This window comes from Oncorhynchus masou, chromosome 26 (assembly GCF_036934945.1).
Source record: "Oncorhynchus masou masou isolate Uvic2021 chromosome 26, UVic_Omas_1.1, whole genome shotgun sequence".
NCBI lineage: Eukaryota > Metazoa > Chordata > Actinopteri > Salmoniformes > Salmonidae > Oncorhynchus > Oncorhynchus masou.
This window is the reverse complement of record NC_088237.1, coordinates 12,749,655-12,871,550: the sequence shown is the minus strand read 5'-3', so window position 1 is coordinate 12,871,550 and position 121,896 is coordinate 12,749,655. Positions and strand designations below refer to the sequence as shown.

The 121,896-nt window shown below is 42.7% G+C and overlaps 3 protein-coding genes and 1 long non-coding RNA gene across 6 annotated transcripts; 2 read left to right on the top strand and 2 right to left on the bottom strand.

The window, feature by feature from the left end:
• Positions 1-15,112: 15,112 nt before the first annotated feature.
• Positions 15,113-85,594, top strand: LOC135514822 (solute carrier organic anion transporter family member 1C1-like). 2 transcript variants are annotated; one of them, XM_064938451.1, is made up of 15 exons: positions 15,113-15,421; positions 22,821-22,984; positions 47,373-47,514; positions 62,712-62,844; positions 66,745-66,878; positions 67,053-67,199; positions 67,868-67,966; positions 68,690-68,938; positions 69,161-69,325; positions 72,433-72,628; positions 73,859-74,024; positions 74,205-74,389; positions 79,722-79,786; positions 80,215-80,332; positions 80,566-85,594. In XM_064938451.1, the coding sequence occupies exons 2-15, from the start codon at positions 22,835-22,837 to the stop codon at positions 80,804-80,806; spliced, it is 2,190 nt and encodes a 729-aa protein (XP_064794523.1). In that variant the 5' UTR covers positions 15,113-15,421; positions 22,821-22,834; the 3' UTR covers positions 80,807-85,594. The 2 variants fall into 2 exon arrangements, with proteins under 2 accessions (XP_064794523.1, XP_064794522.1); XM_064938450.1 differs by having other exon boundaries at positions 67,050-67,199.
• A 1,834-nt stretch (positions 85,595-87,428) lies between these two features.
• Positions 87,429-98,835, bottom strand: LOC135514824 (B-cell receptor-associated protein 29-like). Of its 2 annotated transcripts, XM_064938456.1 has the most exons (9): positions 98,726-98,835; positions 98,046-98,152; positions 97,694-97,794; positions 90,796-90,896; positions 90,492-90,639; positions 90,070-90,205; positions 89,676-89,778; positions 89,322-89,413; positions 87,429-88,510 (listed from the first exon to the last, which is right to left on the bottom strand). In XM_064938456.1, the coding sequence occupies exons 3-9, from the start codon at positions 97,750-97,752 to the stop codon at positions 88,475-88,477; spliced, it is 675 nt and encodes a 224-aa protein (XP_064794528.1). In that variant the 5' UTR covers positions 97,753-97,794; positions 98,046-98,152; positions 98,726-98,835; the 3' UTR covers positions 87,429-88,474. The 2 variants fall into 2 exon arrangements, with proteins under 2 accessions (XP_064794528.1, XP_064794527.1); XM_064938455.1 differs by lacking the exon at positions 97,694-97,794.
• A 279-nt stretch (positions 98,836-99,114) lies between these two features.
• LOC135514823 (tRNA-dihydrouridine(20a/20b) synthase [NAD(P)+]-like) lies at positions 99,115-101,365 on the bottom strand. The gene is made up of 5 exons (XM_064938454.1): positions 101,028-101,365; positions 100,792-100,913; positions 100,404-100,644; positions 100,037-100,263; positions 99,115-99,460 (listed from the first exon to the last, which is right to left on the bottom strand). The coding sequence occupies exons 1-5, from the start codon at positions 101,111-101,113 to the stop codon at positions 99,186-99,188; spliced, it is 951 nt and encodes a 316-aa protein (XP_064794526.1). The 5' UTR covers positions 101,114-101,365; the 3' UTR covers positions 99,115-99,185.
• A 184-nt stretch (positions 101,366-101,549) lies between these two features.
• LOC135514821 (uncharacterized) lies at positions 101,550-106,922 on the top strand. The gene is made up of 4 exons (XR_010451735.1): positions 101,550-101,610; positions 101,702-101,780; positions 101,969-102,108; positions 102,298-106,922. It is a non-coding gene; the product is annotated as an uncharacterized LOC135514821 (long non-coding RNA).
• The last annotated feature ends 14,974 nt before the right edge of the window (positions 106,923-121,896 follow it).

Genomic DNA, 121,896 nt, shown 5'->3' with positions numbered 1-121,896 from the left:
TGTTTTGTTCCTCCTGCTGCTCTGTACTGTTCCATTTCTCCAAACATCTCATTTTTAGGCACTAATGTTTAGGCACTCATTCCAAATGGTTAAGGTTAAAATAAAAATCCAGTGTCCTCAACTGGGATCAAACACACGATCTTCTGATTAAGATTTATGAGATTATGCCCATCAACCATGCCTGTCCACAGTGCCCAAGCAAACCCAAACCTACTTGATGGTAATAGCACTCACTGTTGTGCCTAGTTGGGTGGTTTTGAAGGCATTGGGACATGACATCTTGAACGATCTCCCTGAGCATGCAAGCACGCACGCAAAAACATACCGACCTAAAACCATTTAACCAATTACTCCACTCCTGTAATCCATGAAACTCACTGCTCCTGCTCATCATTCTTATAATTTGGGCTCCCGAGTGGTGCAGTGGATTAAGACACTGCATTTCAGTGCAAGAAGTGTCACTGCAGTACCTGGTTCAAATCCAGCATCACATCAGGCTGGAAATGGGAGTCCCATGGTGCACAATCGTCCCAGCGTTATCCGGGTTTGGCCGGGGTAGGCCGTCATTGAAATAAGAATTTGTTCTTAACTGACTTACCTAGTTAAATAACAAATCAAAAATTCCTACCCCGGTTCAACTTGATTTCCCATATAAACTCAGCAAAATAATAAACGAACTGTCAACGGTGTTCATTTTCAGAAAACTTAACATGTAAATATTTGTATGAACATAAGATTCAACAACTGAGACATAAACTGAACAAGTTCCACAGACATGTGGCTAACAGAAATGGAATAATGTGTCCCTGAACAAAGGGGGGGGGGTACAAAATCTAAAGTAACAGTCAGCATCTGGTGTGGCCACCAGTTCTTGCTGTGAGATGTTACCCCACTCTTCCACCAAGGCACGTGCAAGTTCCCGGACATTTCTAGGGAGAATGGCCCTAACCCTCACCCTCCGATCCCAGATGTGCGAGATCCAGGCTCTTCGCTGGAAATGGCAGAACACTGACTTGCAGGAGATCACGCACAGAATGAGCAGTATAGCTGGTGGCATTGTCATGATGAGCTTGCAGGAAGGGTACCACATGAGGGAGGAGGATGTCTTCCCTGTAATGCACGGGTTGAGATTGCCTGCAATGACAACAAGCTCAGTCCGATGATGCTGTGACACACCACCCCAGACCATGATGGACTCTCCACCTCCAAATCGATCCCGCTCCAGAGTACAGGCCTTGGTGTAACGCTTATTCCTTCGACGATAAACACAAATCCGACCATCACTCCTGGTGAGACAAAACCGCGACTCGTCAGTAAAGACCACTTTTTGCCAGTCCTGTCTGGTCCAGCGACGGTGGGTTTGTGCCCATAGGCAACTTTGTTGCCGGTGATGTCTGGTGAGGACCTTCCTTACAACAGGCCTACAAGCCCTCAGTCCAGCCTCTCTCAGCCTATTGCGGACAGTCTGAGCACTGATGGAGTGATTGTGCGTTCCTGGTGTAACTCGGGCAGTTGTTGTTGCCAGCTGCATTAAGTACTGCAGTGCATCTCCTCCTCATGGACTGTGCCAGATTTGCCAGTTCTTGCTGTGAGATGTTACCCCACTCTTCCACCAAGGCACCTGCAAGTTCCCGGACATTTCTAGGGGGAATGGCCCTAGCCCTCACACTCCGATCCAACAGGTCCCAGATGTGCTCAGGTGTCCCGCAGGTGTGATGTTTGAATGTACCGATCCTGTGCAGGTGTTGTTACACGTGGTCTGCCACTGCCGGGACGATCAGCTCTCCGTCCTGTCTCCCTGTTGCGCTGTCTTAAGTGTCTCACAGTACGGACAATGCAAGTTATTGTCCTGGCCACGTCTGCAGTCTTCATGCCTCTTTGTAGCATGCCTAAGGCACATTCACGCAGATGAGCAAGGACCCTGGGCATCTTTCTTTTGGTGTTTTTCAGAGTCCATAGAAAGACATCTTTAATGCTCTTTAAGTATTCATGTTAGTGTCTAAATGACCGTTCCACAAGTGCATGCTCATTAACTGTTTGTGGTTTATTGAACAAACATGGGAAACAGTGTTTAAACATTTTACAATGAAGATCTGTGAAGTTATTTGGATTTTTACGAATTATCTATGAAAGACAGTGTCCTGAAAAAGTGACGTTTCTTTTTTTGCTGAGTTTATGCCATAGACACATTGGACATGTAAAAATGACTCACCAGAGCATAAAAACAGCATTAAACATATAAATAGACTCCCCTCTTAGTCACTCCTCCCCTTCACCCACAACAAATCTCCAACTACAAGAGGATAAAAATATGGCTGTTTGAAGACAGGGGTAAGAGGGTGCACTGTATTCTAACCATGTACAGTATGTTTATGTCAATATTAGTGTCATCCTTTCAAACATACAGAGCCAGTGGTCATGGTGACACACTACATGTGATAGGACGGGCATCACTGATCTGTTATTTGTTCATTCTGTTATCTATAACATCACTCAGAGGCTGTAATCCTAATTTGACTGACTGTAAGTGTTGGCTGACCCAGATACAGAGCAGACCTGGGTCAAATAGGTATTCGGTTAAAATCTAAAAAATAATGTAGGACAAACACACCTCACGACAAGAGAGACAACACTACATAAAGAGAGACCGAAGACAACAACATAGCAAGGCAGCAACACATGACAACAACATGGTAGCAACCCAAAATGGCAGCAGCACAACATGGTAGCAGCACAAAACATGGCACAAACATTATTGGGCACAGACAACAGAACAAAAGGCAAGAAGGTAGAGACAACAATACAACTAATGTTCAATCGCTGGAAAATAAATGGGATGAACTGAAAGCAAGTATATCCTACCAACGGGACATTAAAAACGGCAATATCTTATGTTTCACTGAGTCGTGGCTGAATGACGACATTAAGAACATACAGCGGGATATACACTATCGGCAAGACAGAACAGAAGCCTCTGGTAACGCACGGGGCGGGGGCCTATGCATTTATGTAAACAACAACTGGTGCACGAAATCTAAGCAAGTCTCAAAGTTTTGCTCACCTGAGGTAGAGTGTCTCATGATAAGCTGTAGACCACACTATCTACAGTACCTAGAGAGTTTTTATCTGTATTTTTCATAGCTGTATACATACCCCTGCAGAGTGAGGTTGGTACTAAAACCGCACTCAATGAGCTGTATTCCGCCATAAGCAAACAGAAAAACGCTCATCGAGAGGTGGCACTCCTAGTGGCCGGTGACATTAATGCAGGCAAACTGAAATCAGTTATACCGAATTTCTATCACCATGTTAAATGTGCAACCAGCGGGAAAAAAATTCTAGACCACCTTTACTCCACACACAGAGAAGCATACAAAGCTCTCCCTCGCCCTCCATTCGGCAAATCTGACCATTACTATATCCTCCTGATTTGTGCTTACAAGCAAACATTAAAGCAGGAAGCACCAGTGACTCTGTCTATAAAAAAGTGGTCAGATGAAGCAGATGCTAAACTACAGGACTGTTTGCTAGCACAGACTGGAACATGTTCCAGGATTCTTCGGATGGCATTGAGCAGTACACCACATCGGTCACTGGGTTTATCAATAAGAGCATCAAGGACATCGTCCTCACAGTGATTGTACGTCAATACACCAACCAAAAGCCATGGATTACAGGCAACATTTGCACTGAGCTAAAGGGTAGAGCTGCCGCTATCAAGGAGCGGGACTCTAACCCGGAAGCTTACAAGAAATCCTGCTATGCCCACCGACGAACCATCAAACAGGCAAAGCGTCAATATAGGACTAAGATCAAATTGTACAGCTCTGATGGTCGTCATAGAAAAGCACAGCCGAGCACTGCCCAGAGACACGAGCCTACCAGACCAGCTAAATAATTTCTATGCTCGCTTCGAGACACGTAACACTGAAACATGCATGAGAGCATCAGCTGTTCCGGATGACTGTGTGATCACACTCTCCACAGCCGATGTGAGTAAGACCTTTAAACTGGTCAACATTCACAAGGCCGCTGGGCCAGACGGATTACCAGGCCGTGTACTGCGAGCATGCACAGACCAACTGGCAAGTGTCTTCACTGACATTTTCAACCTCTCCCTGTCTGAGTCTGTTATACCAACATGTTTCAAGCAGTACCTGTGCCCAAGAACACTAAGGTAACCTGCCTAAATTACTACAGACCTGTAGCACTCACGTCTGGAGCCATGAAATGCTTTGAAATGCTGGTCATGACTCACATCAACAGCATCATCCCAGAAACCCTAGACCCACTCCAATTTGCATACCACACCAATAGATCCACAGATGATGCAATCTCTATTGCACTCCACACTGCCCTTTCCCAACTGGACAAAAGGAACACCTATGTGAGAATGCTGTTCATAGACAACAGCTCAGCATTCAACACCATAGTGCCCTCAAAGCTCAAAACTAAGATGAGGACACTGGGACTAAACACTTCCTGCAACTGGATCCTAAACTTCCTGATGGGCCGCCCCCAGGTGATAAGGGTAGTTAACAACACATACGCTATGCTGATCCTCAACACATCCTCAGGGTGCGTGCTCAGTCCCTTCCTGTTCACTCATGACTGCATGGTCAGGCCCAACTCTGACAATGATGAGACAGCCTATAGGGAGGAGGTCAGAGACCTGACCGTGTGGTGCAAGGACAACAACCTCTCCCTCATTCTGAACAAGACAAAGGAGATGATTGTAGACTACAGGAAAAGGAGCACTGAGCACACCCCCAATCTCATCAACATGGCTGTAGTGGAGCAGTCAAGCTACTTGCCATCCACATCACCAACAAACTAACATGGTCCAAGCACACCAAGACAGTTGTGAAGAGGGCACGACAAAACCTATTCCCCCTCAGGAGACGATGATTTGGCATGGGTCCTCAAATCCTCAAAAGGTTTTACAGCTGCACCATCGAGAGCATCCTGAAGGGTTGCATCACTGCCTGGTATGGCAACTGCTCGTAATCCGACCGCAAGGCACCACAGAGGGTAGTGCATACGGCCAAGTACATAACCGGACCAAGCTTCCTGCCATCCAGGACCTCTATACTAGGGGGTGTCAGAGGAAGGCCCTAAAAATTGTTAAAGACTCCAGCCACCCTAGTCATAGACTGTTCTCTCTGCTACCGCACGGCAAGCGGTACCGGAGCGCCAAGTCTAGGTCCAAGAGGCTTCTAAACAGCTTCTACCCCCAAGCCATAAGACTCCTGAACAGCTAATCAAATGGCTACCAAGACAAGCACCCCCACCCCCCCACCCCTACGCTGCTGCTACTCCCTGTTATCATCGATGCATAGCCACTTTAATAACCCTACCTGCATGTACATAATTACCTCAACTACTTCGATACCGGTGCCCCCGCACATTGACTCTGTACCAGTACCCCTGTATACAGCCCCGCTATTGTTATTTACTGCTGCTCTTTAATCATTTATTTTTCTTATCTCTTACTTTTTTTGTTGGTATTTTATTAAACTGCATTGTTGGTTAAGGGCTTGTAAGTAAGCATTTCACTGTAAGGTCTACACCTGTGGTATTTGGCGCATGTGACAAATAGCATTTGATTTGATTGGGTCTTTGAATGAAGAGATTGAGATAAAACTGTCCAGTTTGAGTGTTTGTTGCAGCTCGTTCCAGTCGCTAGCGGCTGCAAACTGAAATGACGAGCAACCCAGGGATGTGTGTGCTTTGGGGACCTTTAACAAAATGTGATTGGCAGAACGGGGTGTTGTATGTGGAGGATTAAAGGCTGCAGTAGATAGGGAGGAGTGAGGCCTAAGAGTATTTTATGAATAAGCATCAACCAGTGGGTCTTGTATATGAAAAATAGAACATGGTCAAATACAATTAATTTCAAATACTTGAGGTGCACTTGATTTATCTATTGGACCCAAGTCTGGTGAATGGGGAGTATTTGGCCACAAAATGACAATGCGCAGCTTGATCGGGGTGGTTCACATAACATAGAGTTTGTATTCAGTCAGTATGTGCTGAAACCTGTACCTGTCTAACATTTTGGTTTTGTCTGCAAGGTATGAAGAATAAACTATATCTCTGGGAGACAAATTACAGAATAAATAAAAAATCCCTGTTGGATTTCAGCAATCAGTTACAGTAAATACCCCACAAATAGTAGGGTTGTCAGTAGGAGACAATGACTCAAGGTTGAGTGAAAGCACAGAGAGGAGCAGAGGAGGGTGGGGAATTAGCTTTCTTCTGTATGTCTGCTGGCTGAGAGAAAGTCATTCCTCCAGTGTATTGTAGAAGAAGGAGGCCTGGCTGGTTTAATCTCTGCTCAAATCCCTCTCTAGGGATCCCTACTTAAAACACAGCAGGGCACTTTGATAACCGCACCAGTGCAAGCTATGAATACTGTTCTGCATATCATGCTTTACCCCTCTGAATCTGGCATCGTAAAGATAGGCCAACATGTAGAAGAGTCAGGGAATACTTTAAGGGTGATGATCACGGCTGGGCAGAAACATCCTATGGAATCAGATTGACCCACTTATTCCAACCCACCAAATTCTCACTCATTACTTACGACAGATCCATATGGTCGCCATGGCAACAGAGAAACACAGGACCGAATTCCAACCCCACAGACAGTTGGGGACAGAAGGATGCTGGGTTGGCGCACATTCAACAAATCTGATCTAACAAAGAATATTGGTCAAATCTGTCATGATTGATGTATTGTAACAGGCCCAATGTGGTTACTACAGTCCCATTTGGATATATTTGGTTGTTTTCGATGCATTACGTTTAGACATAGTCCCTTTTCATGTTTAGAAGTGGCGCCTAAATGCTTACTCCCATTCGATTAAATACGTAGCTTAGCTAGCTTAGAGAAATCGCTGGTGTTAGCCAAAGTCATTTTTAACTGTAATGCAGTTGATCCTATTTTTTTACCTCAACATAGTATGAAATACACAAATAAACAATAGCCTAAATGTAGTCTAGTTTTGCTGTGGGGTAATGAGAATATTCGGCATCTTTCCCCCACGAGTTTCCATGGCCCTTTCCATTGTTTGGGTCGAGTTCCTTTGACCTCTTTACCACATCTATGTGATCCTTGAGAGTTCTGTAAACAGCTCTGGTTCAAAATAATAAATCACAAGTATTTGAGTGTAATGCCTATAGGCCTGCCTACTGTAGCATGGGCTAGTGGTCCCAGTTCTGTTTGTGCTGTCGTACCAACTCCTATGGTTAAACTCCTATGGTGAAATGAATCTCAATAAGTAGTCATTGGCTGATAAATTATTAGGAGGTGGTGAGCACTATGTGATTCAATATAAATAACTTTTATTTCCTAAGAGCTAAGTTCATATGTGGTGACTGTTTGGTACATATAAGACACATAACATACACTCTCAGAAAAAAAGGTATGGTTAGCATACAGTATTGCTCCCGGGGGTACAAAAAGATTGAAATACACATACATAATGCACTTTCAGAGGTACACATATCTCAGATTGTATTATTCGTTACCTTTTAGGGTAGATGTGCGGATAAGCTAGGGCTCTATTCAAAACATATCGCAGAAGGTCAGCATTACAGCGTGATTGGAATTTAAAGGCTGTGTTCCTTCACAGCTTCAGCGATACAGATTGAATAGGGTCCCTTGTATAATGGTAATTTCCTTATCCAATATTTTGAATATTAAAGTACAATTATCCAAGATTATTATAGTTGTTATTTTATATCAAGTTTTTAGTTGTATTTGTTTTTAGATTTTTAATGGAATTTCATTTTAGTTTCAGTTCATTTTCCGACTTGATTTACTCTTTTTTTATTCAGTTTTAGTTTGATAAAAACATTCCAATTTTGTTTTTGTATTATTTAGGTTCAGTTTTAATGTTACTCTGTTAGCCATTTTTGTAATTTTATCAGTAACTTACTGTATTAATCAACCGTATGATACTGTTAAAACTGAAAACAGTATATTACCGTAGAATGCAAAGTAAAATACCATATATTTGTTTTACAGCACACTGTAAGACCTGTCATTTTAACAGTAAAACACTGTAGAATGCACAGTAAAATACTGTAAATGTGTTTCAGTATTAATCAACAGTACTCATTCAAATATTTTAAGTTGTGCCTTTTGAAAAGTAGTGGGTGCATGGTATTGTTGTTTCTCACTCATTAACATATTTTGAGACATGTCTTGTAAGAGGCTATATTTGTTGTACACATCAGTGCTGTACCAATTAAAGTGAATTGTGGCAGTGGTTCCCTAGCAATTACATTTATGTAGAAGACAGATCGGAGAGGCAGCAAGTCTCAAACCTTTTTTCTGTAGTCACTGTCAGTTTAGAAGCATTTGTTAAGGCAAGTCATATACAGTTAAATATTCACTATTAGCAATTGCAGATTTTATTTAGAATACAAATCAAAAATAAAGCACTGTAGTTGTTTTGTTATATATTTACTTCAGCATACTGTAAATTATGGTACATTGTGGGAGGAGAACGAATCACTGACTCATTAACATATTTTAAGGCGTTCCTTGTAAGTGGCTATATTTGTTTCCCCCGTTAGTGAGAGTCCTGTACCAATTTAATTGATATGTGTTAGTAGTTCCCTAACAATTAAGTGTATACTGAACAAAAACTATATATGCAACAAATTCTAAATCTTTACTGAGTTACAATTCATTGACACATTCAGTTCTATGGATTTCACATGACTGGGCAGGGATTCAGCCATGGGTGGGCAGTGGCCCACTAACTGGGGAGCCAGGTCCAGCCAATAAGAATGAGTTTCACCCCACAAAATAGCTTATTCCATATATAAATACTCCTCAGAACACCCCCTTCCTCAGACGATCCCGCAGGTGAAGAAACTGGGTGTAGAGGTCCCGGGATGGCATGGTTACACGTGGTCTGCAGTTGTGAGGCCGGTTGGACGTACTACCAAATTCTCTAAAATGACGTTGGAGGCGGCATATGGTAGGCAGACACATTAAATTCCCTGGCAACAGCTCTGTAGGACAGTATTGTATTGGCAATATTCCTGCAGTCAGCATGCCAATTGCACACTCCTTCAAAACTTGAGACATCTGTGCCATTTTGTTGTGTGATAAATCTGCACATTTTAGAGTGCCCTTTTATTGTCTCCAGGTGAACCTGTGTAATGATCATGCTGTTTAATAAGCTTCTTGATATGCCACACCTGTCAGGTTGATGAATTATCTTGGCAAAGGAGAAATGCGCACTAACAGGGAAGTAAAGAAAATTCTGCACATAAATCAAGAGAAATAACTTTTTTGTGCATATGGAACATTTCTGTAATATTTTATTTCAGCTCAGGAAACATGGGACCAACAGTTTAGATGTTGTGTTTATATTTTTGTTCAGTACAGTGTATATATAGGGCACCGATCAGATTGGTAGAGGGTCTTACACCTTTTAAATGGTTGGATATTTACCCATATCCATTCAATATGTTTTGCCCTGTAATCATGGCCAGTTTGGAAGCCTTTGTTTAGGCCTCGAGAAGTGCAAGTGATATAAAACACCTAGTAATTATTAATATGATGTAAAATGCAAATGCCAACCTGTTTGCTTTAATCACTTGTAATTGCAGTAAAATCCTGTATATATATTTTTTTTTTTTTTTACGTTTACACTTTTGTACTGTATTGTACTGTGTTTCATTGCTCTGGTATCAAGTTACCATGAATATCTCAGTATTGTATTGGCACTAGTAGAAAGAGGAGGAAGGGAAGCACTACTAAGGTGCTCTTCGGTAAAATGGGTAAATTAGTGATCAAAAAGAAAGGAGGAGCAAGGCAATCTTCATATAATTAATTAAAATGCCTTTATTAGCATGGCATGTTCAATAGAAACAATGTTTTTTTACAAACCAACGTCTTTCTGCTGCATGGCCTTCGTCAGGGTTGTACTCCCTGATGAAGGCCATGCAGCCGAAAGACGTTGATTTAAAAAAAAACTTTGTTGATTGTATTGGCACTATCCAGAGATATTAAGAGATATATAATAAGATATCTTGTTGTAAATACAATTATTTTGTTGACCAATGTATCCTTAACTACAACAACAGTTATAGAAATATTTTTCTTGCTATGACTGGGATATATTCTTGAATCAACCTTGGTTGAATGCCCTGCCTTTAAATTGCTAAGGACAAGAGTGCTCACTAAATGACCAAAAATGAAAACTAGCAAAGAACACTGGGTAATATGTCGCTACATTCAGTAATTCCAATAATATACTGTACAATTGATTACAGTAAAAATATGTGTGCAATAAAATGGATTACCATAAAATGGATTACAGTAGCTGTACTGTAAAATACATTACTGTTATTTACCGGCTAATTGCTACCAGTAAGTTATTGTACATTCTACAGTGTAGGGGCAGAAAGTTGCCTCTGCATGGGAGGCTAGGAGACATTTATGTGTTGTAGGTTGTACTTCTTCCCTGTTAGCTAGTGATAGTTAGTAGTCTAGGAAATATCAGACCTAGAGCAACAGCACTAGGTCTGGGGAGGATGTCAAATTCTCTTGGACATTTAAAAAATAAATAAACAATTGTTCCGGGAGACAGCACTTCTTTACAGTAATCTACTGTTAAACCAAAGTTTCTTTGAAATGTATCGAAACATACTGTCCTTTTTTATTTATAAAGGGCTGCCAGTAACTTATGTTTTTTACTGTTTGGCGAACCAGAATAAGAGCCCCTGTATGGTTCTTCAAACGGTTATTTGAAGAACATTTTATGTTGAGAATGGTTCTATTAAGAACCTTTCTCCATTAAGGATCTATAAAGATGAATTAAAAAGGGTTCTCTGTGGCACCAAAAAAGGTTGCAACAATAGCAGAACCCTGTTTGATGCGCTAACCTTTTTTTAATGGTTCTTTAAAGAAACTTTGGAAAGGGTTCTTTATAGCACCATGAAAAGATACGCTAAAGGACGAACTCTATTTTGCACTATATAGAACCATTTGTTATTAGTGTGTATGATAGATTAGAAGCAATTTATGCAATCACAGTCATATATAAATATATATATAACTCAGCAAACAAAGAAATGTCCCTTTTTCAGGACCCTGTCTTTCAAAGATAATGCGTAAAAATACAAATAACTTCACAGATCTTCATTGTAAAGGGTTTAAACACGGTTTCCCATGATTGTTCAAAGAACCATGAACAATTAATGAACATGCACCTGTGGAACGGACGTTACGACACTAACAGCTTACAGACGATAGGCAATTAAGGTCACAGTTATGAAAACTTAGGACACTAAAGAGGCCTTTCTACAGACTCTGAAAAACACCAAAAGAAAGATGCCCAGGGTCCCTGCTCATCTGCATGAACATGCCTTAGGCAAGGAGGCATGAGGACTGCAGATGTGGCCAGGGCAATAAATTGCAATGTCCGTACTGCGAGATGCCTAAGACAGCGCTACAGGGAGACAGGACGGACAGCTGAGCGTCCTCACAGTGGCAGACCACATGTAACAACACCTGCACAGGATTGGTACATCCGAACATCACACCTGTGGGACAGGTACAGGATGGCAACAACAATTGCCCAAGTTACACCAGGAACACACAATCCCTCCATCAGTGCTCAGACTTTCCGCAATAGGCTGAGAGAGGCTGGACTGCGGGCTTGTAGGCCTGTTGTAAGGCAGGTCCTCACCAGACATCACCGGCAACAACGTCGCCTATGGGCACAAACCCACCGCCTCTGGATCAGACAGGACTGGCAAAAAGAGCTTTCTCTGACGAGTCACGGTTTTGTCTCACTGGGGGTGATGGTCGGATTTGTGTTTATCGCCGATGGAATGAGCGTTACACCAAGTCCTGTACTCTGGAGCGGGATCGGTTTGGATTTGGAGGATCCTTCATGGTCTGAGGCGGTGTGTCACAGCATCATCGGACTGAGCTTGTTGTCATTGCAGGCAATCTCAAAGCTGTGCATTACAGGGAAGACAACCTCCTCCCTCATGTGGTACCCTTCCTGCAGGCTCATCCTGACATGACCCTCCAGCATGACAATGCCACCAGCCATACTGCTCGTTCTGTGCGTGATTTCCTGCAAGACAGGAATGTCAGTGTCCTGCCATGACCAGTGAAGAGCCCGGATCTCAATCCAATTGAGCAGGTCTGGGACCTGTTGGATCTTATCTTTCATATCAGCAAGAAATAATTGTCTAAAAACAAAAGGTTCAATTGATTCACACCTTTAAAGGGTTAGTGTTCCCACACAGCCATATCTCCATGTTACAGCGCTTGTTTACGGAAAACAGACAGATAAGGGCAATCCATTTATGTTTAGAAAGCCGTATTGCAAGCAATGGTTATTGACATTTCTAAATGTTAAAACACAGAGTCGTGATTGTAGTTCACATGAGGCAGTCGTGGGCGAAGCGAACTGCTGAAAACTGTAGGGAGAAGGCAGAATACCACCTATAGTTTTTGAAAGATAATTTGTCCTGGGAGATTATTGTACCTGAAATGCATATGGTCCTTTTTATGCTGGATCTTTGTAGAATTTTTAACCATTTTGAGTCATACAAAATCATGTGTTCTCTACTCCGACAATTAAGACACATAAAAGGGGAAACCTAGTTAGTTTTAAATTAGTTTTCTTTGATTTCTCTCTGTCCATCTTGCTTCTCCTTCTCCTTCTGTGGATTATATATGACGGTTGGAAACCAACTTTAGTTGCATTACCGCCACCAACTGGACTGGAGTGTGGATCTTGTTCATCTTTCAATAACCCACATGGGTTAGTAGGCTGATAAAAACCAATGAGTCGATAGGAGAGGTGGGATTTGCAGCGTGTCAAGAATCTAAAATAGAACCACGTTCGATCTTAACACCTCGCTACACAGATGCCGTTGACGCGCGCATGCAATTTGGATGAAATGATTGAATAACATGTATGTATACATTTATTTTGCAACGGTCATGCACAAAGGCGGCCAGTTTAGTCAGCATGTTAGGGGTTAGGTTTAGGGAAAGGGTTACAATTAGGGTGGGTTAGGGAATATAAGATTTTAATGGGAATACATTTTTTGGTCCCCACAAGGATAGTAAAACAAAGATGTGTGTGTGTCCAGGGTTGGGGAGTAACAGATTACATGGAATCTGATTACAAAAAATGTAATCAGTTAAAGTCACTGTAACGGATAACTGTAATTATATGGTAATTTGTGGTATTATCAACAGTAAAACACTCTGAAACGTTTTTCTGCAGCATTCTGTAAATTATGGTGCGTTGGGGGAAAAGGTTGTGGGAGGGGAAAGAATTGCTGTATTTGGAATGGTACTGTAATACCACCCCACAGAATACAGTACCGTATCTTTGGAGCCCCAAAAACATTTTGACCACTAGGTGCATGGTATTGTTGTTTCGGGCTCATTAACATGTTTGGAGGAGTGCCTTGTAAGAGGCTACATACACTATATTTGTTGCTCACACACACACACACACACACACACACACACACACACACACACACACACACACACACACACGAGTGAGAATGCTGTAACAATTGAACTCCTATGTGATTATAGTGCCCCCTCAATTTGTATAGGGGACAGATTGGAGTGGCAGCAAGTGTTAACTCTTTAATGGATGAGCATTTTGCCATGTCCTTTTGGTCTGTTTTTGCCCTGTGTAGCTGCCAGTTTGGAAGCCTTTGTTATTACCTCAAGAAGTGCAAGTAATATAAAACACAACATGTGTTAATATACTGTAATGTGTAAACACTTTACCTAGCAGCCAACCTGCTTACACCAATACCTTGTAATTACAGTAAAATACTGTACAAAATAAACCCCTCCCCTCAATAAATGTCCATTAATTAATTCAAATTTTTGCAGTATAATACAGTCTATTTTACTGTGTCCATTACACAGTACTTGCTTTGATACTGTATTTATATCACAGTACAGTAGGTGTATGGTAATATTAAATACAGAATTATACTTGCCACTGAGCTGCCTGTAAGCTACTGGGTCGTTCCATGTCATTACAGCAAGCCATAAATCCACCATCTCAGATTGGTGCTGTTCCTGCTATTAAGTGATGTTTCTTTTTTAAGAAATCCCCCCTTTTTTAAGAAATCTCAATTTTAAAGGGATTGTTCACCCAAATTACATATTGGTTTCCTTAACATGTAAGCAGTCTAGGGACAAGGTATGACAGCAACCCATGCTTCGGTTTTGTATGGCCACTTTTTTTCAAACGCTAACTTGTTAGTATTTGTGGCACAAGTCCAATGCAAATCAATGACAAATTTGGACAGGAAACTAGTAATTGTAACGAATTACATTTACAAAGTATCCTACCCAACTCTCTGTGTCTGTGTGTGTGTGTGATTAGTGGAAGTGTTATATTTAAGCAATAAGGCCAGAGGGGGTGCTTCGATCTTTATGCACGACGCAAAGCAGAGTGCCTGGATACAGCCCTTAGCCGTGGTATATTGGCCAAATACTACACAGCTCAGATTGCCTTATTGTTACTACAAACTGGTTACCTACATAATTAGAGTAGTAAAAATACCCGTGGTATAAGGTCTGATATACCATGGCTGTCAGCAATTCAGGGCTCGAACCACCCGTTTATAATATGGACTAGGCTACCTTATATAAGTAGAATTGTTATGTTGTATTATGCCTTGTTATGTGACAATTCTATACACTATAACATCTGTTTGCCTTATTGTTTCTCTCACTGACATCAAATGTGCATTGCAGACGTCACATGCTAAATTGTATCTGGCATGAGATAGGATTATTTTAGAACATGTTTTGGTGAAGCATCATGCCCAACACCACAACGCCCCTTTGAAGATGAATGACTTTCCAATCACTTTAACTATTTTCAATCACAACATAATAACGGTTAACAAATTAAAAACGGTTGTTTTACTTTTTGTCCATCGAGAAGCTTTGTGTTCGAGCGAATCAACTCTGGAAGTAGGATACATATCATCATACCGTGCGCATAGCCGCTCTCCCTCTCAAGTGTTATCACGTGCGTGAGCTAATTTCTACAAGCAGCGTTAGGGTTGCACACAGATTTAACTTCTTAGCGAGAATGTTGTGGAAACTCGGTCTGATTGAGGTCAAATATTTAGATAATTGGAATTGTGATGAAGACAAGATGCGGGAAGAAGAACTTTTGAGAAATACCTTCTTCTATGACCTTTAATAGCCGGTGGCTTTACAGCTCTTCATCCATATGAGAAGTTTCCCCTGAGCTTGAGACATCTGCCGCGTACTCTGCGCTGTCAAACTCTCTTCCACCGGGAATATTACGCGCTTTTGTCATAGGTTGTTTTATTACCTCATTGGAAAATATAGGGCGATTGTTTCGTGGTAGACTTGGTAAGTGACTCAACGTTTTTTCTTCTTCTCCTACACAAGTGTTTGATAGCTTTTGTTGTGACGCTTTAATTATGCTGAGCATCACAGCTGGAATAGACCGAAACTGTCAGATAGGTCGACCAGGAAGACAACTATATGTTAGTTAGCGTTTATTTATTTAGGCTACTTGCAGTTCGAGTGTTTTTGGAAACCCATGACTCGTACTCCATCACAAATCATGTAATTTATGCTTTGTATGCATCAAAGATTCACAGTGAATTTAAGTGAGGAATATGCCTACGTACACTAACAAAAACTACATTTTATACGGTAATTTGAGGTATATTCAACACACACAACTCGGAAATGTTTAACTGTGCGGCACTCTGTCGGAAATGGCGCATTGTCGGAAAATGTCTATATTTCGAAAGATACTGTAATTCCACCACACAGAATACAGTGCCCTACCATATATAGGGCAGCAGGTAACCTGGTGGTTAGAGCGTTTGGCTCATTAACACACATTGAGGTGTGCTTTGTAAGAGGCTATATTTGTTGCACCCCTGAATGAGAATGCTGTAACAATTGAACTCTGTGTTTAAAGTGAGTCATCAATTCAAAAAGTACAGTGCCTTCATAAAGTATTAACACCCTTTGATTTTTTTTTCCACATTTTGTTGTGGGATTAAAATGGATTTAATTGTTTTTTGTGTGTCAACGATCTACACCAAATACACTAATTTCAAAGTGGAAAAAAGTCTAACATTTGTAATAAATGTGTGAAAAATAAAACACATATCTTGCTTTCATATGTGTTCAATACATGTTAGAATCACCTTTGGCAGCAATTACAGCTGTGAGTTTTACTTGGTAAATCTCTTAAGAGTTTTGTACACCTGGATTGTACAATATTTGCACCTTTTTCTTTTTATTCTTCAAGCTCTGTCAAGTTGGTTGTTGATCATTGCTAGACAGCCATTTTCAAGTCTTGCCATAGATTGTCAAACCACTTTCAGTCAAAACTGGTATCAGTTAACATGGGTGCCGGAGAGGATGGCTGCCGTTTTATGGGCTCCTGACAAATTGTGCTATTTTGTGTGTTTTTTTCCCCACTGTTTTTAACTTTTTAGTACATAATATTTCCACCATCATTTCCTATGACCCAAAATAAATAGGTTTTGGACATCAGAACAGCGATTACTCACCTCGAACTGGACAAGGATGTTTCTTTAATGAGTCTGAAGCGAATTATATACAGCTCTTCCCGGAACAGGCCCACATCCCTGTCAATCGTATGAAGAGGAGACACCGTTACAGAGGTCGAAGAGCTGACTGCGTCGGGGAGTGGATAATCTGCCTTTACCTCCGTTCAACTGGCGAATGTGCAATCACTGGAGAATAAACTGGATGAGCTCCATTCGAGACTATCCTATCAACAGGACATCAAAAACTGTAATATCCTATGTTTCACCGAGTCGTGGCTGAACAAGGACATTGATAATATACAGCATAAGGCCATAAGCAAACAAGAAAATGCTTATCCAGAGGTGGCGCTTCTTAATGTAGAGGTGGTGTTTCTTAATGCAGGAAAACAGATATCCGGTTTTACCTCATTTCTACCAGTATGTCACATGTGCAACTAGAGCAGGAGTGGGCAATTCCAGTCCTCGAGGGCCTGAATGGTGTCAGTTTTTCCCCAGCCCCAGCTAACACGCTTGACTCCAATAATCACCTAATCATGATCTTTAGTTTAGAACACAATATGATTAATCAGCTGTGTTTGCTAGGGATGGAGAAAAAGTCTGACACTAATCAGGCCCTTGACTGGAGTTGCCCACCCCAGAACTAGAGGAAACCAAACTCTAGATCACCTTTACTCCACACATAGAGATGTGTACAAAGTTCTCCCTCGCCCTCCATTTGGCAATTTTGACCATAACTTTATCCTCCTGCTTACGAGCAAAAACTCAAACAGGAAGTACTAGTGACTCGCTCAATACGGAAGTGGTCCGATGAAGCGGATGCTAGGCTACAGGACGGATTCATTACCACGGACTGCAATATGTTCTGAGATTCATCCGATGGCATTGAGTAAACCACATCAGTCCCCGGCTTTATTAATAAAGTCGGCTGGCCCTCGCTACATTTTCGTCGCAAGACCCACTGGCTCCAGGTCGTCTACAAGGCCATGCTAGGTAAAGCTCCGCCTTATCTCAGTTCACTGGTCACGATGGCAACACCCATCCGTAGCACGCGCTCCAGCAGGTGTATCTCACTGATCATCCCTAAAGCCAACACCTCATTCGGCTGCCTTTCGTTCCAGTACTCTGCTGCCTGTGACTGGAACGAATTGCAAAAATCGCTGAAGTTGGAGACCTTTATCTCCCTCACCAACTTCAAACATCAGCTATCTGAGCAGCTAACCGATCGCTGCAGCTGTACATAATCTATTGGTAAATAGCCCACCCATTTTCACCTACCTCATCCCCACAGTTTTTATTTACTTTTCTGCTCTTTTGCACACCAATATCTCTACCTGTACATGATCATTTATCAATCCAGTGTTAATCTGCAATATTGTAATTATTCGCCTACCTCCTCATGCCTTTTGCACACATTGTATATAGACTCCCCTTTTTTTTCTACTGTGTTATCGACTTGTTAATTGTTTACTCCTTGTGTAACTCTGTGTTGTCTGTTCACACTGCTATGCTTTATCTTGGCCAGGTCGCAGTTGTAAATGAGAACTTGTTCTCAACTAGCCTACCCGGTTAAATAAAGGTGAAAAAAAAAAAAAGTGTATCAGTGACATCATCCCCACAGTGACCGTACGTACATATCCCAACCAGAAGCCATGGATTACAGGCAACATCCGCAGTGGGCTAAAGGCTAGAGCTGCTGATTTCAAGGAGTAGAACTCTAACCAAGACACTTATAAGAAATCTCTTTACGGGCTCTGACGTACCATCAAGCAGGCAAAGCATCAATGCAGGACTAAGATCAAATATTACTACACTGGCTCTGATGCTCGAAGTGGCAAAGCTTGCAAACTATCACAGATTAGAAAGGGAAACCCAGCCACGAGCTGCCCAGTGACGCTAGCCTACCAGACGAGCTAAGTGCCTTCTATGCTCGCCTTTGAGGCAAGCAACACAGAACAATGCATGACCACACCAGCTGTTCCAGATGACTGTGTAATCACGCTCTCCATAGCCGATGTTTGACAGGATTTCCCAAACTCAGTCCTCAGGACCCCAAGGGCTGTATGTTTTGGTTTTTGCCCTAGGACTACACAGCTGATTCAACTAATCAAACTCTGATCATTTGAATCAGCTGTGTAGTGTTAGGGCAAAAACCAAAACGTGGACAGAGTTTGGGAACCACTGGAGTAAGACGTTTAAACACTCCCTGAGCCACCCCTCCCCCTTCCCCCGGCCAATAACAACAGCCGATAAGAAAACTAGACTTCAGTGCAGCTTTTGATATAATCAATCTTAGTCTGCTGCTGGAAAAACTTGTGTTATGGCTTTACACCCCCTGCTATAATGTGGATAACCTGTCTAGCAGAACACAGTGGGTGTTCTTTAATGGAAGCCTCTCAAACATAATCCAGGTAGAAGCAAGAATTCCCCAGGGTAGCTGTTTATGCCCCTTGCTTTTTTCAAACTTTACTAACGAGATGCCACTGGCTTTGAGTAAGGCCAGTTTGTCTGTATGTGGATGACTCAACACTATACACGTCAGCTACTATAGCGACTGAAATTACTGCAACATTTAACGAAGAGCCACACTTAGTTTTGGAATGGGTAACAAGGAATAAGTTAGTCCTAAATATTTACAAAACTAAAAGCATTGTATTTGGGACAAATCCTTGACTAAACCTCAACTACATCTCGTAATGAATAATGTGGAAATTGAGCAAGTTGAGGTGACTAAAATTCTTGGAGTAACCCTGGATTGTAAACTGTCATGGTCAAAACATATTGATGCAAAAATAGCTAAGATGGGAAGAACTCTGTCCATAATTAAGTGCTGCTCTGCCTTAACAACACTATCAACAAGGCAGGTCCTACAGGCCCTATTTTTGCCGCACCTGAACTACTGTTCAGTCGTCTGGTCAGGTGCCACAAAGAGTGACTTGGGAAAATTGCAGTTGGCTCAGAACAGGGCAGCACGGCTGGCCCTTAAAAGTACACGGAGAACTAACATTAATGACATGCATGTCAATCTCTCATGGCTCAGTGAAAGAGAGATTGACTTCCTCATTACATGTTATTATTGTAAGAGCTGTTAACAAGCTGAAGTTACCGAGCTGTCTGTTTAAAATACTAGCACACAGCTCGGACACCCATGCATACAAGACTTTCCACCCGAGTTCTCTCCACAATCCCGAAGTCCAGAACAGACTATGGGAGGTGCACAGTACTACATATAGCCATGACTACATGGAACTCTATTCCACATCAGGTAACTGATGCAAGCAGTATAATCCGATTTAAAAAGCAGGTAAAAATACACCTTATGGAACAGCAGGGACTGTGAAGTAACACAAACATAGGCACAGACAGGTGCTTACACACACATGATAACATACGCACTATTCTCACATGGATTTTGTGTTGTAGATATCTGGTAGTGGAGTATGGGCCTGAGGGCACACACTTAGTGTGTTATGAATTCTGTATTGTAATGTTAACATTGTATAAGTGCCTTCATTTTGCCGGACCCCAGGAAGAGTAGCTGCAGCCTTGACACATGGCATCTATTGGCCAAGGTCTCACAACGCATGTTTTTCCAGGCTAGCATCTTAAACAACATGGCAGGTACTGACCAATAAACATTCAAGTGCCCTTTGACCTGACACATAAATGGATATAAATCAGACATGGTTATTCGTATTGAAACAAAACAAAATGTACCCAACACTGTCAAGACTCAACATATGCAAGAACAATCTGATCCGCCATATGTTAATATCTCTTGATCTGTTTGACAAAGTCATGGAATTTGGCACACATTTTTTGGCACACATGCTCAGCGACGTGAACCTAGCAAACCTGTAGAGTTTGGTTCTGTTTGGCCTCGTGGTGGTGCTGTTGGCTTATAATGGCCATGTTGATTGAACAAGAGTCTTGGAAAACATTGGTGCTGATCGGTCAAGCGGTTCTCGAGTAGAAGACATTTCAAATAGTCAACATCATTAAAATGGTCCAAAATCCATCAAAAGCATATTGGATGATCTTGGTTTTGAGTTCTGATATTTGGGAAACGTGGTAAGAAGTACTTTTTGTCATGTAGTGTACTTCTGTATGTGGACACCAACTTGTCGAATATATAAAAAAGATAATGGAGTTGGTCCCCCCTTTGCTGCTATAACAGCCTCCACTCTTCTGGCAAGGCTTTCCACTAGGACAGTGCTGCAGAGAGTGGCTTCCATTCAGCCACGAGGTCATTAGTGAGGTTAGGCACTGATGTTGGGCGACTAGCCTGGCTCCCAATCGGTGACCCAATTCATCCCAAATGTGTTCGATGGGGTTGAGGTCAGGCTTTGTGCATGCCAGTCAAGTTGTTCAACACTGATCTCAACAAACCATTTCTGTATGGACATCACTTTGTGCACGGGGGCAATGTCATGCTGAAACAGGAAAGGGCCTTGTCCAAAATGTTGCCACAAAGTTGGAAGCACAGAATCATCTAGAATGATTCTAAGGGGCCTAGGCCAAACCATAAAAACAGCCCCAAACCATTGTTCCTCTTCTACCAAGCTTTACAGTTGGCACTATGTATTTGGGCAGGTAGTGTTCTCCTGGCATCCGCCAAAACCAGATTCATCCGTTGGACTGCCAGATGGTTAAGCATGATTCATCACTCCAGAGAACACGTTTCCACTGCTCCAGAGTCCAATGGCGGCGAGCTTAACATCACTCCAGCCGATGCTTGGCATTGCACATGGTTGATCTTGTGTGCGGCTGCTCGGCCATGGAAACCCTTTTCATGAAGCTCCCGACGAACAGTTATTGTGTTGACATTGCTTCCAGGGGAAGTTTGGAACTCGGTAGTGAGTGTAGCAACTGAGGACAGATGATTTTTACATGCTGTGAGCTCTTGTGCTGCAGGATATTAATCCATGACGGCGTAGTGTGTTACTAATGGTTTTCTTTGAGACGGTGGTCCCAGCTCTCTTCAGGTCATTGACCAGGTCCTGCCGTGTAGTAATGGGCTGATCCCTCACCTTCCTCATGATCATTGATGCCCCACGAGGTGAGATCTTGCATGGAGCCCCAGACCGAGGGTGATTGACCGTCATCTTGAACTTCTTCCATTTTCTAATAATTGAGCCAACAGTTGTTGCCTTCTCACCAAGCTGCTTGCCTGTTGTCCTGTAGCCCATCCCAGCCTTGTGCAGGTCTACAATTTTATCCCTGATGTCCTTACACAGCTCTCTGGTCTTGGCCATTGTGGAGAGGTTGGAGACTGTGTGTGAACAGGTGTCTTTTATACAGGTAACGAGTTCAAACGGGTGCAGTTAATACAAGTAATGAGTGGAGAACAGGAGGGCTTCTTAAAGAAAATCTAACAGGTCTGTGAGAGCGGAATTCCTACTGGTTGGTAGGTGACTACTGGTTGGTAGGTGAGTACTTAGGTCATGCAATAAAATGCAAATTAATTACTTAAAAATCATACATATGTGATTTTCTGGATTTTTGTTTTAGATTCCGTCTCTCACAGTTGAAGTGTACCTATGATAAAAAAATTACAGACCTCTACATGCTTTGTATCAAATACTTGTTCTCCCCACTGTATATTAGTGTAGCTCATCCAAGAGTGTATTGTCCTGATTACACTGCAGGGCCAAAACTTGAACCCGAGCATGGCTGCTTGCAGCTACAGCTACAATTCATAAGGTTGTAGGCTGCCTGAGAAACAGGGAAGGGGGAGAAGGAGGGAAGAGTGCAAGAGAGAGACTGGGAGAGAGATGAGAGAAAGAGAACATGTGTGAGAGAGAGAGTTGGGTGGTTGCTCTGGACAGGTTGCATCTAGATCACTTGGTTCTCTCATGTCTAAGGCTCTTTGGTTGAATTAATGATTCATCAATACATTCCTGGAAGTAGGAGCAAGATTCTAGGATTTAGGCAGTATTTGAGTGTCATCTCCCCTTTGATTTTCTTTTTTTGTTGTTGCCCAAAGTGTGTCAAATCTCAGTCTATAGTTTTAATCTATGATATGCTACTAAAACCATTTGTTTTTCTAATAAAATATTGTTATTTATTTCCCGTGGACTGCATTCCTAAAAACTCTTAAATTCTAATTGAATCCGTTGGCCTTCCTAGCCTTCGGACTGGAGCAATGCTGCTGCAAACACACTTATTTTCTGGATAGGAAGAGATCTGGGTCACATGCTTGTATCATCTATTTGCAGGGTTGCATGCATCAATGCCAAGAAATTCCATAAGGGTGACTTTGCCCAAGGAAAACGTGAGCCATCTGTGCAGGATGGAGCCGGCGGCCAAGGAGAGAGGGACGACAGAGAACGGCGGCAGCTCCTCGACGAGGGCGCAGCGCTCCTCCTGCACCAGCCTCAAGGTACGATCAGAACCTCTAGGCCTCCCTCTGCCGCTCTCTGATTCTCTTTGCCTCTGACTCTCTGAGACTATTCAATCCGTATTACGGAAGTTCAGTGTTACAGAACAATTTAAATTTAAAGGCAATTTTCCCGCATTGGCTGAGACAGCATTCATGTCGGCGCAATCGGAAATTACCTTTACATTTTTAATCACGCAATTGGTCCTGCTTCAGCAATACAGATTGAATAGAGCCCTAACTCTCCTCTGCATGCCTCCTCTCCTGTTAAGGTTAGCATTTAGTGGGAGGGGGGGGGCAACTTCTACCTGGAACTTCCTCTAGGAATACTATACCTCTGTTGTGGCAGGAAGAGCAGCCATACTGAACTCTGTCACTTGGCAAGGGGTTGTTCCAGCTCATTTGACCACGTGAGTTAGTGAGACCATGTTACATGTTTTTCTCCTATCATGTTAGCTTGCCATGTTGTTTAATGTCATTGGGCCTTGATAGCCTTTCTTTCCGATTTGGGATGGAGTCTTTTCCATGACATGCAGAACCAGGCGAAAAAGAGAGGGGCTGCATGAGTTTAAGGACCAGACATTGAAATGGGTTTAATATCTTTTAGGGAATTTAATGGATGTGAGAAGGATTCAGTAAGAGAATGAGAACACGCCGAATGAAGCCGAAGACTGCAGGTGAAGGATCCTGTGGGGGGGGTTCAACAGAGTTCAAGTGAAGGTCAAGCAAATCATAGAGAAAGCAGACTTTATTGCAATCATCTCTGATGGGTGGTCGAATGTTTGTGGGCAAGTAATAATGGACTACATCATCTCCACCCCTACATCATCTACAAGAGCACAGACACAAGGGACAACAGACACATCACTCTACATTGCAGATGAGCTGAAGGCAGTCAACAATGACCTTGGAACACAGAAGGTATTTGCACTGGTGACCTACAATGCTGCGAACATGAAGGCTGCTTGGTCTAAAGTGGAGGAGTCCTACCCTCACATCACACCCATTGGCTGTGCTGCTTATGCATTGAATCTGCTCCTCAAAGACATCATGGCACTGAAAACAATGGATACACTCTACAAGAGAGCCAAGGTAATGGTTATATTTGTGAAGGGTCATCATGTTATAGCAGCAATCTACCTCACCAAGCAAAGTGAGAAGAATAAGAGTACCTGAAGCTGCCCAGCAACACCCGTTGGGGTGGTGTTGTCATCATGTTTGACAGTCTCCTGGAGGGGAAGGAGTCTCTCCAAGAAATGGCCATATCACAGTCTGCTGATATGGACAGCCCCATCGAGAGGATCCTCCTGGATGGTGTATTTAGGGAGGGGGGGTAAGCAGCCTGACGTCCTGAAACCTATAGCAGTAGCCATTGCACGGATTGAGCGATACAATGCCATCCTGTCTGATGTTCAGACTCTTGAGCGATACAATGCCATCCTGTCTGATGTTCAGATGCTTGCAGATGTAAGAGAAGAAATCTGTACTGCCCTGCCCACTTCACTATTGCTCCAAGCAGAGGAAACTGCAAATCTGAAATACATCAAAAAGTGTGAAGACTTCTGCATGAAGCCCATACACACCACAGCGTACATGTTGGACCCCAAGTATGCTGGCAAGAGCATCCTGTCTGGTGCAGAGATCAACAAGGCCTATGGTGTCATCACTACCGTGTCTTGTCACCTTGGCCTGGATGATGGCAAGGTTCTTGGCAGTCTGGCGAAGTACACTTCCAAGCAAGGGCTTTGGAATGGAGATGAAATATGGCAGTCGTGTCAACATATCTCATCAACCACCTGGTGGAAGGGACTTTGGATTTGAGGCACTTTCCCCTGTTGCTTCCATCATCCTATAAATTCCACCAACATCAGCCTCCTCAGAGCGCAACTGGTCCTTGTTTGTGAACACACACACACCAAAGCACGCAACAGGCTGAACAAGGGTTGAGAAATTGGTCGCCATCCGGGAAAATTTGAGGCTTTTTGAGCCTGACAACGAGCCATCCTCAATAAGGTTGGAAAGTGACAGTAAAGATGAGGCCTCAGAGTCTGATGTTCAAGAGCTGGACATTGAGGAGGTCCAGGGAGAAGACATGGAAGCCTGAGAGGAAGACAACCAAAGCTTTAGTTTCTAGACTGTCATTTTGCATAATTATGTTGAAAATGTTTTTGGGAGATGCAATGGATCATTGGGCATCATTCAATATTCCCTTTTGTTGTTCAGTGAAATCATCAAATGTGAAGAGTCAACTCCTTAAATTAAAGTTCAATGTGTAACTAAAGTGTTTTTTTTCTATTGGAAGGATTTAATCATTTGCAATTATGTCTATTTATGAGGTAAAAGGTTTATGTTTCTGTCTCAATGCAAAAAATATTTAAATGGTATTAATATTAATTTGCATATATTTCCGTTAATTCCCGTGAATTCCCATGGATATTTTCCACCTCTGATTATTCTCCAAAATGCTGTGAAAGCAGGCAGCTTGCTGGTCCATGATTAAATCAAATTTTACCTTCACATGCACCGAATACAACAGGTTTAGACCTTACCGTGAAATGCTTACTTAAGAAAATACCAACAGAAAAAAGTAAGAGATAAGAGCAGCAGTAAATAACAATAGTGGGGCTGTATACAGGGGTACTGGTATAGAGGCAAAGTGCAGGGGCACCGGTGTCAAGGTAATTGAGGTCATATGTACATGTAGGCAGAGTTATAAAAGTGACTATGCATAGATCTTAACAGAAAGTAGCAGCAGTGTAGAAGGGGGGGGGGGGGGCAATGCAAATAGTCTTGGTAGCCATTTGATTAGATGTTCAGGAGTCTTGTGGCTTGGGGGTAGAAGCTGTTTAGAAGCCTCTTGGACCTAGACTTGGAGCTAGACTTTGAGCTCCGGTACCGCTTACTGTGCGGTAGCAGAGATAACAGTCTATGACTAGAGTGGCTGGAGTCTTTGACTAGGGCCTTCCTCTGATACCACCTGGTATAGAGGTCCTGGATGGCAGAAAGCTTGGTCCCAGGAATGTACTGGCTGTACACACTATCATCTGTAGCGCCTTACGGTCAGATGTAGTTGCCCTACCAGGTGGGGATGCAACTGGTCAGGATGCTCTCGATGGTGCAGCTGTAGAACATTTTGAGGATCTGAGGACCCATGACAAATCTTTTCAGTCACCCGAGGGGGAAAGGCATTGTCGTGCCCTCTTCCCGACATTCTTGTTTTGTTTGGACCATGATAGTTTGTTGGTGATGTGAACACCAAGAAACTTGAAACTCTCGACTTGCTCAGCTTCAGCCCCGTTCATGTGAATGGGGGCATTTTTCAGCCCTCCTTTTCCTGTATTCCACGATAATCTCCTTTGTTTTGCTCATGTTGAGGGAGAGGTTGTTGTGCTGGCACCATACTGCCAGGTCTCTGACCTCCTCCCGATAGACTGTTTTATCGTTGTCGGTGATCAGCTTAACACCATTGTGTCATCAGAAAACTTAATAATGGTGTTGGAGTTCTGCTTGGCCACACAGTCGTGGTGAACCGGGAGTACAGGAGGGGACTAATCACGCATCCCTGAGGAACTCCCGTGTTAAGGATCAGTGTGGTAGATGTGTTGTTGCCTACCCTTACCACCTTGGGATGGCCCGTCAGGAAGTCCAGGATCCAGTTGCAGAGGGAAGTGTTTAGTCCCAGTGTCCTTAGCTTAGTGATAAGTTTTGAGGGCAATGTGGTGTTGAACGCTGATCTGTAGTCAATGAACAGCATTCTCAAATAGGTGTTCCTTTTGTCCAGGTGAGAAAGGGCAATGTGGAGTGAGATTGAGATTGCGTCATCTGTGGATCTGTTGTGGCAGTATGTGAAATGGAGTGGGTCTAGGGTTTCCGGGATAATGGTGTTGATGTGAGCAATGACCAGCCTTTCAAAGCACTTCATGGCTACCGAAGTGAGTGCTGTGGGGTGGTAGTCATTTTGGCAGGTTACCTTTACTTTATTGGGCACAAGGACTATGGTCTGCTTGAAAGATGCAAGAATTACAGACTCGGTCAGGGAGAGTGTCAGTGAAGACATTTGCCAGTTGGTCCGCGCATGCTCTGAGTGCACGTCCTGGTAATCCGTCTGCCCCTGCGGCCTTGTGAATGTTGACTTGTTTAAAGTTCTTGCTCACGTCGGCTATGGAGAGCGTGATTTCGCAGTCATCCGGATCAGCTGGTGCTCTCATGCATGCTTAAGTGTTGAAGCGAGCGAGCATAAAAGGCATTTAGCCCGTCTGGTTGGCTCGCGTCACTTGGCAGCTCACGGCTGGGTTTCCCTTAGTAGTCTGTAATAGTTTGCATGTCCTGCCACATGTAGTAGGATTTAATCTTAGTCCTGTATTGACGTGTTGCCTGTTTGATGGTTTGTCTGAGGGCTTAGCAGGATTTCTTATAAGTGTTCGGATTAGTGTCCCGCTCCTTGAAAGCGGTAAGTCTAGCCTTTAGCTTGGTGCGGATGTTGCCTGTAATCCATGGCTTCTGGTTGGGATGTGTACGTACAGTCATTGTGGGGACGACATCGTCTGATTGTGGTATGTATACTCCTCAATACATTGGATGAATCCTGGAACATATTCCAGTCTGTACTAGCAAAACAGTCCTGCAGCATAGCATCTGCATCATCTGACCATTTCCGTATTGAGTGAGTCACTGGTACTTCCTGCTTTAGTTGTTGCTTGTAAGCAGAAATCGGGAGGATAGGATTATGGTCAGATTTGCCAAATGGAGGGCGAGGGAGAACTTTGTGCACAGCTACAAAAAATATAGACGAAAACTCTCTTGGTAGATAGTGTCATCTACAGCTTATCATGAGGTTCTCTACCTCAGGCGAGCAATACCTCGAGACTGCCTTAATATTAGACATTACACACCAGCTGTTATTGACAAATAGACAGACACCCCCACCCTTCGTCTTACCGGTCATAAACTCAGCAAAATAAGAAACGTCCTCTCACTGTCAACTGTGTTTATTTTCAGCAAACTTAACATGTGTAAATATTTGTATGAACATAACAAGATTCAACAACTGAGACATAAACTGAACAAGTTCCACGACATGTGACTAACAGAATTGGAATAATGTGTCCCTGAACAAAGAGGGGGTCAAAATCCAAAGTAACAGTCAGTATCTGGTGTGGCCACCAGCTGCATTAAGTACTGCATTGCATCTCCTCCTCGTGGACTGCACCATATTTGCCGGTTCTTGCTGTGAGATGTTATCCCACTCTTCCACCAAGGCACCTGCAAGTTCCTGGACATTTTGGGGGGAATGGCCCTAGCCCGCAACCCCCGATCCAACAGGTCCCAGATGTGCTCAATGGGATTGAGATCCGGGCTCTTTGCTGGCCATGGCAGAACAATGACATTCCTGTCTGGCAGGAGATCACACACAGAACGAGCAGTATGGCTGGTGGCATTGTCATGCTGGAGGGTCATGTAGGAAGGGTACCAAATGAGGGAGGAGGATGTCTTCCCTGTAACGCACAGCGTTGAGATTTCCTGCAATGACAACAAGCTTAGTTTGATGATGCTGTGACACACCGCTCCAGACCATGACAGACCCTTCACCTCCGAATCGATCCCGCTCCAGAGTGCAGGCCTCGATGTAATGCTCATTCCTTCGACGATAAACTCAAATCCGACCATCACCCCTGGTGAGACATAAACTGCGACTCGTCAGTGAAGATACATTTTTGCATGTCCTTCCAGTGACTGTGGGTTTGTGCCCATAGGCGACGTTGTTGCTGGTGATGTCTGGTGGGGACCGGCCTTACAACAGGCCTACAAGCCCTCAGTCCAGCCCTCAGTCCAGCCTCTCTTGCTGTCAGTCTGAGCACTGATGGAGGGATTGTGTGTTCCTGGTGTAACTCGGGCAGTTGTTGTTGCCATCCTGTACCGCAGGTGTGATGTTCGGATGTAACAATCCTGTGCAGGTGTTGTTACACGTGGTCTGCCACTGCGACGATGACAAGCTGTCCGTCCTGTCTCCCTGTAGCTCTGTCTTAGACATCTCACAGTACGGACATTGCAATTTATTGCCCTGGCCACATCTGCACTCTTCATGCCTCCTTGCAGCATGCCTAAGGCATGTTCACGCAAATAAGCAGGGACCCTGGGCATCTTTCTGTTGGTGGTTTTCAGAGTCAGTAGAAAGGCCTCTTTAGTGTCCGAAGTTTTCATAACTGTGACCTTAATTTTCTACCGTCTGTAAGCTTAACGACCATTCCACAGGTGCATGTTCATTAATTGTTTAGGATTCATTGAAAAAGTATGGGAAACAGTGTTTAAACCCTTTACAATGAAGATCTGTGAAGTTTTTGGGATTTTTACAGTCTATTACTTTAAGACATGAAGGTCAGTCAATCCGGAAAATTTCAATAACTTTGAAAGTTTCTTCAAGTGCAGTCACAGTAACCATCACTATGTTGAAATTGGCTCTCATGAGAACCTCCACAGAAATGGAAGACCCAGAGTTACCTCTGCTGCAGAGTATATGTTCATTAGTCACCAGCCTCAGAATTTGCAGCCCAAATAACCCAATTGATATGTTTTGGGATGAGATGGCCCGCAGAGTGAAGTAAAAGCAGCCAACAAGTGCTCAGCATTATGTGGGAAATCCTTCAAGACTGTTGGAAAAGCATTCCAGGTGAAGCTGGTTGAGATAATGTCAAGAGTGTGCAAAGCTGTCATCAAGGCAAAGGGTGGCTACTTTGAAGAATCTCAATTATAAAATATATTTTGATTTGTTTAACACTTTTTTGGTTACTACATGATTCCATATGTGTTGGAAAGGCACACACCTGTCTTTATAAGGTCCCACACTTGACAGTGCATGTCAGAGCAAAAACCAACCATGTGTTGAGTCACAGATCTGGAGATGGGTACCAAAACATGTCTGCAGTATTGAAGGTCCCCAAGAACACAGTGACCTCCATCATTCTTAAATGGAAGAAGTTTGGAACTACCAAGGCTCTTCCTAGCCCTGGCTTCCCGGGAGGTGACCTCAGGGAGGTGACCAAGATCCCGATGGTCACTTTGACAGAGCTCTAGAATTCCTCTGTGAAGATGGGAGAAGGACCACCATCTCTGCAGCACTCAACCAATCAGGCCTTTATGGTAGAGCGGCCAGACATAATCCACTCCTCTGCAAAGAAACCACTGTAAAAGTCACATGATAGCCCACTTGGAGTTTGCCAAAAGACACCTAAAGACTATCAGACCAAGAGAAACAAGATTCTCTGGTTTGATGAAACCAAGATTGAACTCTTTGGCTTGAATGCCAGGCGTCACATCTGGAGGAAACCAGGCACCATCCCTATGGTGAAGCATGGTGGTATCAGCATCATTCTGTGGGGATGTTTTTCAGCGGCAGGGACTGGGAGACTAGTCAGGATTGAGGGAAAGATGAACAGAGTAACGTAAAGAGATCCTTGATGAAAACCTGCTCCAGAGCATTCAGGACCTGACTGGGGTGAAGGTTCACCTTCCAACAGGACAATGACCCTAAGCACACAGCCAAGACAACGCAGGAGTGGCTTCTGGACATGTCTCCGAATGTCCTTGAGTGGCCCAGCCAGAGCCCGGATTTGAACCCAATTGAACATCTCTGGAGAGACCTGAAAATGGCTGTGCATCAACGCTCTCCATCCAATCTGACAGAACTTGAGAGGATCTGCATAGAAGAATGTGAGAAACTCCCAAAAGATAGGTGTGCCAAGCTTGTAGCGTCATACCCAAGAAGACTCGAGGCTGTAATCACTGCCAAAGGGTCTGAATAGTTATGTAAATGTAATATTTCTGTTTTTAATTTTAATACATTTGCAAAATAAAATAAACTGTTTTTGCATTCCATTTTGGGGTATTGTGTGTAGATTGAGGGGAAAAAACAAACATTTTAATCAATTTTATGAGGCTGTAACAAAATGTGGAAAAAGTCAAGAGGTCTGAATACTTTCCGAATGTACTGTATATGCGTTAAAACATATTACAAATGGCATTTAGTCTTACATTTGATAAAGACATACAGTGATATAATATTAATAAAACTAACTTTGAAAGAATAAGGATAAGAGGATACATCGTTTATTCAAACATTAAACTCAGGGATATTGTCATCAAAATTGAACTCTAATTACAAAAATATAACAAAGTATATACTATAATAACAATAATTGTATTTTACAACTTCAGTTTCTTATGTAAGAAGTTTATTACATACATTTATTTTGGCCTATAGCCTAATACTCAGAATTAAAAGCATACAAGAACAGGGAAATGACCAGTGACAATCTGAGCTACTGAGTGAAGACTAGGAGATCCTTTACTAGTACCTAGTTGTGTACGGTATGTGTATCTATGTATGTGTCCTGTAAGCATGTGATTGGTCCCTCAGCCCGGTTTACAGCCTCAGTAGCATGTTGTCCAATCTCTACAGCCCCTGCCTATCCTTGTCACGGTGGAGCACAGATGACATGTCTGTAGTGTCGACCTCCTCACAAAGGTCTGACAGCTGACAGTCCACCACAGTGTCCTAGAGAGAGAGAGATGAGAGAGAGTATTTACAAAACGATATACCTCATTTATATATAAGGCAGGGGTGAAAGTTAGCTGGAATGGTCTGGTACGGAGTATCTTCAAAATGAATAGTGGGGGTACGCTGTACTGATAGAACATTAGCCTATCACAATAATTAAAACAGAGATTACAAAACTGTAGGCTATTACACTATTTATCATTATTGCATGGCAGTTGCATGAAACATTTGCAGATAGACTCCAAAATGCGGTGTAGCTTGATGACAAAGAACAATTTTTGCCAAGGCAGAGATGAGTGGCCCAGACAGAGACGTGCGCTGACTTGCAGTGTACGCATCAATTCAGGTTACAAGACTTGTTTAGGCCTAAAGAATGACAATCACCGAATGTCATAACACTTTTTGGTGTTTTGTAAGTGATGTCTCTTTGCGCTTATCCAATGGCACTGTATACATGCCAGAATGATTTGCCAAATAGTTGGAATAGCAACTGAAGTCTGGACACTGAGTAGGCCTCATGTAGCCTATTATAATATCCACTCCTGCAGAATTTAGTGTTCCTTGCATTAAAATGAAAGAATGTTAATTTTGTCTCAGGAACAGGAGTGGAGATACTGTATATGATTTCTTTCTTTCAGCATCTTGAGAAAATGAGCACTTAGGGACCTGTTGTGTATCCTAAACGTGGAATTTCTTTCAACGTCATAAAAGCTAACAGTAAGCATCCAAGACTAACTGAAATAATATCAAAAACATGTTGGATCGTTTTCACAGCTTTTCATTTTCTTAAAACTGTTAAGTCCACTGGTCCCTAAATGTCCTTGCTCTGTGAGAGAAGCAGAAATGAAGATGTTTACCAATGTCAACTAGATTGATCAATGCATCATTAACATTCTATCGATTTATGACATCATTCTGGTGAACAAGGCTTTACGTAGTATTCTAGACAAGCATCAAGTAATGACAGAAGAGAAGCAACGTATCTAATTATAGACAAGTTGACTAACAAATAGCTTACCAAATGTCGGAAATTATAAGCAGAAAAATATCTAAATGAGGCTTAAGAACCATTTTCGCTGAGTACTGTGCACAGGTTGCCTCCATGAGCTTTTTAAATAATTGTTTGAAAATTTGATGAAAACATTTGATGAAAATGTTATGAAATCATGACTGGTTGTGTTTATGCCACATTAAAGGGTAGCCTAATACATTGTAAAAGTTAAATAACAAATCTTGACTATTAGGCCCATAGAAATTCAATCAAATTAATGGGGATTCTATATGTCATTCTTTGATTAGGTCATGCACAAATAGGAGGTCCCATACTGGGAATAAATTACATTTTACGTTCACCCCTGCTGTAAGGGTTTTCCTGTGGTGAAGTAGAGGACCAAAACGCGGCGTGGTTATATTGATTCATGTTTAATTAAAACAGATAAACATGAACACTACAAAACAACAAATGTGGAAAACCAAAAACAGCCCTATCTGGTGCAAAACACAGAGACAGGAACAATCACCCACAAACACACAGTGAAACCCAAGCTACCTAAGTATGATTCTCAATCAGAGACAACTAATGACACCTGCCTCTGATTGAGAACCATACTAGGCCGAAACATAGAAATACCCCAAAACATAGAAAAACAAACAGACTACCCACCCAACTCACGCCCTGACCATACTAAATAAATACAAAACAAAGGAAATAAAGGTCAGAACGTGACACCTGCCATAATAATAATAATAATAATAATAATAATAATAATAATAATAATAATAAATCATTGACAGTTAAATTCCAGTCAAAAAGCTTGGCTGAGAGGCATCAGCATCATGTGGTGGCTTCTCAACTTCCTCCAGTTCCTCCATTTCAATCTCATCCTCTTTGTCCTCATCTTCCCCAAGTGACGATTTACTCTTCAGCACATAAAAAGGAATCATAAATGGAAGGCAATTGTACAAGTTAGATTGCAGCCAGAAGGCATACTCTTTTTAGGAATCACAGATAAAATGTAAAAAAAAAAATGAAAATATGTAGCTAGTTAGCTAGCTAGCTAATAATTATTGTAGCTATATGGGAATCATACATTTTACTGGTGAAATAGTAATCATGCTGTAACGACATTCTTCGTTTGTCGAAAGAGAATCGGACCGAAATGCAGCGTGTTGGTTACTCATGTTTTTAATTAAACAAATGACGATACAGAAAATAACTTATAAATACAAAAACGACAAACGGAACGTGAAAAAACCTATACAGCCTGTCTGGTGAACACTAACACAGAGACAGGAACAATCACCCACGAAATACACAGTGAAACCCAGGCTACCTAAATACGGTTCCCTATCAGAGACAACAAGAATCACCTGACTCTGATTGAGAACCGCCTCAGGCAGCCAAACCTAAACTAAACTAAACACACCCCTAATCAACCACAATCCCAATGCCTACAAAAACCCCAATACGACAACACAATAAACCCATGTCACACCCTGGCCTGAACAAATATATATATATATATATAACGAAAACACAAAATACAATGACCAAGGTGTGACAGAACCCCCCCCCTAAGGTGCGGACTCCCGGACGCACCTCAAAACCATAGGGAGGGTCCGGGTGGGTGTCTGTCCATGGTGGCAGTTCCGGCTCGGGACGTGGACCCCACTCCATTAATGTCATAGTTCCTCCCCTACGCGTCCTGGGATAATCCACCCTCGCCGCCGACCATGGCCTAGTAGTCCTCACCCAGAACCCCACTGGACAGAGGGGCAGCTCGGGACAGAGGGGCAGCTCGGGACAGAGGGGCAGCTCGGGACAGAGGGGCAGCCCGGGACAGAGGGGCAGCCCAGAGGGGCACTGGGACAGAGGGGCAGCCCGGCACTGAGAGGAAGCCCGGCACTGAGAGGAAGCCCGGCACTGAGAGGAAGCCCGGCACTGAGAGGAAGCCCAGCCAGGCAGTTGAATCCGGCAGATCCTGGCTGGCTGGCTGGCAGATCCTGGCAGATCCTGGCTGGCTGGCGGATCTGGAAGAGTCTGGCAGATCCTGGCTGACTGGCGGATCTGGAAGAGTCTGGCTGACTGGCGGATCTGGAAGAGTCTGGCTGACTGGCGGATCTGGAAGAGTCTGGCTGACTGGCGGATCTGGAAGAGTCTGGCTGACTGGCGGATCTGGAAGAGCCTGGCTGGCTGGCGGATCTGGAAGAGCCTGGCTGGCTGGCGGATCTGGAAGAGCCTGGCTGGCTGGCGGATCTGGAAGAGCCTGGCTGGCTGGCGGATCTGGAAGAGCCTGGCTGGCTGGCGGATCTGGAAGAGCCTGGCTGGCTGGCGGATCTGGAAGAGCCTGGCTGGCTGGCGGATCTGGAAGAGCCTGGCTGGCTGGCGGATCTGGAAGAGCCTGGCTGGCTGGCGGATCTGGCGGCTTCTTGCAGACTGACAGCTCTGACTGTTCCATGCAGACTGACAGCTCCATGCAGACTGGCAGCTCCATGCAGACTGGCAGCTCCTGCTGCTCCATGCAGACTGGCAGCTCTGGCTGCTCCGAACAGGCAGGAGGCTCCGGCAGCGACGCGCTGAACAGGCGGGAGTCTCCGGTAGCGCAGGAGAGGAGAAAGGCTCTGATAGCGCTGAACAGACAGGAGACTCCATCAGCGCTATAGAGGAGAAAGGCTCTAGAAGCGCTGAACAGGCGGGAGACTCCGACAGCGCAGGAGAGAAGAAAGGCTCCGACAGCGCAGGAGAGGCGAGGTGCACTGTAGGCCTGATGCGTGGTGCTGGCACTGGTGGTATTGGGCCGAAGACACGCACAGGAAGCCTGGTGCGGGGAGCTGCTACCGGATGGCTGGGGTGTGGAGGTGGTAATGGATAGACCGGACCGTGCAGGCGCTCTTGAGCACCGAGCCTGCCCAACCTTACCCGGTTGAATACTCTTGGTCGCCCTGCCAGTGCGGCGAGGTGGAATAGCCCGCACTGGGCTATGTAGGCGAACCGGAGACACCGAGCGCAAGGCTGGTGCCATGTAAGCCGGCCCAAGGAGACGCACTGGGGACCAGATGCGTAGAGCCGGCTTCATGGCATTTGACTCGACGCTCAATCTAGCCCGGCCGATACGCGGAGCTGAAATATACCGCACCGGGCTATGCACCCGCACTGGGGACACCGTGCGCACCACTGCATAACACGGTGCCTGCCCGGTCTCTCTAGCCCCCCGGTAAGCACAGGGAGTTTGCGCAGGTCTCCTACCTGGCGTAGCCATACTCCCTGTAAGCCCCCCCAAGACATTTTTGGGGCTGATTCTCGGGCTTCCATCCACGTCGCCGTGCTGCCTCCTCATACCAGCGCCTCTCCGCTTTAGCCGCCTCTAGTTCCTCCTTGGGGCGGCGATATTCACCAGGCTGAGCCCAGGGTCCTTTTCCGTCCAGTTCTTCCTCCCATGTCCAATTCTCCAAGTGGTGCAGCCTCTCCCACTGAAGCTGCTTCTGTTGCCTCTCCTGTGGCTCCTGCCTGTTAACACGCTGCTCGGTCCGTGTGTGGTGGGTGATTCTGTAACGACGTTCTTCGTTTGTCGAAAGAGAGTCGGACCGAAATGCAGCGTGTTGGTTACTCATGTTTTTAATTAAACAAATGACGATACATAAAATAACTTATAAATACAAAAACAACAAACGGAACGTGAAAAAACCTATACAGCCTGTCTGGTGAACACTAACACAGAGACAGGAACAATCACCCACGAAATACACAGTGAAACCCAGGCTACCTAAATACGGTTCCCTATCAGAGACAACAAGAATCACCTGACTCTGATTGAGAACCGCCTCAGGCAGCCAAACCTAGAGTCTGCTAAATGACTTAAATGTAAATGTAAACACACCCCTAATCAACCACAATCCCAATTCCTCCAAAAACCCCAATACGACAACACAATAAACCCATGTCACACCCTGGCCTGAACAAATATATATAACGAAAACACAAAATACAATGACCAAGGCGTGACACATGCAGCAGCCCTCTCTTTTGCCTGGCTAGCTAGCTATTTTTATATCTAATCACTAACGTTAGCCAGTTCATTTTAGCTAGGTCTAGCTCATACCTAATGACAAATGCTCTTCAAATTGTCAATATTAATATTTTATTTTGTACATATATCAATAAGAAAACATTTACATCCAAAAGACAAGACGAGCTAAATCAAATAGCCACCTTGTCTCGTTTTGGCTGATTTGTCTACTCGACTTGTTATCAAAATTTTATTTCACAGACTCATCTTATCAATCTGAAAAAATACTCTAAAATGTACATATTATAATTACCAACATAAAAACGAATTGCATACATTTTCTTACCTTTAATATTGTTGTCCTGACAGAGCTGTCAAAGTTGTGAGAAATCGTTCAGGTCCAGTAGAGGTGAAGCACCACCCAGTGGCAGCATTCACTTTCAGTCTCCACGCCAAAACTCCCAATTTTCTCACTCCTACCAATGACTCATGGGTGTCAGTCGTTACTATGGCAATTCAGGATGGCGCTACCCATACCTCTAATAAACGTTGTTCAAGATCAAAATGATAAAAACAGAGATTTTTCTATGATATAAGCACATGTTTAGTATTAGTGGATTGAATACATGTCTTTGCTCAGCTTCACTTCCTGAAGTGTTTCCATTCCCTTTGCAGAAGGCAGGGTTGGGGAGGGCCTTGTAGCCATCCCGGAAGGGAGAGTATGCAGCATGTGCTGTCTCAGGATATTCAGTTTCCAGTTTGCACGAAGTTCAGTGTAGTTCCTTGAGAGCCATCGCTGTGTAGGCTTGAGGGGGAATATACAAGGCAGTGAATATAACCCCCCCAAAATTATTTGGGAGCTAATGTGGTCAGAATTAGATGTGTTATTCCAGATTGGGAATTCCTGTATGTTACCACAATCACACCATGTTGTTAATCATGAGACATACTCCTCCACCTCTGTTTCCGGGAAAGTTCCTTCTTCCTGTCCACACGATGAACGGAGAACCCCGCTGACTGTATGGACGGGGACAATATATCCGGAGAGATCCAATGTAGTGTTCCATATCCCAAGGATATTAGCTCAGTTCTACCCTCTCGGGTTATGGACTTCTGTTGTTTTCTCCTGAAGCACTCTGGAACGTATGTCAGTCAATCCAATACCTGCCAACGGACGTTGTTGCCATAGTGAAACATGAAAAGTGACTGACGTTGCTCTCCCAACAGAGCACATTAGGAACTGTCATGTGTGCTCCCTCTCTGGCCTCTAGGTCACCAGGCTGCTCGTTATGGCGCACACCTGTCAACAGCGTTACGCGCATAATGACACTCACCTGGACTCCATCACCTCCTTCATTACCTGCTCTTTATATGTCATTCCCTTTGATTTCTTCCCCAGTCGTCACTGTTCCTGTTTCATGTCGGTGCGCTGTTTGTGTTTCTTGTTTTGTTCATTTATATATTAAATGTACTCACTCCCTGAACTTGCTTCCCGACTCTCAGCATACAGCGTTACAGAATGACGCCATAAACAAGAGGAAGAATCAGGGAGTGTTTTTTATGTTGTATGTTTTGGTGTTGGAGGTGATGTCGGGTCCGGGTGTCCGTACTGGAGCTACCTGGGAGGCCTCAGCCGGTTTGTCGGGTTCCCCTGCCTCAGCTGGCCTGACAGGTTTCCATACCTCAGCGGGATCGATAGGCTCCCATGTGTCAGCTGGCTCGACAGGCTGCCTTGCCTCCACTGAGGCAACCGGGGAGATCTCAGCCAGCTCATCAGGCTCTTACGCCTCTGCCGGTTCGTGAGGTTTCTGCGCTTCAGCGGAGGCGACCGGTCCACTCCGGATCCCCGGGATCTTCTCTTTGGTTGGCGTCCTGCGGCTGGAGCCGAAAACGCCAGGGAGGGGGTACTGTCACGTATGCTCTCTCTCCGGCACTCTAGGTCATCATGTTTCCGCGCCGCAGCCGGAACAACAGGTTCCCACGCGTTAGCAGAGGTGACCGGTTCACTCCTGATCCTGGAGTGGACTGTGTACTCCCTCTCCGGCCTGTGTACTCCCTCTCCGGCCTGTGTACTCCCTCTCCGGCCTGTGTACTCCCTCTCCGGCCTGTGTACTCCCTCTCCAGACTCTAGATCACCCGGCTGTGACTCCTGTCACCAGCGTTATGCGCATAATGACACTCACCTGGACTCCATCACCTCCTTGATTACCTGCCCTTTATGTCATTCCCTTTCGTTTCTTCCCCAGTTGTCATTGTTCCTGTTTCATGTCAGTGTGCTGTTTGTGTTTCTTGTTTTGTTCATTTATTTATTACATTTATTCACTCCCTGAACTAACTTCACAACTCTCAGCATACATCCTCTTTCTCCCTTTTAAATTCCTTTGATATATCCAACGCGCCACTCGGGCAAAGAGATATATTCAATCCACTAATACTAAACATGTGCTCCGGTGCGAATCCAGGTTGAATCACATCCGGCCGTGATTGGGAGTCCCATAGAATGGTACACAATTGGCCCAGCGTCGTCTGGGTTTGGCCGGGGTAGGCCGTCATTGTAAATAAGAATTTGTTCTTAACTGACTTCCCTAGTTAAATAAAAAATACAAAAGAAATTATAAACTGAATGGGCCAAGGGAAATTTTGTAGCCACCCTCAAATTCATAGACACAGTGGATGCTAAGGCTGTGTATGTCCATAGACGTGTGCGAAATCTGTTTTGCCTATTACTTACTAAAACTGTGTACTTATCATACTACATACAATTTAGAACATACTGTTTAGTAAGACTGTATGCAGTAGGCAACAAATACTAACATATTAGACTCATATTAGTGCTGGGGACAATAAAAGGCCACTCTAAAATGTGCAGTTTTGTCACACAATAGAATGCGACAGGTGTCTTAAGTTTTGAGCGTGCAATTGTCATGGTGACTGCAGGAATGTCCACCAGAGCTTTTGCCAGAGGATTGAATGTTCATTTCTTTACCATTAGCCGCCTCCAATGTAATTTTTGAGAATTTAGCAGTATGTCCAACCGGCCTCACAACCACAGACCACTTATATGGCGTTGTGTGGGCGAGCGGTTTTCTGATGTCAACGTGCCCCATGGTAGCGGTATGGGTAGGCATAAGCTACGGATCGAGTCTGAGTCACAAGTCCCTATGGCTCAAGTCCCAGTGCTCAATACCTGGTCCAAGTGTTCAAGTCTGAGCCACTGGGTCCACATTAACTCAAAATAAAGTTATTTACCCAGTCAGATATAGTGTAGTGGCCCAACAAACGTAGCGGCGGTATTATGGGTCATGTCCTTTGAAGGGTAGCCTAAGGTCTAGAATTAATCAGTTTTCTCTCAGGGATAGAGGTAGACTTGGCTACGTTGTCTACAGAACCTGTATATGAAATGCAGTGTGAAAGACTACTTTTCTATAACCTACTCAAGGGAGAGAAAAACATAGCTAGACTTTTGTTTTACTATTAAACTCAGTGCTGCTATTGTTTTTTATTTCTTAAAGCAGTGTGTGTTTTCTTAAGGCAAAGGGTAGCTCAATAGAAGGCTGGTGGTGATTGGTTAGCTCAAGTGAAGCAAGAGAGTCACCTGCGTATTATGTATAAATGGAGCCGGAGCGGAGCCTGTCTGCTTTTCTGCCCACACGCATCACTTTCTCCCCTGCAGCTCACCGGCTGTGGTTGCCGGGTGTGACACATCCTTCCCACTGCTTAACAGAACTGCACATCTGTGTTGCTAATATTATTCATGGTTATCTCTTCAAAAACTATTGTCCAGTCCACACTTAGTAGTCAGATGTTAGTCACGTAGATAATTTTGTCTCATTTTAGTAAACTGAACTGAAAAATCATTTTAGTTTACTTCTAGTTTTTCTGGCTCTATTTAGTCAGATATAGTCTCGTCAACTGCCACTGTAAAATAGGTGTTTAATGAATATTTTAGTCACTACACTGAGTTTTCAACCTATTTTGAAGCCCCATCCTTCAGCTTTATAGCTGTTTTTTTTTAACCAAGGAGTAGGCCTTTAATTGCCTAAAAACATCCTTCCCCCTGACACAAAGGATTTGCGTCCACCTCAGAGCTCAGAGAGTAGCAGCTTGTTATTCTTCAGGATTAAAGCTACACGAGACAATGGTGTCTCAGCCTCTTAAAATAAGACTGTTTGTTGAAGTATGTTCAAAGTTGAATAAGGGTCAGTTTCTCAGGATTGTTAGTTAGCCCGCCGGTGTGGCTCGGGGTTCTATGGTGCTTGTTTGAACTGTAATGCCATGATAAATACGTATCACAATATTCTACTCGTTAGCATATCGTCGGACTGTTTCCACTGGTATTGGTAGACTATTTAACAGGAAAGTACGTGGTAACTCGAATGGGTACTTTCTGGTACACAAATGGTGTAACCAAATGGTGCCTAGTTGTAACGGGTGTCGTCATCAGATGAGAAGGAATCAGACCAAAGTCCAGCGTGGTAAGTGTTCATGACTTTTATTGAACTGAACACTGAAACAAAAATAACAAGGTGAAACCGAAACAGTCCTGTCACGTGAAGAACACTAAACAGAGAACAACTACCCACAAAACATACAGTAGGTGGGAAAAAGCTACCTAAGTATGGTTCTCAGAGACAACAATAGTCAGCTGTCCCTGATTGAGAACCATAACCGGCCAAAACAAAGAAATACAAAACATAGAAAGAGGAACATAGAATGCCCACCCAAATCACACCCTGACCAAACCAAAATAGAGACATAAAAAGCTCTCTAAGGTGACTCTAGTGGTGCTTGATTCAAATGAATCCCAAAGAAACAAATAGCCTGAGTAATTAATTAGTTTATTACCATTTTGCCATGTTATTTCTTATTAAATGGGCTTCCTGGTCATCTCTGTTCTCTAAGGTTAAGTGCTACCTTTTTCTCTTTCATATTCACAATGAGATGAGGCAATGGGGCTAATATGGCTAAGATCAACTTATGTTTTGAATATTCACATGTAGCCCTATCTATGGCTAGAAGACATTTTAGAAATCAAAGATCTAAAAAAAGAGCTACAATAGAGCTCAGATTGTAAAAGTATTCTCTTTTTAGTCATAGATATGGCTAATTCACGTGTAACCTAGATAGGCATAATATGACCATGCAAAAAAGCCATTTTGGGTTGATCATGGGTTAATTTTGACTGCGAACACTCTATAGACCCTTTGTTGGGGTGTAAAGAAAGGATCTATTGTATGGCCATGCATTGAAACCGTATGACTAACTAAAGCTGATAAACTGTTACTATGCTAGTTATGACAGGGCTGCCAGTGAGATTTGACTTAAACATGTTGACACACATGTGGACCATAGATGTGATGACATAAATTGAGAGCTGGGTCCAGACGGTGTTTTCCTTTCAATTAAATGCAGATCACTGAGTTATTGGTTTTCTATTAGTGTAAGAGATATTCTAGGCCTACATGCCATTCTAATTTGCTCTGTTGATACAGGATATTTATTCTAGGAGACAATGTAATTATGTAGTCCCACTAGACAAGCTTATGAAAAGTGTTCTACCTACTAGACTGCTCTGTCTGTCGCTGAATAACTGAACATTAGAAATGTCATGTCATTATAGAAGAGCCGAATGGATTTGTTAGCTGTTAGCTAGGATTTGTTAGCTCTTCTCTAAACCCTTAGGCACCTGAGATTACTCTTGCTGCTCTCTGTATCATAATAGCCTCCGATAGAGTTACCAGCAGAGGAAATCCTGAAGCCGTAGTGGTAAATTCTGGGAAATTAGGCTCCAGAGGGCTCTGGTCACGTGCAAGGTTTGGCTGCTGGTCAGGTTGCTACTTCCATGCATGTGTAATGTGATCTAACTGTGATCTGGCTCAGAGTAAGGCAATATGGCCAAAATATCATATTTTTGACTGTATTTTATGTTTTTGAATAATCAAAGTTCAAAAAATGTGTCATGAGTAGTGCATGCATTTCCTTCACTCATGTTATTATTTCCACACTGTATCACATTTATTTTGTCTTTGTATGCCTCTATTTTGTAAAACAAAACAAAAAATGTACAAAACAATTATTCCCCTCTATGAGCATGTATACTGAACAAAAATATAAACGCAGCATGCAACCATTTCAAAGATTTTACAGAGTTACAGTTCATAATAAGGAAGTCATACATCTGAAATAAATTAGGCCTAAATCTATGGCTTTCACATAACTGGGAAAACAGATATGCATCGGTTGGTCATAAACCTTTGAAACAAAGGTAGGGGCGGGGATCAGAAAACCAGTCAGCATCTGGTGTGACCACCATTTGCTTCATGAAGTGCAACACATCTTCTTCACATTTGAGTTGATCAGGCTGTTGATTGTGGCCTGTGGAATGTTGTCCTACTCCTCTTCATTGGCTGTGCGAAGTTGCTCGATATGGACAGGAACTGGAACACGCTGTCATACACATTGATCCAGAGCATCCCAAACATGCTCAATGGGTGACATGTCTGGTGAGTATTCAGGCCATCGAAGCACTAGGACATTTTCAGCTTCCAGGAATTGTGTACAGATCCTTGCGACATGGGTCTGTGTATTATCATGCTGAAACATGAGGTGATGTTGGCAGATGAATGGCACGACAATGGGCCTCGGGATCTTGCACGGTATCTCTATGCATTGAAATTGCAATCGCTAAAATGTAATTGTGTTCGTTGTCTGTAGCTTATGCCTGCCCATACCATAACCCTACCGCCATCATGGGGCACGCTGTTCACAATGTTGACATCAGCAAACCGCTCACCCACACTAAATTATTTGCAGGAAAGAATAGTTTACATGCGTGAAGTGGATCTCAAGTAATCTATGAACTTTTGAACATCTTGGCCATCTACTGTTATAATCTCCACCCAGCACAACCTGAAGAGGACTGGCCAACCCTCAGAGCCTGGTTACTCTCTAGGTTTCATCCTAGGTTCCTGCCTTTCTAGGGAGTTTTTCCTAGCCACCATGCTTCTACATCTGCATTGCTTGCTGTTTGGGGTATTAGGCTGGGTTTCTGTATTAGCACGTTGTTACATTGGCTGATGTAAAAAGGGCTCTATACATTTTGATTGATATTGGTTCCCTCAATCAGGACTACAAGGCACAGGGAGAACTATGACCAAGGTTTTCTGACCCATTTTCAAACCCCCGAGAGAGTGAGAGAGATTACAGAATTGAAGCCGTGATTAGCTTAGAACAACAAAAAGGTTGTATTCTTCATGTGTCTTTTGTCTACCCTGAGGGAATTAGAGAACTAATTGACTGTTGGGCCCAGGCAGGAGAGAGGAAAGGCAGGAATAAGGGAAGATATCTCTCCTTTCTCCTGTCTTCCCTTATTCCTGCCTTTCCTCTCCTACCTCTCCTGCCCAACAGTCTATGCTGCTCTGGATTTGACTGTCTGAAAATGACGAGAGAGAGGAGGGTGGGAGATAGAAAGGGGGGGGGGGAGAGAGACACAGGGAGACCCAGACAGAGGGAGATATTGGCCATGTCCAGATACCCGTACTTGCTTCCTAAATAGTAGGCCGTTTGAGTATGCAAAATAATATATTTTTTTGCGTTTGTGACATTTAGCAAATCGAGTATACTTTAAATGCCAGGATGGTATATTTATTTCATTGAGTAGAATTCGTTGCACACTATTGAGGAAGATAATCATCTTTTCACACCCACATGTGTTCAACAACAGCTGATAATCAGAATAGGGGATGTGCTCCACAAAAATGTACAAATGGCGAGGAAAAAGCGTGATTTCGCATTTGATGACGCCTTCTCAGTATGGATGAGAAGTATGTTGATATTTGTTGCTTACTGCATACGTTTATACTAAACAGTATGTTTTAAATATAATGTAGTATGGTTAGAAAGAGGGGGAGGTTGTTAATGAGGCATACGCTATTGCAAGCAAACAGCCTTGAAGGTTCACTAGGAACCCCCTGACCATTTTGAATTACAATGCACTTGGGAGAGATAATGTCCCATCCGACCATGAATTAGACCCTGAATTATCACTTGTCTTCCAGTTGTGGTTGCAAGCCTGAATTGATGTTTATCTCTGTAATTGGGCTTGTGCTTTCTAGTGATTTTTGGCTGGCTGCCAATGTAGATCATACATACTAACATAAACTCTCTGGGGTGTTATCATTCATGAGTTAATTTCTTAATGCCTCAAATGAACAATAATAGTACCATAACGGATTGCTATGTTTTGTTTGTTTTATAGTTTTGACTGGCTGGATGGATTGATGGTGTGTGCTGTAGCCTGCATGCAGAGGACATCACTGCTGAGGGACTCTATTAAAACACTTGTTTAACCAGCCATTTAATCCACAAATGGTCTCCTCTTCAACCCTCTCTCTCTCTCTCTCTCTCTCTCTCTCTCTCACTCTCTCACTCTCTCACTCTCTCACTCTCTCACTCTCTCACTCACTCACTCACTCACTCACTCTGGTTGTGTTCAAAATCTGTCTTTCTTACCACTTACTAAAACTACATACTGTGTACTAATCATACTATTTAGAACGTACTGTTTAGTAAAACTGTATACAGTAAACAACAAATATCAACGTACTAGACACACCCACACTAAGAATATGTCATTTAATGCAGTGGTTCCCAAAGTTTTTCACTCAGACCCACCTTCCAGCATTGGGGAACATCCCGCATGTGCGTGCCACTCCTATTTCAATTGGCAGAAGCACTGATCATGACACAAACCGTTCACACCCCTCTTGTTGGCAGAGAACATTTTGCAGGTTTAAAACTTTTATTTCCAATTCTACAATTTCATTCATGGGATGCAGTCATTTTGCAGTTTTGAAGCTAATTTTCTTGCAATTCTATAAAAAAAGTGTACATATCACATGTCTAATGTGTACTCAAAATGTACTTTATTTTGAGTATGATTATTCGGATACCGCCTTTCTTTCTTTCTTTCACAGTGCCACAGGAACGTCTGTATAATGTTTGGGTTTTCAGTTATTACAATGCCAAAGACATGCTCATTTCAATGTGTACTAGAAGAGTGTTCTGGTGCTTTTCAAAAAATATACTGAACCAAAAATATAAACGTGCAACAATTTCATTTTACTGAGTTACAGTTCATATGAGGAAATCAGTCAATTTAAATCAATTCATTAGATCCTAATCTATGGATTTCACACAAATGTGAATACAGAATACAGGCCTAATAATGGGCTTCAGGATCTCGTACCTGTATTTTTGTGCACTCAAATTGCCACCGATTTAAATACATTTTTTTTCATTGTCCGTAACCGATTCCTGCCCATACCATACCTACACCGCCACTAAAACCTCTCCCCCACATAACGCCATACAAATAGTCTGCGGTTGTGATGCCAGTTGGATGTACTGCCAAATGCTCTAAAACAACTTTGGAGGCAGCTTATGATAGAGAAATTAACATTAAATTCTCTGGCAACAGAGCTCTGCTCTGGTGGACATTCCTGCAGTCAGCATGCCGATTGCAAAACTTGAGATATCTCTGGCATTGTGTTGTGTGACAAAACTGCACATTTTAGAGTGGCCTTTTATTGGCCTCAGCGCAAGGTGCACCTGTGTAATGATCATGATGTTTAATCAGCTTCTTCATATGCCATACCTGTCAGGTGGATACATTATCTTGGAAAATGAGAAATGCTCACTGACAAGGATATGAACAAATTTGTGTACAAATTTTGAGAGAATTTTTTGATATGGAAAATTTCAGGGATCTTTTATTTCAGCTCATAAAACAGTGGATCAACACTTTACATTTTGCGTTTATATTTTTGTTCAGTGTAGTTTCCCGGGCTAGTCATTGATGTGGAAAAGCCCATGGGAATGTGGACGTGCCGCTGTGAGAAGACAAACATTACTCATTGTGAGAGATGGGAGGTGTTGCTAGTCCTGAGTGGCCCAGAGCGGGAAGACTGATGCAATGGATGCTGGAGCTCATCTTTCCTAGCCTAGTCCCCGATCTGTTTGTGCTATCTTGCCAACACCTTGTCACAAATTTCCAAACACGTTTGGCACGACAGTTCCATAAGGACATCAGAAACAGACTGGGACACACACTGGGTTCTTCAGCTGTCCCCATAGGATAACTATTTTTGGTTCTAGGTAAAAGCCTTTTTGGGTTCCAGGTAGAATCATTTTGGGTTCTACTTGGAACCAAAAGGGTTCTACCTGGAGCCAACAAGGGTTCTTTTAAAGGATATCCTATGGGGACATCCGAAGGTCCCTTTTAGGATCTAGATGGCACCTTTTTCTCTAAGACTAAAGGCCAAACCATAATGTATAAGTTCCCTCTCCTAGTCAAAACCAATCCTTTCTTCATCAGTTGCTAGGGTTGAGTCATCGGTCTCTCACATAAGGAGCCATCTTAAGTCTGATGTAGACTCTTAATCCTCTCTTTGTCTGGGTCTTCCTCAATGCCCTGTAGTTACAGATACACTCTGCCTTCCCTCTCATCCTCCATCCCCCCTTTTCCTTTCCCTCTTCTATCCTCCTCTCCCCTGTGCTTCTATGATGTAGGCCTAGTTGAATATTAAACAGGACATGTGATAGCAGGAGCTAAAATAGGCTAATGAGCATATGAAAAGTAAAGCTGTGGTGTATATTAGAGCAACACAGGGGTAACTCTCCCTCTCTCTGACGATGAAAATCTGGATACAAGTACAACCCGATATGTATTAATTATTAACAACCAATATCTCTTTCTCCCCATCCCCTTTCTTCTATGTCTCACTTTCTGCCGCCTTCCTTTCTCCTTTCTTTTTCCACTCATGCTCTTCAGATGTTCCTTGTGGCTCTGTCGTTTGCATACTTTGCCAAGGCCTTGTCTGGCAGCTACATGAAGAGCACAATAACCCAGCTGGAGAGGCGCTTTGACATCCCCAGTTACCTAACAGGCGTCATCGACGGGAGCTTTGAGATAGGTAAGTAAGTGTCTGCGTCACAGGTCCCCATCCCCCAGTCCTCACCTCGTCCTCATCCCCAGGGCTATTTTGGGCTTCCGTTCTATCCATGTTGTTGTGGAAGAGAAGAGATGTGAATGAATGGGTCACCAAGGCCTTCTAGGAAGTCTCATTTATCAGGTGTGTGCACAAAAAAACTATCAACCTTGTGTGCACCAGATTTCCCACAAAGGTTAGTATTTATTAATTTTGAACTTGTGGGAAAGTGTACAGCTCAGACCATTCGTACGCACAACTTCTAGTGGTCGATCAATTGTATTGCAAGCAAATGTTGTTCTTATGGGGGAGATGGTGTTTGATGCATGAGAATAATTCATAAAAAAATTCAAACGTCTGCCTAATGATAAAACAGATGCATTAGATGTTGTTAACCAGATAGCATAGCAGCATGTAGCCTAATATATTTATTTTATTATTTGGCCTAAATCATAATCATATTGCAGGACATGTCTCTCCTTTTCTGACATGACTGGTTTATTCCCACTACAGAACAAATATTAGGCTACCATTTATCCAACGCTCATTCAATAGCCAAGCGTGCTCAAAAGTAAATAGACCGGTAGCCTACTTAAAATATTTGACATTATGGGTAGGCTACAGTATTGCTGTGTGTTAAGAGGGCAACATCATAGCCTATTTAATCTCAGAGCCTATACCAAGGAAGGAGATATAAACACAATGATGTACTGATAAACAAAATATTGAACAACAATTTGTGTTTTGATTAGAGGTGTTGGCTGAAACATTTACGGCATGCAAGGCGGCATGCAAGTCACTGAAACATATTCTTCCTACACCTTTACAGAAATCTGATCAAACTTACCATTGCACCTTCTTTGAGAAACTGTCATGGCCCAGTACAAACATCAAATCAAATTCAAATCAAAGTGTATTAGTCACGTACACAGATTTGCAGATGTTATCGCATGTGCAGTGAAATGCTCATGTTTCTAGCAGCAAATGGCACTGTTTCCCCCTACTGTGGATTCCGTCTCTATGGGTTTGGTTAAGGTTAAGGTAAGGGGTCAGTTTTAGTTTATAATGAGTAATTTTCCAGTGTCCTCATAGTCTCCCTTCAGCCCAAGCTTTATGAGTATATAAAAACACCTCTCTACCTCAAGCCTTTCTTTTGGGGCTTAATTTCCAAATTATCACACATAATTTCCAATCCCCCATATATTTCTTATATGTATATAAAATATATACACTACCAGTCAAAAGTTTTAGAACACCTTCTCATTCAAGGGTTTTTCTTTATTTGTACTATTTTCTACATTGTAGAATAATAGTGAAGACATCAAAACTATGAAATAACACATATGGAATCATGTAGTAACCAAAAAAGTGTTAAACAAATCAAAATATATTTTATTTTTGAGATTCTTCAAATAGCCACCCTTTACCTTGATGACAGCTTTGCACACTCTTGGCATTCTCTCAACCAGCTGCATAATGCTGTGGTATCCATGCTGGTTAAGTATGCCTTCAATTCCAAATAAATCACAGACAGTGTCACCAGCAAACACCATAACACCTCCTACTCCATGCTTTTACTTTGGGAAATACACCATCTCACAAAGACACAAAAATCTCAAATTTGTACTCATCAGACCAAACGACAAATTTCCACCAGTCGAATGTCCATTGCTCGTATTTCTTGGCCCAAGCAAGAAATCTTCTTCTTATTGGTGTCCTTTGGTAGTGGTTTCTTTGCAGCAATTCGACCATGAAGGCCTGATTCACACAGTCTCCTCTGAACAGTTGATGTTGACATGTGTCTCTTATTTGAACTCTGTGAAACATATATTTGGGCTTCAATTTCTGAGGCTGGTGACTCTAATGAATGTATCCTCTGCATCAGAGGTAACTCTGGGTCTTCCATTCCTGTGGAGGTCCTCATGAGAGCCAGCTTCATCATAGTGCTTGATGGTTTTTGCGACTGCACTTGAAGAAACTTTAAAAGTTCTTGAAATGTTCCGTATTGACTGACCTTCATGTCTTCAACTAGGGGGCAGTATGTTTGGATGAAGAACGTACCCAAATGAAACTGCCTATTTCTCAGGCCCAGAAGCTAGAATATGTATAGAAAATTAGTATAGAAAACACTCAAGTTTCCAAAACTGTCAAAATATTGTCTGTGAGTATAACAGAACTGATATTGCAGGTGAAAACCTGAGGAAAATCCAACCAGGAAGTCTCTCTGTCTCTCTGTTCCATTGCATGCCTTCCCTCCATTTAAAGGGATATCAACCAGATTCCTTTGGATTCCTATGGCTTCCACATGGTGTGAACAGACTTTAGACATAGTTTCAAGCTTTTATTATGAAAAATGAGCGTGAATGATCACATCGCGTCAGTGGATAGCTGGGTGTCCTTAGATTTTTGCGATGCAATCTCGACCACACTGCACACTGCCCTAACCCATCTGGACAAGAGGAATACCTATGTGAGAATGCTGTTCATCGACTACAGCTCGGCATTTAACACCATAGTACCCTCCAAGCTTGTCATCAAGCTCGAGACCCTGGGTCTCGACCCCGCCCTGTGCAACTGGGTACTGGACTTCCTGACGGGCCGCCCCCAGGTGGTGAGGGTAGGCAACAACATCTCCACCCCGCTGATCCTCAACACTGGGGCCCCACAAGGGTGCGTTCTGAGCCCTCTCCTGTACTCCCTGTTCACCCACGACTGCGTAACCACGCACGCCTCCAACTCAATCATCAAGTTTGCGGACGACACAACAGTGGTAGGCTTGATCATCAACAACGACGAGACGGCCTACAGGGAGGAGGTGAGGGCCCTCGGAGTGTGGTGTCAGGAAAATAATCTCACACTCAACGTCAACAAAACTAAGGAGATGATTGTGGACTTCAGGAAACAGCAGAGGGAACACCCCCCTATCCACATCGATGGAACAGTAGTGGAGAGGGTAGTAAGTTAAGTTCCTCGGCATACACATCACAGACGAACTGAATTGGTCCACCCACACAGACAGCATCGTGAAGAAGGCGCAGCAGCGCCTCTTCAACCTCAGGAGGCTGAATAAATTCGGCTTGTCACCAAAAGCACTCAAACTTCTACAGATGCACAATCGAGAGCATCCTGGCGGGCTGTATCACCGCCTGGTACGGCAACTGCTCCGCCCACAACCGTAAGGCACTCCAGAGGGTAGTGAGGTCTGCACAACGCATCACCGGGGGCAAACTACCTGCCCTCCAGGACACCTACACCACCCGATGTTACAGGGAGCCACTGCCTGTTCACCCCGCTATCATCCAGAAGGCGAGGTCAGTACAGGTGCATCAAAGCTGGGACCGAGAGACTGAAAAACAGCTTCTATCTCAAGGCCGTCAGACTGTTAATCAGCAACCACTAACATTGAGTGGCTGCTGCCAACACACTGACTCAACTCCAGACACTTTAATAATGGGAATTGATGGGAAATTATGTAAAATATATCACTAGCCACTTTAAACAATTCTACCTAATATAATGTTTACATACCCTACATTATTAATCTCATATGTATACGTATATACTGTACTCTATATCATCCACTGCATCTTTATGTAATACATGTATCACTAGCCACTTTAACTATGCCACTTTGTTTACATACTCATCTCATATGTATATACTGTACTCGATACCATCTACTGTATCTTGCCTATGCTGCTCTGTACCATCACTCATTCATATATCTTTATGTACATATTCTTTATCCCCTTACACTTGTGTATAAGACAGTTTTGGAATTGTTAGTTAGATTACTTGTTGGTTATTACTGCATTGTTGGAACTAGAAGCAAACATTTCGCTACACTCGCATTAACATCTGCTAACCATGTGTATGTGACAAATAAAATTTGATTTGATTTTGACTATTCATGAAAATCGCAAATGAAATTAATTAAATATTGGCTCACAAGCTTAGCCTTTTGTTAATAATCCTGTTAAGGCTCGGGACAATACTGCCCCCTTTGGATGAATTGCGTGCCCATAGTAAACTGGAAAAAAATCTGTCCAAAATTGCTAATATATGCATATAATAATTATTATTGAATAGAAAACACTCTAAAGCTTCTAACCCCGTTTGAATTATGTCTGTAAGTATAGCAGAACTCAGAGGGCAGCCAATCTCCCAAACTAGTTTTGGCATCCAGAAAGTTGGGGCAACTTTGACATCATCGCCCCCACCCTTCCCAATCAGCTATGGATCTGGGAACAGTTTCTATGTCTTCCGCGAGATGTCCTCTATCAGTAGAGCATTTAATTGTGCAAATCCCGCGAGCTTTGACCCTTTGGCAGGCAAAATAGTGAGTGTCGCGAGAAAATACATGAGCGTTCGGGCGCGCGTTGGGCACAGAGCTTCCTTTGTTCCAGCTTGCATGAGAAGAAGTCAGATTGTCCGGTTGAATTGAAAATTGTTTTATACGTTAATAACATCCTAAAGCTTGATTCTGCACTTAGTGTGACCAGTTTAGTCGACATATAACTGTTCGGGACCAGAAGTAATTTTGGATGCATTTCAGCTGAAACTTGTAGCATATGCTAATACAAAGACACACGACTTGAAACAAAACAATGTATTGGGTAACTATGACTCCTTCCACTACATTCTGTTCATATGAATTATGTCTGTATGTATAGCAGAACTCACAGGGCAGCCAATCTCCCAAACTATTTCTCTCATCAGGAAAGTTGGGCCAACTTTGACGTCACCACCCCCACCCTTCCCAACCAGCTATGGATCTGGGATCAGTTTCTATGTCTTCCTCGAGATGTCTTCTATCAGTAGAGCGTTTAATTGTGCAAATCCCGCGAGCTTTGACCCCTTGGCAGGCTAAATACTGGGTGTCGCGAGAAAATAGATGTGCGTTCTGGCGCGAATTTTACACAGTTATTCCTTCGCTCCAGATTGTCTGAGAGGAGTTGCTTTTGTCCGGTCGAATCGCCAATTGTTTTGTACGTTAATAACATCCTAAAGCTTGATTCTGCACTTAGTTTGACCAGTTTAGTCGACATATAATATGTAATTTTGAAGTTTTGATGCGCAACCCCTCGAGACCAGAAGTAATTTTGGATGCATTTCAGCTGGAATTTGTCGCATTTGCTAACACAAAGACACACGACTTGAAACCAAACGCTGTTTTGGGTAAGTATGACTCCTTCCACTACATTCTGATCGAAGACCATCAAAGGTAAGGGAATATTTATGTTGTAATTTAGTGTTTCTGTTGACTCCAACATAGCGGAGAAATATTGCTTATATCTGAGCGCCGTCTCAGATTATTGAATAGTGAACGATTTCTGTAACGTTAAAAAGAAATGTGACAAAGTGATTGCATTAAGAAGCAGTGTATCTTTCTAACTATATGTAGAACATGTATATTTAGTCAAAGTGTATGATGTGTATTGCTGTTATCTGGCGTTATCTGGCGGAGCTATCTATAATTTCTCTAGACATTTTTTAGCATTTTCTGAACATGGCGTCAATGTAAACGGAGATTTATGGATATAAATTGCATATTATTGAAAAAAACAAATGTACTGTGTAACATGTCCTATTACTGTCATCTGATGAAGATTTTCAAAAGGTTAGTGAATTATTTTTCTTTTAATCCTGCGTTTGTGATTGCATCTTTTGTTCGACAAAATGGCTACATATCGTCTGTGTCTTTGTGGTGGTTTGACATACATATGTGCTATGTTTTCGCCGTAAAACATTTTAGAAATCTGACTCGCTGGGTAGATGAACAAGGTGTTTGTCTTTCATTTGAGCTATTGGACTTGTTAATGTGTGGAGGTAAAATATTTGTAAGAATATTTTTGCATTCTGTGCGGCACTTTTTGAGTTGAGCGGGGGGGGTGCCCTTGGGGACCGTGTAGCGTGAACAAGTTTGTTAACAACACTGTCCTCTCAGATTTTCAAATCCCTTCTCCATCTGCCTTTTCTACTATCTGTCTGTCGCTCTTTCTTATAACAGTCAGTATCAAAAATCGGTTGTTTCCAAATATTGTCTCCCTGTCTACACTCATGGATATTTAGAAAAATCAACATGTCAATGGTAGTAATCTCTAAGATTATTACCAAGTTGATCAAGTTTATCTCGATACCCTCAATGCTCCTGAATCACCACAGATGTCATATATCCCTGTCCTGTTGGCTCAGAATATGTTAGGTGCCTCCTAAGAAGAGGTAGATGCAGGCGTCAGGAGCAGGAGAAAAAGGAATTTCCAGTGGCACAGTCTTTTATTATAAAGTCCCAACCCAACAACAAGAGGTGGGGAACCACGCCACACATAGGGAAAATCACGAAACACACGGAGGAGAAACCTCTACTCCTAATACAGTACCAACGGTACAACGACTGTGAGGGAAAAAAAACCTGTGGCGCAAACACGCACCCCTGACAGAGCAAACACAGCAAATAATCCTGCTCAAAGACTAGCAGGCAGCAGAGGTTAATAAACCCACCGGAATTAACTAATAGGATACAGGTGTAACCAAAAACAGACAGACAAAACGAAAATGGAAAAATGGATCGGTGGCAGCCAGTAGGCCGGCGACGACCGCCGAGCACCGCCCGACCAGGGAGAGGAGCCACCTTCAGTGGAAGTCGTGACAGAATATGTCTTAAATACTTAACATAACATAACACCATTATTAAACTTATTCTTGCTAACTTTATAACCTTATTCAACAACAAAATATAATAATACTATGATCAATTTCACAGCCTTGTTGTGTTAAATTTCTTCCACTGCACACAACAACAGCTGATTACCTAAGAGAGAGTAAAACTTAGCTAGGTAATGTATAAAAATACTACTACAGGTTAAAAGATGAAATAACATTTCAAATGACAATCAGATCAAAAACACTACTAAGAAAAAATATTGTACTCTTATGGTCATAGGAATATAGACTTAAGGAAGCCTACCCTCAGTCAAAGGCTATGCCCTTTTCTTTCTTCTCATTGGTTCAAATTACAAAAATGTCAAAACTATAAACTCCATCATAATTACCAACAAATTACATTAAAATCAGTATTACAAATTATCTTAAATTCATTATCCAAATGGCCCTCCCATGAGGCTGATCAGACCACACAGGAAAGCCATGAAAGAGGTCAAAAGTCATACCACCCTTTCAAAGAAGTGTTTCTTACTCTATTAGACAAATTAAAGAAAAAACATCAAACATTTTCTACATGTTGTATCCCAGGTTCCCAGAACATTCCTTTATCAAAAGAATTCACGTGTTTAATTGAAATAAAAATTCCAAACGTGTGTGTGTGTGTGTGTGTGTGTGTACCCCTTTAAGATATTGAGGCTCTAGGAAAAATTGAAATCTCCTCAAACCCAAATGCAACCCCTAGGTTAAAAACAAACAAAACATTTCCAGGCCTTTTCAATTTGGTAGAAATATGCCTCGATCTCACTCGCTCCCTTCAAGATTACTGCCCCAGAAAACATTCCGTAGAGAGACAATGAAGCACACATTTTCCCTGTAAAAAACCTCAACCACTTGGTCAGCATTTCATTATACTACACCGATTCAGAAACCCAGAAGTTGACCATAAACAAAACCTAATAATAATGATACTTCCATTGTACTCCCTCCAATCATTAGTTTTACATTTCCTCAATGGTTATTTGTACTTAATTGAACATGCGTTACCCTTGGATACAATACTGTACTTCAAATCTATGAAATTCCCCTAAATAACATATTACTTGACTGATTTTGCCCAAGCCTGGTTTACAACATTAAAACCCATTCAGTCTGTCTGCAACCAGTCTTTAAAAGTGCTTGATAGGAAGCCACATAGCCATCATCACTGTTACATTCTCAAAGAGCTTGAGCTCCTGAATTGGAAAAATCTTATGCAATACACTGACGTATGTCTTGTATTCAAAATTCTAAATGTCCAGGCTCCACCTCCACTCAGTACATTTGTTGAACAGAATACCCAAACCTTATGGCAGCAGATCCACAAGGTCCGCCATGAGAGATGACTGTATAGTTCCCTTAAGGAAAAGCACCTTCAGTCAATCTGCTTTTGTTCTACGTAATGGAAACAGATCATAATGTTAGAATACCTCTTGCGATGAGCAAACCCGTATCGGGGAGCGTAATCATAGCCTCAAATGCATTAGCATAACGCAGAGGACAAACTTTTCCTATTCATGAAAATCGCAAATGAAATGAAATAAATATATTCAAACACAAGCTTAGCCTTTTGTTAACAACACTGCCATCTGAAATTTTCAAAATATGCGTTACAGCCAACGCTAGACAAGCATTTGTGTAAGTTTATCATGGCATAATGCTATGCTAGGCTCTGCTGGCAGCAGGCAACATTTTCACAAAAATAGGAAAAGCAACCAAATTAAATCATTTACCTTTGAAGAACTTCAGATGCTTTCACTCAGGAGACTCCCAGTTAGATAGCAAATGTTCCTTTTTTCCAAAAATATTATTTTTGTAGGCGAAAAAGCTCCCGTTTCTTCATCATGCTTGGCTGAGAAATCGACCGGAAAATGCTGCAACTATAACGCCAAAATTCTTCCAAATTTGCTCCATAATATCGACAGAAACACGGCAAACGTTGTTTAGGATCCATTCTCAAGGTGTTTTTAACATATATATTTTCGATAATATATCCGTCGAGGCAATTGGTTTCTCATAAGAAGTGATTGGAAAAATGGCTACTTCAGTATTTTACGCAAGATTTTCTGCGGGAGACACCATGTGACCACATGCTATATATGGTCCCTTACAGCCATTCTTCAATGGAAATGTCTAAAAAGACGTCACAATGCTGTAGACACCTTGGGGAAAATGTGGAAAACGTAAGCTCATTCACAGCCATATAAGGAGTCATTGGCATGAGGCGGTTTCAAAAGATGCGGCACTTCCTGGTTGGATTTTTATCTGGGTCTCGCCTGTAACATCAGTTCTGTGGCATTCACAGACAATATCTTTGCAGTTTTGGAAACGTCAGAGTGTCTTCTTTCCAAAGCTGTCAATTATATGCATAGTCGAGCATCTTTTCGTGACAAAATAGCTTGTTTAAAACGGGAACGTTTTTCATCCAAAAAATTAAAATGGCGCCCCCTAAATCCAAGAGGTTAACTTCCTGCTCAAATTCACTGGTGCTACCGAAACAATATAACCAGAAAAAAACAATAGTCAGAAACTATCAAGAATCGTAAAAGTTTTAACTATTCAGACCTGAATCCCTTAAAGCCAAATATAGCCCAGCGAGCATGACTAACTCACCTATTCTTTCCAGTAGGTGAAAATATAACCCCTACTCAAACAACTTTCTGCCTTACCTCTATCGTAAAATTAAAACACATTAACTTCCTCTTCTCTTTCGGCTTCACACAAATGTCCAAGACTTAAAAGTAACATGCTACATAAACTATAATCCCTAATAGTTAGGTTTCAGGGTAGAATTATTTACTCATTATCTTTAAACATATAAATTATTTTATCAGATGTTCGGATGTACCGATCATGTGCAGGTGTTACACGTGGTCTGCCACAGCGAGGACGATCAGCTGTCCGTCCTGTCTCCCTGTAGCGCTGTCTTAGGCGTCTCACAGTACGGTCATTGCAATGTATTGCTCTGGCCACATCTGCAGTCTTCATGCCTCCTTGCAGCATGCCTGAGGCACGTTCACGCAGATGAGCAGGGTCCCTGTGCATCTTCTTTCTTTTGGTGTTTTTCAGGTTCAGTTGAAAGTCCTCTTCAGTGTCCTAAGTTTTCAAGGAATTCTTAAGGAATGGACATCATCCCTCCATCCTTGAAAAACAACAATTGGTTCAATCATGAAATGGCTGCTTTTGCTTTACCTCATTAAAGTCTTTATTGCCCACTGCTATCCTCCACTACCCAATTGTTACGCACGCCTCTATGAAGAGGGAACGCGACACCCTGCTACAACTAAACTCTCCGTGAAGTGAAAAAGATATGGACTGTAGGTCCAAGAAAGAATGACAACAGGCAGAATGTGGTACCGTTTACCAGGACTTTATTCCTTCACACGGTAATATGGGGAAAAGGGGCTGGACGGAACCAAAGCAAGTAAATCTCAAAGCCCCCTCCTATCTTACCTGCCTACCCACTACTTACCTAATTTAGCACCACCTGGTTCCCTAACCAAAATACAAGGGTGGTCCGCCCAGGTCTTACCTAGTGTGCCTAGACAGCGAATATGCTACGGGTATATGTATGCCCGCGGGCCTCTTGCCTAAGCACTCCCTAGGTGCCTTCCCCTTCCCCCCTGGGAACAAATGAAACAGAATATTAAACAATTTCACAAACAAACTAAGAAACAAAGGACATCAAATAAGCTCTGAGCAACAAACTCACAAAACATACCAACTCTCAGCCCAGCAAAATCTCTCTAGCAAAATCTCTCTAGCAAAATCTCTCTAGCAAAATCTCTCTAGCAAAATCTCTCTAGCAAAATCTCTGCAATGACCTCCCAGCAAATCTCTCTCTCTCCTAAACAGAACACTGGCTTTTATATAGCTTCAGATATAGGTAATTGGAGACAGCTGCCTCTTGACGAGGGGGCGGGGTCAGCTCTCCAATTAGCCCTGGAGTCGACCAATCAGCTGCTTGATGGATTTCAGGAAGCCATTTCCTGAAATAAACACATGCAAACATACAAACTACAACACATAAACTGGGGAACGTAACACCAATTTTCTCTCTTTCTAAGTTTATAACTCTCTCGCTCTTTCTTTCCCTAACTTTCCCTCTCTCTCCTCTATACACTTCCCCCCCTCTTTTTCTCTCTCTCTCTGTCTCACACACACCCCACCCCTCTCTCTCACTCTCTCTCTTTCTCTTTCTCTCTCACTCTACCCCAACCCCCCGCTCTCCTCTCTCTCTATCCAGGCCACGGCACAGTAATTCAATTCGGTCATTCGATTTGGAGGGTTCTTCTTTTCGTATGATCCAATTTGTAAGCATTACCAACGGAGTGAATGTGAAAATGGATTCCAAATGGTCACCTTCTGGTGATTTGCAGGAAGTGCAATGATATAAGTGAAAGGAGGGTTGTGATTGGTTACGTTGCCTACTATGCCAATTTCTCTGTATGAAATGGGCCATAACTTTAAAACTAGCAGAGATCAAACTCTGGAACTTTGATATACCCATAGACACCTTTACGTTTCCCAAAATGTTGTTACGTTACAGCCTTATTCTAAAATGGATTACATTTTTTAAAATCCTGAGCAATCTACACACAATACCCCATAATCAAAAGTGCAAAGTTTTATTTTATGTTTGCAAATTTATAAATATAAAAACAGAAATACCTTATTTACATAAGTATTCAGACCCTTTGCTATGAGACTCGAAATTGAGCTCAGGTGCATCCTGTTTCCATTGATCGTCCTTGAGAGGTTTCTACAACTTCATTTGAGTCTACTTGTGGTAAATTCAATTGATTGAACATGATTTGGAAAGGCACACACCTCTCTATATAAGGGCCCACAGTTGACAGTGCATGTCAACAAAAGAAAACAAGCCACGAGGTCAAAGGAATTGTCTGTAGAGCACCGAGACAAGTTTGTGTCAAGGCAGAGATCTGGGGAAGGGTACCACAAAATGTCTGCATTATTGAAGGTCCCCAAGAACACAGTGGCCTCCATCATTATTTAACTAGGCAAGTTAGTTATAAGAACAAATTCTTATTTACATTGACAGCCTAGGAGCAGTGGTTTAACTGCCTTGTTCAGGGGCAGAGCGACAGCTTTTTACCTTGTCAGCTCAGGGATTTGATCTAACGACCTTTTGGTTACAAGCCCAACACTCTAACCACTAGGCTACCTGCCACCCCTTAAGTGGAAGAAATTTGGAACCACCAAGACTCTTCCTAGAGCTGGCCGCCCGGCCAAACTGAGCAATATCGGGAAAAGGGCCATGGTCAGGGAGGTGACCAAGAACCCAATTTTCACTCTGATAGTGCTCTAGAGTTCCTCTGTGGAGATGGGAGAAGCTTCCAGAAGGACAACCATCTCGGCAGTACTCCATCAATCACTCATTTATGGTAGAGTGGCCAGACAGAAGCCACTCCTCAGTAAAAGACACATGACAGCCCGCTTGGAGGTAGACAAACGACACCTAAAGACAAGATTCTCTGGTCTGATGAAACCATGCTTGAACTCTTTGGCCTGAATGCCAAGCGTCACGTCTGGAGGAAACCTGGCACCATCCCTACGCTGAAGCATGGTGGTGGCAGTATCATGTTGTGGGGATGTTTTTCAGTGGCAGGGACTGAAAGATTAGTCAGGATCGAGGCAAAGTACAGGAGATCCTTGTTGAAAACCTGCTACATAGTGCTCAGGACCTAAGACTGGGACAAAGGTTCACCTTCCAACAGGACAACGACTCTAACCACACAGCCAAGACAATGCAGGAGTGGCTTTAAGACAAGTCTTTGAATGTCCTTGAGTGGCCCAGCCAGAGCCCGGACTTGAACCCAATCGAACATCTCTGTAGAGACCTGAAAATAGCTGTGCAGCAACGCTCAACCATCCAACCTGAAAGAACTTGAGCGGATCTGCAGAGAAGAATGGGAGAAACTCCCCAAATACAGGTGTGCTAAGCTTGTAGCGTCATACCCAACAAAACTTGAGGCTGAATACTTATGTAAATGTGAAATTTCAGTTTGTGTGAAAGTTCAGTTAATACATTTGCTTTTTAATGCATTAATACATTTGTGTAGTTTGATGAAGGAAAAACAAACATTTAATCAATATTAGAATAAGGCTGTAACGTAACAAAATGTGGAAAAAGTCAAGGGGTCTGAATTACGTTCCGAATGAACTGTATATTATTTACAACAATATATTGAAACATTTGCCAAATACATTGGCAGTTCATTCGGAAAATACATGTTTATATTTTTCTATTTGAATATATTATTTAAAAAATGTGTTGTTATTGAAATCAAAATACTACTCATATTACAGAGCAAGCAGTAAAGCTTCATATGACACCAATTGTTGCTTTGTAGCACCTACAGATGAGACATTATGGAGTCTTAAGGGAGGCTAAAATGTCAGAAATATGCCAAGTTTGATTAATTATTTCTCAATTATGTTTTTAGATACAAATTTCAAATATGTCAACAATATGTCCTTTTTTCTGCATTTCGTGAGGAATCACTCTATAGTGGCAATTAGGAAACCAACGGTGCCACTATGTTGTAACTCACCATGGCAACACACTTACAGTTGAAGTCGGACGTTTACATACACCTTAGCCAAATACATTTAAACTCAGTTTTTCACAATTCCTGACATTTGATCCGAGTAAGAATTCCCTGTTTTAGGTCCGTTAGGATCACCACTTTATTTTAAGAATGTGAAATGTCAGAAAAATAGTAGAGAGAATGATTTATTTCAGCCTTTATTTCTTTCATCACATTCCCAGTGTGTCAGAAGTTCACATACACTCAATTAGTATTTGGTAGCATTGCCTTTAAATTGTTTAACTTGGGTCAAACGTTTCGGGTAGCCTTCCACAAGCTTCCCACAATAAGTTGGGTGAATTTTGGCTCATTCCTCCTGACAGAGCTGGTGTAATGGAGTCAGGTTTGTTGTTCTCCTTGCTCGCACACGCCTTTTCAGTTCTGTCCAAAATGTTTCTTTTGGATTGAGGTCAGGGCTTTGTAATGGCCACTCCAATAACTTGACTTTCTTGTCCTTAAGCCATTTTGCCACAACTTTGGAAGTATGCTTGGGGTCATTGTCCATTTGGAAGACCCGTTTGCGACCAAGCTTTAACTTCCTGACTGATGTCTTGAGATGTTGCTTCAATATATCCACGTAATTTTCCTTTCTCATGAAGCCATCTATTTTGTGAAGTGCATGATGCTGCCACCCTGTGCTTCACAGTTGGTGTTGTTCTGCTTGCAAGCCTCCTGCTTTTTCCTCCAAACATAACGATGCTCATTATTGCCAAACAGTTCTATTTTTGTTTCATCAGACCAGGGGACATTTCTCCAAAACGTACGATCTTTATCCCCATGTGCAGTTGAAAACCGTAGTCTGGCTTTTTTATGGTGGTTTTAGAGCAGTGGCTTCTTCCTTGCTGAACAGCCTTTCAGGTTATGTCGATATAGGACTCATTTTACTATGGATATAGATACTTTTGTACCTGTTTCCTCCAGCATCTTCACAAGGTCCTTTGCAGTTGTTCTGGGATTGATTTGCACTTTTCGCACAGAAGTAGGTTAATCTCTAGGAGACAGAACGCGTCTCCTTCCTGAGCGGTATGATGGCTGCGTTGTCCCATGGTGTTTATACTTGCATACTGTTGTTTGTACAGATGAACGTGGTACCTTCAGGCATTTGGAAATTGCTCCCAAGGATGAACCATACTTGCAGCGGTCTATAATTTGTTTTCCTGGAGTATAATTTGTTTTTCTTTTGATTTTCCCATAATGTCAAGCAAAGAGGCACTGAGTTTGAAGGTGGTTCTTGAAATACATCCACAGGTACACCTCCAATTGACTCAAATGATGTCAATTACCCTATCAGAAGCTTCTAAAGCCATGACATAATTTTCGGGAATTTGCCAAGCTGTTTAAAGACAGTCAACTTAGTGTATGTAAACTTCTGACGCACTGGAATTGTGATACAGTGAATTATAAGTGAAATAATCTGTCTGTATACAATTGATGGAAAAATTGTGTCATGCACAAAGTAGAAAAATGTCATGCACAAAGTAGATGTCCTAACCGACTTGCCAAAACTATAGTTTGTTAACAAGAAATGTGTGGAGTAGTTGAAAAACAAGTTTTAATTACTCCAACCTAAGTGTATGTAAACTTCCGACTTCAACTGTACATCAATTAGAGGAATTAGGCATTGTGATTGTGAATAAATTGAAGCAGACCATTGTGTCAGAGCTGGAGTCAGTTCCATGTCAACTCAACAATTCAAGAATCCATTCAGGAACGGAATCCAAATAGAGTTGTAACTAGAATAACTCAATTTGAAAATACATTTCACTTTTGAAATTTCTAAATTGAATCTTGATTCATCAGATTTGTCAATTTGAGAATTTAAATGGCAGCTAAGAACAGTCAAATTCTGTGTCTGGTCTGTCGCCCTACCAGGTAATCTGTTGGTGATAGCATTCGTGAGTTACTTTGGTGCAAAGCTGCATCGGCCCAAGATCATAGCCATGGGCTGTGTACTGATGGCCATGGGAACATTCATCATCGCTCTGCCACACTTCCTCATCGGACGGTGAGGTTTTACTGACTTTTATTTTGAAGGAGGATTAACTTACAATGCTTGCGTTTCCAGCTTCCTTTTCAAATAAAATGTTATTGTGGGTCTAGTGAAATGCTTTTCTGAATGCACTTGTGGTACAGTAAGCTAAAGCTTATCTGAATATGTGTATAAGTGTGTGCATGTGTTTCCAGTTATCCTGTGTTTAAGGGAAATGTCAGTCTAAAGTGCATTCAAAAAGTATTCAGACCCCTTGACTTTTTCCACATTTTTTTACAGCTTTATTCTCAAATGTATTAAATCTTGGGTCCTCATCAATCTACACACAATATCCCATAATGACAAAGCAAAAACATTTTTGCAAATGTATAATAAAAATGAAAAACGGAAATATCACATTTAGTATTCAGACCCTTTACTCAGTACTTTGTTGAAGCACCTTTGGAAGCGATTAAAGCCTTGAGTCTTTTTGGGTATGACGCTACAAGCTTGCCACACCTGTATTTGGGGAGTTTCTCCCATTCTCCTCTGCAGATCCTCTCAAGCTATGTCAAATTGGATGGGGAGCGTTGCTGCACAGCTATTTCAGGTCTCTCCAGAGATGTTTTATTGGGTTCAAGTCCGAGCTCTGTCTGGTCCACTCAAGGACATTCAGAGACATGTCCCGAAGCTACTCCTGCGTTGTCTTGGGTGTGGGCTTCGGGTCGTTGTCCTGTTGGAAGGTGAACCTTCGCCCCAGGCCCTGAGCGCTCTGGAGCAGTTTTTCATCGAGGATCTCTCTGTACTTTGTCTGTTCATCTTTCCCTCGATCCTGACTAGTCTCCCAGGGCCTGCTGCTGAAAAACATTCCACAGCATGATGTTGCCAACACCATGCTTCACCGTAGGGATGGTGCCAGGTTTCCTCCAGACGTGACACTTGGCATTCAGGCCAAAGAGTTCAATCATGGTTTCATCAGACTAGAGCATCTTGTTTCTCATGGTCTGAGAGTCTTTCATTTCATTTTGGTAAACTCCAAGTGGGCAGTCATGTAACTTTTACTGAGGAGTGGCTTCTGTCTGGCCACTCTACCATAAAGGCCTGATTTGGTGGAGTGCTGCAGAGATAGTTGTCCTTCTGGAAGGTTCTCCCATCTCCACAGAGGAACTCTGGTGCTCTATCAGAATGACCATCGGTTCTTGGTCACCTCCCTGACCAAGGCCTTTCTCCCCTGATTGCTCAGTTTGGCCGGGCGGCCAGCTCTAGGAGGAGTCTTGGTTGCTCGAAACTTCTATTTAAGAATGATGGAGGCCACTGTATTCTTGGTGACCCTCAATGCTGCAGAAATGTTTTGGTACCCTTCCCCAGATCTGTGCCTCGACATAATCCTGTCTCTGAGCTCTACGGACAATTCCTTTGACCTCATGGCTTGTTTTTTGCTCTGACATACACTGTCAACTGTGGGACCTTACAGTGCCTTGCAAAAGTATTCATCCCCCTTAGCGTTTTTACTATATGGTTGCATTACAACCTGTAATTTAAATGGATTTTTATTTGGATTTCATGTAATGGACATACACAAAATAGTCCAAATTGGTGAAGTGAAAAAAATTATTTGTTTAAAAAACCAAAAAAATGGAAAAGTGGTGCTTGCATATGTATTCACCCCCTTTGCTATGAAGCCCCTAAATAAAATCAGGTGCAACCAATTACATTCAGAAGTCACATCATTTGTTATATTGGACACAGGTGGACTTTATATAAGTGTCACATGATCTCGGTATATATAAACCTGTTCTGAAAGGCCCCAGAGTCTGCAACACCACCAAGCAAGGGGAAATATGACGACCAAGGGGCTCTCCAAACAGGTCAGGGACAAACTTGTGGAGAAGTACAGATCAGGGTTGGGTTCTAAAAAAAATCTGAAACTTTGAACATCACACCGAGCACCATTTTTAAATCCATTATTAAAAAATGGAAAGAACATGGCACCACAACAAACCTGCCAAGAGAGGGCAGCCCACCAAAACTCTCAAACCAGGCGAGGAGGGCATTAATCAGAGAGGCAACAAAGAGACCAAAGATAACCCTGAAGGAGCTGCAAAGCTCCACAGCGGAGATTGGAGTATCTGTCCATAGGACCGCTTTAAGCCGTACACTCCACAGAGCTGGGCTTTATGGAAGAGTGGCCAGAAAAAAGCCATTGCTTTAGAAAAATAATAAGCAAACATGTTTGGTGTTTTCGCCAAAAGACATGTGGGAGACTTCCCAAACATATGGAAGAAGGTACTCTGGTTAGATGAGACTAAAATTGAACTTTTTGGCCATCAAGGAAAAGTTATGTCTGGCTCAAACCCAACACCTCTCATCACCCCGAGAACATTATCATGGTGGTGGCAGCATCATGCTGTGGGGATGTTTTTCATTGTCAGGGAAACTGGTCAGAAATTAAGGAATTTTGGATGGTGCTAAATACAGGGAAATTCTTGAGGGGAAACCTGTTTCAGTCTTCCAGAGACAAGTTTTTAGGAATAACCCTAAGCATACTGCTAAAGCAACACTCAAGTGGTTTAAGGGGAAACATTTAAATGTATTGGAATGGCCTAGTCAAAGCCCAGACCTCAATGCAATTGAGAATCTGTGGTATGACTTAAAGATTGCTGTACACCAGCAGAACCCATCCAACTTGAAGCAGCTGGAGCAGTTTTCCCTCGAAGAATGGGCAAAGTCCCAGTGGCTAGATGTGCCAAGCTTATAGAGACATACCCCCAAGAGACTTGCAGCTGTAATTGCTGCAAAAGGTGGCTCTATAAAGTATTGACTTTGGGGGGGGAGGTGAATAGTTATGCACGCTTAAGTTCTGTATTTTATTTTTGTCTTATTTGTTTGTTTCACAATAAAAAATATTTTGCTTCTACAAAGTGGGAGGCATGTTGTGTAAATCAAATGATACAAACCCCCCCCCCCCCCAAAAAAATACATTTTAATTCCAGGCAACAAAATAGGAAAAATGCTTAGAGGGTGAATATTTTCGCAAGCCACTGTATATAGACAGGTGTGTGCCTTTCCAAATCACGTCCAATCAATTGAATTTACCACAGGTGTACTTCAATCAAGTTGTAGAAACATATCAAGGATGATCAATGGAAACAGGATTCACCTGAGTTCAATTTCGGATCTCAAAGCAAGTGGTCTGAATACTATGTGAATGTTATTATTATTTTTTTATATACATTTGCAAAGATTTCTAAAAACCTGTTTTTGCTTTGTCATTATGGGGTATTGTGTGTAGATTGATGGGGGGGGAAATGTATTTAATCCATTTGGAATAAGGCTGTGGCGTAATGTGGAAAAGGTCAAGGGTTCGGAATACTTTCCGAATGCTCTGTATTTCTGTGTGTTTGGATAAAGTTTGGGAAAGGACAGATATCACTGTGACTCTAGTGACATGCTAATATACTGTATTTTGTACATATTTTATATGTTGTATACCGTCGTTTGTGGGATGACGCATGGTTGTATGTGTTATCATGTGTTCTCATTAGCTTGGCTTGGTCATGAAAGTTTGATCAGTCAGAATGTTTAATCCCTCCCACAAGATGGGAACATAGTGAATATTAAAGAATACATGCTGCACTGTATGGAGTCTCTTTACTGAATGACAAGAGAAGTTTATGCATTTTTACAGCTGTGGGATGTTTTTCCAAAAAACACATTCAGTCGCCAATTGTTTTGTATTTTACAGCGGAAGCCAGGAAAGCTTCTTCCTATCGTTAAGTATCGCATATAACATGATGTACTTCAATGTATAAAACGTTGTTTCCTAAATGTTTCATTGCACTCCTGTTCTGCTTTGTCTCTGTCCTCTCTAACTGTATAACGTGGTGCTTTCTCCCCTCCCTTCGCTAAACAGTCGCATTGGTGTTTTGTACGCAGCTATAAGTTCGAAACATCAATCCGATCGTCAGTGAATTCAACCAATAACCTCTCTCCATGTCCAGCACGTCTGTTGTCACCCGCCGCGCTAGCTTCGGGTGACCCGCTTTCTAAGACACCAAGCACAGGGACAGGTGTGTCACCTAAACACAGGCACACATGCTCATGTACATGCATGCCACCACGCAAACACAAACCCACGTACACACAACTGTACGCACACAAACATGTACTCATGGATACACACGGATATGCACGCACACACAAAGAGTGCTGTAACTATTCTCTCTCTCCCACCTTCCCAGTAGGTTGTGAAGGAGAGTCCAACCTCTCTATGTGGATCTATGTGTTCCTGGGGAATGTCTTACGAGGGATCGGGGAGACGCCAGTGCAGCCCCTTGGGATCTCGTATATAGATGATTTCGCCAGGGAGGAAAATGCTGCATTTTACATTGGTAATAGACCAATTGGAAAAACAAACACATTTTAGATAATGTCACTGTGCATGATTTGAAGTACAATATGCTAAGTAGATCTGACAGTCTGAATAAACTGCCTTTCAATCTGATTCATACACTAAGGGTCTGATTCAATCAGATCCGCTTTAGCCAATATCCGCATAGCTGATGTTTAGGCAGTGTGGGAGGTGGAACTGGGTTAGAGCCACAAGTGGCTCCCAGCTTTAAATGCAAAGCAGACATTGCCAGTTACATTAACAGAAGTCTCATGCATCCTTTTTTTACAAGTTTGAACACTGGAATACAAAATGTAATCTACATCTTGATTAGGATAATAAAAAATGGTCATTATTTCGATTTTATGATTTTTCAATTTGAGTGTAATTATTTCTATATGGCCAACACTTTCTCGTTCTGAACTTCTAACTCAAGTGGGGCTGCTCACTACCAAAACATCTGCCATGCAGGTGTCTGCTGTCGCTGGTTAACACTAATCTAGCTCTTTGTGATAACATGAATGGACAAATGCTCCAGATAAGCAGAGGCATCTCTTTGACCTTTTTAAAATCGCACACACCCGTCTTATTGTTTACTGCCTAATGGAACTGTCTCTGGTTAGTATAATAAATCAATTGCTGTGTGTGTGTGTTTCTTTTATATTTCAGGCTGCGTTCAGACCATAGCTGTCATTGGTCCTGTGTTTGGCTATTTACTGGGATCCCTATGTGCCAAAATATATGTGGACATTGGATTTGTCAACATGGGTGAGTAACCGGTATCTGGCGAAACACTTGAGTATTCTGTCTAGGCCACCTACACACTATTGGACTGTAATAGTGAGTTCTCCAGTTTAGACAGAGACAGGGCATTCACCTCTGTTCTGTTACTATTAGACGAACAAACAGCGCTCTGAGTTAAGTTCATTGTCGTTCCTAGAGTGCACTCGCTGACTGTGTTCAATAAGTGTTTGTTATGTATGATCATGCTTCTAGATTCTAGGTTATCAGACTAATTGAACTAGTGTGCTCCAGAACACTGCTCAGTGACGTCAGCTACTAAATTTGAGTAACCAATATAAAGCAGGAGAGATGGTTATTAAGATATGCACAAAAAGCAGCTGTGCTGTGCTTGTTTTTTCTCTCCAGTAAGTCTTGTCGCTAGGAACGTTGCTAGTTTACTCATAATGTATTTAGTCCCCGACAGTCACAGCTCTCTCTCTGTGCTTGTCCTTCCTCTATAGAGACTATCGCCATGGCCTTCTCTTGTTACATATATGTACTGACATGTATGTGTAACTGATAGATGCACACACATACTACATGTTCATGTTTTAAAATGTATGTCAATTGTAAAGTCTTTTGTCTGTGATGTATTTTTCGTTATATATGTCGGACCCCAGTAAGACTAGCTGTCGCCATTGGTGTCGGGTAATGGGGATCCTAATCAATCCAATTAAATCAAGTTCTGTGTCTCCCCTCCCTGTATAGAGAGTATCACCATAAGCCCTGGTGATGCTCGCTGGGTGGGGGCCTGGTGGTTAGGTTACCTTGTAGCTGGGGTGATCACCCTGCTTTCAGCCATCCCCTTCTGGTTCCTGCCCCGTTCCCTGCCCATCCCGTCAGACCGAGGCCCAGCCCAGTACACCCCGGAGCAGACTAGCTTCATCAAAGACTCCCCTCTCCTGGAGCATAAGTACCAAGCCGACGAGCCAGCCAGCTTTCTGGAGATGGCCAAAGGTATTTTGTTGAATGGGGATGAAGTTGGAACATTTTCTGGTTTAGATAATGATTGGAGTTTAAAAAGGCTTTTTTAAAGTCTGGTCAGGTACAATGATATATCAAATTCCGGTTGCTTTGGATGAAATTACCATAGTATGGAAAAAGGTAGACAAAAATTACCTTAACAATTGATGATGTCGTTGACAGGTGATGATGTTCTGTTGATTGTTTTTAATCTAGATTTCATCCCAACGTTGAAAACCCTCCTGTGGAACCCAGTGTACTTCATATACCTGTGTGTAACCATCATTCAGCTGAACTCTCTCATTGGCATGGTAACCTACAAGCCCAAGTACATAGAGCAGCATTACGGACAGTCCGCATCAAAAGCAAATTTCCTGATGGGTACGTATGGTTGACAAATCATATTGCTTATTTGCCTTGATCAGTGTTGGGGAACTTTTAAAAGTAACTTATGTTACATTATTTACTATGGAAAGTAACTTGTTACATTACTTCTGCATTACAAAAAACAAGTGTCTTTTGACACTATATATATATATGAGTCACCCCGCAGTGTTTGTCATAATATCCTGATGAAGACAGCTTGTCTGTTGAAACGTTGGACATAGCATTTTTGCATCTGAGCTCCTAGACCAATTAATAGACCAATTTTTTATTTATTTTATTTCACCTTTATTTAACCAGGTAGGCTAGTTGAGAACAAGTTCTCATTTGCAACTGCGACCTGGCCAAGATGAAGCATAGCAGTGTGAACAGACAACAGAGTTACACATGGAGTAAACAATTAACAAGTCAATAACACAGTAGAAAAAAAGGGGAGTCTATATACATTGTGTGCAAAAGGCATGAGGAGGTAGGCGAATAATTACAATTTTGCAGATTAACACTGGAGTGATAAATGATCAGATGGTCATGTACAGGTAGAGATATTGGCGTGCAAAAGAGCAGAAAAGTAAATAAATAAAAACAGTATGGGGATGAGGTAGGTGAAAATGGGTGGGCTATTTACCAATAGACTATGTACAGCTGCAGCGATCGGTTAGCTGCTCAGATAGCAGATGTTTGAAGTTGGTGAGGGAGATAAAAGTCTCCAACTTCAGCGATTTTTGCAATTCGTTCCAGTCACAGGCAGCAGAGTACTGGAACGAAAGGCGGCCAAATGAGGTGTTGGCTTTAGGGATGATCAGTGAGATACACCTGCTGGAGCGTGTGCAATAAGAAAGAGTTCCAAACCTCTCTCTGCCAATAACAGATAGTTTTCAGTTTTCCCCTCCCCGCTCAGACAGTCCTAGGTAAATTCTTGCTTGAGAAGATTCTTTGAGATTCTTTGCTAAGAAGCTATTTGTGTTTCTTTTTGACCATTTTAATTGAAAACAATCACAGTAATGTACTTAATTGTTACCTAGACATGATTTGATATTGATATTGAGATGAAAGCAGTTGTGTTGGACCTTTCAGGGGCTATGAAAATGAGCTTTATGCACACTGCTTTTGAATGGCCAGACTCTGACGACTGATAGGCCTAGTGCAAAGGGTAGGCAACGAGATTAAGACACTGGACTATTTGTGCCGGAGCGGATGGTTGGGGGGGAAGGAACATAATTATAATAATTTGTACACTGCAAATTTAACACAACTAAGCCCAAAAAGAGGTTGTATTTGAAAATGATAATAATTTCATACCATGATTATATTGAGACACGATCACATTTTTTTTTTTTCGGGGGGTGGGGATACTTATGAACAGATTTTCTAAATTAAACTCCTTCATCTGAAGTCCTTGTGATTTTACAGTGTTCTTCACCCCCAGAAAATCACTTCCGGGACGGTTTAGGCTCGTGGGCCTCATGTTGCCAATCCCTGGCCTAGTGGCTACCGTCAAAAATGTTCCTTTCGTCCGTAATCTATAACTCTGGCCTATACCAGCTCAAGTAATAATGACAGATTAAATATATCCTTTAATAAATACATTATTTTGTTGAATTATTTACACATAAGTAAAAAATAATACATACAATATACAGTGCCTCCAGAAATTATTCACATCTTCACATCTCTTGACTGTTTCCACCAGGAGGCCTGTATCTTTGTAGTGACTGGGGTTTTTGATACACCATCCAAAGTGTAATTAATAACTTCACCATGTTCAAAGGGATATTCAATGTCTGCTTTTTATTTTTACCCATCTACCAATAGGTGCCCTTCTTTGTGAGGCATTGGAAAACCTCCCTGGTCTTCGTGGTTGAATCTGTTTTGATATGCACTGCTCAACTGAGGGACCTTACAATTATCTGTATGTGTGGGTTACAGAGATGAGGTAGTCATTAATAAATCATGTTAAATTATGATTCCATGCAACTTATTATGTGACTTGTTAAGCACTTTTTTGGAGGAGTTGAATACTTAATGAGTCAAGACATTTCTGCTTTTCATTTTGAATTAATAAAAAATAAACATAATTCCACTTTGACATTATGGGGTATTGTGTGTGTGTGTAGGCCAATGGCACAAAATCTCAATTCAATCCATTTTAAATTCAGGCTGTTTTTTCAACAAAATGTCGAGGGGTATGAATACTTTCCAAAGGCGGGGTATAAAACTAACTGGGCACAGTTAAAGGAGAGCTCAAATACAAGGACAACTGGCTACCAATCTGTTTGAAACACAGATACAAACTTGGCGCAGGGATACCCCCGTAACGCTGTACCCCCGTAAAGCTGTACCCCCGTAAAGCTGTACCCCCGTAACGCTGTACCCCGTAACGCTGTACCCCCGACACTGGCCTTGATTCATCTCATGCATGAGCTAGTTCAATTTAGATTGGAAACTTGAAAGGACTCGCATTATGCATAGATAAGCACATGCATGCAATATTGTTAAGACTAGATCAAGCAATAGGAGGTCAAAGGCGCTGTTTTATTGAGCTATACAATGTGTTATGATTCAACCCTCAAATGTGAATGCTGATCTAAATAGGCCTCATGCTCCACTATTGACCTGACGATTGCATATTGTGTATGAAAGGTAATGCAATATCTAGCATAACTACAGTAATAGAAGGGACAGATAGAATATAATATCTGTACATTGATGTATGAAAAAGACCAAAAGCTTTGGTCTTTGAGTGGGAGTTGGACAGCGATACTGTGTGTTCTTTCTACTGTCAACTATGTCAAAGGCTGAGTCTCAGGCGGTATGGCCTGGTTCTACTCTGCTGTACTGTATGTAATTGGTTGTGGAATAGCACTGGCATAGATGGTAGACTTATAGCTACAGTGCTATGAAAGGTAGCAAAAGCTACAGTATGGTATTGTGTGAAAGTGAATGCCTGGTTTAGGGCTTTGGCTGGCTCACCTGGTGTTTCAGTCCCATTGAACCTGTCGTCAAGACCTAAGTCCTGGCCTAAATCCTCCATGACTAGGAATGAAGAAGATTTCTAAAGAATGAGACCTATGTCTTAACGTTTACAGAGTGTGTGTCTGTTCCAGGTACAATCAACATCCCTGCCGTGGCGTTGGGAATTTTCACTGGCGGCCTGCTCATGAAGAGGCTGAAGCTGAGCATCATGGGAGCGGCCAAGTTTGCGTTCGGCACCTCTCTGATAGGCTACTTCCTATCCCTCTTCTTCTTCGTCATGAGCTGCGAGAACGCCAAAGTGGCTGGGATCACGCTTCCCTACAACCGGTGGGTTGACACACACACACACACACACACACACACACAGCTCTTGGTAGAAGTTGCCCTTAGGTACATACATATTTACCCTCTGTAAATGTTCTATTACCAGCACCACAAACGGGTAACATGCTGTATGCGTATGCTAATAATTGCTCCTAGAGGACAGCATACCTCCAACACTGGAGAGATGTGGTCTAGAATAGCGAATCAGGCATTTCACCCATCTACTGTACTGTATGCCCCTTGGTTCTGTCAAGACTGTTTGTTGCTAATGTCAATATCAGAACTGACACTGAATTTGGTTGATAACATTAGTATTCATTGAAATCGGTGAAAGTATACTGAACAAAAATAGAAATGTAACATGCAACAATTTAAATGATTTTGCTGAGTTACAGTTCATATAAGGAAATCAGTCAATTAAAAAAAAATCCATTATGTCCTAATCAATGGATTTCACATGACTGGGCAGGGGCACAGCCATAGGTCCACCCACTTGTGACTCAGGCCCACCCACTGAGGAGCTTTATTACAGGCAGAAATACTCCTCAGTTTCATCAGCTGTCCGGGTGGCTGGTCTCAGAAGATCCCGCAGGTGAAGAAGCCGGATGTGGAGGTCTTGGGCTGGCATGGTTACACGTGGTCTGCGGTTGTGAGGCCGGTTGGACGTACTGCCAAATTCTCTAAAACTATATGGTAGAGAAATTAACATTAGATCTCTGGCAACCGCTCTGGTGGACATTCCTGGAGTTAGCATGCCAATTGCATCCTCCCTCAAAACTTGAGACATCTGTGGCATTGTGTTGTGTGACAAAACTGCACATTTAGAGTGGCCTTGTATTGTCCCCAGCACAAGGTGCATCTTTATAATGATCATGCTGTTTAATCAGTTTCTTGATATGCCACACCTGTTAGGAGGATGGATTATCTTGACAAATGATAAAATGCTCACTAACAGGGATGTTGACAATTTTGTGCACAACATTTCTGGGATCTTTTATTTCAGGTCATGAAACATGGGAACGACACTTGTTGCATTTATATTTTTGTTCAGGATATATCTTATTATGCATTTGATTAAATACACATCACACCTTCTGTATCTGAGCGGGCAGAGGTCAAATCATGTCTATATTCATTAGATTATCTGTTTAAAGAATAGCGCTATCTGAATTAAATCTTACTATTAATAACAGCCCCACTTACTCTCTCTTTTCTCCCTTTTTTCTCTCTCAGGGTGGTTGGTGTATCGTATGAGGAGCGCTCAGTATTCTCAGCCTGTAACTCAGACTGTGTGTGTTCAGACAGAGACTGGGACCCTGTCTGTGGAGAGAACGGCATCACGTACGTCTCTCCCTGCCTGGCTGGCTGCCAGACCTCCACAGGATCAGGGAAGAACACGGTGAGATGAGAATCTTAGCCAGCACGGAGGCTGCATCCCGAAATGGCACCCTGTTCCCTATATAGTGTACTACTTTTGGGCTCTGTTTAAAAGTAGTACGCTATATAGGGAATACGGTGCCAGTCTCTGTGTGTGTGTGTGTGCGTGTATTTGTGTCTCTGTGTGTGTGCGCCTCTGCAGGTGTTCTCTAACTGTAGCTGTGCGGTGGCAGCAGGGCTGAGCAGTGGTAACCTGACAGCCAGTGTAGGCCACTGTCCTCACAGAGACGATTGTGACCGTGTCTTCCCTTACTTCCTGGCTCTCTCTGTCATCACTTCCTTTATCATCTCCCTGGGTGGCACGCCAGGTTACATGGTCCTCATCAGGTCAGTCACACACACATCCATACACACACACACACACACACACACACACACACACACACGAAGGGATGGTCATAGCAGTTGGCAAGACAGCACAAAGAAATCTGGGACTGCGGCTTCAACAAGGTACCTTAAAGGGGAAACAATCAGAAGCCCCGTTTGTACCTGGTTCTAACATGCGTCCGTTGTCCAGATCAAGTCCACATTCTTATTGTGCGTCGACAGGTGTAGACAATCAAGATGCATTGTGATCTGATTGTGATTTGTATTTTTCTGACCACCTCTGATATCCTTGGTGTAAACAAATCAAAAGTGTATACATTTGGCCAAAGTCACAGTTGTCCCTGCCTCTTAAAAAAAAAAAATCACACCAACCAATTGAATTAAGAACATGTTTTTAGAAACCAACTGCCTACTGACACTGTGGCCAGATATGCCACAGTCCAATACCGAGGTCCAGCTCTGATTTAAAATGGCAAATAGAAAAAAATATATTTATGAAAGATATTGTCCCGAATAAGAGAAGAGGTTCTCCCCTTCCCACGTCCAATGCCAGCGCTAATTCTAATATTTGAAAACATTTTAGGCTACAGAAATGCCAAGGCATTCAGAGAGGCATTCCCTGTCACTTAACCTGTTTCTGTTTTTACTGTGTGCATTAGGGCCTAAGTATAATTTTTATTTATACTGTGTAATAATTGTATTTTGTACACACATCCAGATACTCAGCTTATTTGTGTGGTGATGTTTTTAGAGATGTAATAGTCAGAGAATCTCTCCCAACAGCCAGTGAAAGTGTAGGGCGCCAAATTTAAAACATCAAAAATCTCAATTAAAATTCCTCAAACATACATGTATCTTATACCATTTTAAAGGTAATCTTATCTTATACCATTTTAAAGGTAATCTTGTTGTTTTTCCCAACACTGTGTCCGATGTCAAATATGCCTTACAGCAAAAGCACCACAAATGATTGTTAGGTCACCACCAAACGACAATAAACACAGCCATTTTTTTCCAGCCAAAGATAGAAGCCACAAAAAGCACAAATAGAGATAAAATTAATCACTAACCTTTGATGATCTTCATCAGATGACACTCATAGGACTTCATGTTACACAATACATGTATGTTTTATTTGAAGTTCATATTTATATAAAAACATGAGTTTACATTGGCGCGTTACATTCACTAGTTCCAAAAACATCCAGTGATTTTGCATAGCCACAGAGAGATTCTCTGACTTGTTATTTGTCCATCGGGACAGTAGTCTATTATTCCCAGACTTGAATCGTTGGATAACAAAAGTAGGCTGTAATGATGAGTCTAAAACTATTGACCATAAAAGTGTGCTGTTTCCTGTCAATTTAATACAGCATAATGGGAGGTCCAAGGGAGGTTGGATTCATTTGCATACAGGGAGGGACCAGGGAATCTGGTCACTATAGGGACGAAGTGGGCAGATAAGAGACATATATTACCATGTGTCGACGCAACAAAATCTCGATCAGATAGTGACCAGGATGATGACAATCACGTTAATGCAAGGTGTAACCATGGCTACTGAGAGAACCTAACCTGCATAAAGTCTACTACATTTACTTACACCATCTTGTTCAGAATGATCTCTCCCAGAAAGTTCTCACATTTTACTGTAGTGAAATTAGCTCACAATGGGTGACAGAATGGCTGACCAGAAGTTGAATGTAGTCTGTGTAACAGACTTAGGCAGGGATTCAATTCAACTGCGCTTTGTCTGCTATGCTCCATTTCAAGGTCATTTTTGATTGAGGTGACATATGCAGTGTTTATGATGAACGCGGTCTCCGCTAACGCGGAACCATTGCCTTTAAAAGCTGCATAGCAGACAAATCGCGATCAGATTGAATTCCGGCCTTAAAGAGCCGTGTTGCAACCATAGAGGCCTCTAGTGGTCAAAAGGCCATATTAGCATGGGCAGTGCCGTTGAGGGCTTCCACCATTTTAATGTAGTCAACTGGGTGGGACTTCCAACTTTATTGGCTGGAGTCATGTCCAACCGGGTCATCCGGAGTGATCCGCCAATTGGGAAGAAGAAAATGTAAATAGCCTTTCATAATATTCATAAAACCTAAAGTTCACTAAGGGAATTGGTTCCAATTGTTTCCCCACCATTAACAGCTAATTAGCATTTCCTTTTTGGGAGGTAAATACAGGCAAATATATTGATAAAAGTCACCTTGTCCGATAGAGATTTACACAGTTATCAAAACGTCTCAGGGTAAGCGAAACACAGCCCTTATTTAAGTGTTTCTAAAATCCCCTATGGGAAAAAATGAATGGTGGAAAAACGATTGGAACCATTTCCCTGTTTGACCACTAAGTTTTATAGGTATTTTGACACCTCCACTGTGGGGCACTATGGCGCTGCACATGCTGTCACAGACGCTATAATGGCACATATACAAAGATGAGTCTTCTATCTATCTCTATGGTTGCAACAGACTTTATGGAGGGCAAGGAGACAGTCACATGATGCTTTCAGGTGATTGAATTACGTGGTCTGACTGGAATGAGAGAAGTTTTTATGAGTCAGCTCATTGTTCTTCCTACTCTCTGCTTGTGTGTCCATTCAGGGTTATAGCAGGAAACATAGATTCAGTACACTTTAAGTACATTTAATTGAAATCTTTATCCCACGGCATACTTCATAGGGGTTATAGGAAAGTCAGCAATAGAGGTTTTACTGTATTTCAGGAAAGTAGAATGTGATTTGGAGCGGTACTGTTACTGGCTAAAACTAGTCCTTGATTAGCCTTGGCCAGCTTTGAGCATGTACACAAATGCGAACACACAAACACAAATGTACATGCACGCACACACACACACGAACACAAACCACATTCGAGCAGATCGGCCCAAAGCTCGATCAGCTGACCCTGATGAAATGTGTTGCCCTTTCTGGGACAGATGAGGTTACTGGCAGTGGCCTATTTCCTTTTGTTCTGATATTTTTAGAGTCTTAGTTGTCTGAGATGGGTCTGCTTCTGTTTTTGCTCTGGGTCTTGAGAGAACAGCTGAATAGCCTCACTCCCCCCTATCTGAGATACTTACTGCAGCCCTCATCCTCCACATACAACACCCGTTTTGGCAGTCACATTCTGTTAAAGGTCCCCAAAGCACACACATCCCTGGGTCGCGCCTCTTTTCAGTTCGCTGCAGCTAGAAACTGGAACGAGCTGCAAAAAAAAACACTCAAACTGGACCGTTTTACCTTCATCTCTTCATTCAAAGACTCAATCATGGACACTCTTACTGAAAGTTGTGGCTGCTTCATGTGATGTATTGTTGCCTCTACCTTCTTTCCCTTTGTGCAGTTGTCTGTGCCCAATAATGTTTGTACCATGTTGTGATGCTGCCATGTTGTGTTACTACCATGTTATTGTCATGTTCTGTTGCTAACATGCTGTGTTTTCATGTGTTGCTGCCATGCTATGTTCTTGTCTTAGGTCTCTCTTTGTGTGTTTTGTCCTATATTTGTATATATTTTTAAAATTTTATCCCAGCCCTCGGCCTCGCAGGAGGCCTTTTGCCTTTTGGTAGGTCGTCATTGTGAATAAGAATTTGTTCTTAACTGACTTTCCAAATTAAATTAAAAACAAAATAGCAAGGTAGTAAGGGCAGACATTTCTGACAGTGTACTGCCTTGCTTTACCAACAGAAGTCAGTAGTACTCACTCTTTGGTACTCACTGGCTTCGTCAGAACATCTTCAGTCAACTTACATTATGTCAACAACACTTGTCTTTTGAATTGACCTTTAAAACCTCTTTGGGCTGACATCCCGTTAACGGGATGATATTACAACAGCCAGTGAAAGTGCAGGGCGCCAAATTCAAAACATCAAAAATCTCAATTAAAATTCCAAACATACATGTATCTTATAACATCTTAAAGGCAATCTTGTTGTTTTTCCCAACACAGTGTCCGATGTCAAATATGCCTTACAGCAAAAGCACCACAAATGATTATGTTAGGTCACCACCAAACGACAATAAACACAGCCATTTTTTCCAGCCAAAGATAGCAGCCACAAAAAGCACAGAGATAAAATTAATCACTAACCTTTGATGATCTTCATCAGATGACACTCATAGGACTTCATGTTACACAATACATGTATGTTTTATTTGAAGTTCATATTTATATAAAAATATGAGTTTACATTGGCGCGTTTACATTCACTAGTTCCAAAAACATCCAGTGATTTTTGCATAGCCACATCATTCAACAGAAATACTCATCATAAATGTAGATGATATACACATGGAATTATAGATATACCTCTCCTGGTATATCTATAATGCAACCGATGTGTCTGTCAAAAAAACTTTATGGAATAAGCAAACCATGCAATAATCTGAGACGGCGCTCAGAACAATAGTCAAAATAGCCGCCATGTTGGCGTCAACATAAACAAGAAATTACATGATAAATATTCCCTTACCTTTGATCTTCATCAGAAAGCACTGTCAGGAATCCCAGGTCCACAATAAATGTTGGCATTGTTCGATAATGTCTGTTATTTATGTCCAAATGCTCATTCTGGCCAGCGTTACATCGGACAAAAACTTCAAAAAGTTATATTACAGGTCGAAGAAACATTTCAAACTAAGTACAGAATCAATCATTATGTTTTTAACATATAGCTTCAATAAAGTTCCAACCGGAGTATTCCTTTGTGTCTTGATAAGCAATAGAACACAAGTGGATACCATGAGGAATGCGCATGATCAGAAAATGGCTGACTGCCAGACACCTGATACATTCTGCTCTCATTCAGTCCCACAACACAGTAGAAGTCTCATTCAAATATCTATAGACGGTTGACATCTGGTGGAAGCCCTAGGAAGTGCAACATCATTAATATCTCAAGGGGATTTCAATGGGAACTGTGGTGAATACATACCAAGCTCAGATTTCTCACTTCCAGTTTTGATTTCTCCTCAGGATTTTGCCTGCCATATGAGTTCTGTTATACTCACAGACATCATTCAAACAGTTTTAGAAACTTTAGAGTGTTTTCTATCCAATACTAATATGGATATATTAGCAACTGAAACTGAGGAGCAGGCCGTTTACTTTGGGCACCTTATTCATCCAAGCTACTCAATACTGCCCCCCAGCCATAAGAATTTAAAGCGGTTTGAGTATTTAAACTTAATAATGAACCATAACTAAATTGTGGATACTTTCATGTCATGACATTTCATTTATAATATCTTCAGATCTATATCTATTATCTGTTTTCATAGTTATGGTAAAGTTCAAGTTGATGATGGTGTTTTTCCATGCAGGTGTATCAAGCCTCAACTGAAGTCCTTGGCTCTGGGGTTCCATACTCTGTCCACACGTACACTTGGTGAGTCAATACTGTCAGATCACAGATCTAGGATGAGTTTACCACCCAAAATGTTAACATGTGGGGGCACAAAACTATCAGATCAGCGTCTAGGGGCAACTTCCTCCTACTCCTGTCTCATCAAGCCATACCTGTCTCAGAGCCAACGCAGCTTAGCAACCCTGATATAAAACTAGCTGCAGCCAGTTTGTTTCCAAGTCACACATTTCTCAACTAATCAGCTTCTATTAGGATTAATACCCTGAACAAAATCCTCTTAAAAATCCACTCTGTTGCAAAGGTAATCCTTGAAAAATGATTACTTGTGAATCAGGTGTGTTAGCTCTGGGTTGGAACACAATCTTGCACACATTGCCCTTTTCCATGACCAAGATTAGCCACCTCCGTATTACTGGTAGATCATTTTGTGTGTACTTGTGTTATAACAGCGGGCATCCCAGCGCCCATCTACTTTGGGGCGATCATCGACACCACGTGTCTGAAGTGGGGCCAGAAGAGATGCGGAGGGAGAGGAGCCTGTCGGATATACAACACTACAGCATACAGGTAATGCACACATACACACTACTGGTTAAGCCTGATACACAACAAAAACGCACACAGACCACACACTTACTTCAAAGTGATAATGTCGGAGAGGCATACCCTCTATAACATCAGATGCTGAACATTGATTTTCAAGACAATATTGAAGGCAACCCCAGTAACCTTGCCACTTGAATCACCAGTGTAATGTCAAGACTTTGAGTGTGTGTATCCCCTGGTCTCTCTCTCCTCAGGATAGCTTACCTGGGTCTAACTATGGGCCTGAGGACGGTTTCCTTCCTGCTGTGTATACTGGGATTCGTGCTGCTCAAGCGACACCTGCGGAGAGAGGAACGCAGTGCCCACCAAGTGGCCAACAGAGGAGCAGAACTGGAGGTACTCAGGAAAGAGGAAGTCCTAGCCTCCAACTCGGACCAATCGCTACGGACTTCCACAACAGACTACAACAACACAGAGAGAGAGACACGGCTGTGACAGTCTGAGACACACGCGAGATGTGCAGGAACCAACAACACTCTGCGCCAGACCATCTCATAAAACATAAATTATATATTTGTACTGAACCTGTCTAGGTTATGTATATTTAAAAAAAACATGTTTTGATATAACTGACGTATTTCATGGATGTACCTGCTGTATTTGACAGCAACACAAATGTAACAACAAAGAATGTCATCTTTGTTGTTTTTTTACAAAGAAAGTATTTGATTGGATTTGTTAACCATTGGTTAATTGTTTTTACTGCAGCAAGAGTCCAGTTTCGGTCACTAAGTATTTTTGCAACAACTCCCAAGGTCGTCAACATTATAATATTGTTAGACAGCCTCAATCTGTTGAAAGAGAATGTCAGACACTGTGTTTCTCTACTGTAAACATTGCCAAAATATGATCAATAGCCCTGTTTATACCTGGTTCGAACATGCATCCTTCATCCTGATCTTGTCCGTTTACACTTAATCACAGCAAATTGGTCAGTGTTAATATTTCAGTTTAACATTTGTAGCTCTGCAAGTGTTAAATTAACACTGTGGTGTAAAAGAACCCCACTGTTGGTGTTAATAACAAGGGTTAAACCAAAACCACACCCATCATTATATTTCCCAGAATGCTCTATTGCAGGTAGATTTTTTAAAATTGTTTATTTCAATATCTATGTTTTTGCGTGTACATCGATTAATTAATTAATCTTATGCTACTCAAATATAAATAACATGCAATTTTCTAAACTAATCCAATATGTTACTTGGACTTATTTCACCCGGCACTGAAATGGTTGTTCCAGTTTAGATGCTTTAGGTAGTCTCATCTCTTATTTTTCCCAACCCGCCAATCATTCTGAATGCAGGTTGCTGGCGAATGCCAGGTTGCTCCAAATGTAGGCTAACCCCACTCTGTCTGGATTCTACTAGGAATTACACATCACTTTGCCACCCAGCATAATGTGACCTGCACACCTGATTATATCAAGATGGCGCCAAAGAACATGGCTGACGTTTTACATTCTCCCAACCAATTGTGCTATTTTGTTAGTTTTTTTGTGTGTAACTTATTCTTTAACATATTTTGTACATAATGTTGCTGCTACCGTCTCTTATGATCGAAAATATCTTCTGGACATCAGAACAGCGATTACTCACCGCGGACTGGAAGAAACCTTTTCCTTTAACGAGTCTGACGAGAAGGATATCCTGCTTTCAATGGAACAGGCCCAGATCCCCACCTTTTTCATGAAGAAAAGATGCAGGAAAAGGGACAGCAGATCGGGCTGCCTTCTGAGAATCCGTACTCCCACTGTAAACTCCCACTGCCATCCGTTCTTCTTGCTAATGCGCAGTCATTGGAAAGTAAAATTGATGACCTACGATTAAGATTATCCTAACAACGGGACATTATAAACTGTAACATTTTATGTTTCACCGAGACGTGGCTGAACGATGATACGGACAATATAGAGCTAGCGGGATTTTCCATGCATCGGCAGAACAGAGACAACCTCTGGTAAGACGAGGGGTGGGGGTTTGTGTCTATTTGTCAATAACAGCTGGTGTGCAATGTCTAATATTAAAGAATTCTCGAGGTATTGCTCGCCTGAGGTAGGGTACCTTATGATAAGTTGTCGACCACACCATCTACCAAGGGAGTTCTCATCTGTATTATTTGTAGATGTTTATTTACCACCAGAAAGCAAAGCTGGCATAAAGACCGCTCTCAACCAACTCTATAAGGCCATAAGCAAACAAAAAAATGCTCACCCAGAAGCGCCGCTCCTAGTGGCCAGCTTAAATCAGTTTTACCAAATTTTTACCAGCATGTTACATGTGCAACCAGAGAAAAGAAACTCCACACACAGAGATGCATACAAAGCTCTCACCTCGCCCTCCATTTGGAAAATCTGACCATAATTCTATCCTACTGATTCCTGCTTACAAGCAAAAAATTAAAAGTAGGAAGTACCAGTTACTCGCTCAATACAGAAGTGGTCAGATGACGCGGATGCTACACTACAAGACTGTTTTGCTAGCACAGACTGGAACATGTTCCGGGACTCATCCAATGGCATTGAGGAGTACACCACCTCAGTCATTGGCTTCATCAATAAGTGCATCGACGACGTCGTCCCCACAGTGACTGTATGTACATATCCCAATCAGAAGCCATGGATTACAGGCAACATCCGCATCGAGCTAAAGGCAAGAGCTGCCACTTTCAAGGAGCGGGAGAGTAATCTGGACGCTTATAAGATATCCCGCTATGCCCTCAGACGAACCATCAAACATGCAAAGCATCAATACAGGATTAAGATTGAATCCTACTACACCGGCTCTGACGCTCGTCGGATGTGGCAGGGTTTGAAAACTGTTACGGACTACAAAAGGGAAACCCAGACGCGAGCTGCCCAGTGACGTGAGCCTACCAGACGAGCTAAATGCCTTTTATGCTCGCTTCGAGGCAAGCAACACTGAAACATGCACAAGGGCACCAGCTGTTCTGGATGACTGTGTGATAACGCTCTCAGTAGCCGATGTGAACAAAACCTTTAAAAATGTCAACATTCACAAAGCCGCTAGGCCAGACAGATTACCAGGACGTGTACTCAAAGCATGTGCGGACCAACTGTCAAGTGTCTTCACTGACATTTTAAACCTCTCTCTGACCGAGTCAGTAGTACCTACGTGTTTCAATCAGACCACCATATATTCCTTGTGCCCATGGAAGCGAAGGTAACCTGCCTAAATGATTACCGCTCCGTGGCACACACTTTGGTAGCCATGAGTGCATTAAAAGGCTGGTTATGGCTCACATCAACAGCAGCCTCCCGGACACCCTAGACCCACTCCAATTCACATACCGCCCCAACAGATCCACAGATGACACAATCTCAATCACACCCAACACTGCCCTTTCTCACCTGGACAAAAGGAACACCTATGTGAGAATGCTGTTCATCGACTACAGCTCAGCGTTCAACACCATAGAGCCCACGAAGCTCATCACTAAGCTAAGGACTCTGGAACTAAATACCTCCCTCAGCACCTGGATCCTGGACTTTGACTGGCCGCCCCCAGGTGGTAAGAGTAAGCAACAACACGTCTGCCAAGCTGATCCTTAACACTGGGGCACCTCAGTGGTGTGTACTTAGTCCCCTCCTGTATTCACTGTTCACCCCATGTCTGCGTGGCCAAACACGACTCCAACATCATCATTAAGTTTGCTGACACAACAGTGGTAGGCCTGACAACGATGAGACGGCCTATATGGAGGAGCTCAGAGAACTGGCAGTGTTGTGCCAGGACAACAACCTCTCCCTCAATGTGAGAAAGACAAAGGAGCTGATCGTGCACTACAAGAAAAGGAGGGCCGAATAGGGCCCCATTAACATCGACCGGGCTATAGTGGGGCGGGTCGAGAGATAAAAATTCCTTGGTGTCCACAGCACCAACGAACTATCATGGTCCAAACATACCAAGACAGTCGTGAAGAGGGCACGACCAAACTTTTCCCCCTCAGGAGACCGAAAAGATTTGGCATGGGTCCCCAGATCCTCAAAAGGTTCTACAGTTGCACCATCGAGAGCATCCTGACCGGTTGTATCGCTGCCTAGTATGGCAACTGCTCGGCATTTGACCGTAAGGCGGTACAGAGGGTGGTGCAAACGGCCCAATAGAACACTGGGGCCAAGCTTCCTGCCATCCAGGACCTATATAATAGTCACTTCACCCCCACCTACATGTACAGCTTACCTTAACTACTCTGTACACCTGCCTACTGACTCGGTACCGGTGCCCCCTGTATATAGCCTCATTATTGTTATTCTTATTGTGCTACTTATTGTATTATATTTTCTTAACTCTTTTAATCTGCATTGTTGGTTAAGGGCTTGTAAGTAAGCATTTCACGGTAAAGTCTACACCTGTTGTATTCGGCTCATGTGACAAAAAGTTTGATTTTGCCTGTGAGTTTCTGGCTACTGTATTAGGGTTCAAACTAAGTCCTCAAAATAAGGACTTGTGAGTTGTGTTGTACTGTCATATATAATTTTATTTTAATGATAACATTCACTTAAGTTCTCACTTGGTGAAGGTTAAAGGGCCAAAGTTGGATGAATGCAACAACCATATCTTTGTCACTAACAAATACAGTCATGGGTGGTAACTCCACAATTCACTTGAAAGGCAAGGCACTCTGGGAAATATTCAAATAAGTCTTTACACTAAGTGTGATAATTTAACACTGAAAAGTGTACAGTATAGACAAGGACCAGTGTTAAATGTAACACTCAGTATGGATTTAACACTGGAGAATTTGCTGTGTAAGATCTGATCACAATCACATCACAATGCACCTGTCTAAAAATGTGGGCACAATCAGAATGACGACAACGGACACATGTTAGCACCAGGTATAAACAGGGCTACTGTTCATGTCTGTGTGACTGTGTTGTGCCACAGGATGCCACTGTGCCAGCTTACCATAGCTGTTCTCTGCCTTTGTTGTGCAGCAGGTGCTTTCTTATTTCAATTCTGATCAAATCCACGAGGTGGAAGTATTGTATACTGGTAGTAAATTAATCTCTGTCTAGAAAGTTACAGTAAAATCACAATGAATTGTGATACATACAATTAATAATGCAAAGATCATTATAGATATCAAATGCACATCCACTGAACCATTACAGTTTTATAGTTCTACCATCAGTGACTATCCACTGTAGGTGTCATTCATTATGAGAAGTAAAGAAAATGTGCGTAATTTATTGGTCAATCAGTCTGCGTGTCAATGTGTATAGGTTGTGTATGTACGTTTGAACGTTTTAGGGCTCTATTCAATCCTTATCGCTGAAGCGTTACGGTAGTGATATAGAAATGTAAAGGCAATTTCCAATTGAGCCCACATGCAGTGCCTTCGGGAAAGTATTCAGTCCCCTTGACTTTTTCCACATTTAGTTACGTTACAGCCTTATTCTATAATTGATTAATCCCCCCCCCCCCCAATCGATCTACACACAATACCCCATAATGACAAAGCAAAAACAGGTTTTCAGACATAGCAAGTTAAAAAACATAAACTGAAATATATTTACATAAGTATTCAGACCCTTTACTCAGTACTTAAAGAAGAACTTTTGGCAGCAATTATAGCCTAAAGTCTTCTTGAGTATGCCGCTACAGGCTTGGAATACCTGTATTTGGGAAGTTTCTCCAATTCCTTTCTGAAGATCCTCTCAAGCTCTGGCAGGTGAACCTTCACACCAGTCTGAGGTCCTGAGCGCTCTGGAGCAGGTTTTCATCAAGGATCTCTCTGTACTTTGCTCTGTTCATCTTCCCCTCAATCCTGACTAGTCTCCCAGTCTAGCCACTGAAAAACATCCCCACAGCATGATGCTGCCACCACCATGATTCACAGTAGGTGGTAGGTTTCTTCCAGATGTGACGCTTGGCATTCAGGCCAAAGAGTTCAATCTTGTTTCTCATGGTCTGAGAGTCCAAGTGGGCTGTCATGTGCCTTTTACTGAGAAGTGGCTTCCGTCTGGCCACTCTACCTTAAAGGGCTGATTGGTGGAGTGCTGCAGAGATGGTTGTCCTTCTGGAAGATTTTCCCATCTCCACAGAGGAAATCTAGAGCTGTCAGAGAGAACATTGGGTTCTTGGTCACCTCCCTGACTCCCCCGATTGCTCAGTTTGGCCAGGCGGCCAGCTCTAGGAAGAATCTTGGTGGTTCCAAACTTCTTCCATTTAAGAATGATGGAGGACATTGTGTTCTTGGGGTCCTTCAAAGCTGCAGACAATTTTTGGTATCGTACACCAGATCTGGGCCTCGGCACAATCCTGTCTCGGTGCTCTACGGATAACTCCTTCCACCTCATGGCTTGGTTTTTTGCTCTGACATGCACTGATAACATGGGACCTTATATAGACAGGTGTGTGTTTTTCCAAATCATGTCCAATCAATCGAATTTACAACAGGTGGACACCAATCAAGTTGTAGAAACATCTCAAGGATGATCAATGGAAACAGGATGCACCTGAGCTCAATTTCGAGTCTCATAGCAAAAGGTCTTAATACTTATGTAAATAAGGTATTTCTGTTTTCGCTTTGTGTGTCGTTTGCTGAGAAATTGTATGTATTTAATACATTTTAGAATAAGGCTGTAACATAACGTGGAAAATGTCAAGGGATCTGACTTCTTTCTGAATGCACTGTATGCCGCGTTTACCGTGAATGCAGTCTCTGCTGACGTTGGAATACTGCCTTTATATTTTAATCACACGCGTGCTGCATTTCCAAGATACAAATTGAATAGAGTTTGTAATATGCCAAAATATCAGAACAAAAACATCATAGCTAATTCTCAGGTTGAATGAAGTTTGGACCTACATTTAGTGAATAAACACTAAATATTATACAGGTGATTATTTCAATCACTGGGGTTCGTGGGCCAAATATATGTTGATTTGGCAAGTGATACCAAGGAACATTTTTAATTGAATCCCTTCTGGGGATTTTTTTAAACAAATGAAATGGATGGCATTTCTCACACCTTTAAAACATCTGAATGTATATAGTTGTATTTCTTCGATTAAACAAAGAGAATATCTACAATAATAAAACATTTTTAATATGGGATAACATGTTGGTATGTGGAGACAATTTTTCCAAAGTAAAAAATAACAGATTTAGCCACAAAAACAACTTTAATAATGAGCCATACTGAAATATTGAACACACTTTCTTACTCCAACCAAATTTTTGTACTTGAAAATATATCTACAATCATCTGAAAGGCACTTATTCTGTCAGCGATCCTACTGTCCGCTAGTTTTGGAATGTAATGTACAGTACTGGGGGATGTACAGTACAGTACAGTACTGGGGGCCCTATAAGAGATAAGTACTTAGGGGATGGAGGCTAGAGGAAGATTTGTTGGTCGCTTATCAATCCCACTCCAAGTGCTGACCCAGTCTACCCAACCCAAACCCTGGGCTACGACAGTCAATACAGGGAGTCAGGGTGAGAAGAGGAAAGAGGAATTTACCCAGACTTCTCCATCTCACTATCCTCATTACAAAACAGAAAATCATGACCGTGACCCTGTGTAATATTGACAAACTCTCCACATCTAAGAGGAATGAAGAACATTGATATGAAATATTCAACAACAACAAAAATGACTCAATATAGCTTCTCTACCCCTAATAACTCAATGCTAATTATGTTTTACAAAACATATACAACTCAATTTGTTATATGCATTGCTGCTAAGGTAAAAAAAGAAAAGAAAAGAAGGATGAATGCTATGGTGGTGCTCTTGTGATATACAGGGAAAAACAACTACATAGCAAGCCCATTACATCAAAAATATATTCACAGTAGACGACCGCTGTAATCTGAAGCTTGTACTGCCATCCGTTCTCAAAAGTCAGCAAGTTATAGAAACACTATTTCTAGGCTGGTCTAGTAGCTATTCTATTACAAACGTGCTCAGGTTTATCTGAGGTTTGGCGGCTCAGGCCTGAGGAGTATTTTGGTGACATCATGCACAGTGCTTCAGTATGTCAAAGGAAAGTGACAGCGTGCCTGACAGTATTTCTGGTTTCTTGGTACGATCTGTAAACATTCTGACCTCTGTAGTCATAAGCCCGATCAATCATCCTTTTTATCTCCACTCTCTTGAAGATACTGGAAAAATAAAGAATATATACAGTATATCTGAAGTGGCACAAGTAAATGTACAATAGTAGTACTAAAGTCAGAGCTGTAGTTTTCGGTCTCCATTTGAGCAGGGTAATAATATACAGCTTTGAACAAGGCAGGGTGAGCAGTAATATCAAATATATACAGTGCCTTCTCTGAAACTATTCATCCCTCTTGATTAATTTCACATTGTTGTGTTACAGCCTGAATTCAAAATGGATTAAATAAAAAAATATTCTCTCCCATCTATACACAATACCCCATAAAGACAAAGTGAAAAAAAAGTTGCATTTTTTAGCACTATTTGTTGAAAATGAAATACAGAAATATCTAATTTACATGAGAATTCACACCCCTGAGTCAATACTTTGTAGAAGCACCTTTGGTAGTGATTACAGCTGAGTGTCTTTATGGGTAAATCTAAGAGTTGTCCACACCTGGATTGAGAAGTATTTTCCCCATTATGCTTTTCAAAACTCTTAAAGCTCTGTCAAATTTGTTGTTGATCATTTTCAGGTCTTGCCATAGATAGATTTTCAAGTAGATTTAAGTCAAAACTAACTTGGCCGCTCAGGAACATTCACTATCACTACCCCTGAACTCATAAGAAAGGGGTTGAATACTTCGACTCAAGACATTTCAGCAATTTTCAAAAAACAAGATTCCACTTTGACATTATGGGATAGTGTGTGTTGACTATTGGTGAAATGTAACAACATTTGGATGAAGTCAAGGGGTGTGAATACTTTTGTAGGCTAAGTGTAGATACTGTATGTACGAGCAAGTCTGGGGTTACCTGGTGTTCTTTCAGCAGTCGGTCGTATTCTTTGGTCAGTCCATCGGATTGTTTCTTAATAGCTTCCACCTCGGATTGGGACTTTTCCAAGGCTAGGGAAAACATTAACCACAAAGCATTCCCATTATCATCCAATTCCCAAGCATATCCTCCAATCTATCTACAAGGTGACATGCTATGGGTCAGAGTGCACATTCTCGAACAGAAATTGAAGCCCATGTTTGTTTTATTGTCTTTATAGTCCGATTTCATTTGGTTGGTTATTGTAGTTGTACATTTTCACTTTATTGAAATATTATTGGATTTGTGGTTCTATTATTCAGTCTGTCACAAAATTGTGTTTTTCTTCCTTACCTTCCTCTGAGCCGTTCAGTTCTCCTCTCAGTTTCTCCATCTCTGACCTCAGCAGCTCGTTTCCCTCCGCTGTGTCCTTGTCCCCCTTCCCATACATCAGAGTCTGAAACAAACACAGGTCATGGCGAGGAAGAATAACAAACATGAACCACTTACCACACTTCTCAACCATATGCAGTGCCAAAATAAGTTTAGTTTCTTTTAGTGTGGATGAAGGCCCACATCTCAGAGTAGGAATTCTGATATAGCACCAGTTACGCCTTTTAGATCAAAATGAATATGTTTTCATGGACAAGGGGGGCATTATTCTAGATCAGCGCACCTCTTCTTTTTGAGACCCTTTTAAATACGGGCTCAGGTGCAGAAAGGGCAGTGATACTGGGTATGATCTTACCTGCTTCAATAGCTCATTGACCTCCATGTATTTCTTGGCAGTTTGGTTGACACACTCTGCCTTGATCTGCAGAGAGGCCGTGGTGCCAGACTCCGTTGCCAGCTGGTTGATCAGAGTGATCACCCGCCTCAGAACTCTGTAGGGAAACAACACACATAGATTGTGTTCAATACTTCAGCTGCCACCTGAACTTGTCCTTCCGAACACATTTTTTGTTTTCCGTTGATAAACATTTTGCTACGGTGTGCCATACTGAAAACGACCAGTGTTATGGTCATTGTAATGAATTAAGACATCGCTATGACTACGACAATTCATGCACTGGCTTTCTTTTCACCAGTATCCATCCCAATGTGATGACGACACAGCGAGGACTCAGTTTGTCGATGGGTGAGTGATGGACAGACCGATCCAGGACTTACAGCCAGAGGAAGAGGGTAAAGCCAGAGATGTAGAGGTTCCTCTGGGCTCTGAACAGCTTCATGTGGAGGTGGTCAAACATGTTGGGATGCAGATTAGCATCCTTGCCGTTTCCCACGCCCGAATACTTCCTCACCTCACGCAAAGCATCTACAGGAGGGCGTGCAGGTGTGGTACGACATCGTTAAACATGGTAAAACATTGAGATTGCAAAAGTATTACATGAGATTGTAAGATCTCTGGTGAGAGATTGTCATTATGATCTGTGAGTAAATTAAAACATGACACCTTTTGACATCAGCTTACCAAGGAAGAGGACTATAAGGATTATGATCATGGCGAGGAAGAATTTATTCCAAAACCTGGCCATTTTGTTCCATATTCTCAGCTGGAAGATACACTGCCATCTGCAAAACAGCACAAAAACATAATGTTGAGACTCAGAACACTGCAACAGCAAGTCAATGTCTAATAAAATAGCACTGGATGCAGCTTAGGACTGTCCCCGACTAAAACAAATCCTAGTACACCGAAAGTTGTCTGTTCTTACGAACTAATAGATTTGTCTACATTTTCATACATGTATTTTTTCATATAGAGACACGTGTTTTAATAAAATAATCTAAGATGCTTGTCTGACGATTTAAGTGAACTGTTTGATTAAATGAGACACAAATGACTCAAGAGGGAGCAAGAGATCAAGATACCCAGAAGAAAAATAAAACATATTAACCTGACCATCCCCCTCCCGCTGGCTTTCCACTCTCCTGAAGTTGCCGTAGGCTGAACCAATTATAGGATACAGACCTAGAAAGCCTGAGCATATTCAGTAGTCCCATTGTATTACGACCGGTCATAGCTTTAGGCTCAGTCCCGGAAGGTAAGCCAGGCTGGTACCTGCAGGCTGGTACCAGCAGAGTGTAAGTCCTAGGGGGTAAATCCCGAGTGGGGTTGGTTCCCTACTAGACCCGTAAAGGGGGAATGAAAGTCCCAGCCGTGGTGATCGTAAGGCCGCAGCGAGTGTGTATGGACAAATTGTTATGCTTGTGTACTATTACGGTCGGTTCATTTAAGGATAGGTCCCGAGATCCATGAATGACATTATGGTGTAGGGTAGGTTCCATAAGGTTAGGTCCCGAGATCCATGAATGACATTATGGTGTAGGGTAGGTTCCATAAGGTTAGGTCCCGAGACCCATGAATGACATTATGGTGTAGGGTAGGTTCCATAAGGTTAGGTCCCGAGACCCATGAATGACATTATGGTGTAGGGTAGGTTCCATAAGGTTAGGTCCCGAGACCCATGAATGACATTATGGTGTAGGGTAGGTTCCATAAGGTTAGGTCCCGAGATCCATGAGTAACATTATGTTGTAGGGTAGGTTCCATAAGGTTAGGTCCCGAGACCCATGAATGACATTATGGTGTAGGGTAGGTTCCATAAGGTTAGGTCCCGAGATCCATGAGTGACATTACAGTGTAGAGTAGGTTCCGTATAGGATAGGTCCCTAGTGGGGGTATTCCTCTGTGAGATCTGGAAGGGGGATGAAAGTGCCAGCCACAGTGGCAGTGAGGCAGTAGAGTGTATGTGGATAGTGATAAAAGGTTGCCTGTAAGTTCTGGAGGAGAGCCTCATCCATGGTTAGAAAATAAATAAATAAATATATTAATATGATGTTTGAACATGATTCGAGTCTATTAGCCGTAGCAATAAGGAGAGAGGTTGGTTTATGCCCTATTGGGAGAGGGAACCGTGACAGATTATGTGGAAATAGGAAGACAACTGTGAATCATTTTGGTAATGTGTGTTATCAACAACAGTGATATGAGGCATAACACTGGAATAAGACAGGTCACCAGTATTCTCCAGTAATACATTTGCAGACGCTATAGCATTGGTTCTAATACAAGGTATTGGGTGCCGTGACCAATTAATAGGCACAAATACCATAACTACTCTCCGGGGAAGTGGGTATCACTACCTTGGGAAATAGTTAATAAAAAAGGTGTGTATTAGAGCTGGGAGTGAAGAAATCGATACACTCTGGACACCATCGGGAAAGGCTTCGGAAAAATGAATATTGTATTTGCGACCAGCGGTCCCGATTCTCCCTGTAAAGCGGGGCGAGAGGAAGAACAATTTAAAAATGCCATAGAGGCGCACAAGCATTCTACCAAATCAACTCGAATATGGATTAAATAGATTCCACTCTCAAAGCATCACGCTCTAACTCCGCTCATTTCGCAGTTGTGCGAGGGGTTAGTTAACACAGTCAGTCACAGTGAAAGTCAATAACAATGGTTTCACCTATACTCGGAAAAGTATAGGTGGTTCCGAACTTATTCCATTTAACAATGATGGAGGCCACTGTGTTCTTGGAACCTTCAATACTGCTGAATTATTTTGGTACCCTTCCCCAGGACTGTGCCTCAACACAATCTGGTCTCGGAGCTCTACGGACAATTCCTTCGACTTCATGGCTTGGTTTTTGCTCTGACGTACTGTCAACAGTGGGACCTTATATAGACTGGTGTGTGAATTTACCACAGGTAGACACCAATCAAGTTGTAGAAACATCTCAAGGATGATCATTGGAAACAGAATGCACCTGCGCTCAATTTCGAGTCTCATAGCAAAGGGTCTGAAAACGCATGTAAAAAAGGTATGTTTTTTTCATTTTGAATTAATTTTCAAAAATGTCTAAAAACGTTTTTTCGCGTTGTCATTATGGGGTATTGGGTATAGATTGCTGATGCTTTTATTTTATTTAATACATTTTAGAATAAGGCTGTAACGTATCAAAATGTGGAAAAAGTTAAGGGATCAGAATGCACGCACGCACACAGACATATAAACTCGGCAAAAAAAACAAACGTCCCTTTTTCAGGACCCTGGACTCAATATGTGGCCAGGGCAATAAATTGCAATGTCTGTACTGTGAGACGCCTAAGACAGCGCTACAGGAAGACAGGACGGACAGCTGATCATCCTCGCAGTGGCAGACCATGTGTAACGACACCTGCACAGGATCGGTACATCTGAACATCACACCTGTGGGACAGGTACAGGATGGCAACAACAACTGCCCGAGTTACACCAGGAACGCACAATCCCTCCATCAGTGCTCCGACTGTCCGCAATAGGCTGAGAGAGGCTGGACCGAAGCCTTGTAGGCCTGTTGTAAGGCAGGTCCTCGCCAGACATCACCGGAAACAACGTCGCCTATGGGCACAAACCCACCGTCACTGGACCAGGCAGGATTGACAAAAAGTTCTCTTCACTGACAAGTCACGGTTTTGTCTCAGCAGGGGTGATGGTCGGATTCGCGTTTATCGTCGAAAGAATGAGCGTTACACCGAGGCCTGTACTCTGGAGCGGGATCAATTTGAAGGTGGAGGGTCCGTCATGGTTTGGGGCAGTGTGTCACAGCATCATCCGGACTGAGCTTGTTGTCATTGCAGGCAATCTCAACACTGTGCGTTACAGGGAAGACATCCTCCTCCCTCATGTGGTACCCTTCCTGCAGGCTCATCCTGACACGACCATCCAGCATGACAATGCCACCAGCCATATTGCTCGTTCTGTGCGTGATTTCCTGCAACACAGGAATGTCAGTGTTCTGCCATGTCCATCAAAGAGCCCAAATCTCAATCCCATTGAGCAGGTCTGGGACCTGTTGGATCGGAGGGTGAGGGCTAAGGCCACCCCCCCCTTCCCTTTTCACACATTACAGTGTCATGACTCCTGTGAGGATCCGAAGGATCAGGTTACAGTGGGTCCGCTCTACAGAGGGGGAGAGGGGTGAAGTTGGCCGTTTTATGATGGTCGTAAATACCTTACAGAAACTCGCTCTTCCTTGTCATGCAATATTGAGGGAAAGAAACCTCTGTGGAACAAAGGGAGTCCTCCCGACAAAAACTACAACATCAACAGATTGGGGAATTAAACAATATTTATCTTTGTCCAAACGGTTGGAATGATCCGTGGGCACTTAAATAAATTATGTTAGATCAGTGTTTTGGGATCCCATGAAGGACAGTATAACAACATAACTGTGTCTCTGAATGTGTATATTTCCCAGTGACCAGGGTCACACACAAATGTTGGGAAACTGATATGATTAAATATGAAACTATTTGTGAGAAGATGTAAATAGCACTCGTGACAAAATTTATATTTAGTCAAAACGCAGGGACCCATGTTGAAATGGCTTCTACTCTAAAGACCAGAGAGCATGGAGCTGGTTAAGAAAACTACAAGACTACACATTCGCAGTCTGCAGCTGTATATGTAAAATAGTCTAGTAAACTCGACCGAAGACAAGAGAACACTTCCATATCGAACTACCGATTGGTCCTCTGAAAGATACATTCTGGTGAACATTTCCCTATCAACAACCATTGGTACATCTGACGTATCCATTATAACAGAGCTACAACTACGAAAGACTGTTCTCTGGTGGACAAACCAGAGACTTTCTGTCGCTGACTCTCCAGCAGATGGACCAGCGATTTCAACAGAGAAACAACATGACATAGTCGTAAATATATAAATTGCACTTCCTTTCGAAAGAGCGGGTGTTTATGTGCAAAGTATTAGCATTTCAATGTGCCTAGTTATCAGCTGTGTGTACGATAGTGAAGTCTTATGTCTTTTGTCCTGCTCTTTCTTACATGCCCTCCCCTTTAATTTTGTGTAACAAGCCGTCATATCGGTTTAGTCCACAAAGGACTTCTCATTGCATTATGTAGCACTCAATGTGTAACCTATCCTGTGTGTGTTTATGTAATTCTGTGTGATTATTTAGTTAGTTGGTAAATAAATTACGTCAATTTGTATATCGCTGATTCATCATTTATGCTAGGGTTTGTGCAGATATCCAAGAGTTTGCAACATTCAGAATATGACTGAGGTAATAATAGATTAATAAGTGACTGTAATCGATAAGAAAATATCTGAAGAGAGTTACATTCGGGAAATAGTAACTCTTCCGTGGTGCCCCGACTTCCTAGTTAATTCATCTTTACATGATTGGTTTAATCACGTAATAATTACACAGAGAATTGATTTGATAATATAACAGTCTAATGATAGCCCAAAGACACTACCTTATTCTAAAATTGATTAAAATTGATTAAATACTCCACCCCTAATCAATCTACACACAATACCCTAAAAAACTAAGCCAAAACAGGTTTAGGACTTTTTGCAAATATATAAAAAAATAAAACAGAAATACCTCATTTACATAAAGTATTTAGACCTTTTGCTATGAGAGATGAGATGTTTCTACAAGTTGGAGTCCACCTGTAGTAAATTCAATATTTTGGACGGGATTTGGAAAGGCACACACCGGTCTATATAAAGTCCCACAGTTGACAGTACATGTCAGAGTAAAAACCAAGCCATGAGGTCAAAGAAATTGTCCGTAGAGCTCCAAGAGTGTCAAGGAACAGATCTGGGGAAGGGTACCACAAAATTTCAGCAGCATTGAAGGTCCCCAAGAACACCGTGGCCTCCATCATTCTTAAATGGAAGCAGTTTGGAACCACCAAGACTTTCCTAGAGCTGGCCGTCTGGCCAAACTGAGCCATCGGGGGAGAAGGGCCTTGGTCAGCGAGGTGACCAAGACCACTGTGATTACTCAGACAGAGCTCTAGAGTTCCTCTGTGGAGATGGGAGAACCTTCCAGAAGGACAACCATCTCTGCAGCATTCCACCAATCAGGCCTTTATGGTAGAGTGACAGCCACTCCTCAGTAAAAAAGGCACGACAGCCCACTTGGAGTTTGCCAAAAGGCACTTAAAGGACTCTCTGACCATGAGAAACAAGATCCTCTGGTCTGATGAAACCAAGATTGAACTCGAGCCTGAATGCCAAGCGTCACATCTGGAAGAAACCTGCCACCATCCCTACAGTGAAGCATGGTGGTGGCAGCATCATGCTGTGGGGATGTTTTTCAGCGGCAGGGACTGGGAGACTAGTCAGGATCGAGGGAAAGATGAACGGAGCAAAGTACAGAAAGATCCTTGATGAAAAACTGCTTCAGCGTGCTCAGAACCTCAGACTGGAGCAAAGGTTAATCTTCCAAAAGGACAACGACTCTAAGCACACAGCCAAAACAACACCGGAGTGGCTTCGTTGACAAGTCTCCAAATGTCCTTGAGTTGCCCAGTCAGCCCCCGGACTTAGCTGTGCAATAGCTGTGCAGCGACGCTTCCATCCAACCTGACAGAGGTTGAGAGGATCTGCAGAAAAGAATGGGAGAAACGTTGTTTCTATGGAAGGTATAGCTAAGCCCAGAGGCATATATTAAGAAATAAATTACTCTGGCTAATCCTAATCAGACCTGCCTGTTTTCACAGATGAAGTAAAATGATGCAAATTACTTCGCTCGTGAAACGTGTCCCTCAAATGACATAACTGTAATAACAGTGTGAGTGCACTGGACAGAACCTTGTGCTATTTAATGCATGGAACTAGCACTCCCAAGTCAAAAATTAATGTGCATTCCACAGGTTTATAAATGAGTCATCTAAAATAATAATCAAGATTATTAAAGGTTTTGCAGCACAGCTGAGAGTTCCTGAAGGCACACAAGTGTGCTGCGGCACTTCGGTTGGGAACCACATGTCTATGACTCATTCACATTTGGTCTGGTCCAGGACTGACCAATTTGAACTTGTTCAGGGTCATTAGAAAATTCTCCAGCATGCTATGCAAGTATTTGTTTTTACATTTTGGCCATTCAGCAGACGCTCCTATCCTGAGCAACTTATATGCTGACCAAACTGGATGCCTGAGCACGTTGATTTTGTTCACACGCATCAGAAGATCAGTAAACACAGGTAGAAATATCATAAACAAACTCTGAACCAATTATATTAATTTGGTGACAAGTCAAAAAGCATTAAATATTTATGGCAATTTTGTTAGCTAGCTTGCTGTTGCTAGCTAATTTATCCTGGGATATAGACATTGGGTTGTTATTTTACATGAAATGCACAAGGACCACTACTCCGACAATTAATCCACAGATAAAACGGTAAACCAAATGAGTTTCTTGTCTCTCCTCCTCCCTTCAGGCTTCTTTTTCTTCTTTGGACTTTATATGGCGGTTGGCAACCAATTTTACGGAGCATTACTACAAAAGACTGGAGTGAGGATTTGTGCTTGTTTAAATCTGTTAAATCTCTTGCTCACCTTGAGGGAGAGGTCGTTGTCCTGGCAGTCTCTGACCTCATCCCTATAGGCGGTCTCATTACTGTTGGTGATCAGGCTACCCCCGTCGTGTAGTCTGCAAACTTAATGATGGTGTTGAGTCATGCATTGCCACGCAGTTGTGGGTGAACAGGGAGTACTGGAGAGGACTAGCCACACACCCCTGAGGGGCCCCGTGTTGAGGGTCAGTGTGATATGTTGTTGCATATGTTGTTCAGAACTGAAAATTAACCTGACCTCAATGTCTGGAAAACACGTATTTTTGACATGATTTCAACTTAATTTTGCTTACTGGCTTGTTGCAGTATCAGGACTGTCTATGGCTCATTCCTACCTGGTGGCTGAGATGAAGGGTAGACAGAGGATAAGGAGTACACCTATTTCCACATAGAGGAAGAGGGCAACTGCAGTCCATTGCAAAGTCATCTCTAAAAATACAGTCTGAAAAAGATTAAACATTTTAAGCAACAGAGGTCCTTTTCCCAGTCTGGCAGTAGGTTATTTTGCCAGAATGGAAACGGACTGGTTTAATAGTTGATGTCAACAACAGAAACAATTAATTGGCTACGTAGCTAGCTAGTTTCCTATGGATATATTTCAGCTAACTGTGAAACCACCAATGCAAATGTATTGCGAACAGTGCTGTTCCTGTTTCAGTGATAAGCCTCTTATCCTAGCTAGATACGTAATGTTACAAAGTTCACATGTCTGGTAAATAACAGCCAGTAATACTAAATGTATGCTGTTTCATTCAGTGTGTAACATACGTCCTTATATCATATAAATAATAGCTGTGCCTCATAGAAATAGTAGCTAGCTATACATTGCTAAAGACTTTGTCTCATGCAGTGACATCTGCCAGGTACTATAGCTGGCAATATTGTTTTAAGGCCGGACACGATAGCTATCTAGCTAACTGGTACTAGCTAACGTTAGCACTTTTGTGAAATACACAGTAACTACACATATGACCAAGTTCAATATCGTAATAATTATGCAAAGTATGTAACTTACTCTGCGGCACCCGAACAAAGAAACCGGAGGTTGAAGAGAAAAGCAAACTTTGTAGACAGTTGTTTCACTCCTCCTTTTTCGTCTCATTGGAATGACGTCATACATAACCTTTTACAGTAGCTGTTCGTTTACGGTTTTATCCTCTACTGAGAACCAACAAGGTTCTGCCATATATTGTTAATACCATACTGTACACGTCATGGAAATGACAAATATGTTGAAATTCGGTGTAATGTGTTTGGTTTTGTTTGTACCTTTTGACCATTTCTGACTGGACATGTTGAAGTGAATCTGATTTTATTGCAGCCTCACACACCGCACTCTGATTTTTTTTTACGTGCTCACACACTGCACTCCTCTATCAGAATGAGATTAAAAAAAAGGCAATATAGTAAATAAAATATTTTATTCCATTGGAAATATGATTAAAAACATACAATAAATTATACCCAGCCAGTGTTTATGATAGGCCTACTGTCTGTGTGTCTGGGGATCCATATGTGTTGTGGAGGTAGTCTATGACTGCGGCGGTGCTTTGCAGGGAGTTGAACACCTTCCTCTCGGGCTGGGAGCTGACCCTCTCCAGCATGTAAATGAGGTGCTGGTGGAAGCAGGTGAAGGGGGTCCCCTGGTTCGTGGCGAGGTCCACCCAGTCCCACACACACTCAAGAGGGGTCTCGTTGTAGCCAGCGAACATGGCCGGGTTGGACAACAGCCCCCGGGCTGCCATCACACCTACAGGACAGGGCACGTGGGGTGGGAAGTGTCTTGAGTGAGCCATTTAACAATAAAGATCCTGAATTGATATATTCCATCTTCCTCAAATTATTTCTGTGAATGGAACCTCTAGCTACCCATTTATGTACTTACAATGAATATTTGTTAAGATGGCACAATAAACAGAAAATGATTTCCCTGGAGGGAATGAGAGGTTACAGAATAAATGCAGATGAAAAGCAGATAAAGTGTTTATGATAACGAGTAAACAGTGGGCTATGCAGTTCTTTGAAAATAAACCATGATAGTGGCTCCCCCCCAGAAACCCCCCATGTTGTGGTATATTTTCATTGTGGATCACTTTCGCCTATATAAGGGGATTTAATATGAAGCTATTTTTCAAGAGTCTCTTTCCCATGGAAATAACTACACGTGTAGTTACTAAGGATCTGTCTCATATGACACCCTATTCCCATACTGAGTGCACTATTTTTGACCAGAGTCCCGTGTGACTGCCTTTGGAGTCTCTGGTCACAGCTAGTGCACAATATTGGGAATAAAGAATCTATTGTGATTTGCACAAATTTAACTGACCATCAACTCCAGTGAGCTGGTGAGTGGTCTCCACATCTCGGAGGGTCTTTATGTCTCCGTTGGCGACGACAGGGACTGACAGGCTGTCCTTGATGGTCTTGATGGCGTCAAAGTGGACCGGCTGGTGGCGCTCCTCTGCGGTTCGACCATGGACCGTTATCCAGGACACCCCTGCCGCCTCTGCCTTCTGACACAGGTCCACCGTACGTCGCAGGTCCTTGTGAATTCTGAGAAAAGAGAGAGGAAACAACAACTACAAAAGGAACTTCATGACACTTAGGTTATTTGCTAAATAAAGCTTTAACAAGCTCTTTTGTCATTGAAGTAAAAGTGAAACAATTATATTTGGTGATATGATCACTCTTACCGTATTTTGATGGAGGCTGTGTAGTTAGGATTGTCCACTTGGTTCCTGACATGTCGAACCATGTCTTTGACCAGCTCAGGTTTGTTGATAAGGCATGCCCCGTAGCCATCTGACATGGCCCACCGCTGGGGACAGCCACAGTTGAGGTCCACTCCATCAGAGAAGGGTGCGACCACACAGGCTGCATCAGCCAGGGTCTGGGCATCACTAGCAGCAAACTGCACGATCAGAGGACGGTCAGCTGATGGGAGAGACAGAGACCATTAAAGTTGGATTTAATTTACACCAAATTGACAGTCTCCACACATCAATGACAACAGACACCAAATCCCTATAGTTTGAGAGGCATCTAATATTTCCTTGAAGAAAAAAAGTGATCTCATATTACCTTCATTAGTTGTAAATTCACTGTCTCTGGCTTTGACAGAACGCATAAAGTCAGGAGCAACTATCATTGGAGTGAAGCAAATGTCACAGTCAAATTTCCTCACCAGTGACCTGAATGCCAACCTGGAAAAGTTGGAAATAAACGATGAGTTATAGCTATTGCTCAACCTATTTCAGCTATCTGCACAAAACCGCTGAACAAGTCATTGAAAATGTACGAATATCAGATAATCTTACTTTGAATACCGGACCATAGGAGCACAGATTTTCAGAACTTTCCCTTCCTCAAACATGTCCATCATGTTGGTGGTCGTCATTTTCATAGACCGTACAGTACGTTTTAATCACTAAAGTGAGCTAGTCAGTTAGCTAGCTAGCTAGCTAGATTGGCATGGCAATGCCTTTCTTTCCACAGTCGAAACTGTTTGTTGCATGCAGTTTATGACCTATTCTAACGTTGGTGTGACTAGATAACGTTCACATTTAATGTAATTAAGCTAGCTAGTTAGCTAAATATGATAAACACCCGAATGCAAACAATAACACGCGGTATGTTAGTGGGCGTGTCCTCCGAACAACCTTTCATGTTTTACCTTTGAACCTAAAAAGGATTTAAATATTTTTTTATTTTTGGATTTATTTGATAAGTAACGTTATAACAATTTGTTGATACAAATACAGATAATTTTATATTTATTAAGAATAATAAAATGTTTGGTTTGGTTCATTTCATGTCGCTGTAATTCTACGTCATCGTGTGACGAAGTGGCGAACATGGAGGGTAGTAGAGAAGCGTCAACGAATTCACTGCTAAATGATGGTAAAATGCTATATTTTAACATTTATTTTAAGTACTTTTCTGTCAGTCAGCTTGACTTCACGTAGGTGTATGTTTTGTTTTATTTAACTAGGTGTATCAGCCACGTATTCGTTTAAGAATGAGAGCTACCGAGTTGACTGTGCAGTCCATCATTGGCAACTTACAGCAAGGCACCGTAATCGTTTCTGTTTGCAATACTTTTCTTTGCTCGTGATAAAATAAAATAAAAGTGTCTTTGGAAATACGTTTGGAGTGGTATGTGTGTGGCCAAATTGTTGCTTTACCATGGGTAAGAAATAATACAGGAAGTGATTTAGCTAGCTAATCTATTTTTCCTATTTATCAATCTCTTCTCTAGAATGCTATGCTGATTTTCTCACAGAGGACTTTGACGTGAAGACGTACACAGCCCAGGCCATCCACCATGCTGTCATCTTAGAACAGCTGGCCAAGCTGGCTCAGGGTATCAGTCAGCTGGACAAGGAGCTCCACAGCCAGGTATATCTGTCACCTAAAACTGTATCTCATTCATGTGAGACCTTTAGCCCTGTATCTTTATCTATTAGTTTAATCAGACAGTCAGTTTGTTCTATACTGATGGCTGGTATGTATACATTTTCTATAGGAAAGACACTTTTCCTTCAGGTGTTGAATGACTTACTGACTGGTAAATATTTGTCCTGTCAGGTGGTAGCCAGGCACGAGGAGCTACTTACTCAAGCTACTGGGACTGAGTCTTTGGAAGTTAATATACCTTTAGCTAAAATTTGTTTTTGTCATCGTGGCACTTCGGACTTGTTGGAACAGGGGTTCTCAAAGTGGGGTCTGCGGACCCCTCTGGGCTTTTGGCCAAGAGAGCCATGGCCAAAAGCCACGGATCCCTGTGTAATACAATACAAGTACCGTGGATACAATGTAATATTATGCATCTAAAATGTATCTTCTTAACCCTGAACAACATGGGCCTGGGAGGCTCACAGGGATATTGGTATCCACAGTACTCCACCAATTGATCACGCTCTCCACAGCCGATGTGAGTAAGGCCTTTAAACAGGTCAACATTCGCAAGGCTGCAGAGTCAGACGGATTACCAGGACGTGTACTACGAGCATGTGCTGACCAACTGGCAAGTGTCTTCACTGACATTTTCAACCTCTCCCTGTCTGAGTCTATAAATCCAATATGTTTCAAGCAGACCACCATAGTTCCTGAAAGATTATTGGAATCTGTGTGGGTAGCTGGACAGGTAGGATGACTGGCAATAGTGAAGGTGAACAGATGGTCAGGTGACAGAGGAATGACTGAGGCAGGACTTCCTTTAACCACAAAGTGGTATATGTACTGGTTAGTTTGTCTGTGCTGTATAACAAAAGAAACAGAATAACATGTACCCAATAAAAATTCAAATCAGAAAGTCAAATGATAACTATCATTGTCATTATTAACATAATAATTCAGCAATAAGGTTCCATAGGAATTCAATATGAAGCAGAATGGAGTCATTTATGATCATAACCATGTTAACCATCATGTTAATCCAGAGAAGGATTAATGCAAATAAATTGTTCATTTATACAATCTATAACCTCCAATTTTATATAAGAATTTATCATTTCAGCAAACCATTAAGTTTAATATTTCATCCTTCTAGGTTAGTCTTCATATGTACATGTAATTTCATTACATTTTAACCATCTATCAATGTCTGTAGGGCTGTGATCATTGGCCATATACATAACACAACAGGTTTGAAGCGTGCACTCCAAGCCTCGCTCCGCAGTAATTACTATAAACAATAACTGATGGCCCGCTCTCCCGATTGCAGCATAGTTCAGATGAAAGGGAACAGATTCGGTGGAGTTACGTTGATTCATGGACACACAGAATGTCTGGATTAGACGAAGTTGACGAAGAGAAAGCAGTGAGGTTGGGCAGTGGCGATGTCCTCCTTTTACTGATTTGAGATCTGTCTGACATTTCCACCCGACCTAATTAAAGCGCCCCTGGCCCAGCTGAGCAAGTGGCCATGAATTAAAGGACAATTCCACCAACTCCATAGGCCATTCTACAGTCCCTGTGCCCAAGAACACTAAGGTAACCTGCCTAAATGACTACCGACCCGTAGCACTCACGTCTGTAGTCATGAAATGCTTTGAAAGGCTGGTCATGGCTCACATCAACACCATTAACCCAGAAACCCAAGACCCACTCTAATTTGCGTACCTCACCAACAGATCCACAGATGATGCAATCTCTATTGCACTCCACACTGCCCTTTTAAAACATTTATTTAAATTTGTTCACCTTTATTTAACTTGGTAAGCTAGTTGAGAACAAGTTCTCATTTACAACTGCGACCTGGTCAAGATAAAGCAAAGCAGTGAGACAGAAACAACAACACAGGGTTGCACATGGAATAAACACACCTGGACAAAAGGGACACCTATGTGAGAATGCTATTCATTGACTACAGCTCAGCTTTCAACACCATAGTGGCCTCCAAGCTTATCACTAAGCTAAGGACCCTGGGGCTAAACAACACCCTCTGCAACTGAATCCTGGACTTCCTGACGGGCTGCCCCCAGGTGGTAAGGGTAGGCAACAACACATCCGTCCACGCTGATCCTCAACACGGGGGCCCCTCAGGAATGCGTGCTCAGGCCCTTCCTGTACTCCCTGATCATTCATGACTCCAACACCGTCATTAAGGTTGCTGATGACACAAAGATGAGACAGCCTACAGGGAGGAGGTCAGGGACCTGACCGTGTGGTGCAAGGACAACAACCTCTCCCTCAACGTGATTTAAGACAAAGAAGATGTTCGTGGACTACAAGAAAAATACGGCAATTGTTCGGCCTCTGACCGCAAGGCACTACAGAGGGTAGTGCGAACAGCCCAGTACATCACCGGGGCCAAGCTTCCTGCCACCCAGGACATCTATACCAGGCGGTGCCAGAGGAAGGCACTAAAATTTGTCATAGACTCCAGCCACCGTAGTCATAGACTGTTCTCTCTGCTACCGCACAGCAAGCGGTACCGGAGCACCAAGTCTACTTCCAAGAGGCTTCTAAACAGCTTCTATCCCCAAGACATAAGACTCCTGAACAGCTAATCAAATGGCAACCCAGACTATTTGTATTCCCCCCCCACCCTCTTTTACACTGCTGCTACTCTTTATTATCTTTGCATAGTCACTTTAATAACTCTACCTACATGTACATGTTATTCAATTACCTTGACACCGGTGCCCCCGCACATTGGCACATTGACTCTGTACCGGTACCCCCTGTATATAGCCCCACTATTGTTATTTACTGCTGCTCTTTAATGATTTGTTATTCTTATCGCTTACTTTTTTGGGGGGTATTTTCTTTAAACTGCATTGTTGCTTAAGGGCTTGTAAGTAAACATTTCACTGTAAGGTCTACACCTGTTGTGTTCGGCACATGTGACAATTACAATTTGATTTGATTATATACAGTATATTTTTTTACATAAATGCAATGTAATTGAAGTTTAAAACGTCAATGTTTTCTCTCTGCTTCGTGGCGAAATGTGTAGAATTGCAGGAAATTAGCTAAGAGGCGGCCCTTTTTAAATGTTATTTTCGCACTGCAGACGTCACGGTAAATCTCCTTGTAGACTATTTATTTGTGTAATGATAATGAGGGTGTCCCTGATGAATTTGCTATCACAAAAGGGGTCCCCAGACCCAAAAAGTTTAAGAACTTCTCTGCTGGAATATATTCTGTCATTGTAGTGCTGTAGACATTCCATAGGGAGCGCTGCTGTCACACAATTGGATATAAGCATCAGTGCGTCTCTCAGTATTGAAAAAACATCTTACCCTGTATCAGTGGTGAGGTGTGTTATCTACTCCAAGCCTATAAGACCATAACACATCATCACAGGGAATGATCAAGGCAAAATAGAACTTCTTTTGTTTTATTTTACCTTTATTTAACTAGGCAAGTCAGTTAAAAACTCATTCTTATTTACAATGACATCCTAACTCAGACGACGCTGGGCCAATTGTGTGCCGCTCTATGGGACTCCCAATCACGGCCGGTTGTGATACAGCCTGGAATCGAACCAGGGTCTGCATTGACTCCTCTAGCACTGAGATGCGGTGCCTTAGACTGCTGCGCCACTTGTGTTCAGAGACCCTCAATAAAGCCGACCTCTAGTAACAGCACTCAACCTATTTGTTTTCTCTCATAGGATAAGGACAAAGATTGTTGACCCATACAATAAGATTGTAGCTAGGACTGCCCAGCTCTCCAGATTGCAGGTATCCATCCATCTCCTTGTGATTTGAGAGGCATAATACTATCTGTTGTGCTGATGGTGGTGTTGTATTATTATATGGTCTGGGACTGAGGCTCAATAGCAGGGGGAAGATTGCCTCTCTAGTGTTCATTATTATCAGCACTCTGACAGCATCTCTACTTCTGCACTGGACTTGATTTCTATGTTTATTGGAAAGACATCTGAGGTAGAGAAATGGACCGACAGCATTTTCTTGGGTTTTTATTGTCTCTCTGCCCATTTTCAAGATGGGTACTTCAAGTTAGGTGCTGTACATATTGTCAAGGTTGCCTAATGTATCCTGGACAGTTTCCAGGATCCTCCTGTTTTAAATTGTAAAGATGACAATAACCCAGAGTCATATAGAGGTCTATATACCTGTATATGGCTCTAGGATGTCCTCTTCTGCCCTGTCAATACAATGTAACTATAGAAGGTGTCGGTGTCTCATGCCATACTGATATGAGTGCTCTGTACTCAATGGTTTACAACAAAGATACTGTGTGTTTTTATTGACCGTTAAACAACACAAATATTATATGACCACTTTTACTCTTGTTGCACATGCCTGCCATTATGGAATTACTCCCCACCACTTTGGAGAAAGGCATTTATAAAGGTGTTTTATGGAACTGTGTAACGATTGTCTGTGGAAGAAGGTGTGGACCAAAGCGCAGCATGTGTTCATGATTTTTGTTTGACTGAACACGAAAACACAAAACAACAACGCGAATAAACGAAACAGTCCTGTAAGATGCAGAAAACACTAAACAGAAAATAACTACCCACAAGACACAGGTGGGAAAAGGCTACCTAAATATGGTTCTCAATCAGAGACAACGATAGACAGTTGCCTCTGATTGAGAACCACACCGAGCCAAACACACAGAAATAGAAAACATAGAATGCCCACCCTAACTCACGCCCTGACCAAACCAAAATAGAGACATAAAAAGTATCTAAGGTCAGGGCGTGACAGTACCCCCCTCCAAAGGTGCGGACTCCGGCCACAAAACCTAAGGGGAGGGTCTGGGTGGGCATCTATCCGCGATGGCGGCTCTGGTGCGGGACGTGGACCCCGCTCCACCTTAGGCTTGGCCCACTTAGGTGGCGCCTCTTTAGCGGGGACCCTCGCCGCCAACCCCAGTGGAGGAGGCACCGGATGAACCTGGCTTTGGGGGAGAGCTGGTGCGCAGCCTTGGCACCACTCTTCCAGGCTGAATGCCCACTTTAGCCCGGCCCCTCCAGAGTGCAGGCACAGGTCGAACCGGGCTGTGGGGGAGCACTGGAGATCTGGTGCTTACCACTCGCACCTCTCCCTTAGGCTCAATGCTCACTTTCACCCTGCACACTCGGAGCGCAGGCATAGGGCGAACTGAACCCTCCCAGCGTCCCGGAGACACAGTACGCAGAGCCGGCGCAGAATACCCTGGGCCAAAACGGCGCACCGGAGACCAAACGCGCTGAGCTGGCACAATCTGCCCTGGCTGGATGTCCACTCTCGCATGGCACTTGCGGGGGGCTGGCATGTAGCGTTCCGGGCTATGAGCGCGCACTGGAGGCACTTCACTGCATAACACGGTGCCTGACCAGTACCACGCTGCTTCCGGTAAGCACGGGGAGTTGGCTCAGGTCTATTGCCTGATTCCGCCAATCTCCCCGTGTGCCTCTCGTGCCTGCTGTGCTGCCTTGCCTCATATCGCTGCCACTCATCCTTAGCTGCCTCCAGTTCTTCTTTAGGGCGGCGATATTCCCCAGCCTGTCTCCAGGGTCCCTGTCCTTCCAATATCTCCTCCCAAGTCCAGGAGTCCTGAACCCTCTGCTCCCTGTTACTACGCTGCTTGGTCCATTTGTTGTGGGTAGTTCTGTAATGATCGTCTGTGGAAGAAGGTGTGGACCAAAGCGCAGCGTGGTACATGTTCATGATTTTTATTTGACTGAACACTAAAACAAATACTGATTGAGAACCACACCCGGCCAAACACACAGAAATAGAAAACAGAATACCCACACCAACTCACGCCCTGACCAAACCAAAATAGAGACATTAAGAGGATCTCTAAGGTCAGGGTGTGACAAACTGCTTTTGGAGGCTGAGCATTCTTCATACCAGGACTCCTATCTGTTATGTAAAATGCATCTGTTTTTCTTGGTAAGTCCTCCACTAAATAATACATATAGGCCACATTAAAGGTTTACAAACAATATTATCTCAACCTTTCAAACAGCATTACTTTGATCCTGTTCTCAGATAGCGTCTGCAATCTTAACCCATGACATCACCGTTGTGGTTTTTAATCCACCACGCTATCAGTGGCCCCCCCATTTAGAAGAAATCAATAAAAAGCAATCGGGGGTTTTAAAAGGTTGAATTTCTACCCCTGTTAAAATAAGACTTCTTTTTGTGAGTAAACTGAGCCTGTCCTGTCTGAGGCTGGGTAGCCACATCTAGATAGAGGGAAATAGACTCTCTAGGTTTACAGGCTCTGTCCACACATGCACACGGCCTACACACTGCAGCTCTGTCGTTTGTAGAGTTGAGGGGAAGGCTTTTTAAAAATTGATGGAATTTGGCTTCAGTCCAAAAGGTTACTGTGATTTTAACTGGCTCCTTCCTCTCCCATGGCTCTGGCTCTGTGTTAGCTCTGTCTGTCTACTGATGCTCCCTCTCTCAGTTTTGTCATCGTGTGTGTGTGTGTGTGTGTGTGTGTGTGTGTGTGTGTGTGTGTGTGTGTGTGTGTGTGTGTGTGGAGTGTTATCATTGTTCTGCACCACAGACATGCATCCAGCAGAGAAGATACTAGTAGCGGGCAGGCATGCCAGGCTGCTAAGGTCTTAGGATGAACACCGGACTGGTTTGTGATTTCTGAATAGAATGTTTGCAAAGTTTTATATTATTTTCAATAGACTGACAGACCGTGGTGCTGTGGGACCCCTCTTTTTCCACTTTTAACTCCCAGGGACTGTCATGTCCTTGGTTTTAGCCACTTAACTTGTTCTTCAGTCTTCCCGTTCTTTCACTCAAACCCAACCCCCGTCTAGGGACGTTTTCCTTTATGACATAATTTGTAATCAATGTATGATTCATTCTATGCATATGTAATTCTGTGTGATTAGTTAGGTATTTTAGTAAATAAATAATTAAACCCAATTTTGTATTGCTGATTCAACTTGTTAGCCAGTGTTCGTGAAGATAACCAAGAATTTACAACTTTCAGATGAGACTGAAATAAGGTGACGATTAATATTGACTGCTATTGATGTAAAATATTACTAGGTCTTTAAGAGTTTATTCGGAAGATAACAGATCTATAAATATTCTTAAGTGGTGCCCCGACTTTCTAGTTAATTACAGTTACATGATTAGCTCAATCAGGTAATATTAATTACAGAGAAAGGATTTTATAGAACATCATGTCATATCACTTAATCCTGCATAGCCAAAGACATGAATTTTCACAGTCTGCTGCCTCCAGTTTGTATGATGGCAATTTGCATATATTCCAGAATTGGGGCGGCAGGGTAGCCTAGTGGTTAGAGCGTTGGACTAGTAACCGAAAGGTTGCAAGTTCATATCCCTGAGCTGACAAGTTACAAATCTGTCGTTCTGCCCCTGAACAGGCAGTTAGTTAACCCACTGTTCCTAGGCCGTCATTGAAATAAAAAATTTGTTCTTAACTGACTTGCCTAGTTAAATAAAGGTAAAATAAAATAAAATGGTATTAAGAGTGATCAGATGAATTGCAATTAATTGCAAAGTCCCTCTATACCATGCAAAAGAACTGAATCCCCAAAAAAACATTTCCACTGCATTTCAGCCCTGCCACAAAAGGACCAGCTGACATCATGTCAGTGATTTTCTCGTTAACATAGGTGTGAGTGTTGACGAGGACAAGGCTGGAGATCACTCTGTCATGCTGATTGAGTTCGAAAAACAGACTGGAAGCTTCAAAAGGGTGGTGGTGCTTGGAATCATTGTTCTTCCTCTGTCAATCATGGTTACCTGCAAGGAAACATGTGCCGTCATCATTGCTTTGCACAAAAAGGGCTTCACAGGCAAGGATATTGCTGCCAGTAAGATTGCACCTAAATCAACCATTTATCGGATCATCAAGAACTTCAAGGAGAGTGGTTCAATTGTTGTGAAGAAGGCATCATGGCGCCCAAGAAAGTCCAGCAAGCGCAAGTTGATTCAGCTGCGGGATTGGGGCACCACCAGTACATAGCTTGCTCAGGAATGGCAGCAGGCAGGTGTGAGTGCATCTGCACGCACAGTGAGGTGAAGACTTAGCCTGGTGTCAAACATCAGGGACAGACTGATATTCTGCAAAAGGTACAGGGATTGGACTGCTGAGGACTGGGGTAAAGTCCTTTTCTCTGATGAATCCCCTTTCCGATTGTTTGGGGCATCTGGAAAAAAGCTTGTCTGGAGAAGACAAGGTGAGTGCTACCATCAGTCCTGTGTCATGCCAACAGTAAAGCATCCTGAGACCATTCATGTGTGGGGTTATTTCTCAGCTAAGGGAGTGGACTCACTCACAATTTTGCCTAAGAACACAGCCATGAATAAAGAATGGTACCAACACATCCTCCGAGAACAACTTCTCCCAACAATCCAGGAACAGTTTGGTGACGAACAATGCCTTTTCCAGCATGATGTAGCACCTTGCCATAAGGCAAACGTGATAACTAAGTGGCTCGGGGAACAAAACATTGATATTTTGGATCCATGGTCAGGAAACTCCCCAGACCTTAATCCCATTGAGAACTTGTGGTCAATCCTCAAGAGGCGGGTGGACAAACAAACAACCCATAAATTCTGACAAACTCCAAGCATTGATTATGCAAGAATGGGCTGCCATCAGTCAGGATGTGGCCCAGAAGTTAATTGACACATGCCAGGGCGGACTGCAGAGGTCTTGAAAAAGAAGGGTCATCAATGCAAATATTGACTCTTTGCATCAACGTCATGTAATTGTCAATAAAAGCCTTTGACACTTGTGAAATGCTTGTAATTATACTTCAGTATTCCATAGTAACATCTGACAAAAATTATCTGAAGACACTGAAGCAGCAAACTTTGTGGAAATTAATATTTCTGTCATTCTCAACTTTTGGCCACGACTATATATACTGTACTCTATACCATCTACTGCATCTTGCCTATGCCATTTGGCCATTGCTCATCCGTATATTTATATGTACATATTCTTATTCATTCCTTTACAATTGTGTGTAAAAGGTAGTTGTTGTGAAATTGTTAGATTACTTGTTAGATATTACTGCATGGTCGGAACTAGAAGCACAAGCATTTCACTACACTCGCATTAACATCTGCTAACCATGTGTATGTGACCAACACAATTTAATTTGATTTTAGGGTATGTGTTTGTATTCTGTCTGTGTATGTTTCTATCTGTGTGTGTGTGTGGGTGTTTCTGTCTGTCTGGGTCTGAAGGAGACCGGTAATGATCAGACTATAAATCCAGGGGGAATAGGAGAGTGCTTTGTTTATATTTTAGTCTCGTGTTCGCTCACAAAATGGCAGTTTCTCGGCCACACACAGATAAAGCATTGAGACAGTCACAGAGGCTCAGGGGACAGACCTCGAGGTCTCAGCTGCATCGTTTACTTAGCCCAAACACACTGCTGACCTCTCTGTGTCCTTCAGCCCCAGACACAGCTCCACAATGCTGCTAGACACACGGTTATTATTACCACTATTACTATGCCCATGGTTGGCGTCATTGTTTGTTTATAGGCTACAATAGGAAAAGAAATACTTGGAAATGTCAACAGTGATTTGATTAGAGATCATTTCCAATGAGTGATCTTCAATCAATTATGACAAAAAAAAGAGGATCGTTCCATATTAGATTTCACGTTCACTCACATCTTGTCAAAAAGATTCAGAATGACTGGTTCAGATGGGGTTCTATTTTGTTTGGTTCTATTTTTTCCTATTTTTCCCAGGTTGTGTGTGACCTGCTGCGAAGGATCATCAGAATCTTGTAATTGTCCAAGCGTCTGCAGGGCCAGCTCCAGGGTGGGAAGCAGGGAGATTAACAAAGCTGCCCAGAGCCTCAACGAACTGGTAGAGTGACTGTTGCCTGTTCACCTTTGATACACTGCACTGTACTACTGACAGGGCTGCTCCAAGCCTCAACGAACTGGGTACTGTAATACTGACATGGTTAACTCACCGCATTTGGGCCGACTGTAAAGAGAGTGTAGATAAGGGATAGGCATCGCTAGTCCTGGAGTGTTTTTGATTCAACCGAACTGGAATGCCAGGTGTGTTGAATTTAGTCAATCGTTGAACTGATCAATTCGCTTAGTTGATCAGGTGTAGTTGGAACAAAAATCCTGCAGTACCTGTGGCACTCCAGGGACAGGGTTGTCTTCCCCCTGGTGTAGATGGTGATGAGATCACCAAGGGTGTCCAGATCAGCCTCAGCAAACTGGGTGAGTGATCCTGCTCATTCACTCTAATACTATTGACACTTAAGTGAAACTCCACTCATTTATGCCTACTGTAGAAGGTGTAGGTGGTGCTGAGATCAACAAAGCTACTCGGAGCCTCAAAGAGCTGGGTGAGTGACTTGTAGAAATGTTTGTACTGTAGGTTGAAGGTGCTCTTTGGTGAAGGGTAATCAAAAAAACACAGAGTGCTCTTCATATAATGACTTTTTTTTTTGCAAGATTTTGTTATATTGAACGTGCTGTTGATAATAAAGGCATTTTAATTATATGAAGAGTGCCGTTGTCCTCCGTGTTCTTTTAAGAACATTCTGATTTGACTCTGGGACACTGCTTATGTCTCACTATAGCCTCTGCTTAGAACACACTAGGTTGGTAAATGCTGACGTACTCTTCACTGATTGGGGTAGTCACTTGAAGGTCACTGTTTTTTCATTTTTGTACATTTTATTTAACCTTTATTTAACTAGGCAAGTTGGTTAAGAACAAATTCTTATTTACAATGACGGCCTACCCCGGACGTAATTGTGCGCCGCCCTGTGGGACTCCCAATCACGGTCAGATGTGATGCAGCCTGGCTTCGAACCAGGGACTGCAGTGATGCCTCTTGCACTGAGATGCAGTGCCTTAGACCGCTGCGCCACTCGGGAGCCATGTAAGGCTCCCAAGTATGTACGGTTACTCAGGCTGGATTTGGCTTCAATCAAACCTATGATTGACAGACCGACAGACAGACCTCATGTTCAAAGAAACCCAATTTTCCTTGATTATATAAAGAAACAGCACTTTTTTAACTACTAATAGTTTGATAAATAACTTTACTGCAGGAAGTAGATCCCAAACTCATTATTCATTTCTGTTGCACAGGAACAAGATGATATCCCACAGTGCGGATGTCCTGGTATTTACTTTAAGGTGTTTTTGGAGTGCAGTGTTGGCTAAGCAATGCACAGGGCTTGATTAATACCTGACCTATAGGCCAGGCTATATTCTGTAAATATATTACCCTTCTCTCTTTATCTGTGACAACAAGATAGCTGTGTTTTCCCCACAAATGGATTTTAAAATGTTATACAATCGGAAACGTTTTTTCTTTTCCCCTGGAAAGGGGAGAGAGTCTCGCTGGACACCACAGCAGGCCCCAGCGAAACAGTCACAGGGGCAGGCAGACGCTTTCTTTACAGGAATCATGAGGATAATGCACTTTACTGTTTGACCAAATCCTGGTTTTAGCATCCTAAGTAAATAGGGCGTTTTTGACTGACCATGTAGAATGTGCAGCTCGCACCGTTGCGACCATCTAAAACAAATCTTACTCGCACAGCCAACTCAAAGAGCTCCCAAGCCAACTTTGACTCCCGAGTGGCGCAGAGGTCTAAGGCACTGCATCTCGGTGCTTGAGGCGTCACTACAGACACTCTGACACCCTCGAATCTAGGCTGTATCACAACCCGGCCGTGATTGGGAGTCCCATAGGGCGGCGCACAATTGGCCCAGCGTCGTCCGGGTTTGGCCGGTGTAAGCCGTCCATTGTAAATAAGAATTTGTTCTTAATTGACTTGCCTAGTTAAATAAAGGTTAAATCAAATAATCAAATAAAAAAGGGTCACAAAATGCGTCTACATTTTTGCATTCTGTAGCCCTGTTTTCAGGTATTCATGTGGTTGATTACCCCATTCATAGACGCTAACTACTTTAGCGTCTATTGACGATAGTAACTTCTGACCGGATGAGTTTTGTTCAGAGCCCCAATGCTTACTCTAAACATTAAATATACACTGCTCAAAAAAATAAAAGGAACACTAAAATAGCACATCCTAGATCTGAATGAATGAAATATTCTTATTAAATACTTTTTTCTTTACATAGTTGAATGAGCTGACAACAAAATCACACACAAATTATCAATGGAAATCAAATTTATCAACCCATGGAGGTCTGGATTTGGAGTCACACTAAAAATTAAAGTGGAAAACCACACTACAGGCTGATCCAACTTTGATGTAATGACTTTAAAATAAGTCAAAATAAGGCTCAGTAGTGTGTGTGGCCTCCACGTGCCTGTATGACCTCCGTACAACGCCTGGGCATGCTCCTGATGAGGTGGCGGATGGTCTCCTGAGGGATCTCCTCCCAGACCTGGACTAAAGCATCCACCAATTCCTGGACAGTCTGTGATGCAACATGGTGTTGGTGGATGGAGCGAGACATGATGTCCCAGATGTGCTCAACTGGATTCAGGTCTGGGGAACGGGCGGGCCAGTCCATAGCATCAATGCCTTCCTCTTGCAGGAACTGCTGACATACTCCAGCCACATGAGGTCTAGCATTGTCTTGCATTAGGAGGAACCCAGGGCCAACCGCACCAGCATATGGTCTCACAAGGGGTCTGAGGATCTCATCTCGGTACCTAATGGCAGTCAGGCTACCTCTGGCGAGCACATGGAGGGCTGTGCGGCCCCCCCAAAGAAATGCCACCCCACACCATGACTGACCCACCGCCAAACCGGTCATGCTGGAGGATGTTGCAGGTAGCAGAACGTTCTCCACGGCTGTAAGCCCAACCCCCACTTGTGGACGTCGGGCCCTCATACCACCCTCATGGAGTCTGTTTCTAACCGTTTGAGCAGACACATGCACATTTGTGGCCTGCTGAAGGTAATTTTGCAGGGCTCTGGCAGTGCTCCTCCTGCTCCTCCTTGCACAAAGCCGGAGGTAGCAGTCCTGCTGCTGGGTTGTTGCCCTCCTACGGCCTCCTCCACGTCTCTTGATGTACTGGCCTGTCTCCTGGTAGCGCCTCCATGCTCTGGACACTACGCTGACAGACACAACAAACCTTCTTGCCACAGCTCGCATTGATGTGCCATCCTGGATGAGCTGCACTACCTGAGCCACTTGTGTGGGTTGTAGACTCCGTCTCATGCTACCACTAGAGTGAAAGCACCGCCAGCATTCAAAAGTGACCAAAACATCATCCAGGAAGCATAGGAACTGAGAAGTGGTCTGTGGTCCCCACCTGCAGAACCACTCCTTTATTGGGGGTGTCTTGCTAATTGCCTATAATGTCCACCTGTTGTCTATTCCATTTGCATAACAGCATGTTAAATTTATTGTCAATCAGTGTTGCTTCCTAAGTGGACAGTTTGATTTCACAGAAGTGTGATTGACTTGGAGTTACATTGTGTTGTTTAAGTGTTCCCTTTATTTTTTTGAGCAGTGTACATCACTTGTGGTACTGTTTTGGAAACACAAGGAACGCATGTTTCATATCAACAAGAAGTCATTTTCAAAAAACAAAAAGCAAATTAATACACACTTTTTTTATAGGGTTTAGGGTTAGTGTTTCCACACGGCCATATCTCCATGTTACAGCGCTTGTTCAGGTCCCTATTGGTCCCTATTGGAACCCAGTGAGAGCCCTATGGGCCCTGGTCAAATGTAGTGCACTACATAGGGAATAGGGTGTCATTTGGAACGCATATTCAGTTATCCCTGATTGTACCAGACGCAAGCCAAGTAGGCTAACGGAACAACGATGCGTTCTATCCCGGTTTTCTACACTCTGTGCTGGTGACTCAACACTGAATCTAGTACTCTGTTTACCAAGTGCAGAGCAAAGCACTATGCAAATGTGTTTATATGCTGTGGTTGGAGGGACATTTAACATTAACAGTAGTCTTCATTATACTGCAGTACCTTGACAGGGATTCCAGTGAATTTCTCAGAAAGCGTCTAATTGCATTGAACCAATGCAGGGAAAGAGAGGTGGTAGAGAAAATCAATGTCCCTTTCAGAAATCACATTGTACATATTTATTAGTTCTACTCCTGTTTCTCCATGCATGTGGCTTGGAGAAACAGGACACACACACACACACACACACACACACACACACACACACACACACACACACACACACACACACACACACTAGGGCTGTGACGGTCATGGAATTTTGGATGATGGTAATTGGCCAGCCAAATGACCCCTCTCTCTGTAATAACTGTTTAAATAGCAAATAAATATATATATATATATATATATATATTATTATGCCCATTTTCGCCTCTCCTCCGCTCCTGACTGCATGTGCTGCCAGAATGAATGAATAGAACAGGCGTCCCCATTGAAATCCTTGATGGCAGAATAGGTGGATTGGCGGCCCACATGTTCCCATGTGGCTCAGTTGATAGATAATGGCACTTGAAACGCCAGGATTGTGAGTTTGATTTACAACGGGGGACCAAAAATGTGTGGAAAAGTGTGAAAACGTATGCACTCACTCTGGATAAGAGTGTCTGCTAATCGGCAGCAGCAAAAATACCACAACGTTGCGAGTGTAAGCAAAAGCAAGAGCGTACCTATCAATATGTGCTGTGAGTTGTTGATTCAACTCAGCTGACGTTACAAAATATACATTCCGTTGTATGAACCAGTTAACATCATTTGCAATTAGCATTCTACGTTACCATGGAAATGATTGCATCACAATACCAGGCTACCATTGCGAGTGTACCCATGAGTTTACCAGTCAAGTCGCCAGGGTTAGAAGTTCCAAGCCCGTTCTATTCATTCTATTTCTATTTCTAAGTTAAGCTGCTGCTGCATTATCAGGGGTGCTGCCTCGTTTGCTACAACACCTTGCTTTTTTTCAGCAAGGAGCAACAAAGTTTCGTGTTACGAATGCACGTTGTCCTGTCTTCAGTCAGCTGTTCGTTCCAAATGATTTTGTATTTATTTTTACGGTTGTCATGACGGTCTTCATCCATAACCATCGGTAATTGTGCCGGCCCTAACACACACACACGCACGCACGCACACACGAGAGAACCACTGACACCAGGGGCTCAGAGGAAGATATTGCTTTAACACACACAGACACTCCCCCACATATGTCTCACACTCCTCTCTATCACACTAACTAAGATTTGTTTGGTTGTTGACTCAGTAGCTTCTCATCCCGTAGAGCTGATTTGAGTGTGTTCAGTGTTGAGTTCACTTCATGTGGGGTTTCCCAGCTCCGTCAATACCAGAAATTGTTATTGTGGAGGGTTTCAGGACCAATCCTGTCCAATCTGGTTACAACTATACAATTGTTTTTAAAGGTGAGAGGTGGCGGTTGGCTACTTCAGGACCAATCCTGTCCAATCTGGTTTCAACTATACAATTGTTTTTAAAGGTGAGAGGTGGCGGTAGGCTACTTCAGGACCAATCCTGTCCAATCTGGTTTCAACTATACAATTGTTTTTAAAGGTGAGAGGTGGCGGTAGGCTACTTTTAGGCCTACCTGTTGAACTAGCCAATGATCTACTGTACAATGAGACTGGCAAAGAACAATGAATGGCCACCTCGATACAGACTGCTGCCTGAATGGGAGCCGGAAGCCGGTTGAGTCACTGGTCTCTTGTTGGCATCATGCTGTCTCTCCTCCTCCTCTCCCTCTTTCTTGACTCTCAAGACACCTCCCTTTCCCTGTTTAGTTTTTAGCAAGCTTTTCAACGGAGCCAGAAATCAATCTCCAGCCAGTCATTTTCCGCCCCGGCCGATCGGTCTTCAGTCCACTCTCAGCCCCCTTTCTTCTACTGCCAGGACATCATAATCGGCCTGAGTTACAGGCCTGATACTGCTGCCGGCCTAATACAATCACACAGTACAGCACAGCACAGCCTAATGTGATTTGGAGTGCTTTCTTCTGTCAGCCTGTAGCACTGGGCAGGTAGTAGAGACGGAGGGAGACCGTGAATAGGAGGATACGAAGAGAGAGAGGAGGTCAGATGGGGGATGGGTGGTGGTGAAAGAACAAGAGTGAGTAAACAAGGGATGGATGCAGGGATGGAGGTGACTGGGGGGAGGTGAATGTAATAAAGTGATTGAAGTGGATGCAGTGGCGGGGTGGAGGGGGACACACACACACACATACAGAGAGAGAGAGCAGCCTGCTGTTGTTGAGGACGGAATCAGAAGCTGCTATTCCCTTTATTTGCATTGATGTTGGACTGTGTAGCGTAGCCATCTATTGTAGGATTGGCTTTAGCTTGGATCAAATTTACTGCAGCGTTCAATATCTGCTACGTGAATCTGCTACTTATAATGGAAAACAAACTATAAAACCAAAATATAAACGCAGCATGCATGGAATGTTGTCCAAATCCCCTTCAATGGCTGTGCGACGTTGCGGAATATTGTCAGGAACTGGAACACTCTGTCGTACACGTCGATCCAGAGCATCCCAAACCTGCTCATTGGGTGATTTGTCTGGTGAGTATGCAGGCCATGGAAGAACTGGGACATGTTCAGCGTCCAGGAATTGTGTACAGATCCTTTGACATTCCGCCGTGCATTATCATGCTGAAGCATTAGGTGATGGCGGTGGATGAATGGACCTCAAGGTTTTTGTCATGGTATCTCTGTGCATTCAAATTGCCATCCATAAAATGCAATTGTGTTTGTTGTCCGTAGCTTATGCATGCACATACTATAACCCCACCGTCACCATGGGGCACTGCTGGCCCACGCGACTACACGTGATCTGCTGTTGTGAGGCCGGTTGGACGTACTGCCAAATTCTCTAAGGCGAAGTCGTAGGCGGTTTATGGTAGAGACATTAACAATAAATTATCAGGCAACAGCTCTGGTGGACATTCCTGCAGTCAGCATGAAGGAATGAGACATCTGTCACATTGTGTTGTGTGACAAAACTGCACATTTTAGAATGGCCTTTTATTGTCCCAGCACAAGGTGCACATGTGTAGAGATCATGCTGTTTAGTCAGCTTCTTGAAATGCCTCATCGTCAGTTGGATTGATTATCTTAGCAAAGGAGAAATGCTCACTAACAAGGATGTAAACGAATGTGTGCACAAAATTTGAGAAATAAGCTTTTTGTGCGTGTTTAACATTTCTGGGATCTTTTTTTTTCAGCTCATGAAACATGGGACCAACACTTTACATGTTGCGTTTATATTTTTGGTAATTTCATTTTCAATGAGACTGCATGGGACTTTATTATCGAGCAATAACCCGGTGGTATTGCATTGTCTCATTTGACTCAATATCTTTGACTTATTTTAATCTAGCCGTGTCAATGTCGTCTTCCTCTCATATCTCAGCTTTATTGTTTTCCTCCGCTTTTGAACCACAGCCCCTGTGTGTCAGTCAGAGCAGATGAAGTGTCAGTCACTGTAGTAACCGTCAGTCACAGCAGCCAGCCCTAGAGACCAGCTATAATGACACAATGGTCCTGAATGTCAGTCAGACAGCGGCTACTCCCATGGGAGAGGGGGGGGGGAAGGAAGAAGGGATAAGAGAGAAGAGAGGGAAGATTGAAGAAAGAATGGGGATGGAAAGGCAATTCATCGTGTTCAATTTATTTGCAAAGTGTGAGTGGCAGTTGGCTAAGCCATTGAGAGGCCCAGCACCACACCACAACTCTCCTCAAATGAGCTAGACCCTTTTTGGTCATACACGACAAATGGACAACAACCTTTTACATAACAACCCTGGCACACAGAACACTCCAGAACACTAGAACACGCATGGCCTCAGGAATCAAAAGCCCTCCTCTTATCAGCCATGTGCGACCCTGGGCTGAGTGTTGTGTGAGAGGGAGATGGAACAGAGGAGAGAGAGATGCTGTATAGAGAGAGTGAGAGATGGAAAGAGAGAGCGGTGGCCTGCTGCGCAGTAAGTGAGCTAAGAAGGTGGGAAATGTTGTGGTCCAAGTACCAGAGGTGGATATTTCAGATAGGCCTACTCCGAGTAGTTTTCCAGATAGCACCCGAGATGGCGTACAGGATTAAGATGATGTCACCAAACACCCTCGGAAGTATTCATGAGAAGTTAAACAAATTGTTCCAATCTTATCACTTAAAGTTCCATTCGGCTCCGCAGCTGGCCATGCTGATAGGTCTATATTTCCTGAAGAATGTTGGGGGTTTTGACATCTCTGTCTCGGCTCATCTTTCTTCATCTCATTCCAGAATAGAATTCTGCTCCTCTCCGGTCTGATGACTCAGAGTTCTGTGAGACTGATCGCTTATATAGGCGAGATTACTGCTACTTCAGAGAGGATAGTGGTTCAATGTATCCTCCTCGGCACTCTACTCATGTAGACCGATAGCCAAGGCCTATATAAAGAATAGGCTTGATGTTTCCGACCAATGAAATGTAGCCTGGAATCTAACCTTTGTGAACCTGTGCGGTGTGCACATCCTCTATGTAGGCATAGAAAATCAGTCAAGTTGTGAAGATTGTGGTACAGTGTTGGTTTGTCTATGCGTTACTCATCTACTTCATATAGACAAGTGGTTCTTGCCTTCATTTAGTAATGGCGCCTGAGGAGCCAAGCCAACCTGTAATGAACAGTTAGATGGCTCTTCAATCAACTTCGCCAACCTGCCTTTTGTGCTGCTTGCTGGCAAACAGCCAACCAAGTACCCAGCTTATTATTGTCTCTTAAAATGCACATGGAGACAGAGTGATTGTTAGGAGACTCAGGGGGCCGTTCGATGAGGGTTCTAAAACGGAAGGCTTGGCTGCATTCCATACCCAAAGCATACAGCCACTCTATGAACTCTATTTTTGCACCCCGGTCTCTTCCTGACCTCACATGGTGCCTCGACTGATGTGGCACATGACCACACCCCACAAGTTGTCAACATCCCCTTATCAAAAAAATAATTTCTCAATGGAAATGTATCCTGTTATCTCATTGGCCGAGAGATATGAGAGGGATGTTCATTTTTACAAACACTTGCCCAATACAAACATTGCAAGGACATTGAATGGCAGAATGTGTTTAGCCATGAAAGTTTAACTTTCTCACATCCCCTCCCCTTCCTAGCTTCTATATGCCCTCTTTCAGCTGAATAGATTGCTAGGTATATAGTGCATAGGTATTGTGTGTGTCTGACGGTGACAGCATCTCTCCGACGCAGAAGAGGGAAAACCACCATGACCTTGCCGTGTCACGATGGTGGCGGGAAGGGAGAGTGATTGTGATTCGTCGCCTGCCACAGCCACCCGTTATCATCTAGCTAGCAGTCCTAGCCTTGGTAATCACCAGGCATCAAGCGTGGGAGAGAGGAGAGCTCGGCAAATGCAAGTGTTGTGGCGAGTGTTTTGTATCAGTACCTCATAGCCCGTGACCAGACCCCTTCACAATCACCCCCCCCCCCCACTTTCCCCATCCTTGCTAAGCGCTATGGCCCACAGTAGGTCTGAGTCCTCACTCACTCACTCACTCACTCACTCACTCACTCAGTGTCCTCCAACTCCAACCAGAAAATACAGATTGATTTGCCAGTTGGCCTCAGTGTGATTATGAAAAGAAGCAGGCTCCAGTTTTGGCAGCCATGTTGTTCTCTTCACCCCGACCTGTGGCTAGATGGCTAGATAATAAGAGAAGCAACATAACAGCTGTGTTATGGCCGGTAGAGCAGCTGGAGTCACCTCAGGATGGTTAGGCTACAGGCGCTGATTATGTGTTGAAATCACAAG

Coding starts and splice junctions, on each gene's coding strand:
- LOC135514822 (XM_064938450.1), top strand. CDS start 22,835: ATGCCAAGAAATTCCATAAGGGTGACTTTGCCCAAGGAAAACGTGAGC. Junction 74,025..74,204: donor CAGGATCAGGGAAGAACACG/GTGAGATGAGAA, acceptor GCGCCTCTGCAG/GTGTTCTCTAACTGTAGCTG. Junction 74,390..79,721: donor GGTTACATGGTCCTCATCAG/GTCAGTCACACA, acceptor TTTTCCATGCAG/GTGTATCAAGCCTCAACTGA.
- LOC135514823 (XM_064938454.1), bottom strand. CDS start 101,113: ATGAAAATGACGACCACCAACATGATGGACATGTTTGAGGAAGGGAAA. Junction 100,645..100,791: donor TGAATTTACAACTAATGAAG/GTAATATGAGAT, acceptor CTCTCCCATCAG/CTGACCGTCCTCTGATCGTG. Junction 99,461..100,036: donor CCAGCTCACTGGAGTTGATG/GTCAGTTAAATT, acceptor CCTGTCCTGTAG/GTGTGATGGCAGCCCGGGGG.
- LOC135514824 (XM_064938455.1), bottom strand. CDS start 98,830: ATGTATGACGTCATTCCAATGAGACGAAAAAGGAGGAGTGAAACAACT. Junction 90,206..90,491: donor TTTACCCTCTTCCTCTGGCT/GTAAGTCCTGGA, acceptor GTTTCCCTACAG/AGTTCTGAGGCGGGTGATCA. Junction 89,779..90,069: donor TCAATGAGCTATTGAAGCAG/GTAAGATCATAC, acceptor TGTTTGTTTCAG/ACTCTGATGTATGGGAAGGG.